Source organism: Carettochelys insculpta, chromosome 22 (genome assembly GCF_033958435.1).
Source record: "Carettochelys insculpta isolate YL-2023 chromosome 22, ASM3395843v1, whole genome shotgun sequence".
Classification (NCBI taxonomy): Eukaryota; Metazoa; Chordata; order Testudines; family Carettochelyidae; genus Carettochelys; species Carettochelys insculpta.
The window spans coordinates 11,168,673-11,293,983 of NC_134158.1; the positions used below are offsets into that span (position 1 = coordinate 11,168,673).

At 63.2% G+C, this 125,311-nt stretch overlaps 3 protein-coding genes across 4 annotated transcripts; 1 reads left to right on the top strand and 2 right to left on the bottom strand.

Annotated features, from left to right (window-relative positions):
- Positions 1 to 19,806: 19,806 nt before the first annotated feature.
- LOC142024307 (HLA class II histocompatibility antigen, DR alpha chain-like) lies at positions 19,807 to 23,057 on the bottom strand. Of its 2 annotated transcripts, XM_075016183.1 has the most exons (5): positions 22,947 to 23,057; positions 22,466 to 22,723; positions 21,728 to 22,009; positions 21,152 to 21,302; positions 19,807 to 20,518 (listed from the first exon to the last, which is right to left on the bottom strand). In XM_075016183.1, exons 1-5 carry the CDS (start codon positions 23,026 to 23,028, stop codon positions 20,515 to 20,517), a joined length of 777 nt encoding a protein of 258 aa, XP_074872284.1. In that variant the 5' UTR covers positions 23,029 to 23,057; the 3' UTR covers positions 19,807 to 20,514. The 2 variants fall into 2 exon arrangements, with proteins under 2 accessions (XP_074872284.1, XP_074872285.1); XM_075016184.1 differs by lacking the exon at positions 19,807 to 20,518 and having other exon boundaries at positions 21,148 to 21,302.
- Positions 23,058 to 23,907: 850 nt separating this feature from the next.
- LOC142024306 (H-2 class II histocompatibility antigen, E-S beta chain-like) lies at positions 23,908 to 26,812 on the top strand. Its single transcript, XM_075016182.1, has 6 exons — positions 23,908 to 24,065; positions 24,545 to 24,814; positions 25,224 to 25,511; positions 25,871 to 25,981; positions 26,115 to 26,138; positions 26,463 to 26,812. The coding sequence occupies exons 1-6, from the start codon at positions 23,960 to 23,962 to the stop codon at positions 26,474 to 26,476; spliced, it is 813 nt and encodes a 270-aa protein (XP_074872283.1). The 5' UTR covers positions 23,908 to 23,959; the 3' UTR covers positions 26,477 to 26,812.
- Positions 26,813 to 38,222: 11,410 nt separating this feature from the next.
- Positions 38,223 to 119,519, bottom strand: COL11A2 (collagen type XI alpha 2 chain). Its single transcript, XM_075016855.1, has 67 exons — positions 119,456 to 119,519; positions 110,082 to 110,249; positions 107,228 to 107,438; positions 106,471 to 106,633; positions 105,411 to 105,548; positions 102,295 to 102,591; positions 100,754 to 100,906; positions 100,098 to 100,262; positions 97,978 to 98,037; positions 96,638 to 96,679; positions 96,454 to 96,516; positions 95,102 to 95,176; positions 93,759 to 93,845; positions 91,915 to 91,971; positions 91,416 to 91,469; positions 90,093 to 90,146; positions 89,945 to 89,998; positions 88,866 to 88,919; positions 87,577 to 87,630; positions 87,342 to 87,386; positions 86,984 to 87,037; positions 86,847 to 86,891; positions 86,458 to 86,511; positions 86,265 to 86,309; positions 86,022 to 86,075; positions 83,918 to 83,962; positions 83,607 to 83,660; positions 82,289 to 82,333; positions 80,785 to 80,838; positions 80,594 to 80,701; positions 74,364 to 74,417; positions 74,223 to 74,276; positions 73,605 to 73,649; positions 64,817 to 64,870; positions 64,039 to 64,083; positions 63,112 to 63,165; positions 62,886 to 62,939; positions 61,805 to 61,858; positions 61,576 to 61,683; positions 61,398 to 61,487; positions 61,273 to 61,326; positions 60,942 to 61,049; positions 60,354 to 60,461; positions 60,119 to 60,172; positions 59,912 to 59,965; positions 59,401 to 59,508; positions 58,801 to 58,854; positions 58,659 to 58,712; positions 58,520 to 58,573; positions 49,371 to 49,424; positions 48,609 to 48,716; positions 48,076 to 48,129; positions 47,883 to 47,936; positions 47,033 to 47,086; positions 46,231 to 46,284; positions 45,668 to 45,775; positions 44,961 to 45,014; positions 44,813 to 44,866; positions 44,219 to 44,326; positions 43,637 to 43,690; positions 43,276 to 43,311; positions 43,124 to 43,177; positions 42,112 to 42,373; positions 40,870 to 40,982; positions 40,515 to 40,583; positions 38,676 to 38,909; positions 38,223 to 38,384 (listed from the first exon to the last, which is right to left on the bottom strand). Exons 1-67 carry the CDS (start codon positions 119,517 to 119,519, stop codon positions 38,238 to 38,240), a joined length of 5,547 nt encoding a protein of 1,848 aa, XP_074872956.1. The 3' UTR covers positions 38,223 to 38,237.
- Between the last annotated feature and the right edge of the window lie 5,792 nt (positions 119,520 to 125,311).

A 125,311-nucleotide genomic window follows, 5' to 3' on the forward strand; every position in this document is an offset into this window, starting at 1 on the left:
GGGCTTTAGCTGCACGGTATTGCTGGTTTAAAATGGGGGGTTAGTCGCTCTATGACGTTAAAATACATTTCTCTGCCCTGTATGAAGCTGAACAGGGTGCGTGCTAACAGGAGGGAGTTTGGAGAGGCTCTCCTGGAGGAGGAGAAGGAAGGAGCAAACTAAAGCACCTTGGGGTAAGTGGCTGCTTATGTTTGGAGGTTTTGGGCTTGTGTGTTTGTTTGGAGTTTGGAGTTTGTTTGTTTGGAGCGCTGAGCTGAGTGTGTGTTTGTTTGTTTGAAAGGCCGTGTGCTCAGGCAGGCAGGCAGGCAGTTGGAAGCTGATTAGGTTTGAATTGAAACACCGTGTGCTGATTGGCTGAGCTGTAGGCAGAGGGAGGAGCTATCAGGGAGGCCGAGCACTTAAACCCTGCTAGTAAGCGACCAGGGAGCTTTGCGACCGGGTGCTGGTGTGATGGGGTTCTGGGGTCCCCCAGGCTCTGCACCCTGTCCACAGGCAGGAGAGTCTCTCACTCAGCAGGAAAACAGCAGGTTTATTAGCCGACAGGACACAGCATCGTACAGAGGACTCAGTACATCAGGCAGAGACAGCCAGTCCCATCCATGTTGGGGAGAGGAGGCCCCGAGGGGCCCCCAGAGCTGGGGCCTGGCCCCCTCCTTTGTCTCGCTCTCCCTCAGCCCAGGCTAACTGCTTCCAACTCCGAGTTCCAATTCAAACCCCTCAGGCTCCACCTCCTCCTTTGTCTGCAGTACAAAGGTGTTACCTGGTCGTCAAGGTTACCCTCAGCAGGAGCCCCACACCCTCTGTGAGCCACTCACACACACACAGGTATCCCCCACTTCATCACATCTCTCCCCCCTTCCAGACCGAACTGAGCGGGGTCACTCAACTGGTGACCTGGGGCAGTTCGGGGCTCTCCCCTTGTGACAGGGCATTGGCTGTACCCTCTGTTCTCCCCTCGATGTGCACCACCTCCACATCATAGTCCTGCTGGGGGAGGCTCCAAGTCAGGAGCTTGGTCTTGGCCCTTTTCATGTGATGCAGCCGGGCAAATCCCTTTAGTTCCCTTGGGTTGGTTGGTCTCGCTGCAGCACCAACAGATCAAACAGGTCTTTTGTGGTCTGGGTCCTGCCCCATCTGACCACCAGTCCATACAGCTGCTCCAGCCAATGTCTGGAATTCAGTTACAGTCCAGTAACGGAAGGTACAAATGCTTCCATCCTTGGCATTTAGCCAGACCACCACAATGGCTGTGTGCCTCAGTTTCCCCTTCCATGCCACACAATAGGTTTGGAATGTTCCTCCTCATGTGAGAGGTTGCAAGACTAGTTACAGGGAACAATGGTGACATTTCAGAGTTACAGACTCCTTTAGCATACAATTTATGCTTCTACATCAATGTCATCATGTCACATGGCTCTTTTCAAACATTCAGTGCATGGTACAATTCTACAGCTTTTGGTAGCAGCACCCCTTGGTTACAGCAGTCAGCGTGAGTAACAGAACAAACCCATTGCAACTGTACATTTACGTTGCTCTTTGGTAGACCACAACTTTTGTGTAACCTCCTTGAGAATCTGGTATTTTGGGGATAAATGGCTGAGGCCTTTCTTAGCACCATCAAGTTCTAATCTTCTCTCTTGCCCCCTGGGGTGGAAATCTGATCTCTCTGGCTGTGCCCTCTCTTCTAACAAGAGCTGGGCCATTGATGATCTCAGGGAGATGGCCCCCCCCCACCAGTCTGGAAATTTGCAAACCAAACTGCTTTCTGAGAGTTGTTTTGTGAGTCCCAGACGCAGAATCCACATGAAGGAATCCCTGTTTATCCCTTACTGGCCCACCAGGCCCAAAGCTCCTTTGCCCTTCCACCTCCAACTACTGCCTCCCCATGGAATCAGAAGTGGAGTCCAGTATAAGAATATAAGTGTTTCCACCATCTGGAGATGGGGAATTGCTGGCGCTCTCCTGCATCCTACAGAGACTGACTGTGCAGCTGTTTTATTTGGTTCTCACAGGGCTGCTCACATTTCCTGATAGTTTTCACTTTACTTGCACCAACTTCCAATTCCTGAGAAACTTTTACACTGCCTGCTTTGGACCCTTCCAGAGCACAGCCAGTGGTTTCATACTCAGGCAGGTCCTGGCCATCAGGAGCTGAAACAAACTTCTCCCCAGGCAAAGGGTTGCTCTGGCTCTTACAGACAAGCACCTTTCCTGTTCACTTTCCTTCACCTTACTCCCATTTTCTGCAGTCCCCACAGATGGGTCAGGAAAAGTTTCAGGGAAATTCTCTTCCTTAAGAGCTTCCCCAAACAATAACTCACCCCTGTCTGCCTCCATGGGGGCACTGCTCCCTTGAGCCACAACCAGCTCCTGGGTTTCACCTACACCCAGGATCACTTCTGGCCCATCAGGCAGATTCCCACGTAATCCCCCTCCAGGCAGACAGCCAGTACCACCGGACAGAAGGTTAGGATCCCTTTCCTCCCTTCTGCTACCAGCTCCTTTATCTTCATCAGTTAGCGTAACTCCATTGCCTGTCTGTTCTTGTGTCCTGGCGAGAGGATGACTCTGGTAGGACAGAGTCCTCTCACCCCCTCCCAGTAACACCTCAGCATCAGGCAAAGAACAAGTACCAGAATCGTCTGGTCTCTGGGATTCCCTGATGATACTAACTGGATTAGACCACATTAAAGCATCATCCCCCCTGAGAGACACAGAGGTAGGCCCACTTCCCATCTGGGCTTCAGCTGCCCTCAGATCCAGCTCTGGGATCTTGGCTCCATCTCGAGCCCCCACAGGCTCAGGCAAAGGATTCACTTCCCCAGAAGCAGAAGCACTTTTCTTGCACCAAGGACCAGTGTCCTTATCAGGGACACCACTGCCCATCCCAGAGCCATTCCCTCTGCTCCAGCCCCCATGGCTGGATTCAGAGACACACCTGGAATGCTCTTTTCTGGTGGTTCCTTCTCCAGCCACCCCAGGCTGGTGAATCTTCCTCAGACAATGGGCTAGTTTCCTCATTGGCATCTTTTCCAAACGCAGGCTCTGCTCTCTCCCCAGGCTGCTGCTGCTGTTCAACACAGACAGACAATGGGAGACACTCTCTCCTTTGTCCCAGCCCCCCGGCTGGTCTCCACACACACACAGAAGGTGAAGCAGCTTCTCTCACAGACAACTTGCCATTCCCAGTGGATCAGCTGCTTTCCTGCACAGACACACAGGCACCTTCCTCGGCCCGGGCCTGGAAAACTCTTCGCAGGTCTGGCTTGGCCACTAGTAGATGATGGGTTGGAATCGCTCCTTCCCTCCTTGAGCTGCGGCAGGCCACTCGGTTCAGAGCTCCAGGCAGTCCAGGGTTCCCTGCCCCAATCCGGGCTCACCTCTGCAGGATTCTCCCCAGCCCTCAGCTCTGCCACTGCACATCCACGCTGCCTTGTCCAGCTCCTTTAATCTCGATTCGGTTTCCAGGGGCTGCCACTTCACAGCGGAGTTGCTCAGCGTGGTTGCAGACTCTCAGGCTGATGCCCTCTGCACCCCACGATTCCTGGAAGAATCCCTTCAGTGTGCCAGGCTCCTTGCGGGTCACAAGCTGCCCAGGGTTAGGCCGTAAGCTCCTCCGCCCTCTGGGACCGACTCCAACAGACTCCCAGAGGAACCCCTTCTTCAGTGTGACACCCGCTCTCAGGGACCATGAGCACCCTGTCTTGGGAAGAACTCATTCAGCGTCAGCCTCCTCAGGGGTCACTTGTTCCTGGGGGTTGGGCTCTCGGCCCCTCCACCTTCTGGGACCGACTCCAACAGATTCCCAGGAGTAACCCCTCCTCGGGTGTGACACCCCCTCTTGAGGACCACGACCGCAGTTGCTTGGGTTCGGCCGCAGGCCCCTCCGCCTTGGGGAACTGCACCTCACTGCCCTTCAGCACACCTGGGTCTCGCAGGCCCCACTTCTTCCGGGGCCCCGGTCACTTACTGCTGGATGCTCCATCCTCGGGGTGCAGAACATCCCACTTCTGACACCAGTGTGATGGAGTATTGGGGTCCCCCAAGCTCTGCACCCTGTCCACAGGCAGGAGAGTCTCTCACTCAGCAGGAAAACAGCGGGTTTATTAGCCGACAGGACACAGCATCGTACAGAGGACTCAGTACATCAGGCAGAGACAGCCAGTCCAATCCATGTTGAGGAGAGGAGGCCCCGAGGGGCCCCCAGAGCTGGGGCCTGGCCCCCTCCTTTGTCTCGCTCTCCCTCAGCCCAGGCTAACTGCTTCCAACTCCCAGTTCCAATTCAAACCCCTCAGGCTCCACCTCCTCCTTTGTCTGCAGTACAAAGGTGTTACCTGGTCGTCAAGGTTACCCTCAGCAGGAGCCCCACACCCTCTGTGAGCCACTCACACACACACAGGTATCCCCCACTTCATCACATCTGGCAAACAGGGTGCGTGCTAACAGGAGGGAGTTTGGAGAGGGGAGTTGAGAGGGGGAGCTTGGAGGGAGCCAGTGACTTCTGTTGCCCTTAAACTAAATCCTTTATAACAACCTCTATCTGAAACATTTAATTAACCCTCATATATATCTAGAGTAGGAAATGGAGGCAGAAGCCCAGCAGCAGAGTGGGGGCTATCCTGTTTATTGTGTCGAGTGCAGTATGTATGACTACCTACCCTGTGGGCGGGTGGCGTATGTGTGCGCTCGATGCAAGGAGCTCCTGGCCCTCAGAGACCGAGTGCGTGCTTTGGAGGCCAGGGTGGCTGAACTGGAGGAGCTAAGGAAGGCAGAGGTGTTTGTGGATGAGACTTTCCGGGACATAGTAGGGCTGTCCCACCTCCAATCTGACAGTCCTGAGGCTGTTACGGAGGATGAAAGGCTCAGGGAAGGAGAGCAGTCAAGGGGAGCAGAGGGAAACCATCCCGTAGTTGGGACCCTCCTTCCAGAGGGTGATGTTGTATCCTCTCGTGCCGAGGATACTTCTCTGGGGGAGGGAGCACCAGCTGTTAGGAAGAAGCAGGTTTTAGTAGTGGGGGATTCGATCATTAGAAATATAGATAGTTGGGTTTGTGATGACCGGGAGAACCGTATGGTGACTTGCCTGCCTGGTGCAAAGGTTGCGGATCTCTCGAGGCATCTAGACAGACTTATGTGCAGTGCTGGGGAGGAGCCGGTCGTCGTGGTACATGTTGGTACCAATGACATAGGGAAGGGTAGAAGAGATGTTCTGGAGGCCACATTTAGGTTACTAGGAAAGAGACTGAAATCCAGAACATCTTTGGTGGCATTCTCTGAAATGCTTCCAGTTCCACGCGCAGGGCCAGATAGACAGGCAGAACTTCAGAGTCTCAATGCGTGGATGAGACGATGGTGTAGGGAAGAGGGGTTTAGATTTATTAGGAACTGGGGACACTTTTGGGGTAGGGGGAGCCTATACAGGAATGATGGGCTCCACCTAAATCAAGGTGGATCCAGACTGCTGGCATTAAACATTAAAAAGGTCATAGAGCAGTTTTTAAACTAAGAGGTGGGGGAAAGCCGATTGGTGCGGGGGAGCACCTGGATCGGACGGAGACTTCTCTTACACGAGGCTCCATAGACAGGGATTCCCTAGAAGTTAGTCAGATAGGGAACGTGGGAAATAATATATGGGCAAGATCAGATGTGAAACAATCGTGCATAAAAAAATCCACCACGTCTGTGAAAGGCGGACATATAAATAGTGGTAGTTTTCTAACATGCTTTTACACTAATGCTAGGAGTCTGTCTAATAAGATGGGTGAACTGGAGTACCTCATATCAAAGGAGGAAGTTGACATAATAGGCATCTCAGAAACATGGTGGAATGAGGACAATCAGTGGGACACTATCATACCGGGATATAAATTATATCGGAAAGACAGAACAGGTCGTGCGGGTGGCGGAGTGGTACTATATGTGAAGGATAATATAGAATCAAATGAAGTAAAAATCCTAAAGGAATCAAAATGTTCCATAGAATCATTATGGATAACAATTCATTCCTCTAATATGAATATGGCATTAGGAATATATTACCGACCACCTAACCAGGACAGTGATAGTGATGCTGAAATGATGAGGGAGATTAGAGAGGCTATCAAAATAAAAAACACAGTAATAATAGGAGATTTCAATTATCCCCATATTGATTGGGTGCATGTCACCTCAGGACGGGATTCAGAGATTAAATTTCTTGATGCCTTAAATGACTGCTTCTTGGAGCAGCTAGTACAGGAACCCACAAGGGGAGAGTCGATTCTCGATCTAGTCTTGACTGGAACGCAGGATCTGGTCCAAGAGGTAACTGTTACTGGACCGCTTGGAAATAGTGACCACAATATAATAACTTTTAATATTCCTGTGTTGGGAAGAACACCGCAGCGGTCAAGCACTCTGGCATTTAATTTCAAAAAGGGGAATTACACTAAAATGAGGAAGCTAGTTAAACAGAAACTAAAAGGTAGAGTAATTAAACTAAAATCCCTGGAAGCTGCATGGAAACTGTTTAAAGACACCATACTAGAGGCCCAACTTAAATGTATACCCCAAATAAAAAAACACAGTAAGAGACCTAACAAAGAACCACCATGGCTAAACAGCCATGTTAAAAAGGCAGTGAGAGAGAAAAGGGCAGCTTTTAAAAAGTGGAAGTCAAATCCTAGTGAGGAAAATAGAAAGGAACATAAACACTCCCAAATTAACTGTCATAATGTAGTAAGAAAAGCCAAAAAAGAGTTTGAGGAACAGCTAGCCAAAAATTCAAAAAACAATAGTAAAATGTTTTTTAAATACATTAGAAGCAGGAAGCCTGCTAAAAAAGCAGTGGGGCCCTTGGATGATAAAGATATAAAAGGAGCGATCAAGGAAGACAGTGCCATTGCGGAGCGATTAAATGATTTCTTTGCTTCAGTCTTCACGGCTGAAGATGTTACAGAGGTTCCTAAATCTGAGCCAGCCTTTTTAGGCGACAAATCTGAGGAACTCGCTCAGATTGAAGTGACATTAGAGGAGGTTTTGGAATTAATTGATAAGCTGAATAGTAACAAGTCTCCAGGACCAGATGGCATTCACCCAAGGGTTCTGAAAGAACTCAAATGTGAAATTGCGGAGTTATTAACAGTGGTTTGTAACCTATCCTTTAAATCCACTTTGGTACCAAATGACTGGAAGACGGCCAATATAACACCAATATTTAAAAAAGGCTCTAGAGGAGATCCTGGCAATTATAGACCGATAAGTTTAACATCAGTACCAGGTAAATTAGTAGAAACACTAGTAAAGAGTAAAATTGCAAGGCACATAGAAGAGCACGAATTGTTGGGCAAAAGTCAGCATGGTTTCTGCAGAGGGAAGTCGTGTCTGTCTAATCTATTAGAATTCTTTGAAGGGGTTAATAAACATGCGGACAAGGGGCACCCAGTGGACATAATATACCTAGATTTCCAGAAAGCCTTTGACACGGTCCCACACCAAAGGCTTTTATGTAAATTAGGTGGTCATGGGATAGGAGGAAAGGTCCTTTCATGGATCGGGAATTGGTTAAAAGACAGAAAACAAAGGGTTGGAATAAATGGTAAATTTTCACAATGGAGGGGGGTAACTAGTGGTGTTCCCCAGGGCTCAGTCCTGGGACCGATCCTGTTCAACTTGTTCATCAATGATCTAGAAAATGAGGTAAGCAGTGAGGTGGCAAAGTTTGCAGATGACACCAAGTTGTTCAGGACAGTCAAAAGCAAAAGGGATTGTGAAGAACTACAAAAAGATCTCAGCAAACTGAGTGATTGGGCAGCAAAATGGCAAATGAAATTTAATGTGGGTAAGTGTAAGGTAATGCATGTTGGAAAAAATAACCCAAATTACACGTACTACATGATGGGGTCAAATTTAGCTACGACAGATCAGGAAAGGGATCTTGGAGTTATAGTGGATAGTTCTCTGAAGACATCCACGCAGTGTGCAGCGGCAGTTAGTAAGGCAAATAGGATGTTAGGAATTATTAAAAAAGGGATCGATAATAAGACAAAAGATATCATACTTCCCCTATATAAAACTATGGTACGCCCACATCTCGAGTACTGCGTGCAGATGTGGTCTCCTCACCTCAAAAAAGATATATTGGCATTAGAAAAGGTTCAGAAAAGGGCGACTAAGATGATTAGGGGCTTGGAAAGGGTCCCATATGGGGAGAGGCTAGAGAGACTGGGACTTTTCAGTTTGGAAAAAAGGCGATTGAGGGGCGATATGATAGAGGTATATAAAATCATGAATGGTGTGGAGAAAGTGAATATAGAAAAATTATTTACCTTTTCCCATAATACAAGAACTAGGGGACACCAAATGAAATTGATGGGTAGTAGGTTCAAAACTAATAAAAGGAAATTTTTCTTCACACAGCGCACAGTCAACCTGTGGAACTCCTTGCCCGAGGAGGCTGTGAAGGCCAGGACTCTATTAGGGTTTAAAAAAGAGCTTGATAAATTTTTGCAGGTCAGGTCCATAAATGGCTATTAGCCAGGGATAAAGTATGGTGCCCTAGCCTTCATAACAAGGGCAGGAGATGGATGGCAGGAGATAAATCACTTGTCTTCTGTTCTCCTTCTCTGGGGCACCTGGCATTGGCCACCGTCGGCAGATGGGATGCTGGGCTTGATGGACCTTTGGTCTGACCCAGTATGGCCATTCTTATGTTCTTATGTTCTTATGTAACAGTTCAAAGGCAGCTCTTAGCAGGGCACTGCCGGCTGGTCCGGAAGTGGGCAACGCCAGTCAGAAATACCAAACCAACCCGTGCGCCGGCAGTTCCCGAGGTGATATCAGCAGCGAGAGGTCTCTGAAAGGGCTGTCCAGGCCGAGCCCCACCTGGCAGTTGGGGCACCGAAGGGAGGGGGCAGCCAGAAGGTTTTAAGTGCCCTGTCGCTAAAGGGTTCGGCTTAAGAAAACCTCCCCGGGGTCACAGAGGTCCTGACCCTGGGACAGCCACTGCCTCCACCCAAGCGCCTTTATATCCCAGGCAGACACACTCGGGGCGTCTCCCTGTGGGGGTGACCCTGAGCTCTGAGCCCTCCCTCAGGAGAGAGCTTGGCAACAACCTGCAGCTCCTGAACCGCTGAGCTCTGAGTCACAGGACGCGCACACGGAGCCCCTGCCTCTCGCACGCAGGGATCGGGCCCCACTCGGGCCGGGGCGATGTTGTTACCAGCACAGGCGCTGTCCTCGCTAAGCACACTCGGTTGCTGGGCGTTATGGAGCACGGCAACGGCAGATGAACGTGCGCGTGAGCAAACTTTTCCTCCCTGCAGTTAGGGCTCCCCCCATCTAACGTGATCCAGACGGGTGGCAGGTTCGGTTGTGTGCGGATGACACAAAACCCTTTTGGCGTGTAAGAAAACGTGTCTGTGCACTGTGGGACTGGACGAATCTGTGTGCAAATGTGAAAACACAGACGTGAAAACACTCACTCGTTCGAGCAGTTTCAACGAGACGGCTGAGCCTGAGCCCAGCAGCCAGTGGCGCTGCTCCCCCTTCAACACTGCCAAAGGGAGCCCTGGGGTACGGCACAGAGAGCTACTGCCCGGGCGGCGGTGTAGGAGTTACAGGCGCAGGGAGAGGGCGGTGCTGCATCAGCCAGGCGGAGCAGCCCTGCACCAAACCCAAAATACATTTAAAACAAATAAGCTGCTGCCTGGACTGCACATCCCCCGTGTGAATTTCGTCCCTGGTCCCAGGCTCATTCCATCCAGCCCCTCTCCTCCGGCCTCGGACGACCGCCGCAGGCAAATCACTGCGCAGGGCTCCATCCTGGGTGTGCGTCACGCAGGGAGAGCGCTGGAGTTCCCTCCACAAGGGCTCAAAGGGCCCTGGAGGTTCCCCCATGTGTCTTCTCTCCAGCTCACCACTTCAGGAGCATCCGGGCTGCGCCCTGAGCCCGGGCGGATCGCTGGCCCGGCCTAACAGAGGAGGGACTCCAGGGTTACAGGGCAGCAGCTCGCCCCACAGCTGCAGCCGGCACCGAGGTCTGGGCGACTGGCGACTGGGGTGTGGCGTGTGGCTGCTTTGGCAGTTTTACTGTCCTTGTTCTGGTTCTTTCTTTACAGTAACGAACCGTCAGATGCGAGAGGCCAGAGGCCGGGCTGGGCCCAGCAAGCTCTGCTCTGCGGGGTCAGGCCTGAGCTGTCGCTGACTGGGGGTGGGGCTGGCAGCACCTGGGCGGACGTGGTTGGTGGGTTTCACGACCTCTCACCAGCGTGTGCGAGGAGGGCCAGGCCGTGGCACCGGGGGCGCGGCAGGGCCTGCGGGAATGGCTAGCGTGACGTCTGGCTGGCCAGTGGCGACCGCGGGGCTCTGTGTGACGGGCATGGTGGGGGACCCCGTCTAGGGCGGCCACCCCCCTCCCTCTGCCCCTGCTCAGTGCTGTGTACTGGGCTTGTGGGGTCCGGCTGCCGGCAGCGTCGGGGTGCTGCTCTCGCGCCTTCGGTCCCCACTGGAGACCAGCCGGCGCTGCTGAAGTGGGTCTGTCCCACGGGAGCTCAGCGCCGAACGAGCCCTGGGGCTGGTCTCCAACGCGCCCCGTCTCCGCTGGCTGGTCTGGGGCACAGCCCCCCAGGCCCCTCTCCCGCACCGGCTGTGCGCACGTCGCCCTGCGCTGTCCCCCCCCGCGGGGCCCCAGAGCCCCGCCGGGCGGCAGAGGGACCGGACCCTGTCCCGGCCGGGGGCTCCCGCGGGCAAGGGGGCGGGGAGCCCGGCCCGTCCCGGCGGGGGGCGCTGGGTCTGGGGCAGACCCCGCTCTGTTGCAATGCGCGCTGGCTCCAGCAGGGGGCAGCGGCCTCCGCCCGCAGCTCGTACCCCGGGCGCGGGGCTCGCCCTGCCTGGCGACGGGTGACGCGGGGCCGTTCTACCCTCCCATTGGCCGAGCCACGGGCCGCCTGGCCGAGGAACCGCAGGGCGAGGGCCGCTTCTCCCGCAGCCCCGCCGGCTCCCCCGCCGCTTCCCCCGCCCGCAGCGGGAACCGAAACCCCGGGCGTCTGCAGCTGCGCGGCCCCCAGCGCCCAGCGCCGGGCCCAAAGGCCGCCCCAAGCCAGCCCCAGCCTCAGTGCAGGTCTGTGCAGCGCCTGGCACAAGGGGCCGGACCACCGATATGGGGGTGGTGCGGGGCTCCCAGCCTCAGTCTGGGTCTGTGCAGCGCCTGGCACAAGGGACCAGACCACCGACCCGGGGGGGTTCCAGCACGGGGAATGGCCCCGAGCCAACCTCAGTGCGGGTCTGTGCAGCACCTGGCGCAAGGGGCCGGACCACCGACAGCAGGGCACAATGGCACCTGGGCACAGGGATACGGAAAGACCTGGGAGACTCGGGCCAGGGCCGGGGTGGGGGTCCGTTGTGCTCCTGGCAGCACTGGGGGCTGAGGCTCTGCCCCCTCTTGGGCATGGAGAGGTTCCCCCGCCTCACTTGGGGCAATAGGGACCTGAGCTCTGGTGAGCGGGTCTGGGTGGTGCTGACCCAGTGGCAAGGCTGGGAGGGGGGAGCAGTCCTGGAGCAAGGCCTGGGGTGTCTCAGATATGGGTGTCAGGCCCAGGGGGAGCTCAGACATTTCCGTTGGGGGGGGCTTAGACACGGGAGCCGGGCCCGGGGGGGCAGTCTGGGAGCCAGGCATTGGGGGGGCAGTATGGGAGCCAGGCATGGGGGAAGGGGACAGTCCAGGCTGTGCTGCTACCCCGCCACCCCATGCCAATCCAGATTTCAATCTGTGCAAAACTCCCAGGGGCAGAGGTCACCTGAACTCCACTCCCTGTGTGGGGTGTGTGATGGAGTGGGGGGGAGTGCATGTGTGAGTCAGGCTGGATGTCCGAGGCAAGCAGCAGCTCCCAGTGGCTAAGGATGACCCTGGGGCTACAACTGGCAGATAACACCTCTGCCTGAACAAAGAGCAGGGAGGAGCTGAGAGGGGTTTTTTGAATCGGGGGTGGCAGTTAGAGGCTAGGAAAAGGGAGAGCTGGAAGGCAGCCAGCCTGAGGAGGGGGAAGCTACACCCCAGAGGGGCACCCCTCGGGGTCTTCTCCCCAGGACGGGTTGGAAGGACTGTCTCTGGCTGCTGCACTGTCGCTTCTGTGAGAAACTGGGCATCTGTTGCCTAATAAACCTCCTGTTGTACCTGCTGAGTGAGAGTCTCTCCTGCCAGCGGACGGGGTGCAGTGCAGGGGGACCCCGGAACCCCATCACAGGGGGCAAGACTGAGCTGACAGGGAAGGGCTGAGGGAACCACTGCCCCCCATCACCCCCCTCCCCGCAGGGTTGCCAACTGTCCGTACATTCACAGACAGTCTGTAAGACAGCAGCCGAAACGGGACGTGTCTGTGAAGTCCGTAAAACAATTTTGGTTTCTGTCAAAGTGCAATAAAATTTCAAAATCCGGCAGCTACTGTATGGCAGCGGTTCCCGAACCTTTTCCAGCCCGGTACAACTGCTCCTCAGGCGCCCTCTGAGAAACGCTGCCTCTTTTTCACGTTATCACACTACCCAGGAGATGCATCAGGAGCAGAAAACATTTCATAGTAATGTCCATCAGCTCATTGTACGGTAAGCGCAACTCAGCAAACGGCCGGGCAGCCGGCGTCACCAGCACGCACGGGGCAGGGACCACAGATGCAACACCTGAGCCTGGTCTGGCCTGGCTGTGAGCTGAGGCAGCGGGTCTGGCCCACCAAAGCGCCTCCCCCAGTCTATTATTCTGTTAAAGTGCGGCCGGGCGGTTTTTCCTACTTTTTCCCCGGGAACGGGCCTGGGGCCGCCAGGACTGGATTTCACAGGCCCGACGCTGCTGCAGCTGGCGGAAGGCCGGTGTGCGGCGGGAAGTGGGTCGAGAACCGCTGAGCTGGAGCAGGTCCCCGGACTTTACGCAGCTGTGACCCCGTTTCTCCAGCACCCTTTTTTGTGGCCCAAACATAGAACCGCGCGCAAAGGACGAAGGAGAACGGCCCCGCTCAGTGTTTGTTTGCTCAGAACAGGGATCGACACAGCGATAATCTGTGTGTCCCCAGGCACCGGGGCTGGGCCCTGCACCCCCCTTCGGGGAAGTTCTCTGGAGAATTAAATCCCCTCTGAGCTGGTCCCCGTGTCCTGTACCCGACGCAGCGGGAACCGGGCGGTTTAGTTGGGTCTTTAGCCCGGGGGGGCGAAGACTTTCCACATTCGGCCGTTTTTGCGCCCTAATCTGGTGCCACGGCCCGGGGGAACAATTCCCCCACGAGAAACCTCCCGGGCCCTGCGGCTCGCCCCTTCTGTCCCTACATGAAACGTCTGTGGGTTGGCCCCAGCGCGGCCCGGCCGCATTCTGCCGGAGACCGATGACGCTACCCGGCGCCGCGCGCTGATTGGCCGGGAGCGAGGGGTTACTTGAGTTCAAGGTGAAGTGGAAGCTTCGGGGGAAAGCCCCGCGTGGGGGGAGGAGCTGGGGGGGGAAATTGACACGCACCAGCGCTGCCCTGGGACACGGACCCCACCCCCCGCGTACTGCTGCACGGGGAGCGCTGGGGGAGGGGTAACCTGGGGGGGTGGGATGTGGGAGACGCCCCCCGGGGCACAGGGTGCAGCTGGCGCAGGGCTGGGAGGGGTCGGGCTGGGGGCGAGCGCTGGGAGATGGCAACGGTCGGGGTGAATCGGGGCTGTGACAGGACTGGGCTGGGCTGAGCTGGGCTGGCAGCGACCCCCGAGGAGCAACCCCCGCACCTCCCCACAGCAGGGTGTGATGGGGTTTGGGGGTCCCCAAGCTCTGCCCCCGACCCCCGGCCGCAGGCAGGAGTGACTCTCACCCAGCAGGTAGCACAGGAGGTGTATGAGGCAACAGAGCCCAGCTCAGCACAGAGGGGTCAGTGCAGCCGGCAGAGACAGTCATTCCAACCCGTCCTGGGGAGAGGAGCCCGAGGGGTGCCCCTCTGGGGTGTAGCTCCCCCCTCACCAGGCTGGCTGCCCTCCAGCTCCCTCTCCCCCAGCCTCTAACTGCCGCCTCCGATTCCAACCCAGCTCGGCTCCTCCCTGCTCTGTGCTCAGGTCAGAGGTGTTACCTGCCAGCCCAGGTACAGCCCAGGGGTCATCCTTAGCCCTGGGAGCTGCTCTGCCTGTCACACACACACACACCTCCAGCCTGAGTCTCACACACGCCCCCATCACACAGGGTTAGCAATGCAGCTTGCAGACATGGTCACGTCCCTTTTCCTCCTCGCTCGTCCCTGCTCACACGCCCCAGCGCCTCTCAGCCCTGCGCTGAGAACTCCCCCGGAGGCAGGGATCTCGCAGTTGTGGCTTTCCCAGGCTGCCTCCTGTCCTGGAGATTTAGCTGACTCCCCCGTGCCTGTGTAAGCTGCGTGCAGGGGAGATTCAGGGCTGCCCAGTGAGCAGCTGCTCCCACCACTAGATTTTGTGTTTCTGTTGGTGGTGTATCCGTCTACCTCAGAGCGCATGAAATTTATTCCCCACATGGGTGGAAACAATTAAAGGGAACGCAGGGGCCAGGTGGATGCAGTGAAACGCAGAGCACGGGCGCCGGTGACACCGGTGTGTAAGTGATCCAGGCCTGGTGGTTCGAAAGGGCCGAGTTCCACAGATACCGTGTCAGCGCTGAGTGGCTGCAGAGGAGGAAACTGCTGGGACAGACCCAGCGTCCTGTGTCACACCAAACACAGCCAGGAACTGCAGTGGGGCCTTCCACAGACTCACAGCTCTAGCACTGGAAGGGCCCGCGAGGGCATCGAGTCCAGTCGCTGGCCCCCCACAGCAGAACCGTGCACCAGGCCACCCCGATAGAGATTTATCCACCCGGCTCTCAAATATCTCCAGTGCTAGAGCGTCCACAACCTCCCCCGGCAAGTTCTCCCCCTGCTCAGCCACCCGGGCAACTAGGAATTGCTTTCTAATGTCCAGCCTGAACCTCCTTTGCTGCAGTTTGTCTGTTATTTCGTGGCCTATCCTCTCAGGCCAAGGAGAGTTTTCTCCCTCCTCCTTGTGACTCCCTTTCAGGTACTTGAAAGCTGCTGTCCTGTCCTCTCTCAGCTTCTCGTTTCCAGACTAAACAAACCCACGTCTATTAACCTTCTCTCCCAGACCATAGTCTCTAGACTTTAACCACTTTACTTGCTCGTCTCTGGACCTCTCCAGTTTCTCCACGTCTCTCCTAAAATGCAGTGCCCAGAACGGGCCACAGGACCCCAATGGAGGCCGAATCAGCACAGAGTAGAGCGGAGGTTCTGCCTGTCTTCATCGTTACAGTTTGGACTCGCTAACGCTCATCTTCATGTTGCTTGGCCGTGTTAAAACAAGCCGGCGTTTCTGCCTTTCCTGCATCGTTGCAGTTTTACCAACCGCAGCTAGTAAAATGCCTGACCAGGGGTGAGGGTTTTAAAATGGTTCTTATTGTCTTTCATTAACCCTGTCGGCTACTGAGTTCTGTAGCTTCCCTTAGCCACTGACGGTATTTGTTGATGTGTGTGTGTGTGTGTGTGTGTGTGTGTGGGAGGGGGCTCCTAAAGGGTGTGGGAGGCGCCTCCTAAGGGTAATGTGGGGCCCAGGTGACACCTCTGGGCTGCAGACAAAGGTGGAGGTGGAGCCTGAGGGGTTTGAATTGGAACTGGGAGTTGGGAGCAGTGAGTCTGGGCTGGGTGGGAGAGAGGCAAAGGAGGGGGCCAGGCCCCGGCTCTGGGGACCCCTCTAGGCCTCCTCTCCCCAGCGTGGATGGGACTGGCTGTCTCTGCCGGCTGCACTGACTCCTCTGTACGACGCTGTGGTCTGTCGGCTAATAAACCCGCTGTTCTCCTGCCAGTGAGAGTCACTCCTGCCTGCGGCCAGGTGCAGAGCCTGGGGACCCCAAAACCCATCACACTCCTGCCTGCAGCCAGGTGCAGAGCCTGGGGACCCCAAAACCCATCACACTCCTGCCTGCAGCCAGGTGCAGAGCCTGGGGACCCCTGAACCCCATCACAACTTGTAACATATTTGTTGCCATTTACTTTCCTAGGTTGAACTTCCAAAGTTTAATTGCTGTTCTGACCCCTCCCTCCAAGCACGATGGCGTCTTGCGGGGCGCAGCTGGCAGTCGGGGTGGGGAGCCCGAAGCTCTAGGAACTGGGGATCCATCCCCCAAGGGAACCACCAGGATCCCCTGGGGCCGGGTGGGTGTGAGCCATGGGGATCCTGCCTCTGAGGGTGGGGGGGGTCCGGGTCCAGGTCTGCTCCCCGCTCTGGGGTCCCTAGGCTGGGCTGCTCCCCGCTCTGGGCCGGGCTGGGCGCTGCTCCCCACCCCCCACGCTGGGCCGGCGCCAGGGACTCTTCCACGCTCGGTTCTGTGACTGCTCCTGGGAACTGGGGGCTTTGCCAGGGACTTTCCATGCGCCGGGTGTGGTTCCAGCTGCACCAATCGCAGGCCCCGGGGCTGCTGGGTCACCAGTCACCGGGTGAAATGGCCGCAGCACAAGCTGGGTCTGGACTCTGGAGGAGCCCGGCTGCTGCGTGTCCCACCCCACGGGGCCGGGCGCCCCCCACGCTGGAGACACGCCCCCAGCCGGCTGGAGCGATGGCCGCGTCCCTGTGCCTTGCTGGGGGCAGCCAGCGCCCTGCAGCCCTGTGACCCCCGACTCCCTGGGCCCTTCTGGATCCCTGCCCAGCCCCAGCCCACAACCCCCTGGGGACGCCTGACCCTGCTCGACCCTACCCTGCATACCCGCACCTAGGCCTGGCCCCAAGCCCCACTCGGGGTCACCCCACCACTCACAGCCTGGTCCCTTCTGGAACCCAGAGCCTGGCACACCCTGCCTGGGCCCAGCGCTCCCCACACCACCCTGAGCAGTGCCCCAGGCCCTGCTGGCTTCTGTCTCGGGTACCCCCAAACCAGGCTGGCACCGTGTCCCACCCTTCCCCCCCCGTGCAGTCTTCAGGTCTAGCGACTGGGTTCTCCCTACTGCCAGCTGCCCCCCGCCCCGAGCTGCCCTGTAGCACCTGGCGCTGCTGCACATGGCAAGTTCCGGGGCTCTCTCCCTGGTCTGTTCATGCTGTTGCCCCAGCCTGGGACAGGCGTGAGCTTCGCAGGGCAGTAGATACCAGGAGCACCCTGCTGGCCTCTCCTGAACATGGGCACCACACGCCAGGCCCCTCACCCCTCACCCTGCGTCCTACAGTCCGAGCTCCCAAGGCTGGGAAGGACCATTCGGAGCCTCTGCTCTGAGCTCTGGTGTGCAAAGGTCAGAGACCTGCCCCGGGGATCCTGGCCTCCAGCCCCTGTCCGGCAGCCGAGCTACAGAGGGTCTGGTGGGAAAGAGACGCCCCATCCCAGTGTAGACTCCATGTGCTGGTGATTCAGTCGCACCCCTGGGTCAGCTGTGCCCCAGCTGGTAACCGTGTGCCCCTTATTTCTGCCTGACTGGGTCTCACGTCAGCTCCCAGCCAGGGGCTGTTTGACTGTGTGACCCAAGAGCCTCTGGCTCCCCAGCATCTCCCCGGGACCCAGCCCTTGGATGTGCTGCACAGCTGGCTGCTCTCTGACCAGACACCCCTGGCTGGCCCAGGACAGCTGACTCAGGCTCCAGCTGTGGGGCTGCACCACTGCAGTGCAGATTTCCAGGCTTGGGCTGGGCAGCGGGGCTGGGGCAGGGTCAGCAACCCTGGGCCGGCTGCTGGGAGTGGCACATGAGCCAGTTTGCTTTGGCACACAAGGCTGGGGGGGAGCTCAGTCCCGCCCGGCGCTTGCTCAAAGCCACGTCGCCTGCGGGTTACCTGAAGACTGGCTGATGCTCCCAGCCACCACCCAAGCATTACAGCGCCACATCTCAGTTTGGGTAGTAGTGACGCTGTTGTACGTAGGATCACTGACGCCCTAAGAAAGTACCACCGGAACTCAGGCTGTACAGTCGGTCACAACATCAAATTTTTGCAGTCTGCCTCGGAAAGGTTGCTGACCCCTGCTCTAGGACCAAATGAGATGGGAGGGTCCCAGAGCCCAGGCTCCAGCCTGAGCCCGCATGGCTGCACTACAATGTATGAAAGAGGGGGCTGTGTGCGTCTGTAGCTTCGAGAACAACAAGAAGTCCTGGGGCACCTTATAGACTATTTTGGAGCAGAAGCTTTTGTGACAAAGACCGGCTGCATCAGATGCATGAGGGGGGACGCTGGTTTCAGAGGGGTATTTAAAGAGGGGGGTCCCAGTAAGAGGGGCCGGAGCTGACGAGGTCTATTCAGCAACGTGGAAGTGGCCCAGTATCAACAGTACTTATGAAAAGAGGGAAAAACAAGTCAGATCAGACAGGGGCTGTGAGCCTGTGTCAGAGTCTGATGGGGAGAGATTAGCACCCGGGGCAGAGACCCTGCCTGTGTAAGCTGCCAGCCACTCCCAGTCTGTTTAATCCTTGGTTAATGGAGTCAAATTTGCAACTGAATTGCAGCTCAGAGATTTCTCTCTCCATTCGATTTTTAAAAATTCTTTGTTTCAGAACCGTCACCCTTAAATCTGCCACTGAGCGTCCAGGGAGATTGAAACACCCACCCAACCCAAGCCCCACAAGTCTGAGTGAGCCGGTGTGGGCCAGCCATGGGGATTCAGTTGTGGGGCAGAGCTGCCCTTAGCCCCAGCACGGCACTGGGCGCTCATGGTCTACCATGGCCCCTAAGTCCAGGTCAGAGCCCCTGCTTCCCAGAGTCCTCCCACACATCCAGTACAGCCCAGGGCAGAGAGCGGCGCTGAAGTGATCCCTAGTGACATGGAGAAGGACAGACAGTCGAGATCCGCCCATCGCTGGGGAGGGAGACTGCCAGGACCCTTGGGAGTTGCTCCGGGGGTTAAGACACGTCTCCGATGAAACACGGCTCCTGATCTCAGGTTGGGCTTTGTCCGGAGCCAGGCTGCAGCGGCTGGCTGGCATCAGACCTCTCGCCCCTGAACACGTTTGTTCCCCGTATCTCGCCCTTGGCTCTGGAAGGAATGTGCCGGGGACCGGCACACGCGCCGTGTGCACCTGACCTGTCCCACAACCAGCTGCCCTCCCCCAGTGTCTGTCCCACGCGGACGTGCCCAGCAGTGGAATTACTGCTCCCTGGCCCGGGGCCAGGCCCTGCAAAGCCCCACTGGCTTGTGTCTGAGGCTGCCCCAGGGGAACCGGGATCACTCCCAGCAGAGCCGGCTGTGCGGCGGCAGCCAATGGGAACGCACTGCTGGCTCGGGATCACGGCTCCAGCGGCCAATGGCAGAGCTGGGGCAGCTGGTGGGGGGTCTCCCAGCATGAGCTGGGGAAGTGGGTGAGGACACTGGACTGGGGTCCCCAGGCCGCATTTGGGTGGGGGAATTTGCCCCTTGCAGCACCGTGACCCCAGTCTGGGGGCATCACTGCAGCACCAGGCCAGAGGCTCTTTGCAGCCGCTCCCCTGTGGGAGTCAGTCCTGGGGAGCCAGGCCCTGAGCCCTGCCCTGCTCCAGGGCCCCCAGCTGTGGGAGGACCCCACAGTGCCTCACGGACCCCTCAGCCCCAGAGTGCTCCCGCCACCACCAGGAGGGGCATGGCCACCTCTCACACGGGGAAACTGAGGCACGAGACACCTCACAACTTGCCACAAAGCAGTGTCAGTCAACGGGAAAAGATCCGCAGTTTCCCACCTCCCATTTCCCCCCCCCACTGGCCCCCACTCCCCTCCCAGAGCTGGGGCAGAACCCAGGAGTCCTGACTGCCTTCCTTTACCCTCACACCCCCTGCACTCACTCTTGTCAGTGCCCCGGCGCATCGCGCCTGGGCCGTTGTGGGTGTTGTGCAGTGACCAGATTTTAAAGAACGATAAAAACGGCTCCAAAACCCACTTTATTGGTGTCACAAAGCTGCAGCGTGAGCTCGGGGGCTGCAGGGCTGGGGGCTCACACGGGGAGGGAGTGAGGGGATCTATGGGGGCTGGGCCCTTCCCCCACGCAGGGCTCTAGGGCACAGATGTGCGGGACCTGGGGAAGCCGCACCTGGGCACGATGGGTCTTTAGCCGGGTGCTGGCACAGGGGCTGCTGCCCCTCCCCCACCCATGGGCCCAATCCTGCCCAGCAGGGATCCCATTAGCTGGGAATGGCCAAATCTGGCCCAAGGCCTTCTGGGTAATGGCAGGAGGGGCTTTACCTGGGGTGACTGACAGCAGCCTTTGGCCAATGCAGGCCGGGCTTGGGCCCAATCCGGCTCCCACTGGAGTTGAGAGAAACCTTCCCCATGGTTTCAATGGGCTTTGGACCTTCACTGGGGTCCTGCTGCCCCCAGTGAGGGGCACTCCCATTCCCAGCCCTCTCCCTGGACAGCCCCTCGCAAGGCCAGGAGGGGGCGGGTGCAGCCCATGGGGCTGGCTCCCCAGTGAGGCTATAGCGGGTTGGCACATGGTGCTTGTGGGGCTGGGGCCCTGCCCGGGTACAGCAGCTGGCACCGACGGCGTGGAGGGGGGATGCTGGGGGCAGAGCCGGGGTGGCACGAGTGGGTCTCACGAAGGCACCTGGGAAGGGCCTGGCTCCTCCAGCGTTTACCTGAAAGGCAAAGGGGGCCGTTAGCAGGAGCCCTGGGCCCAACGCGAGGCTGGCAGGGATTGGGGCCATTCCGGGGGCTCCCATTAATGGAGGGGGGCTGGGTGGGGGAGGAGCTGTCCGTCCTGTGTGGGCACAGTGTGGGGTGTCTCCCAGTGCATACTGGGTGGGCCCAGGCAGGGGCTGTGGCTGGCAGGAGAGGCATGGTGGGGGTTCCCAGTGGGGGCTAGCTGAGAGGGCACAACAGGTGGGGGGCTCCCCAGCAGTGCTGGGTGGGCCCAGGGGCTGTGGGTGCAGCTGGTGCAGCCAGGAGGGGCACACAGTGGGGGTGTTGCCCAGGGGGTGATCAGTGGGTCCTCAAGGGCTGTGGCTGATCAGTGAGGCACAGTGAGTGGGGGGGGGCCTCCCTTGTGACTTCAGGGGTGGGCTGGGGCTGGCTGGGGGTACACAGCAGATCACAGTGCTCCCCAGTGGGGCAGGAGGGTGGACGGGCTGAAGATGTTTGGGGGGGCAGTGGGTCTGGGCTCCCCAGAAGTGTAATTGGCTGGGGGGTGCAGCAGGTTGGGGGCCCCCAGGGCTGTGGGTGCCCCAGGGGCTGCAGGACAGCAGGTGCCCCCCCCGGCAGTGGCTGCTCACAGGGGGCCCCGCGGGTTGCGAGCGGCGTTCATCTTCATGCCCTTGATGATGAGGACGGTGCCCACGATGATGCCAATGATGCCCACGGCCAGGCCCAGGGCACACACCAGGGTCTCTGCGGTCTCGGGGACGGGGCTGGGCCCCTGGGCCTCTGGAGAGCAGGGGAGAGAGGGACGGGGTGTGGGGTGAGGGGCTGTTCCCACCTTCCTTTCCCAGCTGGGAGAGAACCCAGGTGTCCTGGTCCCAGCCCTGCCCCCGCCCCAAGCCATTAGCCCCCACTTCCCTCCCCGAGCCAGGAGAGAACCCAGGTGTCCTGATCCCAGCCCTGCCCCCCCCCAAGCCATTAGCCCCCACTTCCCTCCCCAAGCCAGGAGAGAACCCAGGTGTCCTGGTCTCAGCCCCTTCCCCCAGGCCATTAGCCCCCACTTCCTTCCTCAGCCAGGAGAGAACCCAGGTGTCCTGGTCCCAGCCCCTTCCCCCAGGCCATTAGCCCCCACTTCCTTCCTCAGCCGGGAGAGAACCCAGGTGTCCTGGTCCCAGCCCTGCACCCAGCGGGGTCCCCGGCCCCGGCCTTACCCCAGAGCTTGGTGAAGGGCTCGGGCAGCCCCCCGTGCTGCACCCGGCAGTGGTAGAAGTCGCCCTGGCTGGGGAGGAAGGGCAGGTAGGAGAACTTGCGGAAGGAGTGGTCGGGGCGGGGGTAGAAGTCGGTCTCGTAGACGCCCTCGGTCACCTCCTGCCCGTTCCTCAGCCACGTCATGGCGAGCGCGGGTGGGGAGAACTTGTCCGCGAAGCAGATGAGGACGTTGGGCTCCCCCAGCTCCACGGGGTCTTGGGGGAACACGGTCACCTCCGGGGGCACTGGGGAGAGAGGGGTCAGTGGGGCCCATTGCCTGCCCTGAGCCAGCCTGTCCCTGCCCTGGGCTGGGGGGAGCCAGTGCCCCCAGAGGAGACAGGCCTCTGGCTGGGTGGGACCTGGTGCCCACTCGAGGGAACAGGCTGTGTCCCATTCTGCACTCCCCGGAGCCAGTGAGGCCCTGCTGCCCACAGCCTAGCCCAGCGTCTCTTGTCAGGACTGACCAGGTCAGGGGAGCTGCCTGTGCTGATGGCCCCTGGAGCACACGGGGCAGGGCAGAGTCCTTGGCGGGGGAGACCAGCGGGGATGTGCAGTCTCTGCGGGGCTGGTCTCAGGTGGGGTTGGTGCTTGAGCAGTGGAAGGTGGAACAGCGATGGGGGCTCAGGTCCCGGGCAGGGAAGGGGAGGAGAGGGGAGGGGAGGGCCCTAGGAGAGGTACTTCCCACCCCCTCCCCACTCTACCTTTCTGGGCCCGTGTGTAGTTGGACATCTTGACTGTGATCTCCATGTTCTGCTTCACCACAGCCATGGTGCCCAGGGCGCCCTGCGCCTCGAAGCTGGCGAACTTGCTGAACTCGGGCAGGCGCCAGACGTTCTCCTTCTGCTCCAGGTCCACGTGCAAGATCTCGTCCTGGTCAAACTCGAACATGAACTCGCCTGACCCCTGCTGGGACCGGTCCGGACGCAGGTAGAACTCCGCCTGGGAGAAGACGTCCTGTGCTGGGGGCACCAGGGGGGTCAGCACCGGCCACCCAGGGACTGATCTGCCACCCTCGCCAGGGTGAGGCCCTCGCCCCTGCAGCCACCCTTAAATCCACTTCCCCATCTCCTCCCTACCCCTCAACCTCCTCGTGTCCTGTCCCTGGGGGGGGGGAGCTGGGTGCTCTGGGGGGATCTGGCCCCCCACCTTGCCCCCCCCCGGGTGTCCCCGCCCCGCCCGTACCTGTGACCGCCGCGGCGCCCGGCAGGGCCAGCAGGGCGAGCAGGGCCAGCTGGGCCATGGGGACGCCCCGTCCTGCGCCCATCTCTGCCCGGCACTGGGCTGGGCGCGGGCCGGCGGTGCTACGGGCTGGGGGCACCTGGCACACCCCGGGGGCGGGGGCGGGGGCGGGGCCGGCGGGGCGGCGCCCAATGGCAGAAATCCCTGCGCCGTGACCAGGCTGTTACCGGGCAGAGCTGCAGCGCCGAGCACCGCGCCGAGGAGATGGAGACACTGCGGTTTGTGCACCGGCCCTGTAAGGGAGACAGGCCCCCGGAGGGGGAGCCGCGGCGGCTCTGCTGAGGGACATTTGACGCCTGGCCACACGCTGACTCCCACAGGCAGCGCCCATAGCCAGCAGCGCAGCCGGCAGCCCAGCGTAGGCAAAGGGGGGTGGAGGTGCATCGAAGGGGACAGAGAACCCCCTTGGGGAGCTGGATGGTGGGAGCAGCTGCGAGGCCGAGCTGTGCCTGAGCCAGGGCAATGAACGCCCCCCCTCTGGCGCAGGGCTTAGCTCAGTACCAGGGCGGGAGGGGAAAGCTGAGAACTTCTGTGGGACTAGCCCCAAACCCTCCCACCTGACAGACCAGGGCATCCGCCCCCCACCACGCACGCACACACCTGTCCTACCCCAGCCGGCAGCAGAGGGATCCACCACCAGGCCCAGGGGAGAGGACAGATGGTCCCCGGCTGGCCCCGCTCTCCGGCTGTCCCCGGCCCATGGCTGGGTGAGTCCTGCAGCCAGACCCCGGGCCCTGCTCCGCCCCACCAGGGACAAGTGTGGCACCCAGCCCGGCTGGGGCCGGCTCTGCCCGGTGACTCATGACACTGCACAGACCCGGTGCTGATTGGCCGCTGGGCGGGAGGTGCCCAATCCCGGCCATGGGCAGTGCTGGGGCGGGTGCTCGGCGCTGGGCAGAGAGGGGCTCGGGCTGGGGGTCCCCACGACTTCCCAGATCTCTCCCTGCGGAGCAACGATGGGGCCGGGTCGGATCCTGGGAGCCGGGAGCCGCTGGGCCGGGGCTCTGCTAGTGACACTGGCGGTGCTGAGACCCGACCTGGCTCATTGCATGGAACCCCCTGGTGAGCAGAGACCCAGCACCCCGCGGAGCCCCGTCCCAGGCAGGCGCTGCGTGTGGGGGGAGGTCAGACCCGGGCAGCCCCGTCCCAGGCAGGCGCTGGGGGTGTCTGGTTCTGAGTCTCCCGCTTGAGCCTGGCTCCCCCGGCAGTGTGTGGGGGGTGTCACAGGCCGGCTGGGGGAGGGAGCGTGGGGGGAACAGATTCAGTTGGTTCATTTTACGCGTCTCGGGAACTGCGGTGACTTCCTGTCGATAGGCTGGTGAGCCGGAGCCGGAGCCTGGGATCGGCGCTTGCCCCGGCCTGGCTCCCAGCTGCTCCCATCGCTGTGCCCACCTGTTCCCCGTCCTGCTCAGCGTCCGTCTCCCTGTTACTGTCTCCCCCGGGTGCGGGGGGGGGGGCGTTCCCGGGGCTCCCCGCGCCCGGCGCTGAGGCAGGGCCCCGGGCAGCTGTGGCGTCCCTGAGCGCCGCCCGTCGCCCCGCAGGATGGTTCCTGTACCAGGAGAAGGGGGACTGTTACTACACCAACGGGACGCAGCAGGTGCGGTTCCTGCTCCGCTACATCTACGACCGGCAGCAGACCTCGCACTTCGACAGCGACCTGGGGCTGTTCGTGGCGGACTCGGAGCTGGACCGGACACAGGTCGAGGCCTGGAACAAGGACCCGGCCGGGCTGGCGCAGGCGCGGGGCGAGGTGGACCGGTTCTGCCGGCACAACTACGGGGCGGTGGCGCCTTTCACGGTGGAGCGCAGAGGTGAGCGGGGTCGCTCTGCCCCTCCCCCACTGGCGGCGCCCCCGGGCCAGAGCCGGGGCTGGGGTGCGCGGCTGCCGGGGGGGCGGGGCCGGGCGGGGCGGGGGGGTCGGTCTCTGGCTGGGGCCGGTGTCGCCCCCGGCCGGGCAGAGCAGAGCAGAGCGGAGCCCCCGCCCGGCTCAGCCCGTGGGCACTGACCGACCCCCCCCGGCCCCGGGGCAGAACTTCCCCCTCCCGCGCCGGGGGTCCCTGGCTGAGGGAGCAGCCCCCGGGCTGAGCCCCCCGTGCCCGGGCCGTGGGTCGGACCGTCCTCGGGGAGCAGAGCGCTGCCTGGGCCCGGCCTGCCCCGGCCAATGGGGAGAGACCCCCCCGGGGGGGCACCTGCTCTTCCTGACCGCCCCTCCCCCCCCAGTCCCGCCCAGGGTGAAGGTTTTCCCCGCGGCCGCGGGGTCCCGGCCCCAGCCCCAGCCCCGCCTGCTGGTCTGCTCGGTGACGGGCTTCTACCCCGGGGCTGTGGAGGTGACGTGGCTGAAGAACGGGCAGGAGCAGAGGGCCGGGGTGGTGTCCACGGAGCTGCTCCGCAACGGGGACTGGACCTTCCAGCTGCAGGTGATGCTGGAGACGAGCCCCCGGCGCGGGGACCTCTACACCTGCCGGGTGCAGCACGTCAGCCTGAGCAGCCCCCTCGCCGTGCAGTGGGGTGAGCGCCGCGGGGTGTCCCTGGGGGGTGGGCCTGGGGCACCGCCCCGCTGCGCCCTGGGGGGATGGGCCTGGGGCACCACCCCGCTGCACCTGGGGGGATGGGCCTGGGGCACCGCCCCGCTGCACCCTGGGGCAGCGTAGGGAGGTGGCACCCACCCATCCCCATCCCAGCAGCACTGGTGTGAGCGCAGCGGGGGGGGGCACCCCACACTCTGTGGGGTACTTGGGGATGATTACCAGCGTACATGGGAGCCTGGCCTGGAGGGGGCCCCTGGCCCTGCCCTGCCCGGCGCTGGTCCCTGGCACAGACAGACCCGGCATCCCCAGCTCTGACCCGTCCCTGTCCCTGTCCCCCAGAGGCGCAGTCTGACGCCGCCCGCAGCAAGATGCTGACGGGGGTCGGGGGCTTCGTGCTGGGGCTGATCTTCCTGGTGCCGGGACTCGTCATCTACCTGAAGAATAAGAAAGGTGAGTGGCTGGCCGGGGGGTGGGCTCCTAGGTGTTGGGGGGTGTGGGAGGGTCCAGTTGTCAGGGGGCCCTTGTTGGGCTCAGGGGAAGCTGGGCCTGGCTGCAGGGCTCTGACTGTCTCTTTGTTTTTCAGGGCGCCCCGTTCCCCAACCCACAGGTAAAGTCACCCCCTCCCCTCTTACACCTCTTCCTCCTCACACCCCTCCCCCACACTGACCCCACGTGACCGGGGTGCCCATGGGTGGCTGCTCCTTCCCCTCAGCCCATAGGCAGTGGGGCGCTGGCACCACAGGGGGGCTGTGGCTCCCTCAGTCCCCATTCCGGCCTGGGCCCGAGCTGCTCCTGGCGCAGAGGTTCCCGGCTCCGGCCAAGCGCGTCCCAGGCCTGTGGCTGCCGGGCAGAGTGACTGGGGAGCCCTGGGCCTTGCACAGACAATCCTGCACCTGCCCCGGCCAGGGTCTGATCTCTCCTCTCCCTGCAGGGCTCCTGAGCTAGACCCGGCGTCGGACCCCGGCCGGCCACAGGAGTGTGTGGGGGTCTCAGCCAGCGCCGCGCCCGGCCTGGGGACGCAGAACTGGGGCTGGGCCCCTCCTGCCAGCGGCTGCTCCCTGCGCTCTGCCCGGTTCCCGTCCACGCTGCCCCCGCCTGGGGACCCAGCCCAGCCCCTCGGTCCCAGCAGGGCCTGGGGCAACCCCCTGCGTTACACCCGCTCAGCCCCACGTCCCCTCTCGCTTGTCCTTTGGGGGGACACGGCCCTACAGCCTGGGGGAGGTCAGATCACAGCCCGTTGCTGCTATAGCTGCTGCACCCTAATAAACCATCCGAGCCCCCTCTGCCGGCTCCGTGCTCACTGCTCCCCGGGCCGGGCTGGGTGGGGGCAGGGTGGGGGGGTTTGGGCCCTCAGGCTCTGGCTGGCAGGGGAGGGGGATCAGGGTAGCTGTACTGGGAGGGATCGGGGTGGATCTCATGGGGGGTACAGCAGGGCTCACGTCTCCCCTCCCTCAGCCCGGCCTGGCTCTATTGCTGTCCCCTGCCCCAAGGCCACCCCAGCTCTGCCAGCCCTACCCCAGCCCAGCCATGGCCATTAACGCTCTCCAGCCCTTCCCCCATCACCTCCTGTCCCATTACCCAGCTGCCAGGCCCCACCCCAGAGGTGGCCGCATTGCGGGGGCAGAGCAGCTCCCAGGGCAGTTGGGGTGGAAAGTGCTGCCGGATCCTGGGGGGGAGGATCCTGGAGAGCAGGGCGATGCGGCTGTGGGGCGCCCCTGCCGGCTCCCAGGGGCTGTAGCCACAGGCGGGCACATGGGGCGAGGGTGGGAACCTGTGTCACTGACAGCTGGGCCTGTGGCTGGCCAAGGCCTCTGGCCATGGAGTGTCCCCTTCCCAGCACCCCACGGCCCAGCCTGGCTCTGCTCCTGCCTCCACCCAACCTGCCCCCTGGATACTCACCCTCCTGCCCCTGTGCTAACCAGTGTCCCACCCAGCTGTGGAGCAGCCGCAGCCGCCCTATAGGCCAGCCCTGGGCACCCGGGTCCTGGCCCACCCGTGGGCACAGCCCCCTCCGACTCCAGCTCAGCCGTGCCGGGTTCCCCACACAGGCAGGGCCGGGAGGGCGAGGGTCCAGGGCTGCACCGAAGGGCGGGTGCAGGGCAGGCCTGGGGGTACAGGGAGTTGGGAAGGGGCCATGGGCCTGTGTCCTGAGGGTCAGACTCAGAGCCAGGCTCAGGGCCGGGGCTGGAAAGGGTTAACGCCTCTGCCCCCATTTGTGGGTGGCGGGACAGACAGACAGACAGACAGGGGGGAGAGACTCTGCATTGCCCCTCTGGGGGTTTCACGCCCCACATGGGTGGTTCTCAGCCCCCCTCGGCCCCAAGAGCAGCCGCCGCCCTCTGCTCCCCGGCCCTCCTGGCCTGGCTCTGCCCAGCGCCCTGTGATGCCAGGCCAGTGCCCTGCTGCCCATGGTGGAACCCGCGGAGGCTCTCAGCCCAGCCCAGCGTCACAGCTCGTGTGTGGGTGGGTGACAGCTGGGACCTGCGGGCGGGAGCTGGGGGCAGGGACTTTCCACCCAAACCTCTGGCCCTGCAGCCTGGCTGGTGTCCGGGGGTCTGGCCCAGCCTCCACCCCACTACTAGTGAAACACAGACCCTGCCTGGAGCCTCGTCCCACTGTGCACAGCAGGGAGCCGAGCGCCAGGGACTGGTCAGGAGCCCCTGAGCAGGGCTAGAACCCAGGGGTCCTGGTTCCCAGCCCCGGCCCCACACTAACCACCAGCCCTCCTAGAGCCAGGGAAAACCCAGGGTCCTGGCTCCCAGCCCCCCTGCTCTAACCACCAGCCCCCCACTGCTCTCCCAGCGCTGGGGAGAACCCAGGAGTCCTGGCTCCCAGCCCCTGCTCTAACCACTAGTCGCCCCTCCCCAGGGACGCGCTGGGTCAGGGCTCTGCACTCCACAGCCCAAGCGGGGTCCTGTGTGGCCGGCAGCCGTCGGGGGTGGGAAGTCGTGGGGGGGGGGAGGTGGCGGGGGAGGGGCTCACCCCCTCCCTCGCTGGCGAGTCCCTTCATCAGAAATCTGGCACAGGCTCCACTTCCTGTCTGGCCTCCCCCCCCCCCCCCCCCCCCCCCCCCCCCGCGTGATGGAGTGGGGGATACCTGTGTGTGTGTGTGTGTGTGTGTGTGGGGCTCACAGAGGGTGTGAGGCTCCTGCTGAGGGTAACCCTGACGACCAGGTGACACCTTTGTACTGCAGACAAAGAAGGAGGTGGAGCCTGAGGGGTTTGAATTGGAACTGGGAGTTGGGAGCAGTGAGTCTGGGCTGGGAGAGAGAGACAAAGGAGGGGGCCAGGCCCCGGCTCTGGGGGCCCCTCGGGGCCTCCTCTTCTCAACATGGATGGGACTGGCTGTCTCTGCTGGCTGCACTGACTCCTCTGTACGATGCTGTGTCCTGTCGGCTAATAAACCCGCTGTTCTCCTGCTGAGTGAGAGTCACTCCTGCCTGGGGACAGGGTGCAGAGCTTGGGGGGACCCCAGAACCCCATCACACTGGTGTCTGCAGTGGGATGTTCTGCACCCTGAGGATGGAGCATCCAGCAGTAAGTGACCGGGGCCACGGAAGAAGAAGAGGGGCCTGTGAGACCCAGGTGTGCTGACGGGCAGTGAGGTGCAGTTCCCAAGGCAGAGGGGCCTGCGGCCGAACCCGAGCAACTGCGGTCGTGGTCCTCGAGAGGGGGTGTCACACCCGAGGAGGGGTTACTCCTGGGAATCTGTTGGAGTCGGTCCCAGAAGGTGGAGGGGCCGAGAGCCCAACCCCCAGGAACAAGTGACCCACAAGGAGCCTGGCACACTGAAGGGATTCTTCCAGGAATCGTGGGGTGCAGAGGGCATCAGCCTGAGAGCCTGCAACCACGCTGAGCAACTCTGCTGTGAAGCAGCAGCACCTGGAAACTGAATCCAGATTAAAGGAGCTGGACAAGGCAGCGTGGATGTGCAGTGGCGGAGCTGAGGGTTAAGGAAACTCCTGCAGTGGTGAGCCCAGACCGGGGCAGGGAACCCCGGACTGCCTGGAGCTCTGAACCAAGGGGCCTGCCACAGCTCAAGGAGGGAAGGAGCGATTCCAACCCATCATCTACTAGTGGCCAAGACAGACCTGCGAAGAGTTTTCCAGGCCTGGGCCGAGGAAGGTGCCTGTGTGTCTGTGCAGGAAAGCAGCTGATCCACTGGGAATGGCAAGTTGTCTGTGAGAGAAGCTGCTTCACCTTCTGTGTGTGTGTGGAGACCAGCCGGGGGGCTGGGACAAAGGAGAGAGTGTCTCCCATTGTCTGTCTGTGTTGAACAGCAGCAGCAGCCTGGGGAGAGAGCAGAGCCTGCGTTTGGAAAAGGTGCCAATAAGGAAACTAGCCCATTGTCTGAGGAGGATTCCCCAGCCTGGGGTGGCTGGAGAAGGATGCACCAGAAAAGAGCATTTCAGGTGTCTCTCTGAATCCAGCCATGGGGGCTGGAGCAGAGGGAATGGCTCTGGGATGGGCAGTGGTGTCCCTGCTAAGGACACTGGTCCTTGGTGCAAGAAAAGTGCTTCTGCTTCTGGGGAAGTGAATCCTTTGCCTGAGCCTGTGGGGGCTCGAGATGGAGCTAAGATCCCAGAGCTGGATCTGAGTGCAGCTGAAGCCCAGATGGGAAGTGGGCCTGCCTCTGTGTCTCTCAGGGGGGATGATGCTTTAACTTGGTCTAATCCAGTTAGTATCATGAGGGAATCCCAGAGACCAGACGATTCTGGTACTTGTTCTTTGCCTGATGCTGAGCTGTTACTGGGAGGGGGTGAGAGGGCTCTGTCCTACCACAGTCATCCTCTCGCCAGGACACAAGAACAGACGGGCAATGGAGTTACGCTGACTGATGAAGATAAAGGATCTGGTAGCAGAAGGGAGGAAAGGGACCCTGAACTTCTGTCCGGTGGTACTGGCTGTCTGCCTGGAGGGGGATTACGTGGGAATCTGCTTAATGGGCCAGAAGTGATCCTGGGTTTAGGTGAAACCCAGGAGCTGGTTGTGGCTCAAGGGAGCAGTGCCCCTGTGGAGCCAGACAGGGGTGAGTTGTTGTTTGGGGGAGCTCTTGAGGAAGAGAATTTCCCTGAAACTTTTCCGGACCCGTCTGTGGGGACTGCAGAAAATGGGAGTGAGGTGAAGGAGAGTGAACAGGAAAGGTGATTGTCTGTAAGAGCCAGAGCAGCCCTTTGCCTGGGGAGAAGTTTGTTTCAGCTCCTGATGGCCAGAACCTGCCTGAGTGTGAAACCACTGGCTGTGCTCTGGAAGGGTCCAAAGCAGGCAGGGTAAAAGTTTCTCAGGAACTGGAAGTTGGTGCAAGTAAAGTGAAAACTATCAGGGAATGTGAGCAGCCCTGTGAGAACCAAGTAAAACTGCTGCACAGTCAGTCTCTGTAGGATGCAGGAGAGGGCCAGCAATTCCCCATCTCCAGATACTAGAAACACTTATATTCTCATACTGGACTCCACTTCTGATTCCATGGGGAGGTAGTAGTTGGAGGTGGAAGGACAAAGGAGCTGTGGGCCTGGTGGGCCAGTAAGGGATAAACAGAGATTCCTTCATGTGGATTCTGCGTCTGGGACTCACAAAACAACTCTCAGAAAGCAGTTTGGTTTGCAAATTTCCAGACTGGCTGGGAGGGAGCCGTCTCCCTGAGATCATCAATGGCCCAGCTCTCGTGAGAAGGGAGGGCACAGCCAGAGAGATCAGATTTCCACCCCAGGGGGCAAGGGAGAAGATTAGAACTTGATGGTGCTAAGAAAGGCCTCAGCCATTTATCCCCAAAATACCAGATTCTCAAGGATGTTGCACAAAGGTTGTGGTCTACCAAAGAGCAACGTAAATGTGCAGTTGCAATGGGTTTGTTCTGTTACTCACGCTGACTGCTGTAACCAAGGGGTGCTGCTACCCAAAGCTGTAGAATTGTACCATGTACTGAATGTTTGGAAAGAGCCATGTGACATGATGACATTGATGTAGAAGCATGAGTTGTATGTTGAAGGAGTCTGTAACTCTGAAATGTCACCATTGTTCCCTGTAACTAGTCTTGCAACCTCTCACGTGAGGAGGAACATTCCAAACCTATTGTGTGGCATGGAAGGGGAAACTGAGGCACACAACCATTTTGGTGGTCTGGCTAAATGCCAAGGGTGGAAGCATTTGTACCTTCCGTCACTGGACTGTAACTGAATTCCAAACATTGGCTGGAGCAGCTGTATGGGCTCTGCCTGCCCGACTTGAGAACGTGGCTGATGGACCAGAGACAGAAGCAGGGAGACCGACCAACCTGAGGGAACTACAGGGACTTGCCCGGCTGCATCACATAAAAAGGGCCAATACCAAGCTCCTGAGTTGGAGCCTCCCCCAGCAGGACTATGACATGGAGGTGGTGCACATCAAGGGGAGCACTAAGGATGCAGCCGATGCCTGATCACGAGGGGAGGGCCCCGAACTTCCCCAGGTCACCGGCTGAGTGACCCCGCTCAGTTCGGTCTGGAAGGGGGGAGAGATGTGCTGGAGTGGGGGATACCTGTGTGTGTGTGTGAGGGGCTCACAGAGAGTGGGGGGCTCCTGCTGAGCGTAACATGGTGCCGACACCTCTGGGCTGCAGACAAAGGGGGAGGTGGAGCCTGAGGGGTTTGAATTGGAACTGGGAGTTGGGAGCAGTGAGCCTGGGCTGAGGGAGAGAGAGACAAAGGAGGGGGCCAGGCCCCGGCTCTGGGGGCCCCTCGGGGCCTCCTCTCTTCAACATGGATGGGACTGGCTGGCTCTGCCGGCTGCACTGACTCCTCTGTACGATGCTGTGTCCTGTCGGCTAATAAACCTGCTGTTCTCCTGCTGAGTGAGAGACTCTCCTGCCTGCGGACAGGGTGCAGAGCTTGGGGGACCCCAGAACCCCATCACACCCCCCCTCACCCCACAGGCTGCGCTGTCCCCTCCCGCCCCCGCCCCCGCCATGGGGGGTGCTGCGGGCGTGAGCGGGGCGCCCCCTGCTGGCCTCTCAGGGACAGACACAGGATTGGGTCCCACTGTCCCCACGGTGCGAGCAAATGATGCCCCCGCCCCAGCACAGCCTGGCCTGGCCCCATTGATTGTGCTGCCCTCGTCGGCTGTGGGTGCCCCTGGGCCAGCCATGGAGAGCAGGAACTGCGCCCCACCCCCCACCCCGAGGGCTCCGGACCAGCCACACGTGGGCTCCAGCTCGCCCAGCACCCGTCTGACGCCTGCGCCAGCCCCGGGGCCGTGCAGACAATCCGGCACTGGGGCCCAGCTGCCCCCCGCCCCCGGCAGCCGAGTCCCCACGCCCTGCGAAGCAGCCAGGCTGGCGTGGGTAGAGTGCCCAGCCCGGGACTCCAGCCCCACCACAGACGCCTCAATGTCCTCTGGGGCGGAGGCTGTGGGCCTGCCCCGGCATGTGACCGCCCCCCGCAAGCCCGCCTGCCCTGCAGCAAGCCCAGACCACCCCGGGTCTATGCACCTTGTCATCCGTCCAGCTCCTGCACCCCCCCGACCCCCCCCCAACTCCCCTCTGTGATGGAATGGGGGGGGGTGTGTCTCACAGGGGGTGGGGGGCTCCTGCTGGGGTAACCTGGCGCCCAGGTGACACCTCTGGGCTGCAGACAAAGGGGGAGGTGGAGCCTGAGGGGTTTGAATTGGAACTGGGAGTTGGAAGCAGTGAGTCTGGCCTGGGAGACAGACAAAGGAGGGGGCCAGGCCCCGGCTCCGGGGGCCCCTCGGGGCCTCCTCTCCCCAGCGTGGATGGGACTGGCTGTCTCTGCCGGCTGCACCAACCCTTCTATATGACGCTGTGTCCTGTCGGCTCATAAACCCGCTGTTCTCCTGCCAGTGAGCGTCACTCCTGCCTGGGGACAGGGGCAGAGCCTGGGGGACCCCTGAACCCCATGACGGGGCTGGGCTGGAAGGAAAGGTGGCGGGGCTGTGGGACAGGGCAGTACAGAGATCAGGCAAAGCCCACCTGGCAGCAGGGCAGACTCAGCCGTGGGGCGCTAGCCGAGGGAGGAGCTGGGGGCTGGGCTGGACGCAGGGGGCGGCAGGAGGGGGCAGACAAGCTGTGGGGCGCTGGGGAGGCCAGGCCCATGGGCGGGAGAGGTCCTGTGCTGGGTTCCACACTCAGTAACCTCCTGGGGGACCCGGCTGGGAGTCGCTCTGGCTGCAGGACAGGCTGTGCCGCTGGGGGTGGGGGGGTGCAGAGCGAGGGGGCTCCTGGGGGCTCCTGGACAGCCAGCCGCGCTGGGCAGAGAGGTGCAGGCCCAGGAGGGCAGGGGGGCTGAACCCTGAGACAGTGCAGCCGAGAAGGGGCTGCTGCTCTGAGAGTGAGTCCGTGAAACCCAACGGGGTGGGAGGGCCCTGCCCCCTGCCCGTGCCTGTGACCCCCGGTTTGGCAGCACCCTGCGGACACAAGGCTGAGGGTAGATCCCTGCTGGGGGCAGTTCCTCCTGGGGTGTAACCCTGACTTGCTGTCATGGGCATTGCTGATTTACACCACTGTGCAGCTGGGTCCTGGGGCACCAGTCCCACCTCGCACTGCCATTGCCCCTCGTGCAAAGAGCCCCACGTGCACAGCCCAGCCCCTCTGCACCCCCCCCCCCCCACTCCCAGGCAGGTCAGACCCCACCCCCGGTGTGTCCCAGGCCCAGTGCGTCCAGCTCTGTCCCCTGTGATGGGGTGGGGTGCATGGGAGACTCAGGCTGGATGTGTGACAAGCAGAGCAGCTCCCAGGGCTAAGGACGACCCCTGGGCTGTACCTGGGCTGGCAGGTAACACCTCTGCCCCGAGCACAGAGCAGGGAGGAGCCGAGCTGGGTTGGAATCGGAGGTGGCAGTTGGAAGCTGGGGGAGAGGGAGCTGGAAGGAGCCAGCCTGGCGAGGGGGGAAGCTGCACCCCAGAGGGGCCCCCCTCGGGCTCCTCTCCCCAGGACGGGTTGCAATGACTGTCTCTGCCGGCTGCACTGACCCCTCTGTGCTGAGCTGGGCTCTGTCGCCTCATCAACCTCCTGCGCTACCTGCTGGGTGAGAGTCACTCCTGCCAGCAGCCGGGGGCAGAACTTGGGGACCCCCTGAACCCCATCACATCCCCACGCTCAGAAATGGCCCGGCCCCTCCTCTGCTGGGGGCTGGAATTGGGGTCCAGGCCGGGCTCAGCTTCTCCCCACATGGCCCTTCACTGCAGCAGTGTCCCTGTGCGCTCAGAGCCCCTGGTGCCAGCCCTGCTCCCAGCCTCCTGCAGGTCCTCGCCCCGGCTCACGCTGCGCCCCAGGGGCCCGGACCGGCGGCCGCGGTGCAGCTGTGCGTGGGACTGGCTGGCACCCAGGGGCTCACGCCCCTCGGCCCTGGAGTCGCTGGCGGCACGGCACAGCCCCGGCGGTGAATGGGGCTGGGGGAGGCGGGAGACCTGGTGGCGCCGACGGGCCGGCCAAGAAATCCAACAACCTCCCAGAGCAGCACAATTATAGTCGATATATTACAATACAACTTCCCACCTTAATTACAAACATTACACCGGCCGCCGGCACAGCCTGGGCGCTCGCCCGCTGCCCCCGCACAGCGCCAGGCAGCAGCAGCCCCCCCGAGAGCGCCTGGCCGCCCTGAGCGACAGGACGGGACGGGACGGGACGGGGCAGGACTGCCCCCAGCTCCAGGAGGGGCTGGCCAGGGTCCGAGAGCGCCTGGCCGCCCTGAGCGAGGGGATTGGACGGGATGGGACAGGTCTGCCCCCAGCTCCAGGAGGGGCTCGTCGGGGTCCGAGAGTGCCTGGCCGCCCCGAGCGACGGGACGGGACGGGACGGGATGGGACGGGACGGGACGGGTCTGCCCCCAGCTCCAGGAGGGGCTGGTCGGGGTCCGAGAGTGCCTGGCCGCCCCGAGCGATGGGACGGGACGGGACAGGTCTGCCCCCAGCTCCAGGAGGGGCTGGTCAGGGTCCGAGAGCACCTGGCCGCCCTGAGCAATGGGATGGGACGGGACGGGACAGGACTGCCCCCAGCTCCAGGAGGGGCTGGTCGGGGGGTCACCAGGCGGCAGGGCCCAGACCCGGGAGCGTCCCCAGCCTTAAATAACAGAATTAACTTAAAATCACAATGAAACCAGCGTCTGTCTCGTCACGTCCACCGGGGGAGGGGTCTCTTAAATGCACCCAGAGCACGGGGGATGGTGGGAGTCTGAGCCCTGGGCAGGTGCTAATTCATAGGGCTGGAGCCTCACTTTAACGCTGGGGCCCTGGAGCGCTGCCCTGAACACTAACTAGCACCCTGGGGAGGGGGCGCCCCCCCCCGGCTATCGAGTGCCCTGCTGGGGCGGGGCTGGCGCCTCACAGCTAACGAATTACCATGGTGGGGCTGGAGAGGAGACGGCCGGTGAGATGAACATCCCCTCGGCCTCCCACAGTAACTGCTGGGGGACCGGGCCGCAGTCCATGGAGACAGAGGGGGATGAGGCAGCCGCAGCCCAGCCCCACCGCCAGCTCCACCCAGCCTGGCTGCCCACCTGGGCTGCCCTGGGGGACAGGGCAGGAACGCAGAGTTGGAGGAGCCCCCAGGGATGGGCAGGGTCCCATGAGGCTGATAGGAGACCCAGGGATGGGCAGGGTCCCACGAGGGCGGACAGGAGTCCCCAGGGATGGGCAGGTCCCACGAGGTGGAGAGGAGCCCCCAGGGATGGGCAGGGTCCCACAAGGTGGAAAGGAGCCCCCAGGGATGGGCAGGGTTCCACGAGGGCGGACAGGAGCCCCCACGGATGGGCAGGGTCCCACGAGGGCGGACAGGAGCCCCCACGGATGGGCAGGGTCCCACGAGGGTGGACAGGAGCCCCAGGGATGGGCAGGGTCCCACGAGGTGGAAAGGAGCCCCCAGGGATGGGCAGGGTTCCACGAGGGCGGACAGGAGCCCCCACGGATGGGCAGGGTCCCACGAGGGCGGACAGGAGCCCCCAGGGATGGGCAGGGTCCCACGAGGTGGAAAGGAGCCCCCAGGGATGGGCAGGGTCCCACGAGGGCGGACAGGAGCCCCCACGGATGGGCAGGGTCCCATGAGGGCGGACAGGAGCCCCCAGGGATGGGCAGGGTCCCATGAGGCTGATAGGAGACCCCAGGGATGGGCAGGTCCCACGAGGGCGGACAGGAGCCCCCAGGGATGGGCAGGTCCCACGAGGGTGGATGTCGCTGTGACACGTGGGCGTCGCACGGCGGGGAGCTGGGCGTGTGCTCGTGCCCGGGGCACCAGCTGCCAGGCTGCGGTTCACTAGCTCCGCTTGGCTCACGATGTCCATGAGACGTCACCGGGGGGACAGGAACTGGTTCTGTCTGTTGGCGGGGGGGCAGCTGGGGCCACAGGGCGCTACGGAGGGTGCCCCAGGGCATGCTGGGAGCTGTTAGCTCAGAGGGGTGCCCTGGGGCATGCTGGGAGCTCTGGGTTCGAGGGGTGCCCCAGGGCATGCTGGGAGCTGCAGGCTCAAGGGATGCCACGGAGCGCTGCGGGTTTGAGAGGTGCCCCGGGTATGCTGGGAGCTGCGGTTTCAAGGGGTTCCCCAGGGCATGCTGGGAGCTCAAGGGGTGCTGCTGGCAGCTGCGGGTTTGAGGGGTGCCCCAGGGCATGCTGGGAGCTCAAGGGGTGCTGCTGGCAGCTGCGGGTTTGAGGGGTTCCCCAGGGCATGCTGGGAGCTCGATGGGTGCTGCTGGGAGCTGCGGGTTCGAGGGGTGCCGCAGGGCATGCTGGGAGCTCGAGGGGTGCCCCAGGGCATGCTGGGAGCTCGAGGGGTGCTGCTGGGTGCTCTGGCTGACAGACGGCGGGCGGGGTGAGCAAGGGGCCCCGCAGGATCCCGCCGGGCGCTGGCGTAACTGCCCTCCCACTGCAGGTTCCAACGCAGGCAGGTTTGAGGCAGGCCCCAGGGCATGCTGGGAGCTGCGGGTTTGAGGGTTGCCGCAGGGCATGCTGGGAGCTCGAGGGGTGCCCCAGAGCATGCTGGGAGCTGGGGGTTCGAGGGGTGCCCCGGGGCATGCTGGGAGCTCGACGGGTGCTGCTGGGAGCTCGAGGGGTGCCCCAGGGCATGCTGGGAGCTGGGGGTTCAAGGGGTGCCCCGGGGCATGCTGGGAGCTCGACGGGTGCTGCTGGGAGCTGGAGGTTCGAGGGGTGCCCCGGGGCATGCTGGGAGCTGCGGGTTCGAGGGGTGCCCCGGGGCATGCTGGGAGCTCGACGGGTGCTGCTGGGAGCTGCGGGTTCGAGGGGTGCCCCGGGGCATGCTGGGAGCTCGAGGGGTGCTGCTGGGAGCTGGGGGCTCGAGGGGTGCCCCAGGGCATGCTGGGAGCTCGAGGGGTGCTGCTGGTAGCTGGGGGCTCGAGGGGTGCCCCAGGGCATGCTGGGAGCTCGAGGGGTGCCCCAGGGCATGCTGGGAGTTCTAGGGGTGCTGCTGGGCGCTCTGGCTGACGGACGGCGGGCAGGGTGAGCGAGGGGCCCCGCAGGAGCTCGCTGGGCGCTGGCGTAACTGCCCTCCCGCTGCAGGTTCCAGCGCGGGCAGGTTCGAGGCAGGCCCCCGCGCGGGCGTCTCTCCGGTCCCTGGTCCCGGCTGGCGCCTGGGGCGCGGTGGTGGTGGCTGGCCATGGCGTGTCCGTCCCTCGGGGCAATGGGGCCGTGGCCTCACTGCTGGGGGCAGGGGCTGGGCTGGGCTGGGCCGTGCCCCCAGGACCAGGGCAGGCTCGGGGGGGTTCGGTCCTAGCCCAGGAAGCAGACGGGTCCCACCTCGAACCCAAACTTCTGGTTGGGCTCCCCAAAGTCCGCGAAGCGAGCGTCCAGCAGGGGCAGCTGCTCCACGCGGGGCGTGCGCACCTCCAGCACCGTCCGGTCCGGGCCCTTCCGCAGCTGCAGGGGCAGGACAGGGGATCACGGGGTCAGCAGCTCCTAGGACCAGTCCTGCCACACGCTCCACCCGCCGGGGGCTTCTCTCGGCAGTGACCCAGGCTCTGCCGCCCTCTGCCCCAGTCTGGACACCAGCCTCCCCCCTCCGCTGCCCTCCTCACCTGCCCCATCCCTCCCCCTGCACATCCCCTCCCCCAACCTGCCCCACCCCTCCCCCGGGTACCTGTCCTGCCCTCGCCCACCCACAGGGGCTCCCATCTCTCCCCCGCAGCCGACCGCCCCCACCCTGCTCACCGCACAGCCGTCAGCCAGGGCCCTGACGTAGGGGCTGCTGTCGAAGCTCACGTCCTCCCCGTTGGCGCCCCGCAGGCGGAGGGCGCGCTGGTGGTCCCCGGCCGTGGCGCTGCGCCAGCCCAGCGAGCGCTGGCAGTGGTAGGTGAAGTTCTGGCGGGCGGCCACGCTCAGCAGGCGCAGGAACGTGAGCTGCACCGCGCCCACGGGGCGCCCGTCCGCATCCACGTACGAGAACTGGGGAGCGGGAGGGACGCCTGAGGGGAGGCGCACGTGGCAGCCACCCTCCTGGTGCCCCACGTGGGGCAAGGTGTGGGGAGCCCTGCTGCTCCCAGGAGGTGGGTGTGTGATGGAGTGGGGGGGTGCATGTGTGAGTCAGGCTGGATGTGGGAGACAAGCAGAGCAGCTCCCAGTGGCTAAGGATGACCCTGGGGCTACACCTGGCAGGTAACACCTCTGCCTGAACAAAGAGGAGGGAGGAGCCGAGCTGGTTTTTGAATCGGGGGCGGCAGTTAGGAAGCTGGGGAAAGAGGAGCTGGAAAGCAGCCAGCCTGAGGAGGGGGGAAGCCACACCCCAGAGGGGCCCCCCTCGGGGTCTTCTCCCCAGGACGGGTTGGAAGGACTGTCTCTGGCTGCTGTACTGTCGCTTCTGTGAGAAACTGGGCATCTGTTGTACCTGCTGAGTGAGAGTCACTCCTGCCAGCGGCCGGGTGCAGTGCAGGGGGACCCCTGAACCCCATTACAGGGTGTCACCCCCACAGGCCCGTCAGTGGGGCCCGCAGAGCTCTGAGGAGAGGCTCTAGCGGCAGGGAGAGAAATGGGCAGAGCCAAGGACAGATGGACGGCAGTGCAGGGACAGACAGATGGACTGCTCCAAGGACAGATAGATGGGTAGAGCTCAAGACAGACAGGTGGACTGTGCTAAGGACAGACCCAAGGACAGATGGATGGCAGTTAGGAGGACAGACGGACGGGCAGAGCCAAGGACACATGGACAGGCAGAGCTCAGCACAGACAGATGGACAGCTCCAAGGACAGACAGATGCACAACTCCAAGGACAGATGAAGGGGCAGAGCCAAGGACAGATGGACGGGCAGAGCTGAAAACAGCCGGCTGGACAGAGCCAAGGACAGATGGACGGGTAGAGCCGAAAACAGCCGGCTGGACGGAGCCAAGGACAGATGGACGGGTAGAGCCGAAAACAGCCGGCTGGACGGAGCCAAGGACAGATGGACGGGTGGAGCCGAAAACAGACAGCTGGACGGAGCCAAGGACAGATGGACAGGTGGAGCCGAAAACAGCCGGCTGGCTGGAGCCAAGGACGGGTTTACAGTCCCAGAGCCTGGTATCGATGTGATTCAAGGCTGGACAGGCAGGAAACAGGCGACCCACAGGGCCGAGGAGACTCCAGGAGGGTCTAGGGATGGGTAGGTTCCAGGGCATGTAGGTGGGAGGACCTGATGGCAGGGGAGTCTGGGATGGGGGTGTGGGAACCTGGGGCCAGAGAGATCCCCAGGGCTGGGCATGGAGGGGGTCTGGGGACGGATGATGGAGGCGTTTGAAGGCTGGACAGGCGGACGTCAGCTTGAGGGGGCTGCAGGTCCCTGGAAAGGCCCCAGCACACTCCAGGTGCCAGAGGGGGAACTGGGGGTCGGTGCTGGCAGCCAGAGGACCAAGAGGGTCTGTGCACACTCTCCGGGGGGCCCATCTCTGGGGCTCACTCAGAGGGGTCAGGGCTGCACAAGGGGCCCGCAGCCTGTGCGACCGGGGTGCAGGGTCCCCAGGACCAGCCCAGCTGTTGGGGTGACCCAGCCTGGGACGCCCCTCGGCCTGGCGCTCACCTGTCTGCCGTTCCGGAACTGGCTGAACCAGCGCGGCGGCTTCTCCCCCTTCCATGCAGACATCCTGACCTGGCAGGGGAGAGACGCGGCTCAGGGGCGCTGCACCAAGGGTGCCCCACACACAGAGCCTGCCTGGGAGCCGGGAGCCGGGGCCAGGCTGGGGCTAAACTCTCCCTTCTGCAGCCACGGGTGTTCCAGTGACCAGACACACTGCAGGGCTGGGGGCGGCTGTCCTGGGAGAGAACCCAGGAGTCCTGGCCCCCAGCCCGTCCCACCCCCCTTCAGTACACCGCCCTCCACGAGCCACGAGAGAACCCAGGAGTCCTGGCCCCCAGCACCCCCCCATCACACTCACCTCCTGCACCTCTTTGGCCGGGAAGAGGCAGGTTTCCCCACCGGCCGTGAAGTCGCAGTGCACCTTGAAGGAGTCCCGGGAGCAGCCCTCGTTGGGGTCGATCCAGTACTCACCTGGGGGGGGGGAGTGTCAGCGCACAACGAATCCTCTCCCTCTCCCCCGCCCCCGCCCCCGCGCCACCCCACGTCACGGCGCTAGTGCCACGTCCTGCTGCCGGCGCGGCGAACAGACCGGCTCGGAGTGCTGGGTTTGGTGCAGGACGGCGCTCGTGCCACGTCCCGCTGCCGGCGCGGGGAACAGACCCGCTCGGAGTGCTGGGTTTGGTGCAGGACGGCGCTAGTGCCACGTCCCGCTGCCGGCGCGGCGAACAGACCGGCTCGGCGTGCTGGGTTTGGTGCAGGACGGCGCTCGTGCCACGTCCTGCTGCCGGCGCGGCGAACAGACCGGCTCGGCGTGCTGGGTTTGGTGCAGGACGGCGCTCGTGCCACGTCCTGCTGCCGGCGCGGCGAACAGACCGGCTCGGCGTGCTGGGTTTGGTGCAGGACGGCGCTAGTGCCACGTCCTGCTGCCGGAATGGCGAACAGACCGGCTCGGCGTGCTGGGTTTGGTGCAGGACGGCGCTAGTGCCACGTCCCGCTGCCGGCGCGGCGAACAGACCGGCTCGGCGTGCTGGGTTTGGTGCAGGACGGTGCTAGTGCCACGTCCTGCTGCCGGCGCGGCGAACAGACCGGCTCGGCGTGCTGGGTTTGGTGCAGGACGGCGCTAGTGCCACGTCCTGCTGCCGGAATGGCGAACAGACCGGCTCGGCGTGCTGGGTTTGGTGCAGGACGGCGCTCGTGCCACGTCCCGCTGCCGGCGCGGCGAACAGACCGGCTCGGAGTGCTGGGTTTGGTGCAGGACGGCGCTCGTGCTACGTCCTGCTGCCGGCGCGGCGAACAGACCGGCTCGGCGTGCTGGGTTTGGTGCAGGACGGCGCTAGTGCCACGTCCTGCTGCTGGAATGGCGAACAGACCGGCTCGGCGTGCTGGGTTTGGTGCAGGACGGTGCTCGTGCCACGTCCCGCTGCCGGCGCGGCGAACAGACCGGCTCGGCGTGCTGGGTTTGGTGCAGGACGGCCCCAGTGTCCGGCTGGAAGCGTCCCCGTCTCTCGGCCGTTTGCCCAGATTTCACCCTCCCAGCGGCACCCCAGAACCCCCAGTGCCCTGAGTCCCGCCCCGGCCCTGCAGCCCGGCCTGCGCTCACCGTCGGGCAGGTCAGGGTGGCAGAGCCGCAGGTCCTGGCAGGTGCGGGCCGGGTTGTCCTGGGTGCCCATTGGATGCTTTATCTGCTCGACCTCCCGCTTGAGGGCGCTGAGCGAGCCGAAGATCTCGTCCACGCCGGGCGCGCGGCCAGGGGGCCCGTCTGCCTCCGTTCCCTCCCCCTCCAGCTGGCTGGCGTCGATTGACCGCTTGCTCTTCTTGGGCAGCCGGATGGGCAGCGGCTGGATCAGCTCCCCGGGGGGGCCCTGCACCAGCACCGCACCGTCAGGGGGCAGAGATGGGGGGGCGGGCAGGAGGAGGAGGATGGAGGGGAATGCAGGGAGGACAGAGCAGGGCAGGGGGCAGGCGGGGGAGGGAAGGGCAGGAGGAGGATGGAGGGGAATGTGGGGGGGGCAGAGCGAGGCAGGGGGCAGGCGGGGCAGGGAAGGGCAGGAGGAGGATGGAGGGGAATGTGGGGGGGGCAGAGCAGAGCAGAGCAGGGGGCAGGCGGGGCAGGGAAGGGCAGGAGGAGGATGGAGGGGAATGTGGGGGGGGCAGGGCAGGGCAGAGCAGGGGGCAGGCGGGGGAGGACAGGGCAGGAGGAGGATGGAGGGGAATGTCGGGGAGGGCAGAGCAGAGCAGAGCAGAGCAGGGGGCAAAGAGGGGAGGGAAGGGCAGGAGGAGGATGGAGGGGAATGTGGGGAGGGCAGAGCAGAGCAGAGCAGGGGGCAGGCAGGGGAGGGAAGGGCAGGAGGAGGATGGAGGGGAATGTGGGGGGGGGCAGGGCAGGGCAGAGCAGGGGGCAAAGAGGGGAGGACAGGGCAGGAGGAGGATGGAGGGGAACAGACGGGGGCAGGACTGGCAGGTAGACCGGGGCGGGACGGGGCAGGGCAGCCAGCCAGGTAAGTACCTGAGCCGGCAGGGAGGTGACCTGGGAGGAGGGGCCGGGCGGGCTGCAGGCCGGGCAGGGCCAGACAGCGGGTGGGAGGGAAGCACCGGGTCGGGGTGTCACTCACCGGGTGTCCAGGGGGCCCGGGGACGCCACGCTCGCCCTTGGGGCCGGCTTGTCCCTGGGGGGAGAACACAGACATCAGCTGCCGGCGGGCGGATGGGGCCAGGGCAGGGCAGGGCCGGTTGCTCCCCGCTGGGGCTCCCGGACGGCACTTACCGTGGCTCCCTTTGCGCCCTTGGGGCCGGCTGGGCCCTGCAACACAATGGGGAGACGATCACAGACCCGACCTGCCGGTTGTGAGGGCCCAGGCTGGGAGCTCCAGCAGCCAGGCAGAGCAGGGCCCCCCAGGGTACGAGGCAGGTGATGACACCCCCAGGGACTGCTCCCCCGAGTGCCCCGGGCGCTCCTGGGGACGCCCAGACACCGCAGCGAGCGGCCGGCGACCAGGCGCAGCCCATTACACGTAGGGCTCAGACGGGGCGGGGGGGGCCCAGACCCACGTGGGGGGGTGTTACAGGTGATGCCCAGCTGGGGGCGGGTGATGGGCAGGCTGCAGGGAAGGTCAGAGGTCACTCACAGGAAGTCCAGGGGGCCCAGCGGGGCCAATGGGGCCAGTAGCACCAGGGATCCCCTGCGAGGAGAGGAGAGGAGAGGGGGGAATTAGAGCAAGAACAGGAACTTCCCAATTTACCCCTCACACGGGCTCCACTGGGCCTTCCCGGGCAGCTCGGCTCCCCCATCCTTGCCCCTACCCCACACCGTTACAACGCTCAGTACAACCCAGGAGTCCTGGCTCCCAGCCCCCTGCTCCAACCACCAGCCCCCACTGCCCTCCCAGTGTTGGGGAGAACGCAGGAGTCCTGGCTCCCAGCCCCCTGCTCTCACCACCAGCCCCCACGGCCCTCCCAGTGCTGGGGAGAACGCAGGAGTCCTGGCTCCCAGCCCCCTGCTCTCACCACCAGCCCCCACGGCCCTCCCAGTGCTGGGGAGAACCCAGGAGTCCTGGCTCCCAGTCCCCTGCTCTAACCACCAGCCCCCACTGCCCTCCCAGCACCGGGGAGAGCCCAGGAGCTCTGTCCCCTGGCCCTGAGCTCCCTCTGCTGCCGTGGCAGAGGTCTCTGGCAGGGGTCTGGCGGTGGAGAACTCCCCTTCTACTCACAGTCTCTCCTTTCGGCCCCAGGGAGCCGTGTGGGCCAGGCAGGCCCCGGTCTCCTTTCTCTCCCTGCTCGCCGGGGGGTCCGATCAGACCGATCAGACCGGGGTGGCCCTGGGGACAGACAGACAGACAGAGGGATGGACGGACGGTCAGTGCAGGACAGACAGACGGGTGACAGCGCTGTGTGTCAGACGGACGGACGAGCTGCGTGCGGGGCAGGTGGGTCCAGGCAGTGTGTGGGGAGATGGCTGCATGGGGGGGGCTCTCCTTGGGGTCCCACAACTCCTCTGGCCCCTGGCATGGGCCAGGGACACCCACACACCATTGCGCTGACGTGTTTCACTCACACGGACTCGTGCACCACTCGTGCCAGGCGTGCGGCACGTGTCAGGGAGCATTCCCCTGCGCTGCACGCCACGTCTCCCTCGAGGGGACCCCTGGTGTGGTGCAACGCAGCCTGGGGCACAGGGCCTCTCTCTCTCTCTCTCTCTCTCTCTCTCTCTCTCTCTCACACACACACACACACACGCGCGCGTGCGCACCCTGGCCTCTCGTCTCTGGTCACACACCGGCTGTGCGCCCCTCCGACCTGCTCACCTTCTCTCCTTTGGGTCCCGAGTCCCCTCTGAGGCCGGGCAGCCCCGGGGGGCCCTGCGGGGAGACACAAGCACGCTCGTTAGCTGGGGCGGGGCTGGGGCTCCCCAGCCGGGGGCGCTGCTGCAGGGGAGGGCAGAGTCACACTCACCACAGGTCCTGGGGGCCCCGTCTGGCCCGGCGGGCCTGGCTTGCCTTGTTCTCCCTGCACGGGGTGGAGGGCAGAGATTAGAGCTAAACGGGGAGCAGCCACCCCCAGGCTGCTGCCCCCCATGGCCCAGAGAGCAGCGACCACGCAGACGGCTCCCCCTGCTGGGCAGCAGCGCACGAGGCAGCCAATTAGGGTGTGAACCCCTCCCCGTGTCACACCCTCCCCACCCCGGGGCCCCCAGCCAGACAGGGGTTCTGCAGCCTCCTGTGATGGGGTTCGGGGCCCCCAAGCGCTGCCCCCCACCCCCCCCGCAGGCAGGAGTGACTCTCACCCAGCAGGTAGCACAGGAGGTTGATGAGGTGACAGAGCCCAGCTCAGCACAGAGGGGTCAGTGCAGCCGGCAGAGACGGTCGTTGCAACCCATCCTGGGGAGAGGAGCCCGAGGGGGGCCCCTCTGGGGTGCAGCTTCCCCCCTCGCCAGGCTGGCGCCTTCCAGCTCCCTCTCCCCCCAGCCTCTAACTGCCCCTCCGATTCCAACCCAGCTCGGCTCCTCCCTGCTCTGTGCTCAGGGCAGAGGTGTTACCTGCCAGCCCCGGGGTCGTCCTTAGCCCTGGGAGCTGCTCTGCCCCTCACACACACCCAGCCTGAGTCTCACCCCCCCCCCCTCGATCACACCCCCCACTCCGGGGCTCCCAGCTGTCACTTACCACCGAGCCAGGGATGCCCCTCAGCCCGTCTGGCCCCTGCTTGCCGGCTGGTCCCTGTGGCCCCACGGGGCCGGTCTTGCCAGGGGGTCCCACGGCTCCGGGCTCGCCCTGGGGGATGGAGTGGCAGGGTGAGCTGGAGGGGCGGGCGAGACGCTCACCTGGAGTCTGCCCCGGCCTGGTCGGAGATACCCTGGGGCCCCCATCACACAGGCCTCACCCTGGGGGGAATCACACTCCCCACTGTATCCTGGGACAGAGCCTAGACTGGGGCAGCTCCGAGCTGGGTCTGACCCCAGGACAGCTGGGATGTGACCGTGCGACCCTGTTCCCTGTACGCCGAGCGCTCGGGCGGCTGCCCGGGGAGAGTCGGGGCCGCCTGGCTGCTTAGCAGAGCGCCCCAGCCGGCAGCGTCTGTTCCTGGGGGGATGCGCAGCCGCCCAGGCCTCGGCGCACACAACAGCATCTATTCCGCCCGCGGATGGACAATATTAGTGGGCGCATTGGCCGCGACGCGTCCCCCGCAGAGACACCGCCCGGGGAGGGCCATGGAGCCCGTCACTTACCTTCGTGCCCTTCTCCCCCTGACGCCCCTCGGGACCCGGGGAGCCTGCTGGGCCCTGCAGAGACGAGACGGGGTGAACCAGGGGTGGGGTCTGTCCCCACGAGAGGGCACTGGGTTCCACCCAGCCCCATAGCAGAGACTGGCTGGGGTGGGGGGCAGGGAATGGAGCAGGGCCTGTCCCCTCTAGGGAGGGTCCTGGCTGGCTCAGGAGCGTGGGAAACGGGGCAGGGCCTGTCCCCTCTGGGGGGCGCTGGCTCCCGCCCCAGGGGCGCGGGAAATGGGGCAGTGCCTGTCCCCTCTGGGGGGCGCTGGCTCCCGCCCCAGGGCAGGGCCTGGCTGACTCAGGGGCAGGGAATGGGGCAGGGCCTGTCCCTGCTAGGGGACTCTGGCTCCCGCCCAGCCGCGGGCTGGGGACCTGCTGGCTCCGCGTGGGTGGGAGGGGTCCCTGGGATAAGCGGTTCCCTGTCGTTAGCAGCCGCGCTCTGCGCTGGGTGTGTCACTTCCTGCTCGGGACGGGAAGGAATTTCCTGCCCTGGATGCCAGAGCCCATTTCCCAGATCCCCGCCCCAGCCCCTAGCGACGACACCCCCAGGGAGTCCGTGGGTCGCATGCGCCTGCTGCCTGGGCTGGCAGGGTCACTGGGCTTTGGTCAGGGGAGATGCCCAGAGACAGGGGGTCTGTGCTGGGCCGGTCAGCACTGGGACAGCAGACACACCCCAAACCGCCTGCACAATGAGACACCTCTGCCCAACAGAAGTGGGGAGGGTTTGCCTGGGCAGGGGCCCAGCAGACCCATCACTTACCCTCTTCCCTAGGGGACCTGGGGGCCCGTTCTCTCCTGTAGGGCCTGGCGAGCCCTAGAGAGAGAGTGAGAACCAATCCAGAACATCACGGAAGGGGAAACTGGAGAGGTGTGGGGAGGGGATCTGATCTAGAACACGGGGGAGGAGAACCCAGAGATGGGGGGCTGCTCCAGAATGTCAGGGAGGGGGAACCCAGTGAGGGAGGTCTGATCTAGAACAGGGGGAGGAGAACCCAGAAAAAGGGGATATGCTCCAGAATGTCAAGGAGGGGGATCATGGCAAGGGAGGACTGACCTAGAACATGGGGAGGAGAACCCATAGATGGGGGTCTGCTCCAGAATGTCAGGAAGGCGGAACCCATCAAAGGGAAAACCCAGAAAAGGGGGATCTGCTCCAGAATGTCAAGGAGGGGGGTCCTGGCAAGGGAAGTCTGATCTAGAACAGAGGGAAGAGAACCCATAGAGAACCCATAGATGGGGGTCTGCTCCAGAACAGGTGGAACTCAGGCAGGTGGGGGAGGGGATCTGACCTAGAACATGGGGAAGGAGAACTTAGAGGTGGGGATCTGATCCAGAACATCACCAAGAAGGGAATCTAGTGAGGCGATACAATCTAGAACATGGGGAAGAACCCAGAGGTGAAGGGGCCTGATCCAGAACGTCAGAGAGAGGAGAACTTGGGGCAGGCTGAGACAAGCACAGCCAGTGACGGGGGGACCCAGAATGTCGGGGGGCGCTCAGAAAGGTGGGAGAAAGGAACACAGGGGGACAGAGCTGGAACAGGGGGGTGGGGGACGCAGAGTCTGATCAGACACGTGGGAGGGGCTCAGGTGGGGGCCCCCTTCACTCACCGGCTGCCCGGGCGCCCCGTCCTCGCCTCGCTCGCCTTTCGCACCGTCCTGGCCCTGGAGGGGATGAGCCCTGAGTCAGCAGGAGGCCTCGGTAGGGAGCCCAAGCTCAGCTGCTTTCTCCCTGAGACCCTGACAGCCTCTACGTGGCTCCCCTGCCCCCAGACTACGGGGCAGTGCAGGGGCTGATACTCACCCGGGGGCCCATTTCGCCTGGGGGGCCTGGATCCCCTGGGAAACCAACAGGACCCTGGAAGAGATGGGAAGGAGTTAGCCTAAGTCAACTCATACTACAGCCAGGCACAGAACCCAGGCGTCCGGGCTCCCAGCCCCCTCCCACTATAACCACTAGACCCCACCCCCGGCCAGAGCCAGGAGAGAACCCAGGCGTCCGGGCTCCCAGCCCCACTCCCACTAAAACCACTAGACCCCACCCTCTGCCAGAGCCAGGAGAGAACCCAGGCGTCCGGGCTCCCAGCCCCCTCCCACTATAACCACCAGCCCCCACCACCGGCCACAGCCAGGAGAGAACCCAGGCGTCCGGGCTCCCAGCCCCACTCCCACTGTAACCACCAGCCGCCACCCCCGGCCAGAGCCAGGAGAGAACCCAGGCGTCCGGGCTCCCAGCCCCCTCCCACTATAACCACCAGCCCCCACCCCCTGCCAGAGCCAGGAGAGAACCCAGGCGTCCTGACGCCCCTCCCCCAGTCTCTGCACCATGTCACTCACCGGGTTCCCCTTGGGCCCATCGTCTCCAGGGGGCCCTTTCCCGCCAGGGGGCCCAGCTGCACCGGCGGCTCCAGGTTCCCCTTTCTCCCCTCGCTCTCCTCGTGGGCCCTGGGGTGGAGAGAGGGGTCTGGGGTCAGTGGGGGTCTGTGGGTGGGGCACACATGGGGGCAGCTCTAGAGGAGGCGTGGGGGGAAAGAGTCTCCCCTGAGCAGTCCTTGTTGAGAGGAGATGTCCTGTCCCCATGTCACCAGGTGGAGTCCACAGCCTGCGGGGAGGGAGAACCCAGGCTCGGGAGTCTCCCTGCTGGACGACGGGGGTCCCAGGGGTCCTCACAGAGTGGGGGGTAGGACTGGTCCTGGGGCTACCCTCTGTGAGTGGGGGGATAGATGGGCCCTCAGGGGCCATCAGCTGGAGACAGAGCTCTGGGGTCCCTGATGGGGGACCGAAGTTCTGGGGTTCCTGACAGGAGACACCCACCAAGGAGGGGGCCCTGCCTGGGGCTATCAGTTCTTGCAGGGCTTAGTAAGGCAGAGAGAGAGGTGGGGATCCCATGGGGGGCAGGAGCCCATAGAGGGGGAGAAGGGGGTTGAGGGGGCTCCTTGGAGGGGAGGGGAGCATGGGGGTCCCAGGGGATAGCAGCCATGCTGCCGGGGGCGTGAGGACTCAGGGCAGGCTGGGGGCCAGGAAAGGGAACAGTTCCAACGGGGTCAGTGGGGTGCTGCCAGGCAGGCATGGAGGGGAGCAGTGGGCCCAGGGACTCACCTTGACTCCTGGCTCCCCAGGGATGCCGGGGGCCCCCGGTTCACCAGGCTCACCCTGAAACGAGAGATGCCAACTTGTGTGCGCCAGTCGGCACTGCTGGATGGTCCCCAGGTGCAGCTTACAAAGCCCCAGGGACAGGGCATGGCAGCACCTAGCAGGCCTGTGCCACCAGATCCTGGTCCCCTCCCAGAGCCAGGAGAGAACCCAGGAGTCCTGGTCCCCTCCCAGAGCCAGGAGTGAACCCAGGAGTCCTGGTCCCCTCCCAGAGCCGGGAGAGAACCCAGGAGTCCTGGTCCCCTCCCAGAGCCAGGAGAGAACCCCGGAGTCCTGGTCCCTTCCCAGAGCCGGGAGAGAACCCAGGAGTCCTGGTCCCCTCCCAGAGCCGGGAGAGAACCCAGGAGTCCTGGTCCCCTCCCAGAGCCAGGAGAGAACCCCGGAGTCCTGGTCCCTTCCCAGAGCCGGGAGAGAACCCAGGAGTCCTGGTCCCTTCCCAGAGCCAGGAGAGAACCCAGGAGTCCTGGTCCCCTCCCAGAGCCGGGAGAGAACCCAGGAGTCCTGGTCCCCTCCCAGAGCCGGGAGAGAACCCCGGAGTCCTGGTCCCCTCCCAGAGCCGGGAGAGAACCCAGGAGTCCTGGTCCCCTCCCAGAGCCGGGAGAGAACCCAGGAGTCCTGGTCCCCTCCCAGAGCCGGGAGAGAACCCCGGAGTCCTGGTCCCTTCCCAGAGCCGGGAGAGAACCCCGGAGTCCTGGTCCCTTCCCAGAGCTGGGAGAGAACCCAGGAGTCCTGGTCCCTTCCCAGAGCCAGGAGAGAACCCAGGAGTCCTGTGCTATGTAACAGCCAGCAGGGAGGGCTTTAAAGAGCAGCCAGCAGGCCTCAGAGAGCAGGACTGGAAACGACCATTGCTGTGGCACAGCCACGTTCCCATCCCTGTGTCACACCCCGCAGACACGCACCAGACGGCCCCATCTCAGCCTGACACCGGCATTTGAGTGTGGGACCGGGGAAACCAGTAACCAGGGTAATCTCGTCTTCAGCCCCTACGCACGCTAGAGGTAGCACTGGGGCAGTGACGCACACCCAGGAAACAGCTGCGGGATCAAATCACTGTGAGGTCCTCTGGGAACTACCAGCCTCGGGCCTCCCCCAACTGGAGCCACGTCCGCCAGGGCCCTGCTGAGAGGCACCTCGGGCCTGGGAGTCCCCCCGGGTAGGAGAGACATAAGCACACCAAGGCTACGTCTACACGTGAAGCCTACATCGAAATAGCTTATTTCGATGTAGCAACATCGAAATAGGCTATTGCGATGAATAACGTCTACACGTTCTCCAGGGCTGGCAACGTCGATGTTCAACTTTGACGTTGGGCAGCACCACATCGAAATAGGCGCTGCGAGGGTACGTCTACACGCCAAAGTAGCACACATCGAAGTAAGGGTGCCAGGCACAGCTGCAGACAGGGTCACAGGGAGGACTCAACAGCAAGCCGCTCCCTTAAAGGGCCCCTCCCAGAGACAGTTGCACTAAACAACACAAGATCCACAGAGCCGACAACTGGTTGCAGACCCTGTGCCTGCAGCATGGATCCCCAGCTGCCGCAGCAGCAGCCAGAAGCCCTGGGCTAAGGGCTGCTGCCCACGGTGACCATAGAGCCCCGCAGGGGCTGGAGAGAGAGCGTCTCTCAACCCCTCAGCTGATGGCCGCCATGGCGGACCCCGCTATTTCGAAGTTGCGGGACGCGCAACGACTACACGGTCCCTACTTCGATGTTGAACGTCGAAGTAGGGCGCTATTCCCATCCTCTCATGGGGTTAGTGACTTCGACGTCTCGCCGCCTAACGTCGATTTCAACTTCGAAATAGCGCCCGACGCGTGTAGCCGTGACGGGCGCTATTTCGAAGTTAGTGCCGCTACTGCGCAGTAGCGTGCACGTGTAGACACGGCTCAAAGCGCCTCTTATCCAGTTACGTACATCACTGTTGTGCTTTTGGCTTGCTAATATGTACCTCGTACATCTCTAGTAACTTAAAGAAAATAAGAGAGGGAGCCGGGCTAGTCGATATACTATCGAAACAAAGATGCTGTCCAGTAGCACTTTAAAGACTAACAAAATAGGTGATGATGTGATGGGGTTCAGGGGTCCCCCTGCACTGCACCCCGTCCGCTGGCAGGAGAGACTCTCACTCAGCAGGCACAACAGCAGGTTTATTAGGCAACAGATGTCCAGTTTCTCACAGAAGCAACAGCATAGCCGCCAGAGACAGTCCTTCCAACCTGTCCTGGGGGGAAGACCCCGAGGGGTGTCCCTCTGGGGTGTAGCTTTCCCCCTCCTCAGGCTGGCTGCCTTCCAGCTCTCCCTTTTCCTCGCCTCTAACTGCCGCCCCCGATTCAAAACCCAGCTCAGCTCCTCCCTGCTCTTTGTTCAGGCAGAGGTGTCACCTGCCAGTTGTAGCCCCAGGGTCATCCTTAGCCACTGGGAGCTGCTGCTTGCCTCGGACATCCAGCCTGACTCACACATGCACCCCCCCCACTCCATCACATCTCTCCCCTCTTCCAGACCGCACTGAGCGGGGTCACTTAGCCAGTGACCTGGGGAAGTTCGGGGCCCTCCCTGCGTGACAGGGCATCGGCTATGGTGTTGTTGTTCCCCTTCACGTGGACCACCTCCATGTCGTAGTCCTGCAGGAGCAGACTCCACCGCAGGAGCTTGGCGTTGGCCCCTTTCATGTGATGCAGCCAGGTCAGGGGTGAGTGATCGGTGTACATGGTGAAACGCCGTCCAAACAGGTACGGCTGCAGCTTCCCCAGCGCCCACACCATGGCCAGAGACATTCCTTCTCTATGGCTGCGTAGTTCTGCTCCCGGGGCAGCAGCTTCTTACTCAGGTACACGATGGGGTGTTTCTCCCCTTTGTCAGTCACCTGCATTAGCACCGCCCCCAGCCCCACGTCCGAGGCATCGGTGAACACCAGGAAGGGCTTGTTGAAGTCTGGATTTGCCAGCACTGGGGCCCTGACCAGAGCCTCCTTCAGCGCGCAGAGGGCCTCTTGGCACTGCTCGGTCCAGACCACCTTGTCAGGCTTTCCCTTTTTACACAGCTCCGTGAGGGGGGCTGCGATGGAGCTAAAGTGGGGCACAAACCTCCGGTAGTACCCCGCCATCCCAATGAAGGCCTGGACCTGCTTCTTAGTCTGGGGTGTTGGCCAATCTCTGACAGCCTCCACTTTAGCTGGCTCTGGCTTTAAGCAGCCGCTGCCCACCTTGTGGCCCAGGTAGGTCACCTCAGCCATTCCCACCTTGCACTTCCCTGCCTTGATAGTCAGACCGGCCTTCTGGAGTCGGTCCAGCACCTGCTTGACTTGGGACACATGGTCCTCCCACGTCTGGCTGAAGATGCAAATGTCGTCCATGTAAGCCAGGGCAAAGCTCTCCATCCCTTTCAGTAGCTGGTCCACCAGACGCTGGAAGGTAGCGGGTGCCCCCTTGAGGCCGAAGGGAAGGACCAAGAACTCGTAGAGCCCCACAGGAGTGATGAAAGCCGACTTCAGCCGGGCATCTTGGTCTAATGGCACTTGCCAGTACCCCTTGGTGAGGTCTATGGTGGTGAGGTAACGGGCTCCCCCCAGCTTGTCTAAAAGGTCATCAGGCCTGGGCATGGGGTAGGCGTCCGAGACAGTGATGGCGTTAAGCTTGCGATAGTCCACACAAAACCGAACAGACCCATCTTTTTTAGGGACTAACACCACAGGAGAGGCCCAGGGGCTGGACGAGGGTTGGATCACCCCCAGAGCCAGCATGTCTTCAACCTCCCGCTCTATGTCCTGAGCCGTCCTCCCTGTGGCTCTGAATGGCACACACTTGATAGGGGCGTGGGTGCCTGTCTCTATTCGGTGGACAGCCAGGTCAGTGTGTCCGGGTCTGTCCGAGAACAGCTGTTGATGCAAATGCAGCACCTCCTTGATCTCCGTCTGCTGGGCAGGGGTTAGCTGGTCTGAGAGGGGAATAGACTCCAGCAAGGAGCCGGCTCCAGTCCTTGTGAGTAAATCCACCAAGGGATCTTCCCCCTGCCCCTCCCAGTGTCTGCACACGGCCAGCACCAAGTTCTGCCTGTCCCAGTAAGGTTTCATCATGTTCACATGATAGACCCGGTGGCTGTGGGCCCGGTTCGACAGTTCCACCACATAATTCACGTCATTTAGCTGTTTGACGACCTTGAAGGGCCCATCCCAGGCCGCTTGCAGCTTGTTCCACCGCACAGGTACAAGGACCATCACTTGATCCCCGGTGGCATAGGCTCGGGCCCTGGCGTTACGGTCATACCAGACCTTTTGCTTCCTTTGGGCCATGGAGAGGTTCTCCCTGGCCAGGCCCATGAGCTCGGTGAGTTTTTCCCGGAAGGTCAGTACATACTGTACCACTGACTCCCCTTCAGGAGAGGCCGTCCCCTCCCACTCTTCTCTGAGCAAGTCCAAGGGTCCCCGTACCCTCCTTCCATACAGCAGCTCAAACGGGGAGAACCCCGTGGATTCCTGGGGCACCTCCCTGTATGCAAACAGCAGGTGGGGTAAGTACTTGTCCCAGTCATGGGGGTATTGATTCATGAAGGTTCTCAGCATCTGCTTCAGAGTCCCATTGAACCTCTCCACCAGCCCATTGGTCTGCGGGTGGTAGGCTGTGGCCCAGGTGTGCCGGACCCCACACTTGTCCCACAAGCTTTGCAGTAGGGCCGACATGAAGTTGGACCCCTGATCTGTGAGGACCTCCTTGGGGAACCCCACTCTGCTGAAAATGGACAGCAGTGCATCAGCCACGGTGTCAGCGTCGATAGAGGTCAAGGCCACTGCTTCTGGGTATCGCGTGGCAAAATCTACCACTACCAAAATATATTTCTTCCCCGAACGCGTTGCCTTGCTGAAGGGGCCCACTATGTCTATAGCCACTTTCTGGAAAGGCTCCTCTATGATGGGCAGTGGCCTCAGGGCAGCTTTCCCCTTGTCCCGGCTCTTCCCCACCCTCTGGCAGGGATCGCAGGACAGGCAATACAGACGGACAGCTGCAAAGATCCCTGGCCAGAAAAAGTTCTGTAACAACCTTCTCCTGGTGCGGTGGATCCCCTGGTGTCCTGCGAGCGGGATATCATGGGCTAGGTACAGCAGCCTGCGCCGGTACTTTTGGGGAACCACCAGTTGCCTCTGGACCTTCCATGGCTCCGCTTTGCGTCTGGGAGCCCATTCCCGGTACAGGAATCCCTTTTCCCACAGGAATCTCTCCCTGCAGCCCTCCCCCAGCTGTGGAGCTGGGCTGAGACTGGCCAGTTCCCTCAGCTTCTGCAAGGAGGGGTCTCTCTGCTGCTCTGCCTGGAATTCTTCCGCTCGGGCAGGAGCAGATGCTACTTCCCCATCCCTGCCTGGCTCCAGCATCCCTGGCCTGTGAGATCTGGTTTTTGGGGGCCCCCTTTCTCTCAGGGTTGGCCCCTGTGGCTTTGGCTGGGCCTGTACCCCTGAATCTGGGGAGCGCACCCCTCGTTTTCTTTGGCTACGGGTCAGGACCAGGGCACGAGGGCGTTCACCTTGCCAGTTCTCCAGGTCAGCGCCCATCAGTACATCTGCCGGCAAATGGCTGTGCACGCCCACCTCCTTGGGGCCTTCCTTCTTCTCCCATTTCAGGTGCACCCTCGCCATGGGCACCTTGAAAGGGGTCCCATCAATTCCTGTTATCGTCAGGTGGGAATCGGGTATCATGCAGCCCGGTGCCACCACCCCGGGTCGGGCCAGCGTCACGTCAGCGCCTGTGTCCCAGAACCCTGTGACCTTTTTCCCGTCTACCTCGAGGTGTTTGAGACACTTGCTCCACAGAGGCAGTGCCGCCCCCACTCTGTAAACTGGCCTCTGAGCATTTGGTCCCCCTGAGGAGCTGGTCTGTGGGACGGATTCGGCCCAAGCCGAGTGCCCATTGTCAGCACCACCCGCCTTGGCTGCCAGCCCCTCTGACTTCTGGGACCCCACCCAGTTGACTCCATGACCCCCCGGCCTGCTCAACCTGTCTGGGAGCTTGGGGCACTGGGCTGCTCTATGCCCCTTTCGCCCACAGCGGTAACAGCCTGGGTCTTGTTGTGTCCCTCGGGCCGGCTGCTCTGTCCGGGTTCTGTTTGGCTCTCTGGGGGGTGGGTGGCTGGCCCCTCTTTCCTGGGCTTGCCCAAGAGGTGGTCCCCTCTGTCGTACAGTCAGGGACCGGTCTCTCTGAGATTCTCGGTTTCTCCAGGACTCCCTCTCCCTCCGGGACTCCCTCTCTCTCCGAGACTCCCTCTCTTTGTGGGGCTCACTTTCAAACCTGGCCCGACTGTTTGTGAAGTCATCTGCCAGTTTCCCTGCATCATGCGAGTCCCCTGGCTTCCGGTCCATGAGCCACACCCTCAGGTCAGGTGCGCACATCTCGTAGAATCGCTCCACGACCGCCAGCTCGATCAGGTCCTCTACGGACTGGACTCCCATTCCGAATGCCCACTTCTGGTAGTATTGCTTCAGGCGGGCAGTTGTATCTACGTGGGTTTCCTCTGGCCTCTTCTGCGCCTCCTGGAACTTCTTCTCGTACATCTCCGGAGTCAGCCCGAACTTATGCAGCAGGGCCTGTTTGAACCGTTCATAGTCCCCAGGCTGCAGCCCCACCAGCTGGCTGAGCACCGCTGCGCCCTTCCGGCCCAGCAAGGGGGTGAGGTGCCGGAGCCACTCATCTGGGGGAACCTCATGCAACTCACAGGCTCGCTCGAAGGCGGTAAGGAACTCGTCCATGTCCCCTGGGTCCTGACACTGGGCCAGCACACGCGTCTCCAAGTGACTGGCCACCCCGAGCCGTCTGGCCCTCTCCCCGCTTACCGCAGCTGGGGCCTCTTGGCGTCTCGCCTCTGCCATGGTTCGCTCATGCTCCCGCTCTCGCTCTCTCTCCTCACGCTCTCGCTCTCTCTCCTTCCGTTCTCGTTCTTTCTCCTCCCGCTGTGTCTCTTGTAGCTGGCGCTCGTGCTCACGCTCTCTTTCTCGTTCCTGGCGCTCGTGCTCACGCTCTCTTTCTCGTTCCTGGCGCTCACGCTCTCTTTCTCGTTCCTGTCGCTCACGCTCTCTTTCCCGTTCCTGGTGCTCCAGTTCCTTTAATTTCACCTCGAGTTCCAGCCGTTGCAGCTCTGCGGTGGGGGACTCTGCCCGCGATGGACCACCGCTAGCTGAGCGCGACCTGGCGGGCACCGCGTCTGTCTGACGGCGTCGAGCCCCCGCTCCTGTCGGAGAATCCGAAATGCTTCCCGAGGCTGACCGGCCACTTTCTGCCGGGACAGGCTCTGCCCCCCCGGATCGGTCATTCTCTTCCAGCTGTGCAATCAGCTGGGCCTTGGTCGCCTTCCCCACGGTCAGGCCCCTCTCTCTGCACAGCCCCGCTAGCTCTGCCTTCAGGAGTCGGGTATAATCCATCTCCCCGCTATTTCCCGGGGTATCCACTCACCAGCAGCAGCTGCAGGAATGGCTCTGTTCTCCCTCTGACTCTTGTGAGACTCCTTCCTTCTCTGGTGCTCAGTCAGCCACTGCTGGGAGCTCATCCGTGGGTGCAGTGCATCCCACTTCTGACACCAGTGTGATGGGGTTCAGGGGTCCCCCTGCACTGCACCCCGTCCGCTGGCAGGAGAGACTCTCACTCAGCAGGCACAACAGCAGGTTTATTAGGCAACAGATGTCCAGTTTCTCACAGAAGGAACAGCATAGCCGCCAGAGACAGCCCTTCCAACCTGTCCTGGGGGGAAGACCCCGAGGGGTGTCCCTCTGGGGTGTAGCTTTCCCCCTCCTCAGGCTGGCTGCCTTCCAGCTCTCCCTTTTCCTCGCCTCTAACTGCCGCCCCCGATTCAAAACCCAGCTCAGCTCCTCCCTGCTCTTTGTTCAGGCAGAGGTGTCACCTGCCAGTTGTAGCCCCAGGGTCATCCTTAGCCACTGGGAGCTGCTGCTTGCCTCGGACATCCAGCCTGACTCACACATGCACCCCCCCCACTCCATCACAGATGAGCTCTTGTGTCCCACGCAGGCTCATCACCTAATAAATTATTTTGTTAGTCTTTAAAGTGCTACTGGACTGCTTCAGTTTTAAAGAAAATAAGCTCAATAAAGTACATTATCCCTAACCGGCTCTGTGTTCAAGTGAATCCCATAATCCTGTCCAGCCGCGGCCTTGTGGGTTAACATCCTGATCCCCTCCCAGAGCCGGGAGAGAACCCAGGAGTCCTGACACGCACACCCCCCGACCCAGGCAAGTGGTGGTGGGTCCCTTTGACCCTCGCAGCCCGTGATTCAGTCCCCCTGCCCACCCGCTCCTTTCAGAGCCATGGGGAGAACCAGGCTGCCTGTTGCACCCTTGGTGGGTGTGATGGGGTTCAGGGGTCCCCCTGCACTGCACCCCAGCCGCAGGCAGGAGTGACTCTCACCCAGCAGGTAGCACAGGAGGTTGATGAGGCGACAGAGCCCAGCTCAGCACAGAGGGGTCAGTGCAGCCGGCAGAGACTCCTTCCAACCCGTCCTGGGGAGAGGAGCCCGAGGGGGGCCCCTCTGGGGTGCAGCTTCCCCCCTCGCCAGGCTGGCTCCTTCCAGCTCCCTCTCCCCCCAGCTTCTAACTGCCCCTCCGATTCCAACCCAGCTCGGCTCCTCCCTGCTCTGTGCTCAGGGCTGAGGTGTTACCTGCCAGCCCAGGTACAGCCCAGGGGTCGTCCTCAGCCCTGCGAGCTGCTCTGCCCGTCACACACACACACCCAGCCTGAGTCTCACACCCCCCCCGCCCCATCACAGTGGGCTCTGCCTTTATTTCCCCGGGGGGGCGGTGAAGCTCCCTGGGTTGCCCAGGGAGGTGGTGGAATCTTCCCGGCTGGACACGGCCCTGGCTGGGACAATTTACTTGGGGTTGGCCCTGCCAGTCCCTCCCAGGCTCTGCTGCCGCAGCCACAGGCTCGGCCCCCTGGCTGCCCACATGTGCTGGTCCAGCCGGGTGGTGGGGCGAGGCAGGGGGTGACAGGGGGCGATTCTGCCCACCGCTAACAGGCCTTCCGGAGCGAAAGTGACCAGCCTCGTCGCCTCTCCCCTGGGCTGGGCTGGGCTGGGTGAGAGCCCAGGCATCCCGCCTCCGCCTACCTTCTCTCCAGGGGGACCCACGTTACCGATGCCTCCAGGGCCACCTTGGGGACCCTGCAGGGAGAGAGAACAGAGCTCGTTACCACCGGGGATGCCCTAGACGGGGCTGACGGGGTGCGGGGGCAGGGGAGGCACTTACGTCAGCTCCAGAGGGTCCAGCTGGACCACGTGGACCCGGGGGTCCTGGGGGGCCCTGTGGGGAGAAGCACAAGGTGAGGAGGGCTCTGGGATGGACCTACCTGAAGGAGGGCCGAGAACGGGGGGCAGCTGAGGTCACTTACCATGGGTCCCACATCCCCTGTCTCGCCCTTCTCCCCTGCCGGGCCTGGCAGCCCCTGGGGAGAAACAGAGAGCATCAGCGGGGGCACAGCTGGAGCTCGGGGGCCGGAGATGGAGGGGCACAGGGATAGCTTCCCCACCTCGCAGAGAGAGGGCAGGGCAGGGCAGGGCAGAGGTGGGCTGGGCAGGGCAGGGCAGGGCAGAGGTGGGCTGGGCAGGGCAGGGCAGGGCAGGGCAGGGCAGAGGTGGGCTGGGCAGGGCAGGGCAGGGCAGAGGTGGGCAGGGCAGGGCAGGGCAGGGCAGGGCAGGGCAGAGGTGGGCAGGGCAGGGCAGGGCGCCCCAGGTGCCGCCCCACCTCGGGACAGCCCTGCTGTCAGCACAGCTGGCCTGGGGGTTGGTAGTGGTCTCCCGGACCCATTGCCCAGCAGTTTTGGATGGGCAGTGAAGGGGAATCCTGGCCCGGCTACACCTGGGGCAGGGACGGGGCAGCTGGGGAGGCAGGGCTGAGACAGGAGGGAGCGGGAGGGGCAGGGGCAGGACACTGGAGTGGCTCCACAGGGGGCAGTGGGGTCCCTGCAAGACCCACAATTGGCCCCACTCACCTGCAACCCAATGGGGCCAGGGGGCCCATTGAATCCGCGAGATCCTTCGTCGCCCTTTGCCCCGAAGTGGCCCTGGGGGCCCCGAGCGCCTGGCTCCCCATCAGCCCCCTGGGCACAGACAGGGGGAGTCAGGGATGGGACTCGCTGGGCTCGGGTCGGGTGTATCGGAGGTGCAGAAGCAGCAGGACCCCCCCATCATTCCCCAGTGAGGGACCCCCAGAACCCTTCCACCCCACCTGGGGTGATACGGGGCCCCCGCTGACAGGAAGTGAGCACCTCTCCGGACCCCAGCAGGGCTGGGTCACGGTGCTGCCAGCAGATGGGGACCCCCCTGCTTGGAGCCAACCTCCCCCACCGCCGCGCTGCCCAGAGCCCACACGGCCCAAGCTACCAGCCACAGCACCCCCAGCTCCTCGCCCTGTGTTAGCAGCTGCGCCCCTCCCTGCCCCACGCTGCCCACCCTGGGCCCCCCATGCTGCCGGAGGCTGTCCGAGGGCTGCAAGATACTTACGGCTGCTCCGGGCTGTCCAACTGGGCCCATGGGACCTGGGGGGCCTGGGGGGCCCTGGAAGGAAGGAGATGGGTTTAGTGAGGATAAGACACAGAGCTGCCCATGTGGAAGTGGGGCTCAACCCCGGGGGGGGTCAGGACTCAGCCCCAGTGGGCGGGATCAGGACTGAGCCCCAGTGGGGATCGGGGACCTGCCGCTTGTACTCACGTGTTCACCCTTGTTGCCTTTGCTGCCCTTCTGGCCCGGTTCGCCCACCTCACCCTGCAGAGAGAGGAGAAGGGGTTCAGCCCATCGAGGGGGGAGGGGGAGGAAGAGGGGGTTCAGCCCATCACTACGGTGGGGGAGGGGAACAAGGGGGGTTCAGCCCATCGAGGGGGGAGGGGGAGGAAGAGGGGGTTCAGCCCATCAGTACAGTGGGGGAAGGACACAGATGGGGCCTTACCTTGTCACCATCCTCACCAGCACCCCCTGGGGGTCCCGCAGGGCCAGGCAGCCCAACTGGACCTTGGACTCCGTCACGACCAGCAGGGCCTATGGGCCCCTTCTCTCCCTGTGGAGAAACAGCGGGAAGCGAGGGGCACAGAACCCAGGTGTCCGGGCTCCCAGCCCCCCTGCCCAGACCCACGGGATCCCACTTTCCCCCACAGCTGGGCTAGAACCCAGGTGTCTGGGCTCCCAGCCCCCCTACCCAGACCCACTGGATCCCACTTTCCCCCACAGCTGGGCTAGAACCCAGGTGTCCGGGCTCCCAGCCCTCCTGCCCAGACCCACGGGATCCCACTTTCCCCCAGAGCTGGGATAGAACCCAGGAGTCTGGGCGCCCAACCCCCCCCACCCCCCGGCCCAGACCCACTGGATCCCAATCGCACCCCAACCCAGAGCTGGAGTTCAGACCCAGGAGTCCGGGCTCCCAGCACGCCTGACTCTCACCACCAGAGCCCACTGCCCTCCCAGCACCAGGGAGAACCCAGGAGTCCTGGCTCCCAGCCCCTCCCCCACGCATCTCATGTCCCCTGTCCCCCCTACTCACGGGAACGCCTTTCTCTCCAGCAGGGCCTGGGGGCCCTTGGGGGCCTGGTCTGCCTGGGGGTCCGATGGGGCCACCCTGCCCTGGGCCACCTCGCTCGCCAGGGGAACCCTGAGGGGGGAGAGGGTGAGTCACTTGCTATCCCTGACAGCGGGTCCCGCCAGCACAGGCACTGGGGGAGGCAGAGTGGGTGGGGGCTCAGAGACGGGAGGGGGCTGGTCAGAGGGTCGGACAGGGAGGTTGGCGGGCGGATGGGGAGGCCGGGGCCTGTGGTGATGGTTGGGGGAGGGGCTGCAGGATGGGCTGGTGTGGGGGCCCCCCCCATTGTACTCACTGCGGGTCCTGGGGGTCCAGCCGGCCCCTCGCTCCCTTTCAGCCCCACGACACCCTGAGGGTGAGAGGCACAAGTCAGGGCCTGTCGTCGCTGGGGGTCAGGGGGGCCGAGGGGGTGGTACTCACTGGGGTGCCGGGCAGCCCACGCTCACCGGGGAAACCGCGCAGTCCAGCTGGTCCGTCCTTCCCGGGGGCTCCCGGGGGGCCGGGGTCTCCCTGCATGGGCGGAAGAAGGACAATTAGGTGGGACCCCCTCATGCTGCCTGCAGCACAGTGCCCCCAGCACTGCCCCACAGCACCTTACCTTGGTCCCTTCCTTCCCAGAGGGTCCCGGCAAGCCCTGCTCTCCCGGGGGGCCGGGGGGGCCCGGGTGGCCTCTCTCCCCCATCGGACCGGACTCCCCAGGAGCACCCTAGTGCAGCGGGAGACACAAACCAGAGAACGGATCAGAACCCTGGAGCCCCGACTCGCCCACCACAGGGGGAGCTGCTGAGTAACTGCTCCCTCTAGGCACCCAGCAGCCGGCTCCTCACCTGAGGTCCCACCACGCCCGGGGGGCCAGGGGGGCCCGTCTTGCCTTGGAAACCCTGTGAGAGAGAGGGGGAGGGAGGGAGGCATTAGCATGAGCCCAGGCAGATGGCTCTGTCCTCCCATCGCGGCCCACGTGCAAACACAGTCGCACAGGAGCGAGAGACAAGCAGTGCAGGAGAGTGCGAGGAGTAACCAGGGAGTAACCAACATGTGTGAGAAATAACACAGGAGCAGCCAGAGAGCAACGGATGGAAATGTGAGGTGTAACCACAGAGTAATCAGAGAGTAACTATGGAGTATCCAGAGAGTAACAGGTGAGGATGTGAAGTGCACTGCAGGGACAGCCAGAGAGTAACACACACGTGTGTGCAGAGTAATGAGAGAGTAACCAGCATGTGAGACATGAATATGAGCAGCAGTGTGGCGGGGGTAACCAGAGACTAGCACTGGTGTATCTGAGGGGGCCATGCCGGAGTAGTTAGAATGTAACACATCAGTGTGAAAGGATTAACACAGGAGTACCCAGAGAATTACTTGGGAGCATTGACAGCATAACACGGGAGTATCCAGGGAATAACACGGGAGTGAGGAAGAAGCAAAGTGGGGGTAACCAGGCATAAAGCCAAGTGAACAGAGAGCAAAGGGGGAGAAAGGAGCAATGTGGGAGTAGCCAGAGTGCAAGGGAGGAGTGAGAGAGGAAGAGCACAGGAGTAATGTGTGAGAGGAGTATCCGAAGTGTGACACAGAAGCATGTGCAGAGTAACACAGGCGTACCCAGGGAGTAATGTGGGAGTAATTCGGGGTAACGTGAAAGTATCCAATGAGTAATGCGAAAGTGTAAGAGGTGTAACATGAGAGTAAGCAGAAAGTAACAGGGGAGTAAGAAGGCAGTACTGGGGGAGTAAGCAGAGAGTGACAGGGTGTTAGGTGAGGAGTAACGAAGAAGTTTCCAGCCCATAACACTGGAGCAGACCAGAGGTAGCCGGGAGGTCACGTAGGTGCAACAGGAGTGGAACCACAGAGTAACACAAGGGCCAAAGAAAAGCTGCCGGAGCCCACGAGCGCAGTGGCGGAGACACGTACGACTTCTCCGCGCTGGCCGGGGTGCCCGGGAAGCCCGTCCTTGCCAGGGGGACCCTGTGGGGAGAGAAGCAGAGATCAGCGGGGCAGAGGGAGAGGTGTGGGGAGCAGGAGGAGGGAATGGCAGTGGAGGGGGCAGGGACGCAGATGGGGATGACGGGGCTGGAGAGACAGCAGGAGCCGGGGCAGGCAGATGGCCAGGGAGCCGGTCGGTGGGTGGGTTACTCACCGGTGGTCCTTTGGGTCCGGGGAAGCCATTTGGCCCCTGAGGGCCTGGGAGTCCCTGTGGAGAGCGGAGCAGAGCAGAGGTTGGGGGCAGACAGAACCGTGCCAGCCCCGGGAACACCAGCGGGAGGCCAGGGCCAGCTGTAGCGAGTGGGGCCTCTCTAGTGCTGTACCGGGAGACTTGCTGCACAAAGCCAGCCTCGTCGCACGGAACTGACCCGTCCCTCGCACCAGTGCCATGCACCAGGCCAGGCCCAGGAGCCATCGCTGGGACCGTGCAAACATCGCACTGGACTGACCCGTCCCTCGCACCAGTGCCGTGCACCAGGCCAGGCCCAGGAGCCATCGCTGGGACCGTGCAAACATCGCACTGAACTGACCCATCCCTCACACCAGTGCCGTGCACCAGGCCAGGCCCAGGAGCCATCGCTGGGGCTGTGCAAACATCGCACTGAACTGACCTGTCCCTCGCACCAGTGCCGTGCACCAGGCCAGGCCCAGGAGCCATCACTGGGGCCGTGCAAACCTTGCACTGAACTGACCCGTCCCTCGCACCAGTGTCGTGCACCAGGCCAGGCCCAGGAGCCATCGCTGGGGCCGTGCAAACCTTGCACTGAACTGACCCCTCCTTCACACCAGCAAACCACCGTGGCTCTGTGCAGCTGGAGCAGAGGGAGAGGGACCTGTGCTGGCAATGCTTGGACAGGACAGGCTGTACAGGGACCGGCAGGGGTGGTCAGAGGCTCAGTGGGCGCGTTGCGCTAATGTGACCCATGCTTGGCACGGCTGTTGCACAGGGCCGTGGGCAGGAGGAAAGGAAGGGGCCCAAGGTGGGGTACACGAGGCCGGCGGTGGTGCCTCAGGCCCTGCTGTGCAGAGGATGGGTGGACGCCGAGTGCCCAGGGCCCCACCCTCCTGGGCTCACACTCACCCTTTCCCCTGGAGGGCCGTGGGGGCCGTCCCCGCCAGAGGTGCCCTGCGGGGGAGACACATGTGAGGGGCAGCAGGAAATAAGTCCCATTGCAACACACACTGACCCACGTGCACAGACGTGGACATTCACGCCGGTGCCTGCTCACACACGCCCGTGCTCACACACGCAGGCTGGGGTGTGCGCACACACACTCAGGCACCCAGAGACACACACAAAGCAACATGTTATTTGAACATCCAGGGGCTGCTCACGGTGATGGGGTTCAGGGGTCCCCCTGCACTGCAGCCCGTCTGCTGGCAGGAGTGACTCTCACTCAGCAGGTACAACAGGAGGTTTATTAGGCAACAGATGCCCAGTTTCTCACAGAAGCGACAGCGCAGCAGCCAGAGACAGTCCTTCCAACCCGTCCTGGGGAGAGGAGCCCGAGGGGGGCCCCTCTGGGGTGTAGCTTCCCCCTCCTCAGGCTGGCTGCCTTCCAGCTCCCTCTTCCCCCAGCCTCTAACTGCCGCCCCCGATTCAAACCCAGCTCGGCTCCTCCCTCCTCTTTGTTCAGGCAGAGGTGTTACCTGCCAGTTGTAGCCCCAGGGTCATCCTTAGCCACTGGGAGCTGCTGCTTGCCTCGGACATCCAGCCTGACTCACACATGCACCCCCCCCACTCCATCACACTCACACCCTGACCTGACCCCTGCTCACACCTAACCCTGTGACACCCTCACCCACCTGCCCGGACACCCAGACAGACAGACAGACCGATCCAACCCCCCAGCACCTACCTTTGCCCCCAGCTTCCCAGTGGCTCCTCGTGGACCCCGCTGTCCCCTGGGACCCTGGAGAAATGAGACAGAGGGAGGTGAGTGTCTGATCCCCAGCACTGCCCCTCCCACCCCATTCCTGGGGGACAGAACCTGAGTGACCCACACTGTGCCCTGGGGCCATTCAGGAGGATCCCAGCATGGGAGGCAGCAGATGGGAGGGACTCAGCAGCCCCACAGGAGGGCGACAGGCACATGACACTCCCTAGCCCTGGTAGGGGAATGCCAGACCCCAGCCCAGAAGGGAGGATGAAGGAGGGCGAACGGAGGGGAATATTTGTCCTCCCAACCAGAGAGGTTCCACTCCCCGAGGTACAGTGCCAAAGACCGTGTGCGGCGCCCAGAGGACACTTCATGTACGAGTGAAAGTGTGGGGTGAACCCCATGGTAGGCGAATGGCTGACCTCAGAGCCCAGGGGAATGACCTCATCAGGGCCCGGGTGAGAGGGGGATTCCACAGCTGGGAGAGAAACCAAGATGGGGCGGCCTGCACTGGGGATAGACAGATGTGTGCTTGGATGGATGGATGGACGGATGGATGGGTGGGGGTGTCTGTGGATGGATGTGGACATGTGAGGCTGGATGGTGGAGAAAGGCAGGGACTGGAGGATGAAGGGGAGGATGGAAGGACATCACAAATGGATGGATGGATGGATGGGTGGGTGGGTGGAGGTGTCTGTGGGTGGGTGGATGGATGGATGGATGTGTCTGCGGATGGATGGGGGCATCTGTGAATGAATGAATGGATGGATGGATGGCTGTGGACGTGTGAGGCTGGATGGCAGAGAAAGGCAGGGATGGGAGGATGGAGGGGCGGATGGAAGGATATCACAGGGAGAGGGATGGATGTGGATGTGTGAGGCTGGATGGCAGAGAAAGGCAGGGACGGGAGGATGGACGGGCGGATGGAAGGATATCACAGGGAGAGGGATGGATGTGGATGTGTGAGGCTGGACGGCAGAGAAAGGCAGGGACGGGAGGATGGAAGGACATCACGGATGGATGGATGGATGGGGGTGTCTGTGGACGGATGGACGGATGGATGGGGGTGTCTGTGGATGGATGGATGGATGTGGACGTGTGAGGCTGGATGGCAGAGAAAGGCAGGGATGGGAGGATGGAGGGGCGGATGGAAGGATATCACAGGGAGAGGGATGGATGTGGATGTGAGAGGCTGGACGGCAGAGAAAGGCAGGGACGGGAGGATGGAAGGACATCACGGATGGATGGATGGATGGGGGTGTCTGTGGACGGATGGACGGATGGATGGGGGTGTCTGTGGATGGATGGATGGATGTGGACGTGTGAGGCTGAATGGCAGAGAAAGGCAGGGATGGGAGGATGTGTGATGGGGTTCAGGGGTCCCCCTGCACTGCACCCCGCCCGCTGGCAGGAGAGACTCTCACTCAGCAGGTACAACAGCAGGTTTATTAGGCAACAAATGTCCAGTTTCTCACAGAAGCAACAGCATAGCAGCCAGAGACAGTCCTTCCAACCTGTCCTGGGGGGAAGACCCCAAGGGGTGCCCCTCTGGGGTGTAGCTTTCCCCCTCCTCAGCCTGGCTGCCTTCCAGCTCTCCCTTCTCCTCGCCTCTAACTGCCGCCCCCGATTCAAAACCCAGCTCAGCTCCTCCCTGCTCTTTGTTCAGGCAGAGGTGTTATCTGCCAGTTGTAGCCCCAGGGTCATCCTTAGCCACTGGGAGCTGCTGCTTGCCTCGGACATCCAGCCTGACTCACACATGCACCCCCCCCACTCCATCACATCTCTCCCCCCTTCCAGACCGCACTGAGCGGGGTCACTTAGCCAGTGACCTGGGGAAGTTCGGGGCCCTCCCTGCGTGACAGGGCATCGGCTATGGTGTTGTTGTTCCCCTTCACGTGGACCACCTCCATGTCGTAGTCCTGCAGGAGCAGACTCCACCGCAGGAGCTTGGCGTTGGCCCCTTTCATGTGATGCAGCCAGGTCAGGGGTGAGTGATCGGTGTACACGGTGAAACGCCGTCCAAACAGGTACGGCTGCAGCTTCCCCAGCGCCCACACCATGGCCAGACATTCCTTCTCTATGGCCGCGTAGCTCTGCTCCCGGGGCAGCAGCTTCTTACTCAGGTACACGATGGGGTGTTTCTCCCCTTTGTCAGTCACCTGCATTAGCACCGCCCCCAGCCCCACGTCTGAGGCATCGGTGAACACCAGGAAGGGCTTGTTGAAGTCGGGATTTGCCAGCACTGGGGCCCTGACCAGAGCCTCCTTCAGCGCGCAGAGGGCCTCTTGGCACTGCTCGGTCCAGACCACCTTGTCAGGCTTTCCCTTTTTACACAGCTCCGTGAGGGGGGCTGCGATGGAGCTAAAGTGGGGCACAAACCTCCGGTAGTACCCCGCCATCCCAATGAAGGCCTGGACCTGCTTCTTAGTCTGGGGTGTTGGCCAATCTCTGACAGCCTCCACTTTAGCTGGCTCTGGCTTTAAGCAGCCGCTGCCCACCTTGTGGCCCAGGTAGGTCACCTCAGCCATTCCCACCTTGCACTTCCCTGCCTTGATAGTCAGCCCGGCCTTCTGGAGTCGGTCCAGCACCTGCTTGAGCTGGGACACATGGTCCTCCCACGTCTGGCTGAAGATGCAAATGTCGTCCATGTAAGCCAGGGCAAAGCTCTCCATCCCTTTCAGTAGCTGGTCCACCAGACGCTGGAAGGTAGCGGGTGCCCCCTTGAGGCCAAAGGGCAGGACCAGGAACTCGTAGAGCCCCACAGGAGTGATGAAAGCCGACTTCAGCCGGGCATCTTGGTCTAATGGCACTTGCCAGTACCCCTTGGTGAGGTCTATGGTGGTGAGATAACGGGCTCCCCCCAGCTTGTCTAAAAGGTCATCAGGCCTGGGCATGGGGTAGGCGTCCGAGACAGTGATGGCGTTAAGCTTGCGATAGTCCACACAAAACCGAACAGACCCATCTTTTTTAGGGACTAACACCACGGGAGAGGCCCAGGGGCTGGACAAGGGTTGGATCACCCCCAGAGCCAGCATGTCTTCAACCTCCCGCTCTATGTCCTGAGCCGTCCTCCCTGTGGCTCTGAATGGCACACACTTGACAGGGGCGTGGGTGCCTGTCTCTATTCGGTGGACAGCCAGGTCAGTGCGTCCGGGTCTGTCAGAGAACAGCTGTTGGTGCGAATGCAGCACCTCCTTGATCTCCGTCTGCTGGGCAGGGGTCAGCTGGTCTGAGAGGGGAATAGACTCCAGCAAGGAGCCGGCTCCAGTCCTTGTGAGTAAATCCACCAAGGGATCATCCCCCTGCCCCTCCCAGTGTCTGCACACGGCCAGCACCAAATTCTGCCTGTCCCAGTAAGGTTTCATCATGTTCACATGATAGACCCGGTGGCTGTGGGCCCGGTTCGACAGTTCCACCACATAATTCACGTCATTTAGCTGCTTGACGACCTTGAAGGGCCCATCCCAGGCCGCTTGCAGCTTGTTCCGCCGCACAGGTATAAGGACCATCACTTGGTCCCCGGTGGCATAGGCTCGGGCCCTGGCGTTACGGTCATACCAGACCTTTTGCTTCCTTTGGGCCATGGAGAGGTTCTCCCTGGCCAGGCCCATGAGCTCGGTGAGTTTTTCCCGGAAGGTCAGTACATACTGTACCACTGACTCCCCTTCAGGAGAGGCCGTCCCCTCCCACTCTTCTCTGAGCAAGTCCAGGGGTCCCCGTACCCTCCTTCCATACAGCAGCTCAAACGGGGAGAACCCCGTGGATTCCTGGGGCACCTCCCTGTATGCAAACAGCAGGTGGGGTAAGTACTTGTCCCAGTCATGGGGGTATTGATTCATGAAGGTTCTCAGCATCTGCTTCAGAGTCCAATTGAACCTCTCCACCAGCCCATTGGTCTGCGGGTGGTAGGCTGTGGCCCAGGTGTGCCGGACCCCACACTTGTCCCACAAGCTTTGCAGTAGGGCCGACATGAAGTTGGACCCCTGATCTGTGAGGACCTCCTTGGGGAACCCCACTCTGCTGAAAATGGACAGCAGTGCATCTGCCACGGTGTCAGCGTCGATAGAGGTCAAGGCCACTGCTTCTGGGTATCGCGTGGCAAAATCTACCACTACCAAAATATATTTCTTCCCCGAACGCGTTGCCTTGCTGAAGGGGCCCACTATGTCTATAGCCACTTTCTGGAAAGGCTCCTCTATGATGGGCAGTGGCCTCAAGGCAGCTTTCCCCTTGTCCCGGCTCTTCCCCACCCTCTGGCAGGGATCGCAGGACAGGCAATACAGACGGACAGCTGCAAAGATCCCTGGCCAGAAAAAGTTCTGTAACAACCTTCTCCTGGTGCGGTGGATCCCCTGGTGTCCTGCGAGCGGGACATCATGGGCTAGGTACAGCAGCCTGCGCCGGTACTTTTGGGGAACCACCAGTTGCCTCTGGACCTTCCATGGCTCCGCTTTGCGTCTGGGAGCCCATTCCCGGTACAGGAATCCCTTTTCCCACAGGAATCTCTCCCTGCAGCCCTCCCCCAGCTGTGGAGCTGGGCTGAGACTGGCCAGTTCCCTCAGCTTCTGCAAGGAGGGGTCTCTCTGCTGCTCTGCCTGGAATTCTTCCGCTCGGGCAGGGGCGGATGCTACTTCCCCATCTCTGCCTGGCTCCAGCACCCCTGGCCTGTGAGATCTGGTTTTTGGGGGCCTCCTTTCTCTCAGGGTTGGCCCCTGTGGCTTTGGCTGGGCCTGTACCCCTGAATCTGGGGAGCGCACCCCTCGTTTTCTTTGGCTACGGGTCAGGACCAGGGCACGAGGGCGTTCACCTTGCCAGTTCTCCAGGTCAGCCCCCATCAGTACATCTGCCGGCAAATGGCTGTGCACGCCCACTTCCTTGGGGCCTTCCTTCTTCCCCCATTTCAGGTGCACCCTCGCCATGGGCACCTTGAAAGGGGTCCCATCAATTCCTGTTATCGTCAGGTGGGAATCGGGTATCATGCAGCCCGGTGCCACCACCCCGGGTCGGGCCAGCGTCACGTCAGCACCTGTGTCCCAGAACCCCGTGACCTTTTTCCCGTCTACCTCGAGGGGTTTGAGACACTTGCTCCACAGAGGCATTGCCGCCCCCACTCTGTAAACTGGCCTCTGAGCATTTGGTCCCCCTGAGGAGCTGGTCTGTGGGGCGGATTCGGCCCAATCCGAGTGCCCATTGTCAGCACCACCCACCTTGGCCGCCAGCCCCTCTGACTTCTGGGACCCCACCCAGTTGACTCCATGACTCCCCGGCCTGCTCAACCTGTCTGGGAGCCTGGGGCACTGGGCTGCTCTATGCCCCTTTCGCCCACAGCGGTAACAGCCTGGGTCTTGTTGTGTCCCTCGGGCCGGCTGCTCTGTCCGGGCTCTGTTTGGCTCTCTGGGGGGTGGGTGGCTGGCCCCTCTTTCCTGGGCTTGCCCAAGAGGTGGTCCCCTCTGTCGTACAGTTAGGGACCGGTCTCTCTGAGATTCTCGGTTTCTCCAGGACTCCCTCTCCCTCCGGGACTCCCTCTCTCTCCGAGACTCCCTCTCTTTGTGGGGCTCACTTTCAAACCTGGCCCGGCTGTTTGTGAAGTCATCTGCCAGTTTCCCTGCATCATGTGAGTCCCCCGGCTTCCGGTCCACGAGCCACACCCTCAGGTCAGGTGCGCACATCTCGTAGAATCGCTCCACGACCGCCAGCTCGATCAGGTCGTCTACGGACTGGACTCCCATTCCGAACGCCCACTTCTGGTAGTATTGCTTCAGGCGGGCGGTTGTATCTACATGGGTTTCCTCTGGCCTCTTCTGCGCCTCCTGGAACTTCTTCTTGTACATCTCCGGAGTCAGCCCGAACTTATGCAGCAGGGCCTGTTTGAACCGTTCATAGTCCCCAGGCTGCAGCCCCACCAGCTGGCTGAGCACCGCTGCGCCCTTCCGGCCCAGCAAGGGGGTGAGGTGCCGGAGCCGCTCATCTGGGGGAACCTCATGCAACTCACAGGCTCGCTCGAAGGCGGTGAGGAACTCATCCATGTCCCCTGTGTCCTGACACTGGGCCAGCACACGCGTCTCCAAGTGACTGGCCACCCCGAGCCGTCTGGCCCTCTCCCCGCTTACCGCAGCTGGGGCCTCTTGGCGTCTCGTCTCTGCCATGGTTCGCTCATGCTCCCGCTCTCGCTCTCTCTCCTCACGCTCTCGCTCTCTCTCCTTCCGTTCTCGTTCTTTCTCCTCCCGCTGTGTCTCTTGTAGCTGGCGCTCGTGCTCACGCTCTCTTTCCCGTTCCTGGCGCTCACGCTCTCTTTCCCGTTCCTGGTGCTCCAGTTCCTTTAATCTCACCTCGAGCTCCAGCCGTCGCAGCTCTGCGGCGGGGGACTCTGCCCGCGATGGACCACCGCTAGCTGAGCGCGACCTGGTGGGCACCGCGTCTGTCTGACGGCGTCGAGCCCCTGCTCCTGTCGGAGAATCCGAAATGCTTCCCGAGGCTGACTGGCCACTTTCTGCCGGGACAGGCTCTGCCCCCCCGGATCGGTCATTCTCTTCCAGCTGTGCAATCAGCTGGGCCTTGGTCGCCTTCCCCACGGTCAGGCCCCTCTCTCTGCACAGCCCCGCTAGCTCTGCCTTCAGGAGTCGGGTATAATCCATCTCCCCGCTATCTCCCGGGGTATCCACTCACCAGCAGCAGCTGCAGGAATGGCTCTGTTCCCCCTCTGACTCCTGTGAGACTCCTTCCTTCTCTGGTGCTCAGTCAGCCACTGCTGGGAGCTCATCCGTGGGTGCAGTGCATCCCACTTCTGACACCAGTGTGATGGGGTTCAGGGGTCCCCCTGCACTGCACCCCGCCCGCTGGCAGGAGAGACTCTCACTCAGCAGGTACAACAGCAGGTTTATTAGGCAACAAATGTCCAGTTTCTCACAGAAGCAACAGCATAGCAGCCAGAGACAGTCCTTCCAACCTGTCCTGGGGAGAGGACCCCAAGGGGTGCCCCTCTGGGGTGTAGCTTTCCCCCTCCTCAGCCTGGCTGCCTTCCAGCTCTCCCTTCTCCTCGCCTCTAACTGCCGCCCCCGATTCAAAACCCAGCTCAGCTCCTCCCTGCTCTTTGTTCAGGCAGAGGTGTTATCTGCCAGTTGTAGCCCCAGGGTCATCCTTAGCCACTGGGAGCTGCTGCTTGCCTCGGACATCCAGCCTGACTCACACATGCACCCCCCCTACTCCATCACAGGATGGAAGGACATTACGGATGGACGGATGGGGGTGTCTGTGGACGGATGTGTCTGTGGATGGATGGATGGATGGATGGATGGCGGTGGACGTGTGAGGCTGCATGGCAGAGATGGGAGGATGGAGGGGCGGATGGGAGGATATCACAGGGAGAGGGATGGATGGATGGATGGGGGTGTCTGTGGACGGATGTGACTGTGGATGGATGGATGGATGGGGGCGTCTGTGGATGGATGTGTCTGTGGATGGATGGATGGGGGCGTCTGTGGATGGATGGATGGGGGCGTCTGTGGATGGATGGATGGGGGTGTCTGTGGATGGATGGATGGCTGTGGACGTGTGAGGCTGGATGGCAGAGAAAGGCAGGGATGGGAGGATGGAGGGGCGGATGGAAGGATATCACAGGGAGAGGGATGGATGTGGATGTGAGAGGCTGGACGGCAGAGAAAGGCAGGGACGGGAGGATGGAAGGACATCACGGATGGACGGATGGATGGGGGTGTCTGTGGATGGATGGATGGATGTGGACGTGTGAGGCTGGATGGCAGAGAAAGGCAGGGATGGGAGGATGGAAGGACATTACGGATGGACGGATGGATGGATGGGGGTGTCTGTGGACGGATGTGTCTATGGATGGATGGATGGATGGCTGTGGACGTGTGAGGCTGGATGGCAGAGAAAGGCAGGGATGGGAGGATGGAGGGGCGGATGGAAGGATATCACAGGGAGAGGGATGGATGTGGATGTGAGAGGCTGGACGGCAGAGAAAGGCAGGGACGGGAGGATGGAAGGACATCACGGATGGATGGATGGATGGGGGTGTCTGTGGACGGATGGACGGATGGATGGGGGTGTCTGTGGATGGATGGATGGATGTGGACGTGTGAGGCTGGATGGCAGAGAAAGGCAGGGATGGGAGGATGGAAGGACATTACGGATGGACGGATGGGGGTGTCTGTGGACGGATGTGTCTGTGGATGGATGGATGGATGGCTGTGGACGTGTGAGGCTGCATGGCAGAGATGGGAGGATGGAGGGGCGGATGGAAGGATATCACAGGGAGAGGGATGGATGTGGATGTGAGAGGCTGGACGGCAGAGAAAGGCAGGGACGGGAGGATGGAAGGACATCACGGATGGACGGATGGGGGTGTCTGTGGACGGATGGACGGATGGATGGGGGTGTCTGTGGATGGATGGATGGATGGCTGTGGACGTGTGAGGCTGCATGGCAGAGATGGGAGGATGGAGGGGCGGATGGAAGGATATCACAGGGAGAGGGATGGATGGATGGATGGGGGCGTCTGTGGACGGATGTGACTGTGGATGGATGGATGGATGGGGGCGTCTGTGGATGGATGGCTGGCTGTGGACATGCGAGGCTGGATGGCGAAGAAAGGCAGGGACGGGAGGATGGAGGGGCAGATGGAAGGACATCACAGAGGGAAGCGTGGATGGACGGATGGATGCAGAGATGAATTGGGATGTTTAAGGAGGGATGCTGGGAGCCCACAGACGGCTGCACTAACCCCCTTGCTTTACCCCCATACACTCACCGAGGGTCCGCGCTCACCCCGGGGTCCTGGCTTCCCAGATACACCCTGCAACAGAGAGAGCCAGTGATACACAGCCCGGGCATGGGCACCTGTGGAGAACCCTTCAGCCAGCTGGAGCCCAAGAGGGACCCTTCACGCCCACCCTTGGGATATCCCGGGAAACCCCAGCCAGAACCAAACCCCTCACAGCCCCACTGAAGACCTACCCACCCATGGTGTTGCAGAGTCCAGCCCCTCAGAACCTGCACAGGGATCCCTCATTTCAGAGCTCTGCAGTGACCCTCCCATGGGACATCCCCAAGGGGCACCTTGTTCACTGCTCTGCTGGGACCCCCAACTCCAGTCCCCTGGGACCTGTCCCACCCAGGGTGTAGCAGACACCCCCCAGCCTGTCCCTGGAAGACCCTCCCCAACTCTCCAACAGCCCCACCAATTTGTCCCTGGAGTGTGGGGGGCGGAACGGGTGTCAGCCCCACCCAGCAGAAGCTGCACCCCCTACCCCAGGCTCCCCAGTAATTTCTACCATGGCCACGCCTCCTGCAGAGGGAAATGTGGATCCCACTCCACTGGGGGACTGTGGTGGGGAGCCAGGCTTTGGGGGGATGGAGGGTTACTCACCCGAGTGCCCTTCTCGCCGTTACTGCCAGGAAATCCCGGGAAGCCCTGTGATCCCTGCAGAGAGAGAAGAGATGAAGGTTGGGGTGTGCTGGGCAGTTTTGGGGGAGCAGAGGGGACAGACCCACCATCCCCAGTGCTCACCTTTGGGCCTTGCCGTCCCGGGTAGCCAGGAAGCCCTGGTACTCCCAGCTTCCCCTGCAAGAGAGAGATGGGGTTAGGCGGATGGGACAGGGGGCCTGCCCCTCTTGGGGGCACTGGCTCTGACCTGGCCCTGGAGCAGGGACTGGCTGTTCAGGGGGTGTGGGATAGCACACATGGGCAGGGTTCTGCCCCATATAGGGGGCGCTGGCTCTGACCTGGCCCTGGAGCAGGGACTGGCTGTTCAGGGGGTCTGGGATAGCACACATGGGCAGGGTTCTGCCCCGTAGGGGGGCGCTGGCTCTGACCTGGCCCTGGAGCAGGGACTGGCTGCTCAGGTGGTGTGGGATAGCACACATGGGCAGGGCTCTGCCCCATAGGGGGACGCTGGCTCTGACCTGGCCCTGGAGCAGGGACTGGCTGTTCAGGGGGTCTGGGATAGCACACATGGGCAGGGTTCTGCCCCATAGGGGGGCGCTGGCTCTGACCTGGCCCTGGAGCAGGGACTGGCTGTTCAGGGGTGTGATGGAGTGGGGAATACCTGTGTGTGTGAGGGGCTCACAGAGGGTGTGGGGCTCCTGCTGAGGGTAACCCTGACGACCAGGTAACACCTTTGTACTGCAGACAAAGGAGGAGGTGGAGCCTGAGGGGTTTGAATTGGAACTGGGAGTTGGAAGCAGTTAGTCTGGGCTGAGGGAGAGAGAGACAAAGGACGGGGCCAGGCCCCGGCTCTGGGGGCCCCTCGGGGCCTCCTCTCCCCAGCATGGATGGGACTGGCTGTCTCTGCCGGCTGCACTGACCCCTCTGTACGACGCTGTGTCCTGTCGGCTAATAAACCCGCTGTTCTCCTGCTAAGTGAAAGACTCTCCTGCCTGCGGACAGGGTGCAGAGCCTGGGGGACCCCAGAACTCCATCACAAGGGGGTGTGGGATAGCACACGTGGGCAGGGTTCTGCCCCATAGGGGGGCGCTGGCTGTGACCTGGCCCTGGAGCAGGGACTGGCTGTTCAGGGGGTGTGGGATAGCACACGTGGGCAGGGTTCTGCCCCATAGGGGGACGCTGGCTCTGACCTGGCCCTGGAGCAGGGACTGGCTGTTCAGGGGGTCTGGGATAGCACACATGGGCAGGGTTCTGCCCCATAGGGGGGTGCTGGCTCTGACCTGGCCCTGGAGCAGGGACTGGCTGTTCAGGGGGTGTGGGATAGCACACGTGGGCAGGGTTCTGCCCCATAGGGGGGTGCTGGCTCTGACCTGGCCCTGGAGCAGGGACTGGCTGTTCAGGGGGCCTGGGATAGCACACATGGGCAGGGTTCTGCCCCATAGGGGGCGCTGGCTCTGACCTGGCCCTGGAGCAGGGACTGGCTGTTCAGGGGGTCTGGGATAGCACACGTGGGCAGGGTTCTGCCCCGTAGGGGGGCGCTGGCTCTGACCTGGCCCTGGAGCAGGGACTGGCTGTTCAGGGGTGTGCTGGAGTGGGGGATACCTGTGTGTGTGAGGGGCTCACAGAGGGTGTGGGGCTCCTGCTGAGGGTAACCCTGACGACCAGGTAACACCTTTGTACTGCAGACAAAGGAGGAGGTGGAGCCTGAGGGGTTTGAATTGGAACTGGGAGTTGGAAGCAGTTAGTCTGGGCTGAGGGAGAGAGAGACAAAGGACGGGGCCAGGCCCCGGCTCTGGGGGCCCCTCGGGGCCTCCTCTCCCCAGCATGGATGGGACTGGCTGTCTCTGCCTGCTGCACTGACTCCTCTGTACGATGCTGTGTCCTGTCGGCTAATAAACCCGCTGTTCTCCTGCTAAGTGAAAGACTCTCCTGCCTGCGGACAGGGTGCAGAGCCTGGGGGACCCCAGAACTCCATCACAAGGGGGTGTGGGATAGCACACGTGGGCAGGGTTCTGCCCCATAGGGGGGCGCTGGCTGTGACCTGGCCCTGGAGCAGGGACTGGCTGTTCAGGGGGTGTGGGATAGCACACGTGGGCAGGGTTTTGCCCCATAGGGGGGGCGCTGGCTCTGACCTGGCCCTGGAGCAGGGACTGGCTGTTCAGGGGGTCTGGGATAGCACACGTGGGCAGGGTTCTGCCCCATACGGGGGCGCTGGCTCTGACCTGGCCCTGGAGCAGGGACTGGCTGTTCAGGGGGTCTGGGATAGCACACGTGGGCAGGGTCCTGCCCCATAGAGGGACGCTGGCTCTGACCCGGCCCTGGAGCAGGGACTGGCTGTTCAGGGGGTGTGGGATAGCACACGTGGGCAGGGCTCTGCCCCATAGGGGGACGCTGGCTCTGACCTGGCCCTGGAGCAGGGACTGGCTGTTCAGGGGGTCTGGGATAGCACACGTGGGCAGGGTCCTGCCCCATACGGGGGTGCTGGCTCTGACCCGGCCCTGGAGCAGGGACTGGCTGTTCAGGGGGTCTGGGATAGCACACGTGGGCAGGGTCCTGCCCCATAGGGGGACGCTGGCTCTGACCTGGCCCTGGAGCAGGGACTGGCTGTTCAGGGGGAGTGGGATAGCACACATGGGCAGGGTTCTGCCCCATAGGGGGGCGCTGGCTCTGCGCTGGCTCTGACCTGGCCCTGGAGCAGGGACTGGCTGTTCAGGGGGTCTGGGATAGCACACATGGGCAGGGTTCTGCCCCATAGGGGGGCGCTGGCTCTGCGCTGGCTCTGACCTGGCCCTGGAGCAGGGACTGGCTGTTCAGGGGGTCTGGGATAGCACACATGGGCAGGGTTCTGCCCCGTAGGGGGGGCGCTGGCTCTGACCTGGCCCTGGAGCAGGGACTGGCTGTTCAGGGGGTGTGGGATAGCACACGTGGGCAGGGTTCTGCCCCATAGGGGGGCGCTGGCTCTGACCTGGCCCTGGACCAGGGACTGGCTGTTCAGGGGGTGTGGGATAGCACACGTGGGCAGGGTTCTGCCCCATAGGGGGGCGCTGGCTCTGACCTGGCCCTGGACCAGGGACTGGCTGTTCAGGGGGTGTGGGATAGCACACGTGGGCAGGGTTCTGCCCCATAGGGGGGCGCTGGCTGTGACCTGGCCCTGGAGCAGGGACTGGCTGTTCAGGGGGTGTGGGATAGCACACGTGGGCAGGGTTCTGCCCCATAGGGGGGCGCTGGCTCTGACCCGGCCCTGGAGCAGGGACTGGCTGTTCAGGGGGTGTGGGATAGCACACGTGGGCAGGGTTCTGCCCCATAGGGGGGCGCTGGCTGTGACCTGGCCCTGGAGCAGGGACTGGCTGTTCAGGGGGTGTGGGATAGCACACGTGGGCAGGGTTCTGCCCCATAGGGGGGCGCTGGCTCTGACCCGGCCCTGGAGCAGGGACTGGCTGTTCAGGGGGTGTGGGATAGCACACGTGGGCAGGGCTCTGCCCCATATTGGGGGCGCTGGCTCTGACCTGGCCCTGGACCAGGGACTGGCTGTTCAGGGGGTCTGGGATAGCACACGTGGGCAGGGTTCTGCCCCATAGGGGGGCGCTGGCTCTGACCTGGCCCTGGAGCAGGGACTGGCTGTTCAGGGGGTGTGGGATAGCACACATGGGCAGGGTTCTGCCCCATAGGGGGGCGCTGGCTCTGACCCGGCCCTGGAGCAGGGACTGGCTGTTCAGGGGGTGTGGGATAGCACATGTGGGCAGGGTTCTGCCCCATATTGGGGGCGCTGGCTCTGACCCGGCCCTGGACCAGGGACTGGCTGTTCAGGGGGTGTGGGATAGCACACGTGGGCAGGGTTCTGCCCCATAGGGGGGGCGCTGGCTCTGACCTGGCCCTGGAGCAGGGACTGGCTGTTCAGGGGGTGTGGGATAGCACACGTGGGCAGGGCTCTGCCCCATATTGGGGGCGCTGGCTCTGACCCGGCCCTGGACCAGGGACTGGCTGTTCAGGGGGTGTGGGATAGCACACGTGGGCAGGGTTCTGCCCCATAGGGGGGCGCTGGCTCTGCGCTGGCTCTGACCTGGCCCTGGACCAGGGACTGGCTGTTCAGGGGGTGTGGGATAGCACACGTGGGCAGGGCTCTGCCCCATATTGGGGGCGCTGGCTCTGACCCGGCCCTGGACCAGGGACTGGCTGTTCAGGGGGTGTGGGATAGCACACGTGGGCAGGGCTCTGCCCCATATTGGGGGCGCTGGCTCTGACCCGGCCCTGGACCAGGGACTGGCTGTTCAGGGGGTGTGGGATAGCACACGTGGGCAGGGCTCTGCCCCATATTGGGGGCGCTGGCTCTGACCCGGCCCTGGACCAGGGACTGGCTGTTCAGGGGGTGTGGGATAGCACACATGGGCAGGGCTCTGCCCCATAGGGGGGCGCTGGCTCTGCGCTGGCTCTGACCCGGCCCTGGACCAGGGACTGGCTGTTCAGGGGGTGTGGGATAGCACACGTGGGCAGGGTTCTGCCCCATAGGGGGGCGCTGGCTCTGACCTGGCCCTGGAGCAGGGAGTGGCTGTTCAGGGGGTGTGGGATAGCACACGTGGGCAGGGTTCTGCCCCATAGGGGGGGCGCTGGCTCTGACCTGGCCCTGGAGCAGGGAGTGGCTGTTCAGGGGGTGTGGGATAGCACACGTGGGCAGGGTTCTCCCCCATAGGGGGGCGCTGGCTCTGACCTGGCCCTGGAGCAGGGACTGGCTGTTCAGGGGGTGTGGGATAGCACACATGGGCAGGGTTCTGCCCCGTAGGGGGGGCGCTGGCTCTGACCTGGCCCTGGAGCAGGGACTGGCTGTTCAGGGGGTGTGGGATAGCACACGTGGGCAGGGTTCTGCCCCATAGGGGGGCGCTGGCTCTGACCTGGCCCTGGACCAGGGACTGGCTGTTCAGGGGGTGTGGGATAGCACACGTGGGCAGGGTTCTGCCCCATAGGGGGCGCTGGCTCTGACCTGGCCCTGGAGCAGGGACTGGCTGTTCAGGGGGTGTGGGATAGCACACGTGGGCAGGGTTCTGCCCCATAGGGGGGCACTGGCTCTGACCTGGCCCTGGAGCAGGGACTGGCTGTTCAGGGGGTGTGGGATAGCACACGTGGGCAGGGCTCTGCCCCATAGGGGGGCGCTGGCTCTGACCTGGCCCTGGAGCAGGGACTGGCTGTTCAGGGGGTGTGGGATAGCACACGTGGGCAGGGTTCTGCCCCATATTGGGGGCGCTGGCTCTGACCCGGCCCTGGACCAGGGACTGGCTGTTCAGGGGGTGTGGGATAGCACACGTGGGCAGGGTTCTGCCCCATAGGGGGGCGCTGGCTCTGACCTGGCCCTGGAGCAGGGACTGGCTGTTCAGGGGGTGTGGGATAGCACACGTGGGCAGGGTTCTGCCCCATAGGGGGGCGCTGGCTCTGACCCGGCCCTGGAGCAGGGACTGGCTGTTCAGGGGGTGTGGGATAGCACACGTGGGCAGGGTTCTGCCCCATAGGGGGGCGCTGGCTCTGACCTGGCCCTGGAGCAGGGACTGGCTGTTCAGGGGGTGTGGGATAGCACACGTGGGCAGGGTTCTGCCCCATAGGGGGGCGCTGGCTCTGACCTGGCCCTGGACCAGGGACTGGCTGTTCAGGGGGTGTGGGATAGCACACGTGGGCAGGGTTCTGCCCCATAGGGGGCGCTGGCTCTGACCTGGCCCTGGAGCAGGGAGTGGCTGTTCAGGGGGTGTGGGATAGCACACGTGGGCAGGGTTCTGCCCCATAGGGGGGCACTGGCTCTGACCTGGCCCTGGAGCAGGGACTGGCTGTTCAGGGGGTGTGGGATAGCACACGTGGGCAGGGCTCTGCCCCATAGGGGGGCGCTGGCTCTGACCTGGCCCTGGAGCAGGGACTGGCTGTTCAGGGGGTGTGGGATAGCACACGTGGGCAGGGTTCTGCCCCATATTGGGGGCGCTGGCTCTGACCCGGCCCTGGACCAGGGACTGGCTGTTCAGGGGGTGTGGGATAGCACACGTGGGCAGGGTTCTGCCCCATAGGGGGGCGCTGGCTCTGACCTGGCCCTGGAGCAGGGACTGGCTGTTCAGGGGGTGTGGGATAGCACACGTGGGCAGGGTTCTGCCCCATAGGGGGGCGCTGGCTCTGACCCGGCCCTGGAGCAGGGACTGGCTGTTCAGGGGGTGTGGGATAGCACACATGGGCAGGGCTCTGCCCCATATGTGGGGCGCTGGCTATGACTCGGCCCTAGAGCAGGGAGTGGCTGTTCAGGGGGTCTGGGATAGCACACGTGGGCAGGGTTCAGTCCCTCAGGCTGGGCACTGCCCCATGCTGCCCATGCTGCCCCAGCTCCTCACCTTCTCTCCGACTGGTCCGAGGGGACCCGGGTCGCCCGAGGGTCCAGTCCGGCCTTTGGGACCTTCCGGTCCATCCTCGCCTCTGGATCCCAGCACACCCACCTCACCCTGCAGGTGGGGAGAGAAAAGATGGGTGGGTGGGCACTGCTGGGAGCAGGTGGCAGCCGGGGGGGGTCTGGGCACACACTTACCCTGTCTCCTTTCACCCCCATGTCACCCTTGAAGCCAGGAAATCCTTCCTCGCCCTGCAAAGACAGACAGATCGGGGACTGTCACCGCCAGGGAGGTAAAGCCAGAACAGGAGGGGCATCGGAGTCCGAGGCCCAGCAATGTCAGGAAAGGGTTATGTGACACACCCTCCACACTGCAGGGAGGAGACACCCCAGGGCACTGCCTATCTGAGTGGGGGGTCCTGCTCCTGCCCCCCCAGAAATCAGCTGGACTCTGCACCTGGGAGCAAGGAGCAGCTGTAACTGCCCACAGGTGGGCTCAAACCTGGCACCTCCGGAGCCTAGTGCAGGCAGCTCTGCAGCTCCATCGAAGGGCCGGCTGGCTCCCAGCGTGGGCTGCAGAGGACACTGGTTCTCTCTGTGACGTGGTCTGGGTACCACGCCATGGGACAGAGACCCACACCAGGCGCAGGGGTTACACGGCCACATCCCAGAGGGAGAGAACGCTGGGTGCTCCGTGGCACCCGGCTCTCCCCGCCCAGGTCCCACCTCCAGCCCTGCCCGTCCCGGGCACCGCAGGGGGAGGAGATTTACAGCAAGAGCCCCAGACTAGAGTGTGGGGGAATCTCTTCTCGAACCCTGGTCGGGGTGCGTGGCTAGGGGGCGCTGGGCGCCGTTCCCCAGTCTGGCACCAGGGGGCGCTGGGCGCCGTTCCCCAGCCTGGCACCAGGGGGCGCTGGGCACTGCTCCCACAGGCTGAGAGTGGGGGCACTGGGCGCTGTTCCCCTGGCCTGCCACTTGGGGGCGCTGTGCTCTATTCCCACAGGCTGGCACTAGGGGGCGCTGTGCTCTATTCCCACAGGCTGACACTACTGGGTGTTGTGCTCTATTCCCACGGGCTGGCACTACTGGGTGTTTCTATTCCCACGGGCTGGCACTAGGGGGTGTTGTGCTCTATTCCCACGGGCTGGCACTAGGGGGCGCTGTGCTCTGTTCCCACGGGCTGGCACTACTGGGTGTTGTGCGCTATTCCCACAGGCTGGCACTAGGGGGCACTGTGCGCTGTTCCCACGGGCTGGCACTAGGGGGCGCTGTGCGCTATTCCCACGGGCTGGCACTACCAGGGCGCTGTTCTCTATTCCCACGGGCTGGCACTAGGGCGCGCTGTGCTCTGTTCCCACCGGCTGGCACTACTGGGTGTTTCTATTCCCACGGGCTGGCACTAGGGGGCGCTGTGCTCTATTCCCACGGGCTGGCACTACTGGGTGTTTCTATTCCCACGGGCTGGCACTAGGGGGCGCTGTGCTCTATTCCCACGGGCTGGCACTACTGGGTGTTTCTATTCCCACGGGCTGGCACTAGGGCGCGCTGTGCTCTGTTCCCACGGGCCGGCACTGAGGCACTATTCCCCGGCCTGGTACTAGAGGGCGCTGGGTACTGTTCTTCAGCCTGGCACTAGGGGTGCCAGAGGCAGTGCCAGGAACATACCCCACTTGTGATTGAGGGGCGGAGAAACAGAACTCACCTTCTCGCCCTTATGACCCTTCAGCCCCCGAATTCCATCCACGCCCTGTGAGAGACGGAAAGAGTTCGACAGGCCGAGCAGAGCAGCTACAGAAGTGGGCGCTGACATATTGTCAAACGTAGACTCGAGACTCACAAATCTGTCAGCACTGAACCCAGGAGTCCCGGCTCCCAGCTCCCTTCTCTCCCACACAAACCCCCTTCCCTCCCAGAACCAGGGAGAGAACCCAGGAGTCCCGGCTCCCTTCTCTCCCACACAAACCCCCTTCCCTCCCAGAACCAGGGAGAGAACCCAGGAGTCCTGGCTCCCAGCTCCCTTCTCTCCCACGCAAACCCCCTTCCCTCCCAGAACCAGAGAGAGAACCCAGGAGTCCTGGCTCCCAGCTCCCTTCTCTCCCATGCAAACCCCCTTCCCCCACAGAACCAGAGAGAGAACCCAGGAGTCCCGGCTCCCTTCTCTCCCACACAAACCCCCTTCCCTCCCAGAACCAGGGAGAGAACCCAGGAGTCCCGGCTCCCTTCTCTCCCACACAAACCCCCTTCCCTCCCAGAACCAGGGAGAGAACCCAGGAGTCCTGGCTCCCAGCTCCCTTCTCTCCCACGCAAACCCCCTTCCCCCCCAGAACCAGAGAGAGAACCCAGGAGTCCTGGCTCCCAGCTCCCTTCTCTCCCACGCAAACCCCCTTCCCCCACAGAACCAGAGAGAGAACCCAGGAGTCCTGGCTCCCAGCTCCCTTCTCTCCCACACAAACCCCCTTCCCTCCCAGGGCCAGGGAGAGAACCCAGGAGTCCCGGCTCCCAGCTCCCTTCTCTCCCACACAAACCCCCTTCCCCCACAGAACCAGGGAGAGAATCCAGGAGTCCCAGCTCCCAGCTCCCTTCTCTCCCACACAAACCCCCTTCCCTCCCAGGGCCAGGGAGAGAACCCAGGAGTCCCGGCTCCCAGCTCCCTTCTCTCCCACACAAACCCCCTTCCCTCCCAGAACCAGAGAGAGAACCCAGGAGTCCCAGCTCCCAGCTCCCTTCCCTCCCACACAAACCCCCTTCCCTCCCAGAACCAGGGAGAGAACCCAGGAGTCCCGGCTCCCAGCTCCCTTCTCTCCCACACAAACCCCCTTCCCTTCCAGAGCCAGGGAGAGAACCCAGGAGTCCCGGCTCCTATCGGCTATAACCCTTTTGTTTACCCAGGATCTTCCTTTTCCAGCTCAAGGAGCAGGACCACGTGGCCTCTGGACCTTTGCATATCCTTGCTAAGAATTGTGGGTAACATCTCAGCCCCAGAAAGTCATGCCAAGTCCTGGGACCCACCAGGCATTTACCTTTACACCACGTGGGCCTGGGTAGCCAATTGGACCTTGGGGACCGGACGGACCCTGCAATGGAAAGAGATCAGACCAATCACAGGGGACAGTCACCAGCATCACTGCTCCCAGCCCTGCCTACTTGGAGATTAGAGCCAGGGATAGGCAGGTGTCAGCCCATGGACCCAGGGGCTCGGACTTGCATGTGGGGTGTCAGAGCCTGAGCGCCTCACCCCTTGACCTAGGGGGTTGTGGGGGAGGCTCAACCTCAGTGTCCGAGCAACTCCAGGGGATGACAGGAATGGACGAGAGTGGACGCTGCCCCTTACCTGGTTACCTTTGGTTCCGGGTGGACCCTCCTTTCCGGGGTGTCCCTGACAGGGAGGGAAGGGAGAAGATGGCGACGGATGAATCTTTAACACCAGCAACACAGCAATCAACCCTGGCGTGGCCCTATCCCCATGCTTGGGGAGCCACCTCAACCCCCCCACCCGAATCCTGGGGGGCAGGAACAGCTCTCATCTGCCTGGCTCCGGGCGGCACAGCAGCCCTTTGTCCAGAACGCATTTAACTGAGGGTGGGGGGCACCTGGCCCAGCTGGGGGTGCAGGGTCAGTGGCACTTGGCTGTGCCAGCGGGTGTAGACCAGGGTTGGCGTGAGGGGGGTAGCTGCCTTTGGGAACCAGGCCAGAACTAAGGCTGCAGGCCCTGGGGCCAATCCCAGCCACTGGCATTCAATGGGTCAACCAGCTGAGCCAGGCTGAAAAAATAACAGCGCCAACAGGAAGTGGTGCTAGCTCACTTCCTGCTAAATATGGCCACCAGGTCCTGACCCCATAAGTAGGGGGGCATGAGTAAGGGGCCAACAGGAAGTGCTGCTAGCTCATTTCCTTGTCCTCGCCCCATGAGCTGGGTACGAGTAAGGGGCCAACAGGAAGTGCTGCTAGCTCATTTCCTGTTCTTGCCCCATGAGCCAGGGCGCGAGTGAGGGGCCGACAGGAAGTGCTGCTAGCTCATTTCCTGTCCTTGCCCCATGAGCTGGGTACGAGTAAGGGGCCAACAGGAAGTGCTGCTAGCTCATTTCCTGTTCTTGCCCCATGAGCCAGGGCGCGAGTGAGGGGCCGACAGGAAGTGCTGCTAGCTCATTTCCTGTCCTTGCCCCATGAGCCAGGGCGCGAGTGAGGGGACAAAAGGAAGTAGTGCTGTCTCACTTCCTGTTAAATGTGGCCACCAGGTCCTCACCCCAGGAGCCGGGTGAGAGTAAGGGGCCGACAGGAAGTGCTGCCAGCTCATTTCCTGTCCTTGCCCCATGAGCCGGGTGCGAGTGAGGGGCCAACAGGAAGTAGTGCTGTCTCACTTCCTGTTAAACGTGGCCACCAGGTCCTCACCCCATGAGCCGGTTGCGAGTGAGGGGCTGACAGGAAGTGCTGCTAGCTCATTTCCTGTCCTTGCCCCATTAGCCGGGTGCGAGTGAGGGGTCGACAGGAAGTGCTGCTAGCTCATTTCCTGTCCTTGCCCCATGAGCCAGGGCGCGAGTGAGGGGACAAAAGGAAGTAGTGCTGTCTCACTTCCTGTTAAACGTGGCCACCAGGTCCTCACCCCAGGAGCCGGGTGAGAGTAAGGGGCCGACAGGAAGTGCTGCTAGCTCATTTCCTGACCCTGCCCCAGGAGCTGGGTGCGAGTGAGGGGCTGACAGGAAGTGCTGCTAGCTCATTTCCTGTCCTCGCCCCATGAGCCGGGTGAGAGTAAGGGGCCAACAGGAAGTGCTGCCAGCTCATTTCCTGTCCTTGCCCCATGAGCCGGGTGCGAGTGAGGGGCCAACAGGAAGTAGTGCTGTCTCACTTCCTGTTAAACGTGGCCACCAGGTCCTCACCCCATGAGCCGGTTGCGAGTGAGGGGCTGACAGGAAGTGCTGCTAGCTCATTTCCTGTCCTTGCCCCATGAGCCGGGTGCGAGTGAGGGGCCGACAGGAAGTGCTGCTAGCTCATTTCCTGTCCTTGCCCCATGAGCCGGGTGCGAGTGAGGGGCCGACAGGAAGTGCTGCTAGCTCATTTCCTGTCCTTGCCCCATGAGCCGGGTGCGAGTGAGGGGCCGACAGGAAGTGATGCTAGCTCACTTCCTGTCCTTGCCCCATAAGCAAGGGGCACTGGTATGATGATGGGATCTTTACAGGAAACAGTGCTACCTCACTTCCTGTTAAACATGGCTGCTCTGCCCTCACACCCCTGTCAAAGAGGGGGTGTCAGGCAAGGAGCCACCTTCCTGTAAGACATGGCTGCTGGCCCTTGCCCCCGGGGTAGGCGGGACCCCCGCTGAGACCACCAGGAAACAGTGTGGCTCACGAATATGGCCGCTGCCTTGCCCCCCGGAGCCGGGGAGCCTGGAGCTGGGGCTGGGAGGGGACGAGGGGAGCTGGGGTGGGCAGGTTACTCACGGGAGGCCCGTCGGACCCCGGCATGCCTGGGAGGCCGGGTTTGCCTCTGGGGCCCTGCGGAGAGAGAGAGGAGCAACGCTCAGTGCTGGCAGCGTACAGCCCGGGGGGCACAGTGGGTGCGGGGCACTCACCTTCTCCCCGGGGGGCACAGTGGGTGCGGGGCACTCACCTTCTCCCGGGGGGCACAGTGGGTGCGGGGCACTCACCTTCTCCCGGGGGGCACAGTGGGTGCGGGGCACTCACCTTCTCTCCCGGGGGCCCCATAGCGCCTTGTGGGCCAGGCAATCCCTGAAAAGGAGACACACGGTCACAGCCAAGCCCCACTCCCCCCAGGGCTGGCATAGAACCCCAGAGTCCTGGCTCCCAGCACCCCCGACCCCACCACACCCCTGGAACCTGTGCCCCAGAGCGGGGCTGCTCCAGGGCCATTCATTACCTGGGTGCCTGGAATTCCCTGCTGACCCGGTGGGCCCGGCTCGCCTTGCGGCCCCTGTGACAACCAGACACGCATGGAGTCAGAACCAGTCACCCACTGGGTACGCAGTAGGGAGACAGGGCGCTGCTGTGGGGGTGCTCACAGCACTGGAGTCCCCGGCTGGAGGGGTGAGCCATGTGGTAGGGGAAGTTCACAGTGCCAGAGTCCCAGGCTTGGGGCACTGCTGGAGGAGGAGTTCACAGCACTGGACACCTCTCCTGGGAGCACTGCTGTAAGGGAAGCTCGCAGCACTACTATCCCAGGGTGGCTGCCCTCAAGGCATTTCCAACCCAGCGTGCAGAAGGACAGGACAGGGCAGAGCAGACGGACCGCCAACCGCGCCAACTCACCAGGTTCCCCTTGGGTCCGATGGGACCATCTATGCCACGCACGCCCTGCGGAGGAGACAGACAGGTGGACGGAGGTTAGTGTGGTGGAGGGGGCGGGTGGGGGGATGGAGGAACTGGGTCCTGTGCATGGCACTTACCAGAGGCCCAGGGATCCCCGGGGGGCCTTTGGGTCCAAGCAAACCTCTGGGGCCCTGCAGCGGGGGGGAGAGACCAGGATTAGTGAGGGTGAGGGGACAAAGCCAGGCCTGGGTCCCCCAGTGGGGCTGCAGAATGGAGCAGCCACCTGCCCACCAGCAGCGGTTTCAGGCTGCCTGCGCACTCTGGCAGGGCCAGGCAAGTCCCGGTTCCCTGAGGCACAATTCCCCAGGGTGCAGGGTGAATCCTGGGGCGGGCAGTGCATGGGGCCCCGAGTGTCCCTGTGCGCTTGGGGAGCTGCCGCCCCCTCTCGCACTATCACAGCCCCACCACTGCCTGCCTGGCAGGAGGGACACGTACCGGTTCTCCAGGGAGCCCTCTGGGTCCGACCTCTCCATCGTCTCCCTGGCGAAGAGAAAAAGAGGGTGAGGCTGGGAATAGGGAGGGAAGCAAGCTCAGCTCCCCGCAACCCTCCCTGTTCCCCCCTTCGGCTCCCTCTGTGTCCCCCACCCCAGCTCCCCCTTCCCTCTCAATCTCTCCCAGCTCCCCTCAGATTCCATCCCGCCCCACAGAGCCTCTGCGAGCCAATACTCACCCTCTCTCCATCCTCACCAGGGGGGCCTGGGATGCCCTGGGAGCCTGTTTCACCCTGCAGAGACAGCTGTGGGTCAGCGGGGCGGGGGGGTACACAGGGAGCTGTGGGGTTGTGTGTCTGGGGTCAAAGTGCAGCTCTGCACACCATTTGGGCAAGCACGGGGTCTTTGCTGGTGGCTCTGTGTGTGTGACGGAGGCACAGATGGATGAGCGTATGGTGTGTGTGGTTTGGTGTTTAATTGCCGTGTGTGTGTGTGTGAGAGATGGGGTTCAGGGGTCCCCCTGCACTGCACCCCGGCTGCTGGCAGGAGTGACTCTCACTCAGCAGGTACAACAGGAGGTTTATTAGGCAACAGATGCCCAGTTTCTCACAGAAGCGTCAGCACAGCAGTCAGAGACAGTCCTTCCAACCCGTCCTGGGGAGAAGACCCCGAGGGGGGCCCCTCTGGGGTGTAGCTTCCCCCCTCCTCTGGCTGGCGCCTTCCAGCTCCTCTTCCCCCAGCCTCTAACCCCCTTTGCCGATTCAAAAAAAAAAAACCCAGCTCGGCTCCTCCCTCCTCTTTGTTCAGGGCAGAGGTGTTACCTGCCAGTTGTAGCCCCAGGGTCATCCTTAGCCACTGGGAGCTGCTCTGCTTGTGTTCTCACATCTAGCCTGAGTCTCGCATTTGCACTCCCCTCACTCCATCACAGTGCGCTTGCCCAGGTTCAGATGCCGGGGCGTTGTGTGTATTGTGTATCTGAGCACACGCCCACAGAGACAGGCGAGCACTAGCACGTGGGTAGTGTTTGCATAGGACTGGGTGACTGCGCACACCTGGCTGCCCCAGTGCTGGGGGTGGCTGTGTACGCGCTGCCCGCGGGGTTTGTGGTGACACGGCTGGGGGGATCTGCGCGTGCACCAGGGGTGTGGCGTTCCACGTGGCTGTGGCTGGCACACTGTGCGTGTTTGCTGGTCCATGAGTAGATTCCAAGGCCCCCGTCTGTCTGCCCCAGAACGGAACAAGCCCAGGCTGTGAGTATCAGTGTGTGCAGACAGGGTGGTGTGCGGGCTGGCGGCCCCGAGTGTGACTGCGGAGGGGCGTGGCGGCTGGGGCGGTGTGAGGCACGACTGTGTGTCCATGGTGGGACAGGGCAGGGTGTGTGTATCCAGGCTTGGGGGAAAGGATCGGGCAGGTAGTGTCCACTTGGGCTGGCCAGAGGGGACCACAGGGCAGCCGGTCTCTCGGGGGACCTGGCCATGCACCAGGGCTGGCCGTACTCCCCACCAGGCAGGCGGCCGTCACCACTCACCCTGTGCCCCTTGTCCCCTGGCAGCCCTGGCAGCCCATCAAAGCCTCGGTCGCCCTGTGGGGAGAAGCACATAACAGCTCCCTGAGCCAGCGTGCCCCAGCTGGGGAGACGCCCCCCTCCCGGGGCATCCCGTCCCCAGAGGTGGGTGGCAAAGCCGCGCTGGGAACCAGAATGGGCCCCAAGGTCCCTATTCCGAAGCAGTGACTCTCCCACGAGGAATGGGAGGGTCGCTGGTGGAGATAGTGGGTCTCTAACATGCGGAGGGTCACCGGGATGGGGGAGAAACTGAGTGAGTTTGGGGGTGGCTGCCAGGGCAGGGAGATGGGGGAGCAGGGAGGGATTGAGGAGGACAGGGAGGTGGTGCAGGGGGAACAGGGATGCGGAGGCAGAGCCCCGCACGGGTATAGCATTGGTAGCCACAGCTACATCTGCAAAACACGGACACCCACCGGTGTGAAGCGGCTGTCTGCAGAGCGCCGGGCTGTGGCTGGGCTGGGCTGGGCTGGAGGGGAGCTTTGAGAGCCGGGGGGCGAGTGGGTCACGCACACACACAGGGAAGGACTGGACAGCTGAGGCAGCGGTCGTGCGTTGCTGGGCAAGTAGAACTCAGCAGATGTGCGTCTGCACACAGCGGATCACTCCCACAGTGAGCGAATGGCTCGTTCATGGCTCGTCAGGCTAACGAGCGGGATGCTTGCAGGCTGGCGCACGGCAGATCCGTGCACACGTGGGCTGCGTCCCCGGTTCAGTGCAGAGCAGCCTGCCACGCGCCAGGGCTGCGCGAGGGCGGCCGTGGGCGAGAGCGGGTCACCGCCGGGATTGCGTGCGCTCCGGGGATGCCCAGCTCCGGTGCTCTCGGATCTCCTGTGCCTCCACCCTGGGGACTCTTGGTGGAGTGACGGGCCAGTGACGTGGAGCACTACCAGGAACGTGGTCCGGTGGATCAACACACGGCTGGGACCCCGTGGGATCTGCTGTGCAGGACCTAGGGCAGTGCCGGCCCGAGGAGACCAGGCCCTGGCCATTCCCCTGCACAGGCTCACAACCGGAACCTTGCCCACCGCCACCGTGACCGTTACCTTAATGCCGGGCTCCCCAGGCATCCCCCGAGCACCGTCAGCTCCAGAACGGCCCTGACAGACAGACATGCAAACGGGGTGAGAGGGGCTCCCGGATACTCCCCTGCCCCCACCTGGGGAGTGTCCCCAGCAGGACCCCGACACTTACCCTCCTTCCAGCCTTCCCCGAGGGGCCAGCCAGGCCCTGCGGCCCGCGGGGTCCCTACACAGAGAGGAAGGAAAAGGTTAACCGGGGGATGGTGGGAGCTCCCCAGGGCCTGAGGGGCTAATGAGGGTCAGCTCAGGGCTACGTTCCAGAGGGAGCTGGGCTCAGAAGCAGGGTCAGAGCGGGGTGGGTGGCAGCAATCCCAGCTCTGAGTCATAGAATCACAGGGCTGGAAGGGACATCAGGGGGTCATCGAGTCCAGCCCCCTGCTTCAAGCAGGATCAACCCCCACTAAGTCATCCCAGCCAGGACCTTGTCCAGCCGGGACTTAAAAACCTCAAGGGATGGAGAATCCACCACCTCTCTAGGCAACTCATTCCAGCGCTTCACCACCCACCTGGGGAAGGAGTTTTTCCTAATATCCAACCTACACCTCCCCCTCTTCAACCTCTGACCATTGCTCCTTGTTCTGCCATCTGACACCACTGAGAGCAGTTTCTCACCTTCTCTTTAGAGTTCCCCTTCAGGAAGTTGAAGGCTGCTGTTAAATCACCCCTAAGTCTTCTCTTCTGTGAACTAAACAAGCCCAAATCCCTCAGCCTATCCTCATAGGCCTTGTGCTCCAGCCCTAACCATTTTTGTTGCCCTCCGCTGAACCTGCTCCAGCAAATCCACATCCTTTTTATACTGGGGGGCCCAAAACTGGGCACAATATTCCAGATGTGGCCTCACCAGTGCCGAATAAAGAGGAATAAACTACTTCCCTAGATCTGCTCGAAATGCTCCTCCTAATGCACCCCAGTATGTGCCGTTAGCCGCCTTGGCTACGAGGGCCCACTGGTTACTCATATCCAGCCTTTCATCCCCATAACCCATAGGTCCCTTTCCATCGTACTGCGACTGAGCCAGTCGGTCCCCAGCCTGTAACAACGCCTGGGAGTCCGTGTCACCTGAGACCAGACCAAACCCAGCATGGCAGCCAGGGGGCAGGTGTTGCTTTCCTGGGTCAAGGGTCCGATATCAAGGTCTGGGCTCTGATCCTGAGTTCAGGCCACGGACACAAGCGGGGGTCAGGGTCATTCACACCGGTCAGGGGCCAATGACTGGGAGTCAGAAACCAGGGTGACGAGTTGGAGTGAGAGGTCAGAATGAAGGGAGGTCAGAGGTCAAAGTGGAGAGGTCAGGGTGGAGGGTAGGTCAGAAATCAGTGACAGGTTGGGGTCAGTGACTGGAGTCAGGTTCATGGGCTGAAGCACGAAGCCAGAAGCTGGGAGGGGTCGGGGGGGGGGTCACGCTGGGCTCCAAGCCCTCAGCCAAGCTTGTTACCTGGGGACCAAAGTCTCCAGCCTCACCCTTCATCCCAGGGCCGCCTGGCTGCCCCTGGAAGAGAGCAGAGCAGAGGGTTTCAAGGGGGTAGCGCATTGGCTCAGGGCCACAATCCTCTCCCCCAGAGTCTGCCGGGGCGCTGGGACCCACAGAACTGGGAGATGTGAAATTCCAGGGATACCACATGCCCCCACCACACCCCACATCCCTGCGACCCACAGAACCTGGGGACCTGGAATTCCTCTGATAGCAGCTCCTCAGCCCCAGGGTGCCAGGCCCCACTGAACCCAAGGACATGGAATTCCAGTCCCCCCTTTACCCCTCCCTCCAGGGCTCTGGGAACACAAGGCCATGAAGTCCTAGTGACTCTAGGAGTCCATGTTCCATCCTAGGGACAAACCGAAACGTCCCCCTGACCCCTGACCCACTCCTCCACATCCCCATAGCCCCAGCCATCAAACAATGCCTCCTCCTGAGCCCGCACAGAGCAGGTACCTACCAGGGGCCCAGGCCGGCCGGTGTATCCCATGGGCCCCGGGGGGCCACGCAGGGCCATCTGCGGGGAGAGAGGAATAATTAGTTACACTGCAGCAAGGCCGGCGTGCTAGTCGAAGACAGAACCAAGCCAGGAACAAGGGGCGGGAGTGAAAGAGAGCTGACCAGGGAACACAGAGGTGGAGCGAGGGCTGAGCAGTGAGAATGGGGTCCCAACCGGGGTTCCAAGAGGGGAATGAAACACCAGTTTGTCAGCACTGAGAGACCGCAGGGAAACCAGCAACTCTGTGCTGGGAATGAAGCTGCAGATGCCCTGGGGCTTTGGGGTCAAGCCCAGTGTGATGTCAGCAGGGAAACCCTAGCCCAGGAATGTGCGCAAGGGCTTCTGGAAGGGTGACACGGCATCACGGGAGTTCTAGAAGTAGGGGAATGCGATGACCTGATCAGCTCCTGGGCGGGTGAACAAGGTTTGAAGGAAAGCTCAGTCGAACCACAGCCTCAGGGCAGCGACGTGCGAAACGAGGATTTGTTACACCGGTGGGCACAGACCATGGTGCTAGGGGGTGGGCAGACCGTCGCTCGCCCTGTTCCAGAAGAGCAGTGCCCTGAGACCTCACTGAAGCGCGACTCACCCCAACGTTACAAACGACCCTGCAGGGCACTGGGATGCCCTGGCCTCCTTTTTTGCGTGGCACTGTGGTTTTGAACACCAATATGCCTAACTGGAATACGCTTTACGCGCAATGCACGAGGGCCGTGTCTACACGTGCACGTTACTTCCAAGTAGCGGCGCCAACTTCGAAATAGCGCCCATCGCGGCTACACGTGTTGGGCACTATTTCGAAGTTGAAATCGACGTTAGGCGGCGAGACGTCGAAGCCGCTAACCCCATGAGGGGATGGGAATAGCGCCCTACTTCGAAGTTGAACGTCGAAGTAGGGCACGTGTGGACGATCCGCGTCCCACAACATCGAAATAGCGGGGTCCGCCATGACGGCCATCAGCTGAGGGGTTGAGAGACGCTCTCTCTCCAGCCCCTGCGGGGCTCTATGGTCACCATGTGCAGCAGCCCTTAGCCCAGGGCTTCTGGCTGCTGCTGCTGCAGCTGGAGATCCATGCTGCATGCACAGGGTCTGCAACCAGTTGTCGGCTCTGTGGATCTTGTGTTGTTTAGTGCAACTGTGTCTGGGAGGGGCCCTTTAAGGGAGCGGCTGGCTGTTGAGTCCGCCCTGTGACCCTGTCTGCAGCTGTGCCTGGCACCCTTATTTCGATGTGTGCTACTGTGGCGTGTAGACGTTCCCTCGCAGCGCCTATTTCGATGTGGTGCTGCCCAACGTCGAAGTTGAACGTCGACGTTGCCAGCCCTGGAGGACGTGTAGACGTTGTCGCTACATCGAAATAAGCTATTTTGATGTAGTGTGCACGTGTAGACGTAGCCCAGGTGAGCTGTCAAAGAGCTGTCAGCCCCTGCAGGGGTGGGGTGTTTCACTGCCTGCGTGGGAAGCTAGAAAGACGAAGGTGGGCTCAAAGACATGCCAGCACAGCAAGTGGAAGTCTCAAGGGGATCCCTGTCACTGGGCCCGTCACAGGGCTCTGCTGTGATTCTAGATGGGCACTGACAGCTGTCCGGGATGAGCCCTTAAAGAACAATAAGGCAGCAATCTTAGCACGGCTCTACAAAAGTAACCACTGTGACCCCTCTGAGGTTCTAGATGCCCAGTGGGTTCCAGGTTCTCAATTACCACAATTATCAGGGGCTTCAGGCAAGGAAGCTGAGGCAGGATCTTTCCCAGGCTGCCTGCCTCCCGTTCAGACCAGCTCTCCCTGCCTGTCTCCATCTGGACTCACCCGGGCTTGCTGTAAAATGGCCTGGGCTTGTGCCTCCTGTGCCGACACCACTGGCCCCTTCTCTCCGCTGCTGCTCCCGAACCGGAACTGGGGGAGGGAAAACAGACTTTCAGGTGCAGAAATCACAGAACTGGGCTCCTGGGAGACATGGCCGGACCCTTCCCTGGAGCTCCAGAGCCCTCGTCCTGCTCAATCCTTCATACTTCACAAAGGGCCCAGACCACATCGCCAGAGCTTCCCTTGCCTGTTCTAGACCCCCAGAGATTTGCTGCTCTAGACCTCCACAGCCTTACTGAACCAGCTTTGGTTCTAGGCATTAGCTCCAGCCTTCCTGTTCTCAACTCACTGTGCTCTCTCGTTCTAGATCTTCCTAAGAGGGCTTTATTTTCTAACCTTAATTTACTTATGATTAATATATTAACTTAATATATTATCAGCATTTCTAGATAATAAGACACTACAGTTCTCCTGTCTGTTCTAGATCCCACACAGGCCCACCTGGGCTGGGCTATTTCCAGTTCTAGATCACACATCCAAGGTTTTATTTCTAATCTAGATCGAGACATCTTCTCTGTTTTCTGTAATACTTGAATCCATCTGGTACGTTACAGATCTATACTCTGAGATGCCTCTGTTGTAGGAGTTACTCTCTGGGTTCTAGATTCAGATAGCCCCACTACATACAAGCCAGGTCTGGTTAAGAGTCACACTCTCATGTCTCAGATCTTAAAACTCCAGTTCTAAATCACCCTCCTAGAATTCCTGTTTTAGACTCCAGCTGACCCACCATACCCGCACCCCCATTTCTAGATAAAACTCTCTGTTCTGTCTTCCCTTTTAGAGCCCTAGAGCTCATCTGTCCTCTCCAGTTCTAGGCCATGCTATCAGAGCTCTTCTTGTTCCTGTAGACCCCACAGACCCTCTGTTCAGTCTACGATATTAGGTATCTGAGTTCTGGAACATTACCGACCCGTTCTGTCACCTGTCAGTTCTGGATAGTGGTAGATGAGCATGCCTGCCTTAGACTTCCACAGATGCAATGTATTGTCCCAGGTTCTAGGTCACAAAATTGTCATCTTCCTTGCTTTATTCACAGTGCAGAAACCCACACTATCCTGTCTAGTTCCAGATCACATGATAAGTTCTCCGAGCCCCCAGCCTCCAGACACATCCTTGTTCCAGCTCACAGACATATATTTCTTCTGGTTTTTTTCTAGAGCCCACAGATCCACCCCAGCTCTCGGTCACACTGTCAGCACCTTCCCTTTCTGTTCTAGACCCCAACCAGCCTATGTTACCCCTCCCGTTCCCATCGTTAACACTGCAAACACTTCCTCCCTCACCGGGAGCATGAGAGACGTGCCAGGGGGTCCGGGCATCCCATCTGAGCCAGGGAGACCTGAGCGGCCAGGAGGACCCTGTTGGGAAGAGAGCCAGAAGGGGAGGTTATTGCACAGAAGGGAGGGCTGCAATCGTCCCCTTACACAGTGCTACTGCTGCCCCCTCCCTGCTCTGCACCCGCAGCTCCCCCATACCTGGTGCCCTGCTCATCTTCTCCCCACAGCCTGGCACACACTGGTCCTCCAGGGATCTCTGGCCTATTCTGAGCCCACTGGGACTGCACAGGCGCAGGCACAACCAGGCACAAAGACACACACAGGCACTTGCCCGATCTCGGGGGCTCGGGTTCTAGAAGGGTGATGAGGCATCACTGGAGCTCTAGAACCAGGGGAATGATGACCTGATCGCCTTCCCCACCTAACGGGGCAGAATGACATCCTATCCCGGCTCACACTCGCACCTCCCGTGCAAACACATTCCCTCATCCCTGCGCAAACCCATGTTCACTGCTCCCCATGCAAACACACATTCACTGCTCCCCGTGCAAACACACATTCACCCTTCCTTCTGCAAACACACACTTGCACATCCTCAGACACAAACACACGCTCGCTCCTCCCCATGGAAACACACGCTCACGTCTCCCTGCGAAAACACACGCTCGCTCCTCCCCATGGAAACACACGCTCACGTCTCCCTGCGAAAACACACGCTCGCTCCTCCCCATGGAAACACACGCTCACGTCTCCCTGTGAAAACACACACTCGCTCCTCCCCGTGGAAACACACGCTCACGTCTCCCTGCGAAAACACACGCTCGCTCCTCCCCGTGCAAACACACGCTCACATCTCCCTGTGAAAACACACGCTCGCTCCTCCCCGTGCAAACACACGCTCACGTCTCCCTGTGAAAACACACGCTCGCTCCTCCCCGTGGAAACACACGCTCACGTCTCCCTGCGAAAACACACGCTCGCTCCTCCCCGTGGAAACACACGCTCACGTCTCCCTGCGAAAACACACGCTCGCTCCTCCCCATGGAAACACACGCTCACGTCTCCCTGCGAAAACACACGCTCGCTCCTCCCCATGGAAACACACGCTCACGTCTCCCCGTGGAAACACATGCTCACGTCTCCCTGCGAAAACACACGCTCACATCTCCCCGTGGAAACACACGCTCACATCTCCCCGTGGAAACACACGCTTGCTCCTCCCCGTGAAAACACACGCTCGCTCCTCCCCATACAAACACATGCTCCTGCTCCCCCTGATCGGGGGACTGTGGTCTCCCCCAGTGCTGAGGCTGGACCCACAGCCCCTGCCATGGGCCCAGGTTCCAGCTCGCACTCACCCTCTCACCAGGATCTCCTGGGGGGCCCGGGGGGCCCTGTATGCCCGGTGCTCCCATTATGCCCTGAGGAAATACACAAAAGACAATCAGTGAGGTCAATGCACTAGCAGGGGACAGGAGCAGGGGGTTGCCTGCTGCCCAGAACATCCCTCAGCACCACCCCCCCAGACAGAACGGCTCTTACCGCGGGTCCTTCTGGGCCAGGGGGCCCCTCAACCAGCATCCCCTGCAGAAGGAGAGGCAGAGAGCAGAGTTACACCAGCGACGGGCTGGTGGGGTGCAGGGCACAGTGGGTTCGGGGCTGAGGAGCCCTTGCACAGACACGGCCCTGGCCTTGGGGCACCCTAGGGACTGGGGCTTGCCCAGGTGAGTTTGAGATGGGGGAGGGTCTCCTTGCTCCTCCATGCCCCTCCCTCCCCAGTTACCCCCAAGAGCAGAGAGGCCCCTGGGCTGTGCACACTGACCGGGACCCTCCCTCCCACAGGCCTAAGCTCACACAAACATGCAACGCCGCAGCTCATCAGGGTGTGCAAACACACACTGGTGCGCAGTGACAGCCGCCTGCCTGCAGACTAGCTGTGCACACAGGCGCATGCACTTGTGCATGGTAACGGGTACATGTGAATGTGCATGTGGAGTCCTGTGCAAATTCACGTGCACATCCGGGGTCATGTGCAACAGCACACATGTGCACACGTGACTTTTCACACTTCCGGTCTGAAAATGCCTACGTGCTTGTTCACACAGGTGTGCAGACGCGCGTGCACTTCCCATCCTGCCACTCACACTCTGCACACATACACAAGTCTGTGCCTATCCTTGCACCACAAAGCACCACATCCATCGCACACGCACAGCCGAGCCAGGTGACCTGTGACAGGGGACGCAGGGCTCTCCGGTCTCTGAATGGAGCAGGGACTGTGATGGGGTTCAGGGGTCCCCCTGCACTGCACCCCGTCCGCTGGCAGGAGAGACTCTCACTCAGCAGGCACAACAGCAGGTTTATTAGGCAACAGATGTCCAGTTTCTCACAGAAGCAACAGCATAGCCGCCAGAGACAGTCCTTCCAACCTGTCCTGGGGGGAAGACCCCGAGGGGTGTCCCTCTGGGGTGTAGCTTTCCCCCTCCTCAGGCTGGCTGCCTTCCAGCTCTCCCTTTTCCTCGCCTCTAACTGCCGCCCCCGATTCAAAACCCCTCAGCTCCTCCCTGCTCTTTGTTTAGGCAGAGGTGTTATCTGCCAGTTGTAGCCCTAGGGTCATCCTTAGCCACTGGGAGCTGCTGCTTGCCTCGGACATCCAGCCTGACTCACACATGCACCCTCCCCACTCCATCACAGGGACTGAGACAGGATGGGGGGATGGGCTCTCTCCCATGCACAGCCGGGTATACGGCACCCGCAGGGTGCTGCATTGGGGGTACCCCACACGCTGGACTCTGCAGAGATGGGCAAAGCCCAGGCATTGACAACGGAGAGGCTGGCAGGAGCAACTGGTCCCCCCAAACCAAGTCAATGCTGGGACCTACCGGCTCCATGACGGCTGGTTCTCCCTTCTCTCCTTTGTAGCCTCTGACTCCACGCACAGCCTGGGGGTAACACACATATAACCGCAAACAGGGGCCCAGTCAATATAATGCACTCAAGGCCCCACTCTGGCCCTCTCCCAGCTCTGTACGTCCCACTCACCCAGCACCATTCAGCCCCCCTGCCCGGAGGCTCTGCAGTCTGAGGGTCCCTAGTCCCACGCCCCCACTCCAGGGGTGGGCGCTCCTTGCACCTGCTGCAGCTGCCCATGCAAAACTCCCACCAGGTTCAGCCAGTGCAGCAGAAGCTGAGTGAAATCTGGTGCTGAAAGAGGTCCAGGTGTGGGCAAGGTGCAAATGAAACGTGGCACTCAGAGCACCATCGTCCGGGTAGAAGTGGCATAAAGCCCGAGTAAAGTCTAGTGCAAGGAGTGAGTCAAAATGGAGCAGGGTCCCAGCGAGCTGCAAGTAGAAATGGAGCATGGCTCAGTGAAGGTCTAGGTAAACTAGGAGTGGAGTTTGAGTAAACAGAGCAGAATGTGTGTCACTGTGGAGTAAAGTCTGAGTAAACATGGAACAAAACTGCATTCAAATGGAGCAAGATCTGAATGAATGTGGAGTAGAGGTGAAGTAAACACAGTGAAGGGTCTGTGTAAATGTGAAGTAAATGCTGAGTGAACCTAGAGTAAGGGCTGCATGTCAGTGGAGCAGGGCCTGTGTCAATGTGGAGTAAGTTTAAGTGAACCTGGAGTAAGGGCTGCATGTCAGTGGAGCAGGGGGTGTGCAAATGCAGTGTAAAGCTGAAATAACCTTGCACAGGCTGTGTGTAAGGTTCTCAGGATTTTGTCCCAACCCTTCGGTTATCCCCAGTCTGCTATTATCCTTCAAATCTGCCCTCGCTCATTGGAACCCCTCCCCACCTCTGCCTGAGACCAGCCCCCTCGTAGCCTCTGTGAGCTAGGGTGACCTGTTAGCTCCGAGCTAGTCAAAGCCTCAGGACCACCAGCAGCTCTGAAGGGAAACTGAGGACAGGTTACCAAAACCCAGCCCAGGAGAGGGGGTTAGGAGAAAAGGGGATTTCTAGGCTTGCTTCTGGAGATGCTCCTGGCCCTGAATCCTGCCCCAGTGAGATGGCAGTGTGGGGAGGGGGGAATTACCATGGGTAATTTTGGGGTTTATCCCCCCAGATCGGTAATTGGCACCACCACTGACAGTGCTTGGGGAGAAGGTGTGTAACAGAGATTGCCATACATGGGAATGACATCACAGGGTGTAAGATGACATCACAGAGTGTGGCTGCCCTGGCAGGTTAGGGAAGTTGCCATGGCAGAGGATGTCATGGTTACAGCATCAAGTGTGATGCCATCGGGGCACAACGGGCCAATCTCTGAGCACACAAGGTGGGGGACAGGGTGGTGATGTCACTCAGCAAGATGTGACTTCACAAAAGAGGAAGCGCATCGCAGGAAGACGAATGGCGGAGGGAACCTGACACGGCAGGACGGCCAAAGACGGGAAGTGACCACCATGCTGGCCAGGAAGTGAAAGCAGAGAACCAGAAGTGATGCCACACTAGACAGCCATGACCCCACAATGCCCAGCCAACATGGAGGAAGTGACATCACAACAAACAGGAAATGACTCTGATACGACAGTAAGTGCTGACACGCAGGCAGGGACGCCCCACACGAAAGGAAACCATGCAGGAGGTGCAACGGCAAACAGCAGTGATGGCATGAAAACCAGAACCGACGCACCAGAAAGCGCTACCACAGCAAACAGGAAGTGACGCTGTGACACAACAACAAATGGCCACAAACAGGATATGACACCATGAAAAAGAGAACCACAATGACAACAGGAAGTGACATCACAACCAACAGGAAGTGACGCCATGAGCCGCAAAGGACCACAAACAGGAAGTGACATCACAACAAATAGGAAATGCCACAAAAAGAGGGCCACAAACAAGAAGTGACACCAAAACACACAGGAAGTGACACCAATAAAAGGCCACAAACAGGAAGTGGAACCACAACAAACAGGAAGTGACCTCTGGAAGACCATCTAGGAGAGGCCAACAGGAGGAAGGGCCCGAGGCTGCATCCCTGTGCCCCACTTACGCCTCCATTCTGGGGGGTCTCTGCAGAGAGCAGGGGCCCCAGTGCCGATGGCTCAGCTCCCTCTGAAACGTCCTTATAGATGTGCTCGAACTCCTGCCCCGTCCCGTATCCCTCCGCGAGCGCCGTGTCCTCGCCCGGCGCGGCAGCGGGGGCGGTGGGAGCTGCCTGCCCCGCGGGATGGGAAGAAGGGGAGCAAGGAGCGGGGCGAGAAGAAACCCAGCAACGCGTTAACACACCGCACGGCGCCTACTGGGAGACAGAGTCAAGGAAATGGGCCAAACCTGGAAGCCCCAGAACTCCCTGACTCTTGGCCCCCTCTCTCCTGGCTCTAGCCCACGAGCCCCCATTCCCCTCCCAGAGCTGGGGATAGAGCAGGAGTCCTGGCCCCACAGACCCCCTCTACTTCCCGGAGCCTCTGCCCCCAGTCTCCATGTCTTTCATCATGCCGTCGGCACAGCTCTCAGGCAGGCAGCTCTTGGGGGGCCAGCCATGAATGGTGTGAGGAAGGCCCCACCCCACTGAGACAGACAGTGGGGCTGTAGGAGACTGGGAGGGGGAGCTAGGCCTTGCCCTAGAGCCTGCTCAGATCCCTGTCCACCTGCCCCTTCCCACCAGCCTTTTAGCCCCTGCCCCCATCTAACCCCCATGGCCGTTACCTCAGCCCAAGGCGCCGAGGGAGCGGAGGGAGTCACCTCCGAGCCCGTTGTCTCTTGCCAGTAGGCACCATCACGGTCCTGGTCAGGGGCTGGGGTGTAAGCCAGGTACTCGCCAGCCCCCCAGGGCTCCTCTGTAGGGGACTTCCCCACATCCTGGGGGAGGGGGCCGTCAGCAGTCGCCAGGGCCCGGGGGTAGGGGGGCAGCGTTGGAATAGCAGTCATGGGGAGAGGTGGAGCAGGATGCATGGGTGGGCAAATGGATATGCAGGCGCAAGAAGGAAATGCAGGCACATGGGTGCATGGACGGAGGGACATGCGCAGGAATGGGTGGACAGGTGGACAGACAGAGACAGGCAGAGGGATGGGTGGATGTAGATGCAGGAGAAGGAAGGAAGGAAGGAAGGTGATGGATGGAAGGACATGCACAGGAATTGGTGGACAGACATATGCAGAGGGATGGGTGGATGGAAATGCAGAAGGAAGGAAGGAAGGTGATGGATGGATGGAGGGACGTGCGCAGGAATGGGTGGACAGGTGGACAGACAGAGGGATGGGTGGATGTAGATGCAGGAGAAGGAAGGAAGGAAGGTGATGGATGGAAGGACGGACATGCACAGGAATTGGTGGACAGACATATGCAGAGGGATGGGTAGATGGAAATGCAGAAGGAAGGAAGGAAGGTGATGGATGGATGGAGGGACGTGCGCAGGAATGGGTGGACAGGTGGACAGACAGAGATAGGCAGAGGGATGGGTGGATGGAGATGCAGGGGAAGGAAGGAAGGAAGGAAGGACAGATGGACGGATGGAGGGACATGCGCACGAATGGGTAGACAGATAGGAGGGGTGGGTGCGACGAAGGAACAGAAGTGCACAGAGGGGGATGGATGGATGGAGACACACACGTGGGGATGGATGGCCAGACAGACAGACGTGCACAGGGACAGATGGATTAGAGGAGAGAGAGAGAGAACAGAAGTGTTAGTAGGTTATTCTGGGCTCCCTGCTGCCCTGGGGAAGGAGCAGGGGCAGCTGAACTGGATTCATCCGGATCGTTTTCCCAGACACACGGAGACAAACCGATCGCCGATGGAATCCCACCGCGCTGCTGGAGAGCGACTGCCCCCCGTCGCTCAGGGCCGGGGGCGGGTGTCCATTCACAGGAACGATGGTGCAAGATAAATAAGCACAGGGAGGAAGCAGGAGGGACGTGGGGACTGGAGGGTGCCACCTCCCATCAGGCCCCAGGCCAGGACTGGCTGGCTTGGGGTGCAGGGAATCCCCTCTTGGGCACACCAGGTCCCATCTGGCCCCCGGGCAGCAGGGGAAGGAAATGGGATTTGGGCCTCTGCCACATTCCCCATCTGCTGGCTTATTTATGGTGCTGAGACCTTTCCCGAATGGCCCCCCTCGCAGACAGACAGACAGACAGACCCGAGCGAGACGCACAGACGGGGGTGGGGGGAGAAGGCTCCCTCCCAGGAATCTCAGACCGTGCCTGGGCTGCCCCTGTGGGGTGCCCGGCACTCGCTCTTGCTCTACCTGCTGGTAGCTGTTGCCATGTTTCCGGGTGGCGTTGGCACCGGCGTCGGCCTTGCCCCCCGGCTGGGCCTTGCCCGGGGCGTTTTTCACAGCCGGGGGCTTCCCCCCAGCGGCCATCTTGCCATTGCCGGGGGATTTGCTGGGGGATTTGCCGTTGCCGGGAGGTTTGGCGCTGCCCGGGGACTTGCCGGGGGCTTTGCTGGAGGCTGGAGCCGTGCTCGTGGGCTGCTGCTGTTTCTGCTGCTTGGGTGCAGGCCTGGCGGGTGCCTTGGGGCCTGGCCCGGCGGGTTTCTGGTGCTGCAGTAGCACGGCGGATGGGGATGGAGGTGATGAGGGTGTGGGTGCAGATGGCAGCAGCAGCGAGGCACAGACCAGGAGCCAGGCCCGGAAAGAGAAAACAACACACACAGCTTGAGCTCACGGGGAGCCTGGGCAGGAGGGCAGGGCCCCCTGATGGACGAAGCACCTCCCCTCCACTCTGCCCTGGGGCCCTGCATCCACGCAGAGCTCCCTGAATGGCCAGGGCCACCCAGATCCCCCTCTGCCCTGGGATCCCCATGGGTATGGAGCACACCCAGGGGAGGCCCCACCAGCAGGTTCCAGTGAAGGGGAGCAGGTCTGGCCCCCTCACTGTTATCCCCATTCCTTGCCTCCCCCCGGAACCCATGCCCCCATGCCCCTGGTCAGGGCGTGCAGTGACGGATGGATGGACGGACGGACGACACTGCCATGAGAGGATGAGACTCAGACACAACAGGACCTGGGACACACACTCAGATGGGCGGGAGCAGGGCCTGCCCTCTGCCCAGGGTTACCTGCTCCACTGCGCCCCGCCAGAGGTGTGGGGAGGGGCACAGTCCCATCCGCTCTGTTCCCGTCAGAGCTGGGGAGCTCTGAGTGCGCCGAGTCCCTGTCAGAGGACTGGGAGCCGCAGGCGGGGGGTGCGGGGCGAAAGGAGAACAAATAAATCATAAAAGACCCACAGCGTGGGGAAGGGCGAGGCTGGACGATGTCACGGGGGTCAGTCTGCTCCCCAGCCCCCCCATAACTGCCCTCCCCTGCGCCCCTGTCTGAGCCTGACTCTCAGCTCCCCAGCACAGGACAGGTGTGGGGGGTGGAGGGGCAGAGCTGCTGTTACCCCTCCAGTTCTGGAGCTCCCAACCCCAACCCTCACAGGCGGGGGTGGGTGGAGGGACACATGGTTTCACTGAGCACCAGATGCAAAGGCCAGTGACGGACCCACAGTCCCATTTCCCCCCAGATCAGCCCCACAGGCCCAGCCAGCCTCCATCCCCCCACCCAGTGTAACCCTAACCCTAACCCACCAGCCCCATATCCACCTCCAGATCAGCCCCACAGGCCCAGCCAGTCCTGCATTCCCCCACCCAGTCTAACCCTAACCCTAACCCACCTGCCCCATATCCACCCCCAGATCAGCCCCACAGGCCCAGCCAGCCTCCATCCCCCCACCCAGTCTAACCCTAACCCTAACCCCCCACCCTCATATCCACCCCCAGATCAGCCCCATGGACCCAGCCAGTCCTGCATCCCCCCACCCAGTCTAACCCTAACCCTAACCCACCTGCCCCATATCCACCCCCAGATCAGCCCCACAGGCCCAGCCAGTCCTGCATTCCCCCACCCAGTCTAACCCTAACCCACCTGCCCCATATCCACCCCCAGATCAGCCCCACAGGCCCAGCCAGTCCTGCATTCCCCCACCCAGTCTAACCCTAACCCTAACCCACCTGCCCCATATCCACCCCCAGATCAGCCCCACAGGCCCAGCCAGCCTCCATCCCCCCACCCAGTCTAACCCTAACCCTAACCCCCCACCCTCATATCCACCCCCAGATCAGCCCCATGGACCCAGCCAGTCCTGCATCCCCCCACCCAGTCTAACCCTAACCCTAACCCACCTGCCCCATATCCACCTCCAGATCAGCCCCACAGGCCCAGCCAGTCCTGCATTCCCCCACCCAGTCTAACCCTAACCCTAACCCACCTGCCCCATATCCACCCCCAGATCAGCCCCACAGGCCCAGCCAGTCCTGCATTCCCCCACCCAGTCTAACCCTAACCCACCTGCCCCATATCCACCCCCAGATCAGCCCCACAGGCCCAGCCAGCCTCCATCCCCCCACCCAGTCTAACCCCAACCCTAACCCACCTGCCCCATATCCACCTCCAGATCAGCCCTCAGGCCCAGCCAGTCCTGCATTCCCCCACCCAGTCTAACCCTAACCCTAACCCACCTGCCCCATATCCACCCCCAGATCAGCCCCACAGGCCCAGCCAGCCTCCATCCCCCCACCCAGTCTAACCCTAACCCTAACCCCCTACCCTCATATCCACCCCCAGATCAGCCCCATGGACCCAGCCAGTCCTGCATCCCCCCACCCAGTCTAACCCTAACCCTAACCCTAACCCCCCAGTCCCATATCCATCCCCAGGTCAGCCTCACAGGCCCAGCCAGTCCTGCATCCCCCCACCCAGTCTAACCCTAACCCTAACCCCCCACCCTCATATCCAACCCCAGATCAGCCCCATGGACCAGACAGTCCTCCATCCCCCACCCAGTCTAACCCTAACCCTAACCCACCTGCCCCATATCCATCCCCAGATCAGCCCCACAGGCCCAGCCAGTCCTGCATTCCCCCACCCAGTCTAACCCTAACCCTAACCCACCTGCCCCATATCCACCCCCAGATCAGCCCCACAGGCCCAGCCAGCCTCCATCCCCCCACCCAGTGTAACCCTAACCCTAACCCACCAGCCCCATATCCACCCCCAGATCAGCCCCACAGGCCCAGCCAGTCCTGCATTCCCCCACCCAGTCTAACCCTAACCCTAACCCACCTGCCCCATATCCACCCCCAGATCAGCCCCACAGGCCCAGCCAGTCCTGCATCCCCCCACCCAGTCTAATCCTAACCCACCAGCCCCATTTCCCCCCAGATCAGCCCAAGGGGCTCAGACAGCCCTGTATTCCCCTACATCAGCCAAGGAACCTGACCAGCCCCATGTCCTTCCTCAGATCAGACCCATGGGCTCAGCCAGCCTGATGAGCCCCATAACCACCCTGCCCACAGATCCCAGTCGCCCTCACCCCTCACCTGGGGCTTGGCAGGTCCCTGCTGCGCCTGCTGCGCCTGGGTGGCGGGGGGCTGGCCGTGGCAGTCGGGGCTGTAGTGCTCGCAGTAGTCGTAGGCTGCCTGTGGGTTCGGGGCGATGAGCAGCTGCTGGATGTCGCCCTGCAGGGGAGAGAAGGGCAGGGGATGGGACAGGCACCCATGGGCCTGGGTGCTCCAGGGTCCCTGCTCTGCCAGTGCGGGAGGGCCAGGGAGGGAGGGGTGGTGGAATGGACGGGGCAGGATGGGGAGGGGAGAGCAAGGGTAAGGGGACGGATGTGGGAGGGAGAGAAGGAAGGGTGGGGAATTGATGGGGGAGGGAAGGAGGGAATTGGTGGGGAGGGGTGAGAGACGGTGGATGGAGGACAGGAGGGAGGATGGGGGACTGGATGAGGGGTGTGGGGGTGGATGGGGGATAGATGAAGGGGGATGGAGGGAAGGAAGGAGAGACTTTACCCTGATACCGGCCCACTGTCCCATTATGACCCCACCCAAAATAACTCCCAGTTTCCCGCCAGGCATCACCCCCCCACCCCAGCCAGTCTCAGGGAAGACACAGGGCTCCAGCCAAGGCCCTGCTGGGGGGCGCCGGACAAGCAGGGTGTAATGGAGTGGGGGGAGTGCATGTGTGAGTCAGGCTGGATGTCTGAGGCAAGCAGCAGCTCCCAGTGGCTAAGGATGACCCTGGGGCTACACCTGGCAGGTGACACCTCTGCCTGAACAAAGAGGAGGGAGGAGCTGAGCTGGGTTTGAATCGGGGGCGGCAGTTAGAGGCTAGGAAAAGGGAGAGCTGGAAAGCAGCCAGCCTCAGGAGGGGGGAAGCTACACCCCAGAGGGGCCCCCCTTGGGCTCCTCTCCCCAGGACGGGTTGGAAGGACTGTCTCGGGCTGCTGTACTGACGCTTCTGTGAGAAACTGGACATCTGTTGCCTAATAAACCTGCTGTTGTACCTGCTGAGTGAGAGTCTCTCCTGCCAGCGGACGGGGTGCAGTGCAGGGGGACCCCTGAACCCCATCACACAGGGCAGCAGGGCAGGAGCTGGTACCTGGAAAACCTCTTCGTCCAGGATGCGGGTGCCAAAGACAGTGACGCCGCGGGTGTCGATCATGGGCCGGGGGCCCCGGGGCAGCAGCCGGGTCACTCTCTTCTTGCAGTCCAGGATCAGCGTCACCGACTGCTTGTGCACGCTCAGCGCCAGCCGGTGCCACCTGGGGACATGGACAGACAGATGGGACGAGGCAGGACAGACAGACATGGGGGGGGGAAGGACAGACAGACATGGGGGGGGGAAGGACAGACAGACACGGGACGAGGCAGGACAGACAGACGGGGGGGAAGGACAGACAGACACGGGACGAGGCAGGACAGACAGACACGGTGGGGGAGGACAGACAGACGGGACAAGGCAGGACAGACAGACACGGGGGGAAGGACAGACAGACGGGACGAGGCAGGACGGACAGACACGGGGGGAAGGACAGAGATGGGACGAAGCAGGACAGACAGACACGGGGGGCGGGAGGACAGACAGACACGGGGGGGGAGGACAGAGATGGGACGAGGCAGGACAGACAGACACGGGGGGGCGGCAGGACAGACAGACACGGGGGGGCGGCAGGACAGACAGACAGCTGCGAGGGATGGAAGCGGGAACACTCAGCGTTTGGAGCGGGGTTGGCAGCGGTACCCAGGGGCCCCCCTGCCGCTGCTCTGGAAAAATAGTTCTCAGAAGTGTTCGCACCCGGCACCGTGGGCAGCTCTTGGGGGCAGGTAGTTTAGGGGCAGGGGCGGCAGGTACCCACTTGCCGTCAGCGATGCTGATGCCCCGGAAGAGCGGGTAGTCCTCAGGGGCAGGCCGGCCACTCTGGTCCTTGTAAAGGAAGACGGGCGAGCGCCCCAACTCCACGCCTAGCTGCTGGGTACCCTGCTGGTCGTAGATGGACAGCAGGAACGCCTGGGTCCCGGCCTTGGGCTTCACCAGCGCCATGATGGAGAAATCCTCCGGAAACCTCCCTGTGAGACAGGAGGGGCTGTGGGACCACGCAGGGGAGCAGGGAACTGGGGTGGGGGCAGGGCACCAGGCACAGGGAGAGCTGGTCTACAAGTGACACAGGAGGTGCGGGAGCATTGCAAGGGGGCACAGGAATCTTCCGCTAGAGACAGGGGAGGCGTGGGAAGATTCCAAGGGAGGGTGGGAATGTCCCACGAGAGACAGGGGAGGCGTGGGAAGGTTCCAAGGGTGGGTGGGAATGTCCCACTAGAGACACGGGAGGCGTGGGAAGATTCCAAGGGTGGGTGGGAATGTTCCACTAGAGACAGGGGAGGTGTGGGAAGATTCCAAGCATGGGTGGGAATGTCTCACAAGAGACAGGGGAGGTGTGGGAAGATTCCAAGCGTGGGTGGGAATGTCTCACAAGAGACAGGGGAGGTGTGGGAAGATTCCAAGGGTGGGTGGGAATGTGCCACTAGAGACACGGGAGGCGTGGGAAGATTCCAAGGGTGGGTGGGAATGTCCCACTAGAGACGGGAGGCGTGGGAAGATTCCAAAGGTGGGTGCGAATGTCCCACTAGAGACACGGGGGGTATGGGAAGATTCCACGGGTGGGAGGGAATGTCCCACTAGAGACAGAGGAGGTGTGGGAAGATTCCACGGGTGGGTGGGAATGTCCCACTAGAGACAGGGGAGGCGTGGGAAGGCTCCAAGGGTGGGTGGGAATGTCCCACTAGAGATAGGGGAGGCGTGGGAAGGCTCCAAGGGTGGGTGGGAATGTTCCACTAGAGACAGGGGAGGCGTGGGAAGATTCCACGGGTGGTGGGAATGTCCCACTAGAGACAGGGGAGGCGTGGGAAGATTCCAAGGGAGGGTGAGAATGTCCCACTGGAGACGGGGGAGGTGTGGGAAGATTCCAAGGGAGGGTGGGAATGTTCCACTAGAGACAGGGGAGGTGTGGGAAGATTCCAAGCGTGGGTGGGAATGTCTCACAAGAGACAGGGGAGGTGTGGGAAGATTCCAACGGTGGATGGGAATGTGCCACTAGAGACACGGGAGGTGTGGGAAGATTCCACGGGTGGTGGGAATGTCCCACTAGAGACAGGGGAGGCGTGGGAAGATTCCAAGGGAGGGTGAGAATGTCCCACTGGAGATGGGGGAGGTGTGGGAAGATTCCAAGGGTGGGTGGGAATGTCCCACTAGAGACAGGGGAGGCGTAGGAAGATTCCAAGGGAGGGTGGGAATGTTCCACTAGAGACAGGGGAGACGTGGGAAGATTCCAAGGGTGGGTTGGGATGTCCCACTAGAGACAGGGGAGGTGTGGGAAGATTCCAAGGGAGGGTGGGAATGTCCCATGAGACACATGGGAGGTGTGGGAAGATTCCAAGGGAGGGTGGGAATGTCCCACTAGAGACAGGGGAGGCGTGGGAAGATTCCAAGGGAGGGTGGGAATGTCCCACTAGAGACAGGGGAGGCATGGGCAGATTCCAAGGGTGGGTGGGAATGTCCCACGAGAGACAGGGGAGGTGTGGGAAGATTCCAAGGGTGGGTGGGAATGTCCCACGAGAGACAGGGGAGGTGTGGGAAGATTCCAAGGGTGGGTGGGAATGTCCCACGAGAGACAGGGGAGGTGTGGGAAGATTCCAAGGGAGGGTGGGAACGTCTCACGAGAGACAGGGGAGGTGTGGGAAGGTTCCAAGGGTGGGTGGGAATGTCCCACGAGAGACAGGGGAGGTGTGGGAAGATTCCAAGGGTGGGTGGGTGGGAATGTCCCACGAGAGACAGGGGAGGCGTGGGAAGATTCCAAGGGTGGGTGGGAATGTCCCACGAGAGACAGGGGAGGCGTGGGAAGATTCCAAGCGTGGGTGGGAATGTCCCACTAGAGACAGGGGAGGCGTGGGAAGATTCCAAGGGTGGGTGGGAATGTCCCACGAGAGACAGGGGAGGTGTGGGAAGATTCCAAGGGTGGGTGGGTGGGAATGTCCCACGAGAGACAGGGGAGGCGTGGGAAGATTCCAAGGGTGGGTGGGAATGTCCCACGAGAGACAGGGGAGGTGTGGGAAGATTCCAAGGGTGGGTGGGTGGGAATGTCCCACGAGAGACAGGGGAGGCGTGGGAAGATTCCAAGGGTGGGTGGGAATGTCCCACGAGAGACAGGGGAGGCGTGGGAAGATTCCAAGCGTGGGTGGGAATGTCCCACTAGAGACAGGGGAGGCGTGGGAAGATTCCAAGGGTGGGTGGGAATGTCCCACGAGAGACAGGGGAGGTGTGGGAAGATTCCAAGGGTGGGTGGGTGGGAATGTCCCACGAGAGACAGGGGAGGCGTGGGAAGATTCCAAGGGTGGGTGGGAATGTCCCACGAGACACATGGGAGGTGTGGGAAGATTCCAAGGGTGGGTGGGTGGGAATGTCCCATCCCACGAGGGACACGGAAGGTGTAGGTCCCTTCCAAGGGACCCGTGAATGTTCCATCACTGACACAGGAGGTGTGGAACATTCCCAGGGGCGTGGCAATGTGCCACCAGTGGGCGTGGGACATGCTGCGAACTGGGCGTGGGCCCAGCCATGGGGGTGGGGCGCAAGTGGGAATAAGGCCCATGGGCCACAGGCTGGGGCACATGCCACGTGAGGGGGCGTGGGGGACCCCACCCCCATGCAGTCAGTACCTGAGAAGAGCTGCCTGGTGGGGGCACTGATCTGCGCCTGCCGTGATATCCTGTAGGCCACGTCTGGTCCCGTCCCCGCCCGCCTGGCCGGGCAGAGCCCCGTCGTCTTCCGCACACCCTCCGGCAGCGCCTGGAACTGCAGCGCCTTCAGCACATCTACGGGCTCTGCTGCGGGATACAGGGGCGGGGTCAGAGCTCTGCCAACAGCCCCCCTGCCTGGCAGGGACCATGGCGACTTCCTCCAGCCCAGCTACCTACCAGCCTCTTCCCCTCCAGCCATGACACCTGTCTCTCCCCACGTGAACCCGGCCCTGGTCGGGGGTGGGGGACCGGGAAGCGGTGGAGAAAGGCACCAGGAGCAGGCAGGCGCAGCTGCATGAAAGTGGGGGTGTGGGCAGCGGAGGAGCCTGGCTGTCGGGGGTTCCCCTGCCCAGGTGCCTGGAGGCTGGCGTGCAGGCGGGGGAGGGAGGGGATCCCCCCTGAGGTGCACTGGCCACATCCACCCAAATTCTGAGCCCCCCTCCTGGAATGCCCAGAGCCGGGTTTCCCAGCCCAGGCGAGGGGAGCTTTGTTCCCAGCCACTGGGGCGGGGGCAGGGGGGTGGGGTGAGGGTCGCTGGGAAACACGCATGTGGCAAGGGCACGGCCACGTGGCAAACAAGCACAGAGCGAGGAGGAAAGCGATTCACTTGCACGACCCTCTCACCATCACCCCCTGCCCACACGCAGCCCCCATCCCGCCCCACCCTGCGCCCCATCGCGCACACGGAGCTGCCCTCCTCCAGCAGCACGCTGGCCTCATGTACCATTTCACCAGGCCCTCTTCTCTGCTGCACACGCCCCAGGCCACACGCAGCCCCCTCACCACTACTGGTGCACCACCTCCGCCTCACCACGGCACCCACGTCAGTCACCACCTGGTGTCATCTGCCATGCATTGCACGATCGCCATTTCCACGTAACCCAGGGCTCACCGGTGCCACATTTACACCTCCCCCCCGTCACAGGCATGCCAGGCCCCTTCCACAACTGCTCACGTCTGTCACCCCAGATGTGCACCCCCCCACAATGCCCCCCGTTCCCGTGGCGCTCACGCGCAGCCCCGCCCCCAGCACTTCCACGCTGCACAGAAACCAGCCTGCAGAACCCATCAGCTCCAGCCGGGTCTGGCTCCCACTCCCCGCCCACATCTGGGGGCCGACCCCTCCCAGCCAGGGATGGGGGCAGCATGTGCCTGGGGCGGGGGCTGAGGCAGGCGGCCGGACAGGGTGCAGGGCAGGCAGACAGCGATGCTGCAGGGCGGGCTTGCAAGGCAAACCAGCAGCAAACGAGCCTTCCCCAGCCCTGGGCTCTCGGGTTGGGTCCTGGACGGGAATCCCCCCTCCCCCCTGCCAGGAAGAGGTTCTGACCCCAGCCCCAGCCTGGGACCTTCCCCACCTGCCAGGGCTGCCCTGCCTGGGGGGCGACGGACTCGTCCAGGGTCTGGAGAGGCTGGGCAGTGCCCCCCCCACATCCACCCGCCTCGCTCCACACCTGGCCCTGCCCTCAGCGGTCCAGCCAGCCCCAGCCTGGGTTTCTCATCAGTCCCTCCCTCACAGGCTGTTGTGCGGGCAGGAGTCTGACTCCCTCCCCCACACTGCCCCCTTGTTCCCTTCAGCATCTGGCACCTATTAACATCCGCCCCAGGACACCGAGGGAGACAGACCAGAGCCTTAGCTCAGGCCACCGCCAAGGGACGGGCGCAGCGCTGGGAGAGCTCCACCGGGGGCAGTGCTCCAGGGACCTTCCCATCACTCCCTGCGGGGGGCACTGCCACGAGGAAGCTCGCAGCACTGGAGAGCTGGCAGTGCAGACCCAGTGCGCCCCCAACACACACACTGGGGGCCCACCTGGGAGCCACGTCCCCAGCCAAGGTGTCCCGGCCCTGGCCGCACAGAGCCGGGCCCTGGCCCTGGCCCTGGCCCTGGCCCAGCCAGGCCGCGCCAGCCGCACAGAGACACCTTTCTTCTGCCTGCCGAGCGGGCGCCAGGAAAAGCCATTAGGGCTGCATAGCACAACTCCCCGGGGAGGGGAGACCCCAGAGCCGGGGCTGGAGGGGCAGCGCTGCAGGGAGCCTGTGCCTGAGGGGGAGAAACAGAAAGCGAGGGAAGGGAGAAGGGGTGGGTTGTAGCAGGAAGTGAGGGGAGAAGGGGCAGGAGGGGGGTCACAGTGTGGGGGTCGGTGGGAGGATTTACGCAGATGGAGGAAGAGCAAGAGGCAGTGGCTGGGGGCAGGGAGGGGGATCAGGGAAGAGGGAGGCGAAGATTGGGGAGCAACAAGCAAGTGGGGTCAGGGGAGGGAGGGGAGGGGAAGTGGGGGTCAAAGGTCACTGTCTGTCCACCCTGCCCCATCACACCTTGTCTGTGTGCGTCTCCTGGGCCCAGGTCGCACGCTCGGCCTCGCTGCAGGCGCTGTGTCCGCCCTTGTCCAGACTGCACCCTGCCTGCCTGCCTGGAACCCAGACCACGGCCTGGCTGTGCATCTGTCCTGGCCCAGGTCGCACGCTCGGCCTCGCTGCAGGCGCGCTGTGTCCGCCCTTGTCCAGACTGCACCCTGCCTGCCTGCCTGGAACCCAGACCACGGCCTGGCTGTGCATCTGTCCTAGCCCAGGTCGCACGCTCGGCCTCGCTGCAGGCGCTGTGTCTGCCCTTGTCCAGACTGCACCCTGCCTGCCTGGAACCCAGACCACGGCCTGGCTGTGCATCTGTCCTAGCCCAGGTCGCACGCTCGGCCTCGCTGCAGGCGCTGTGTCCGCCCTTGTCCAGACTGCACCCTGCCTGCCTGCCTGCCTGGAACCCAGACCACGGCCTGGCTGTGCATCTGTCCTAGCCCAGGTCGCACGCTCGGCCTCGCTGCAGGCGCGCTGTGTCCGCCCTTGTCCAGACTGCACCCTGCCTGCCTGCCTGGAACCCAGACCACGGCCTGGCTGTGCATCTGTCCTAGCCCAGGTCGCACGCTCGGCCTCGCTGCAGGCGCGCTGTGTCCGCCCTTGTCCAGACTGCACCCTGCCTGCCTGCCTGCCTGGAACCCAGACCACGGCCTGGCTGTGCATCTGTCCTAGCCCAGGTCGCACGCTCGGCCTCGCTGCAGGCGCGCTGTGTCCGCCCTTGTCCAGACTGCACCCTGCCTGCCTGCCTGGAACCCAGACCACGGCCTGGCTGTGCATCTGTCCTAGCCCAGGTCGCACGCTCGGCCTCGCTGCAGGCGCTGTGTCCGCCCTTGTCCAGACTGCACCCTGCCTGCCAGCCTGGAACCCAGACCACGGCCTGGCTGTGCATCTGTCCTGGCCCAGGTCGCACGCTCGGCCTCGCTGCAGGCGCGCTGTGTCCGCCCTTGTCCAGACTGCACCCTGCCTGCCTGCCTGGAACCCAGACCACGGCCTGGCTGTGCATCTGTCCTAGCCCAGGTCGCACGCTCGGCCTCGCTGCAGGCGCGCTGTGTCCGCCCTTGTCCAGACTGCACCCTGCCTGCCTGCCTGGAACCCAGACCACGGCCTGGCTGTGCATCTGTCCTAGCCCAGGTCGCACGCTCGGCCTCGCTGCAGGCGCGCTGTGTCCGCCCTTGTCCAGACTGCACCCTGCCTGCCTGCCTGCCTGGAACCCAGACCACGGCCTGGCTGTGCATCTGTCCTAGCCCAGGTCACACACTGTCGCAGCCACGACCGGCTCTGTGCCAGCCACTCACCCCAGAAGGCCTGTGCCAGTCCCAGGGGCAGCTGGGACTCCCCCTCCCACTCTCCCAAAATATCCATGAGCCCACCATGCGTGGGGGACCTGGTGCACCCACCCCTCAGCCCCGGCCCCACCAGGTTCCACCGCAGCCCGTCCCCAGACCAAGGACCCTGCAGCACTCCATAATCCCAGCCGCTCTGGCCCCTCCCAGCCCCCAGGAGTGACTGGCCAGAGCCCCCAGCCCCCAGGGCAGGGACAGACAGACTAGGTGAGAGGACAGACAGACACGCTCAGACACTGGCGAGCGGCGCGGGGCTGGAGTGACCGAGTGACCCGGGGGACAGGAGACGCTGGGGTGGTGGGCAGGGTTCACCGCAGAGACAGCGACCCTGGGGGCACAGGACAGACAGACAGACAGAGTGACCCAAGGACAGGACAGACAGACACTCACACCAGGGAGCTGAGGTCACTGCAACAGACCCAGTGACCTGAGGGGCAGGATGGACAGACAGACAGAGTGACCCAGGGACAGACAGACAGAGTGACCCAGGGACAGACAGACAGACACCCAGACACCGGGAAGCTGGGGGTCACTGAGCACAGACCCAGTGACCTGAGGGACAGACAGGACAGATGGACATGCTAGGACACTGGGCTCTGGGCTGGATGGACAGACAGACAGTGACCTGGTGGGGGGCCGACAGAGGCCGAGCATCCACCTCCCCCAGCTCAGAGCTGTGCCAATGGCTCTGAGCCCCACAGGCTGGGGGGTCAGCACAAGAATGGGGGGGCTGAAGGGCCCTTTCCTCTGCTGCCCCAGAGGTGAGGGTGGGGGCTGGCAAACCAGAGGAACGTGAGTCCGGCCACTGGTGGCTGGCTGGGCCCCCAGACGGCAATGCAATGAGAGAGCCATTCACACAGCCAGGGGCTGGGGGCGGGGTCACACCACTGGCTGCCCCACCCCACACATGCATAACCCCACCCCTCCGGGACCACAGCCTTCTAGTCCCGGCTCAGGCCAGGGACTGGAGGCTAGTGGGTAAAGCAGGCTGGGGCTGGCAGCCAGGACTCCTGGGTTCTCTGGTGGGGGCTGGGAGTGCTGGGAAGGAGCCAGGACTTCTGGGTTTATCTCAGCCGGGGGCCGGTGCTAGGGGCTAAGGCGAGGGGTAGGGGCTGGGAACAACACTCCTGGGTTCTAGCCCGGGGGGGGAAAGTCCATTCCTGCTTTGTGCCTCTGTCTCCCTCTCTGGGGTAAAGTGCACAGTGCTCCGAGACCCACAAGACACCCCACACCCACAGTCCCAGCTACTTACCCCCTGCCCCCTGAAGTGCAAACGGGGCACCCTAACTGCGCTGCTCCCGCAGACCCTCGCCGGGAGGAAGAGCTGCACTGGAGGGGCTGCTGCCTCCACAGACAGACGCAGAGAAGAGGGGCGGCTCAGAGAGGGCCCCCAGTCCCTGACAGCTTCCCCAGAGCCTGGTGGGGCTCTGTGACACAGGATGGGGGGGGACACAGGATGGGGGAGATGCTGGGGATGGACACAGGATGGGGGGGACACGGGATGGGGGGAGCTGCTGGGGATGGACACAGGATGGGGGGAGCTGCTGGGGATGGACACAGGATGGGGGGGACATGGGATGGGGGAGATGCTGGGGATGGACACAGGATGGGGGGAGCTGCTGGGGATGGACACAGGATGGGGGGGACACAGGATGGGGGAGATGCTGGGGATGGACACAGGATGGGGGGGACATGGGATGGGGGGAGCTGCTGGGGATGGACGCAGGATGGGGGAGGGTACATGGGATGGGGGGCAGACGCTGGGGATGGGGGGCAGACGCTGGGGATGGGGGGAGCTGCTACCACCCTCCCCAGCAGCTGTGCCCCCTTGCCTCACTCTGCTGGCCTTGGGCCCCACCCTGGGGCTAACCAGCCCCTGCTGTTCCTCCCCCCAACCCTGGGGTCTCCCATGGGCCTTGTCCCCCCCCTGCCCCCTCCTCCTTGCCCCCCAGCCAATGGAAATGCCAGGTGTGGGGGGGGTGTCTCGGCACTCAACTGCCCCCAGCAGCCCAGTGACCAGGCACCCGATGGGCGTGTGCAGGAACACACCTACGCAACAGGCATGGGGAGACACCTGCAAACCCACACCTCCAAAGCCACACACCCTGGGGGGGGGACAACTACGCACACACACCTCCAACACCACACACCCCCCAGGTGGGGGACACAACTGTACACACACCTCCAATACCACACACACCCCAGGGCAGACAACTAAACAAACACACCTCCAATGCCACACACACCCCAGGAGAAGACACACCTTTACACAGACAGGCACCACTTCATAACCATGCCCCCCCTCGCAGGGGGTGACACAGGAGCACAACTGCACCCCCACACCTCCTACATGCCCTGTGGGTGGATAGACACCCGGCTCCCTCCAGACACTACTCGGAGACACAAGTGTGGCTGCCCCCCACATACACACACAGCCAGTGCAGGGAGCTGGGGACAGGGGACGGGGTGATGACTTGGGGAATAAGGGGGCAGTGGAGTGGGGGGGGGCTGCTGGTGCCGGGGGCCAAGCAGGGAGGAATGAAGGGGAAGGACTAGGGGTTGGGGCAGAGTGGGGCCTTGCTGTTGCATCCCCAGGGTTACACACACACACTCGCAGCCCCAGGGTTTTACACACACACACACACTCACAGCCCAGCATGGCTCCAGCCAACCGCCAGCAGGGCCAGGCTGCGCAGGGGGCCTGGGGGAAGCCGCAGCCCAAAGATAAATAAGCCCCTGCGCCGGCGGCCGGAGCACACGCCGGCTCTGTTCCCTGCACAAAGGGCCTCTGTGCACGCAGGCCTGGGGAGCACAGGCCACATGGGCACTGGGGGCTCAGGGGGAGCACAGGCCACGGCCAGTGGGGGGATCTAGGGACGCACCTCACATGGCCTATGGGGGGTGCCGGCCGACACTAGTGCCAGAGACAGCCCCACCCTGCCCCAATTCCAGTGGAACCCCACCACGCCCGGCTGCCAAACCGTGGGGGGACTCCCACCCCACAGGAACTTGGGGGAGCTAAAGTTGAGGGTCAAATAAAGAAGAGGGGATCCAAGACCTGGATGGATGGGAATGTGGAAGCTGGGGCACACGTGGCACCCACTGAATTTCTGCCCCTCCACCACGCCCCGTCTCTGTGACTCCTTCATCCAGGTCTTGCTACCCCGAGATCCCGGCTGTCCCCAACTCCCCCCACACCTCAGATCCCCTGAATTTCTGACCCTCCTGCGCTTTCAACCCCCCTGCGACCCCGGTGCCTGCTCCATGTCCACCGATCCCTCCTTCAGGCACCCCTACGCCTGCCCCTGGCCTCCCCACCTGCCCCTGGCCCTCCGATCCCTTCCTCTGACACCCGATACCTGCCCCTTGCCCCCCACCTGCCCCTGGCCCTCCGATCCCTCCTTCTGGCACCCCTACGCCTGCCCCTTGCCTCCCCCTGGCCCTGGTCCTCCAATATCTCCCTCTGGCACCCCCATACCTGCCCCTTGCCCCCCACCTGGCCCTCTGATCCCTTCCTCTGACACCCGATACCTGCCCCTTGCCCCCCACCTGCCCCTGGCCCTCCGATCCCTCCTTCTGGCACCCCGATACCTGCCCCTTGCCCCCCACCTGCCCCTGGCCCTCCAATCCCTCCTTCTGGCACCCCTACGCCTGCCCCTTGCCTCCCCACCTGCCCCTGGCCCTCCGATCCCTCCCTCTGGCCCCCCCACCTGCCCCTGGTCCTCCGATATCTCCCTCTGGCACCCCTGTGCCTGCCCCACGGACCAGCCAGGGCCTGCGGTGCCTGGGCCGACGGTGCTGTCTGTGCCACATCATCTGACAGGCACCACAGCCGCTCAGCCGCCTCTGGGCACTCCGCACCGCAGCCGGCGGGGGGGTGACAGGAAGAGACACCTTGGCCCCAGGCATTGCCGTCACAGCCGGGGCCTCCCCCTGGGCGCTCACCCACCTGTACTGCCTCCCCTGACCCAGCACACACCCCAGCCTGCCCCCCACCCGGCACTCACCCCACTCCACCCCCCCGGCACTCACCCCAGCCTGCCCCCCCACCCGACACCCACCCCAGCCTGCCCCCCACCCGGCACCCACCCCACTTACCCCAGCCTGCACCCCCACCCGGCACCCACCCCACTCACCCCAGCCTCCCCTGACCCGGCACACACCCCAGCCTGCCCTTCCGGCACTCACCCCACTCCACCCCCCCGGCACTCACCCCAGCCTGCCCCCCCACCCGACACCCACCCCAGCCTGCCCCCCACCCGACACCCACCCCAGCCTGCCCCCCACCCGGCACCCACCCCACTCACCCCAGCCTCCCCTGACCCGGCACACACCCCAGCCTACCCCTCCGGCACTCACCCCACTCCACCCCCCCGGCACTCACCCCAGCCTGCCCCCCCCGCCCGACACCGACCCCAGCCTGCCCCCCTCACCCGACACCCACCCCAGCCTGCGTACCCCGGCACACACCCACCTGTACAGCCTCCCCTGACCTGGCACTCACCCCACCCTGCCCCCCCACCCAGCACCCACCCCACTCACCCCAGCCTGCCCCCCCCGGCACTCACCCACCTGTGCCGGCTCCCCTGACCCAGCACTCACCCCAGCCGGCCCCGACTCTCCACTCACACACCCAGACCCCAGACACAGCACCCCCCCAACTCCTTCCCCCACGAGCCCGGGCTCCAGAGGACCCTGCCAGGAGCGCTGCGCCCCTGCCCCCCTCCTTGTCCCTCAGTGCTCACGACCCCCCGCCAGCCCTGGACTGGGCACTGAGCTCGTGTCCTGCCCTGCCCAGACCCCCACCCGGGGCACGGACCCACCCCCACCCCGCCACTGCGTCCCGGAGCGAGGCGCACAGCCGGGCACTCACCCGCTCCCTCCCCCACCCTCTGCTCCCCACACAGACCCCACACGCAGACCCCCTGCCCCTCACACTGAGAACGTCCGTGTGCCCCCGTGCCCCACAGAGAACCCCGGGAGACCCCCTGCGCCCCGCACAGAGAATCCCCGTGTGCCCTCGTGCCCCACAGAGAACCCCGGGAGACCCCCTGCGCCCCACACAGAGAATCCCCGTGTGCCCTCGTGCCCCACAGAGAACCCCGGGAGACCCCCTGCGCCCCACACAGAGAATCCCCGTGTGCCCTCGTGCCCCACAGAGAACCCCGGGAGACCCCCTGCGCCCCGCACAGAGAATCCCCGTGTGCCCCCGTGCCCCACAGAGAACCCCGGGAGACCCCCTGCGCCCCGCACAGAGAATCCCCGTGTGCCCCCGTGCCCCACAGAGAACCCCGGGAGACCCCCTGCGCCCCGCACAGAGAATCCCCGTGTGCCCTCGTGCCCCACAGAGAACCCCGGGAGACCCCCTGCGCCCCGCACAGAGAATCCCCGTGTGCCCCCGTGCCCCATAGAGAACCCCGGGAGACCCCCTGTGCCCCTCACACTGAGAACGTCCGTGTGCCCCCTGTGCCCCACAGAGAACCCCGGGAGACCCCCTGCGCCCCGCACACAGCCCCCCTGCGCCCCCCGTGCCCCCCCCCACAGAGAACACCCACGTGCCTCCGTGCCCCACAGGGACCCCGGGAGACCCCGTTGCCCCCGTACCTGCCCGGGCGCACAGAGCCGGCCGCAGCAGCAGCAGCAGCAGCAGCAGCCCGGGGCGGGCCATGGCCGAGGGGGGTCTGCGGAGCCCGGCAGGAGCGGAGGGGTCCCGGCTGCCCCGCTTCACGCCGCGGCTCTGTCTGCGAGCGCCCGGCTCTCCTGCGCTGTCCCAGCCCGGCGGCCCTCCCCGCGGCCCGGCCCCCCCGACCCGCCCCCCGCTGCACCCTCCCCCCGGCCCGGCCCGGCCCGGCCCCCTCCCGCCCTGCCAGCCCCCCATCTCCATCCTGCGCCCGGGAGACCCCCACCGTCCAGCCCCCCAGAGCCTGACCCGCTGCGAGACCCCTCCCCACACTCCCACCTCTCCCTGGGAGACCCAGGTCCCCGCACGCCCCTGCCCCCGGGGGCCTCCAGCCTTTCCAGGTGGGACCTACCCCCTCCACTCACCCACAGAACCCGCCGCAGCCTCGGGGGAGGGGCTGCTGGAAATTGGCGCCCAGCTGATCCCCCCCGACCCCGCCGCCACAGCCCGGGACTTCGCTGAACCCCCGCCCCGGCAGAGGGACAGGCACGCAGGCTGCACGGGTCTGGCCCCTCTAGGGGGCACCTGCTCCCACCCCAGCCAGGGCAGGGCCTGGCTGGCTGTGGGGCAGGGAATGGGGCAGGGGTCTGTCCCCACTCGGGGGTGCCGGCTCCCACCCCGCCCAGGGCAGGGCCTGGCTGGCTGTGGGGCAGGGAATGGGGCAGGGGTCTGTCCCCTCCAGGGGGCGCCGGCTCCCACCCCGCCCAAGGCGGGGCCTGGCTGGCTGTGGGGCAGGGGTCTGTCCCCTCCAGGGGGTGCCGGCTCCCACCCCGCCCAAGGCAGGGCCTGGCTGGCTGTGGGGCAGGGAATGGGGCAGGGGTCTGTCCCCTCTAGGGGGTGCCGGCTCCCACCCCGCCCAGGGCAGGGCCTGGCTGGCTGTGGGGCAGGGAATGGGGCAGGGGTCTGTCCCCTCCAGGGGGTGCCGGCTCCCACCCCGCCCAAGGCGGGGCCTGACTGGCTGTGGGGCAGGGGTCTGTCCCCTCCAGGGGGTGCCGGCTCCCACCCCGCCCAAGGCAGGGCCTGGCTGGCTGTGGGGCAGGGAATGGGGCAGGGGTCTGTCCCCTCTAGGGGGTGCCGGCTCCCACCCCGCCCAGGGCAGGGCCTGGCTGGCTGTGGGGCAGGGAATGGGGCAGGGGTCTGTCCCCTCTAGGGGGTGCCGGCTCCCACCCCGCCCAAGGCGGGGCCTGACTGGCTGTGGGGCAGGGAATGGGGCAGGGGTCTGTCCCCTCCAGGGGGTGCCGGCTCCCACCCCGCCCAGGGCAGGCCCTGCCTCGTGAGCAGACTCCATCTCCTCGCCTTGGGTGCTGCCTCCTGGCTGGGCAGAGGGGCTGGTGAGCTGAACCTGATCCCCCCACCGGCCCCCGTCTCTTCCCCACCAGCCACATCAGCAGCTTCCCTGAAGCAGACACCCCAGGGCCCCCCAGCGCAGCAGGGACACGAGCCCACCTGTGTCAGTGCCTGCAAATCCGTGCGCGGCACTGGTGAGCCCTTGTGGACGCCGACGTGCAGCGAGAGGTGAGCGTGCAGCCCGGGAGACGGTGCGTTCGCGTGCCCGAGGGGTGAGCCTGGCCGCCATGGCAGGGCGGGCTGCCGCCGGACAAGCTTGTGCCCAACGCACTGGACTGGGGGGTTGTTCCCTGGCCACCCCTGGGCCCCTGCTTGCTCTGGGCTTCAGCCCCTCCCCAAAGCTCCACGCTTGGCGTGCAAGGCTGTGGGGGTGGGGGGCACGTGAAGGCACAGTCTGTGCGCTGGAGGCAGGGAACCCACCACCCTCCCCCCAGCAGGGCCACGTGCCTGGTGGTAACACAAGGGAGCATGTAATCACACGAGTGTGCAACATGCAAGCGCCTGGGTGCACGCCCGTGAACCTGAGCATGTGTGAGTGCAAACGCAGGCGTGGGCACGTGCCCCCGAGTGAGCCCCGCTCCTAGGCACTGACCGGGCCAGCCCAGCCCCAGGGCCTGGCTGCAGCACCAGCCTCCGCTTGCCCCCTCGGCGTGGGCTGTACCAGCCCCCTCCTGCTAGCTGCAGGCCACCCCCACTGCGGAGGGGCAGCTCAGCTCCTGCCCACGGAGCCGCAGAACTGCCCCCAGGGCACCTGTCTCGAGGCCTGGCCTCACCCCCGGGGCAGGGGTGCCTGGTGCAGCGCGGCTGGGCTCCTGCTGCTGCGGAACCACCAGCAAATCCAGCTGCCAGACCTGCTCTTGGAGGGCCCCACGGGTGCCACCCCCACGAGGGGTCAGAGCCTCCAAGAGAAATCCTGGCCGGCCCTTGCCCAGCTCCTGGGCCCCAGCCCCCCCACACCGAGCTCTCCAGTGCCAGGAATTGCCCTCCGTCCACTCCCTGCCCCGGGCGAAGCAGATGGGGGGTGAGCAGCAGCCTGGCCCAGCCCAGGGCATGTCTGGAGCTGGAGTGCCAGGCCCAGGCTGTAATCACGGCTCTGTAATTAGCCAGCACTTCCTCCAGGAGCCAGGGGCCCAGCCCTGCAGAGAGGTGCAGGAATTCACAGACAGCCTGAAATAGAAGGGGCAGGGCTGGGGTAAGGGGCGCTGCAGGGTACGCTGGGGTGTGGGGTGCAGAAGGGGCAGGGCTGGGGTAAGGGGCGCTGCAGGGTACGCTGGGTGTGGGGTGCAGAAGGGGCAGGGCTGGGGTAAGGGGCGCTGCAGGGTACGCTGGGGTGTGGGGTGCAGAAGGGGCAGGCTGGGGTAAGGGGCGCTGCAGGGTACGCTGGGGTGTGGGGTGCAGAAGGGGCAGGGGCAGGGTAAGGGAACGCAGGGGCACGAAAGGGGCAGTTGTGGGCTGGGGTTGGGGACAGAAGGGGCGGGGGCAGGGTAAAGAGAACGCAGGGGCACAGAAGGGGCGGGGGCGGGGTAAGGGAACGCAGGGGCGCAGAAGGGGCGGGGGCGGGGTAAGGGGGCACAGAAGGGGCGGGGGCGGGGTAAGGGAACGCAGGGGCACAGAAGGGGCGGGGGCAGGGTAAAGGGAACGCAGGGGCGCAGAAGGGGCGGGGGCAGGGTAAGGGAACGGAGGGGCGCAGAAGGGGCGGGGGCAGGGTAAGGGAACGCAGGGGCGCAGAAGGGGCGGGGGCAGGGTAAGGGAACGCAGGGGCACAGAAGGGGCGGGGGCAGGGTAAAGGGAACACAGGGGCGCAGAAGGGGCGGGGGCGGGGGCAGGGTAAGGGAACGGAGGGGCGCAGAAGGGGCGGGGTAAGGGAACACAGGGGCGCAGAAGGGGCGGGGGCAGGGTAAGGGAACGCAGGGGCGCAGAAGGGGCGGGGGCAGGGGTAAGGGAACGCAGGGGCACAGAAGGGGCGGGGGCAGGGTAAGGGAACGCAGGGGCACAGAAGGGGCGGGGGCAGGGTAAGGGAACGCAGGGGCACAGAAGGGGCGGGGCAGGGTAAGGGAACGCAGGGGCACAGAAGGGGCGGGGGCGGGGTAAGGGAACGGAGGGGCGCAGAAGGGGCGGGGGCAGGGTAAGGGAACACAGGGGCGCAGAAGGGGCGGGGGCAGGGTAAGGGAACGCAGGGGCGCAGAAGGGGCGGGGGCAGGGTAAGGGAACGGAGGGGCGCAGAAGGGGCAGGGGGCGGGGTAAGGGAACGGAGGGGCGCAGAAGGGGCGGGGGCAGGGTAAGGGAACGGAGGGGCGCAGAAGGGGCAGGGGGCGGGGTAAGGGAACGGAGGGGCGCAGAAGGGGCGGGGGCAGGGTAAGGGAACGGAGGGGCGCAGAAGGGGCGGGGGCAGGGGCAGGGTAAGGGAACGCAGGGGCGCAGAAGGGGCAGGGGGCGGGGTAAGGGAACGGAGGGGCGCAGAAGGGGCGGGGGCAGGGGCAGGGTAAGGGAACGCAGGGGCGCAGAAGGGGCAGGGGGCAGGGTAAGGGAACGGAGGGGCGCAGAAGGGGCGGGGGCAGGGTAAGGGAACGGAGGGGCGCAGAAGGGGCGGGGGCAGGGTAAGGGAACGCAGGGGCGCAGAAGGGGCGGGGGCGGGGTAAGGGAACGCAGGGGCGCAGAAGGGGCGGGGGCAGGGGCAGGGAACGCAGGGGCACAGAAGGGGCGGGGGCAGGGTAAGGGAACGCAGGGGCGCAGAAGGGGCGGGGGCAGGGGCAGGGTAAGGGAACGCAGGGGCGCAGAAGGGGCAGGGGGCAGGGTAAGGGAACGGAGGGGCGCAGAAGGGGCGGGGGCAGGGGCAGGGTAAGGGAACGCAGGGGCGCAGAAGGGGCAGGGGGCAGGGTAAGGGAACGGAGGGGCGCAGAAGGGGCGGGGGCAGGGGCAGGGTAAGGGAACGCAGGGGCGCAGAAGGGGCAGGGGGCAGGGTAAGGGAACGGAGGGGCGCAGAAGGGGCGGGGGCAGGGTAAGGGAACGCAGGGGCGCAGAAGGGGCGGGGGCGGGGTAAGGGAACGCAGGGGCGCAGAAGGGGCGGGGGCAGGGGCAGGGAACGCAGGGGCACAGAAGGGGCGGGGGCAGGGTAAGGGAACGCAGGGGCGCAGAAGGGGCGGGGGCAGGGTAAGGGAACGGAGGGGCGCAGAAGGGGCGGGGGCAGGGTAAGGGAACGGAGGGGCGCAGAAGGGGCGGGGGCGGGGTAAGGGAACACAGGGGCGCAGAAGGGGCGGGGGCAGGGTAAGGGAACGCAGGGGCGCAGAAGGGGCGGGGGCAGGGTAAGGGAACGCAGGGGCGCAGAAGGGGCGGGGGCAGGGTAAGGGAACGCAGGGGCGCAGAAGGGGCGGGGGCAGGGTAAGGGAACGGAGGGGCACAGAAGGGGCGGGGGCAGGGGCAGGGAACGCAGGGGCACAGAAGGGGCGGGGGCAGGGTAAGGGAACGCAGGGGCACAGAAGGGGCGGGGGCGGGGTAAGGGAACACAGGGGCGCAGAAGGGGCGGGGGCAGGGTAAGGGAACGCAGGGGCACAGAAGGGGCGGGGGCAGGGTAAGGGAACGCAGGGGCGCAGAAGGGGCGGGGGCAGGGTAAGGGAACGGAGGGGCGCAGAAGGGGCGGGGGCAGGGTAAGGGAACGCAGGGGCGCAGAAGGGGCGGGGGCAGGGGCAGGGTAAGGGAACGCAGGGGCACAGAAGGGGCGGGGGCAGGGTAAGGGAACGGAGGGGCACAGAAGGGGCGGGGGCAGGGTAAGGGAACGGAGGGGCACAGAAGGGGCGGGGGCAGGGGCAGGGAACGCAGGGGCACAGAAGGGGCGGGGGCAGGGGCAGGGAACGCAGGGGCGCAGAAGGGGCGGGGGCAGGGTAAGGGAACGGAGGGGCGCAGAAGGGGCGGGGGCAGGGTAAGGGAACGCAGGGGCGCAGAAGGGGCGGGGGCAGGGTAAGGGAACGCAGGGGCACAGAAGGGGCGGGGGCAGGGTAAAGGGAACGCAGGGGCGCAGAAGGGGCGGGGGCAGGGTAAGGGAACGCAGGGGCGCAGAAGGGGCGGGGGCAGGCTGGGACGTGGGGCGCAGAAGGGGCGGGGGCAGGCTGGGGTTGGAGAGGGGGGCAGACAGAGTGGGAGGAGACAGCAGGGACAGGAGCAGGCGGGGGGGGCAGGTGGGTGAGGTAGCCAGCAGGGGGGGGGGCAGGTGGGGGGGCAGCAAACCGGGGCATGCAGGGAAGTGGGGGAGCCCCATCCCTGGTCCCGCCCAGTGCCCACAATGACACTATGGCCCGGCCCGCGCAGGGCCTTGGGGGGCGACTCGGCCGGCAGCGGGACCCCAGGCTCCCTGCGCCAGGCAGGCTGCAGAGGGGGCCCATGGGGCTCCCCCAGGGAGGCTGGGCCGGTGCCCAGGGCGAGCCCCGCACGCACGTACG

Bases quoted from the DNA above. Each gene is read 5' to 3' on its own strand.
- LOC142024306 (XM_075016182.1), top strand. From the start codon at position 23,960: ATGGGGCCGGGTCGGATCCTGGGAGCCGGGAGCCGCTGGGCCGGGGCT. The intron at 25,512-25,870 runs GTGAGCGCCGCG...CCTGTCCCCCAG, and splicing joins CCCCCTCGCCGTGCAGTGGG to AGGCGCAGTCTGACGCCGCC. The intron at 25,982-26,114 runs GTGAGTGGCTGG...TTTGTTTTTCAG, and splicing joins CTACCTGAAGAATAAGAAAG to GGCGCCCCGTTCCCCAACCC.
- LOC142024307 (XM_075016183.1), bottom strand. From the start codon at position 23,028: ATGGGCGCAGGACGGGGCGTCCCCATGGCCCAGCTGGCCCTGCTCGCC. The intron at 22,724-22,946 runs GTACGGGCGGGG...TGGTGCCCCCAG, and splicing joins GGGCGCCGCGGCGGTCACAG to CACAGGACGTCTTCTCCCAG. The intron at 21,303-21,727 runs GTAAGGCCGGGG...CCTGCTCTCCAG, and splicing joins GCCCTTCACCAAGCTCTGGG to AGGCCCAGGGGCCCAGCCCC.
- COL11A2 (XM_075016855.1), bottom strand. From the start codon at position 119,519: ATGGCCCGCCCCGGGCTGCTGCTGCTGCTGCTGCTGCTGCGGCCGGCT. The intron at 106,634-107,227 runs GTGGGTACCTGC...CCATGTCCCCAG, and splicing joins ATCAGCATCGCTGACGGCAA to GTGGCACCGGCTGGCGCTGA. The intron at 60,462-60,941 runs GTGAGTAGGGGG...GTTTCTCCACAG, and splicing joins CTGGAGAGAAAGGCGTTCCC to GGAGAGAAGGGGCCCATAGG.